This window comes from Notolabrus celidotus, chromosome 10 (assembly GCF_009762535.1).
Source record: "Notolabrus celidotus isolate fNotCel1 chromosome 10, fNotCel1.pri, whole genome shotgun sequence".
NCBI lineage: Eukaryota > Metazoa > Chordata > Actinopteri > Labriformes > Labridae > Notolabrus > Notolabrus celidotus.
Window position 1 is genome coordinate 34,927,532 of NC_048281.1, and position 144,179 is coordinate 35,071,710.

General features: G+C 42.4%; 5 protein-coding genes and 1 long non-coding RNA gene across 10 annotated transcripts in view; 2 read left to right on the top strand and 4 right to left on the bottom strand.

The window, feature by feature from the left end:
* Nucleotides 1-5,531: 5,531 nt before the first annotated feature.
* Nucleotides 5,532-50,430, bottom strand: mao (monoamine oxidase). The gene is made up of 15 exons (XM_034693968.1): nt 50,279-50,430; nt 32,223-32,317; nt 30,727-30,864; nt 17,407-17,511; nt 17,225-17,316; nt 16,830-16,971; nt 11,452-11,601; nt 10,812-10,971; nt 10,626-10,722; nt 8,246-8,299; nt 8,103-8,160; nt 7,913-8,010; nt 7,530-7,641; nt 6,246-6,308; nt 5,532-6,154 (listed from the first exon to the last, which is right to left on the bottom strand). Exons 1-15 carry the CDS (start codon nt 50,331-50,333, stop codon nt 5,999-6,001), a joined length of 1,575 nt encoding a protein of 524 aa, XP_034549859.1. The 5' UTR covers nt 50,334-50,430; the 3' UTR covers nt 5,532-5,998.
* Nucleotides 50,431-50,511: 81 nt separating this feature from the next.
* Nucleotides 50,512-55,209, top strand: LOC117820640. The gene is made up of 5 exons (XR_004632789.1): nt 50,512-50,775; nt 51,967-52,012; nt 52,107-52,185; nt 52,289-52,329; nt 54,827-55,209. It is a non-coding gene; the product is annotated as an uncharacterized LOC117820640 (long non-coding RNA).
* A 4,003-nt stretch (nt 55,210-59,212) lies between these two features.
* ndp (norrin cystine knot growth factor NDP) lies at nt 59,213-98,355 on the bottom strand. Of its 5 annotated transcripts, XM_034694151.1 has the most exons (6): nt 96,613-98,141; nt 96,426-96,492; nt 93,372-93,447; nt 93,142-93,225; nt 65,552-65,992; nt 59,213-60,223 (listed from the first exon to the last, which is right to left on the bottom strand). In XM_034694151.1, the coding sequence occupies exons 5-6, from the start codon at nt 65,750-65,752 to the stop codon at nt 59,999-60,001; spliced, it is 426 nt and encodes a 141-aa protein (XP_034550042.1). In that variant the 5' UTR covers nt 65,753-65,992; nt 93,142-93,225; nt 93,372-93,447; nt 96,426-96,492; nt 96,613-98,141; the 3' UTR covers nt 59,213-59,998. The 5 variants fall into 5 exon arrangements, 4 of the variants coding, with proteins under 4 accessions (XP_034550042.1, XP_034550043.1, XP_034550044.1 ...); XR_004632736.1 differs by lacking the exon at nt 59,213-60,223 and having other exon boundaries at nt 65,756-65,992; nt 96,426-98,355; XM_034694154.1 differs by lacking the exons at nt 59,213-60,223; nt 93,372-93,447 and having other exon boundaries at nt 65,756-65,992; nt 96,613-98,352.
* An 8,014-nt stretch (nt 98,356-106,369) lies between these two features.
* Nucleotides 106,370-119,499, bottom strand: efhc2 (EF-hand domain (C-terminal) containing 2). The gene is made up of 15 exons (XM_034694155.1): nt 119,367-119,499; nt 117,275-117,460; nt 117,044-117,194; nt 116,679-116,902; nt 115,277-115,528; nt 114,297-114,404; nt 113,788-113,926; nt 112,318-112,483; nt 112,089-112,231; nt 111,492-111,688; nt 110,719-110,852; nt 109,843-110,040; nt 107,434-107,526; nt 107,181-107,280; nt 106,370-106,563 (listed from the first exon to the last, which is right to left on the bottom strand). The coding sequence occupies exons 1-15, from the start codon at nt 119,406-119,408 to the stop codon at nt 106,438-106,440; spliced, it is 2,259 nt and encodes a 752-aa protein (XP_034550046.1). The 5' UTR covers nt 119,409-119,499; the 3' UTR covers nt 106,370-106,437.
* A 2,080-nt stretch (nt 119,500-121,579) lies between these two features.
* Nucleotides 121,580-125,748, bottom strand: fundc1 (FUN14 domain containing 1). The gene is made up of 5 exons (XM_034694477.1): nt 125,640-125,748; nt 124,723-124,882; nt 123,995-124,070; nt 123,683-123,811; nt 121,580-122,350 (listed from the first exon to the last, which is right to left on the bottom strand). The coding sequence occupies exons 1-5, from the start codon at nt 125,698-125,700 to the stop codon at nt 122,273-122,275; spliced, it is 504 nt and encodes a 167-aa protein (XP_034550368.1). The 5' UTR covers nt 125,701-125,748; the 3' UTR covers nt 121,580-122,272.
* A 2,441-nt stretch (nt 125,749-128,189) lies between these two features.
* kdm6a (lysine (K)-specific demethylase 6A) overlaps nt 128,190-144,179 on the top strand; it is a 55,836-nt gene continuing 39,846 nt past the window's right edge. Inside the window, exons 1-5 of the mRNA XM_034694072.1 lie at nt 128,190-128,708; nt 128,850-128,913; nt 134,687-134,795; nt 135,068-135,117; nt 141,104-141,162. Of these exons, the coding sequence (XP_034549963.1) occupies nt 128,536-128,708; nt 128,850-128,913; nt 134,687-134,795; nt 135,068-135,117; nt 141,104-141,162 (455 nt within the window). The 5' untranslated portion in view covers nt 128,190-128,535. The remainder of the gene's footprint in view (nt 128,709-128,849; nt 128,914-134,686; nt 134,796-135,067; nt 135,118-141,103; nt 141,163-144,179) is intronic.

Here is a 144,179-nt window from a genome sequence, read left to right on the forward strand (position 1 = left end):
ATCAGAGCATGTGTCTGTGTTTCCTGTGCTGTTATGAATGAACCTGCTGCTACTGAAGCTTTAGATCATTAACTGTTCACTAACCCTAAACTTAGGAGTCATCTGGAAACAAAGGAAGGCAGAAACCTCACTACACTTTATATTTTCATGTTTTATTTCAAGGTTAGCGTCTATTTTTGTCGATCTTTTTGTACTATAATGGGTAAAATGTACTGTTCATAGATAATAATAAAAAACATTTTGGAAGACATCTCCCCACCCCCTATTTATGTCTCGCGACCCCCACTTTGGGAACCCCTCATATAGAAGTCCTAAAAAGTAGGGCACTACATCCGAGGAGTGATGCCTTGCAGACTTCCTAGACCTAAAGGAGGGCTGAAACTGATCTTTTCCTTCTTTCTGCTACAGTTCTTTCAATCTTTCCTGCAAATTTCTTACATAGAACGGTAAATATGGGGAGCTAAACGGTGCAGAAGGACTGAACTCTGTCTAAAACGTGGATGCAGCCTCAGACATCACATGTTTGTCTCTGAAGAGGTGTTTGGAAGTCCAACGATTGGCGGTTACCAAATACTGACTCGACTTCACTTTAGATCACTAGAGAAACGCCACACAGGTAGCCTCCTTGCTAACAGCTACAATGCCCTCACCAGTCAGTCAAATAAGCCACGCCCCTAATTCAGTCCAAGCTCAACTCTTCGTTTTCTGTATATAAATTTGGCCCCTTTAAGTTGTCATGAATAAAAAAGTGAGCTAAAGAGACTCAAACTGTTTTTGTGCCAGGCTGTAAACATGTTTGTTTTCATGTTTTAACATGGCGCTGTATGGGGGTTGACTCACTTTTGGAGGCAGCCTCTAGTGGACACTTGAGGAACTGCAGTTTAATGCACTTCTCCAAAAAAAGTCAACATATTGTGTATTTCAGTTTCATTTGGCGTAATTTGTTTCTGTATGTCGATGTTTCTGATGTAAAGTTAATCCAATCAGCTGGTCTGACCTTTGACCTCCAGTGCAGGTGACAGACAGGGGGGGGAAGGGGAAGGGAGGAGAGGAGGGGGGCAGTGAGTGTCACACAGGCACTTGAGAGTAATGACAAAAACACTACGACTTCCATTAAGGCACAACAGATAACCACACACACACACACACTCACTTACATGCACACACACTTAGATGCAAACACACACACATCCAGATCTTTGGGACGTTAACAGGAGGATTCCCTCAGTGAGCTGCACACACACTCACGCTGATGCAGAGGAACTCTCTCTGATTCAAACACGTGAGGATGGCTTTTCTTCTTCTACAACTTTTATTTTCCATCACGTTATTAAACTCCAACAGATCGTTTAGAGAGTCAGCTCAGCGCTGATGCTCGTCTAGTGTTTGCAACATGTCCAAGGAAAGCTTTCTAATCTTTGTGTGTAGAATCCCTGGACTATTTCTTTCTTCTTTAATTTAATTTAAGAGCAGATTATTCCCCCTTAACTTTAATAATTATAGTCTGAAGCATCACCGATCCCCCAAACTCAGAGTGAGCAGGGGTCAAATTCAAACATTGGATGGTGGCGGCTTCCAGAGGCGCCAAAATACAAGAAGAATCATGACTCAGGTGGGGTTTAAATGTCAGAGATTGGAGTTAAGAGCTCATGTGAGGAATCTTATCTGGTTATGACACACTGAAATGATGCCGACGCCCCTTTTTGAGTCACACCAAATCATCTGCGGTTTTTATCTTTAACGTCTGCACACGCCATCAGCTGGCTGGTGTCAGACTTTGTTTACATTATGCATGGAAACAATTTTCAATGAGTGGAGCATTTGCCTGTTTAAAGAAAGCAGGACGTACACCTGTTAAAACATTAAGTTGCAAGGACTGCTTTGTCCACAGGGGGCGCCAAAATCACCATAAACCAAATCTTCCTCACAGGAGCTTTAACTCGCCTCTTATTGACTGCAAACATTGAAAATAACTGTCATTTTCTCCTGAAAACAGGCAGTCATCAGAGGAAAATGATGGTGTTTTGATTTAAAAACTGATCAACCCAAAAATAAAAGACACAGTGTGCAGAAATGTGAATACTTAGCGACATCTAGAGGTCTGATTCTGGACTGAAACGCTCCCCCTGCTCACCCCTTCCTTCGAGGGCAAGAAGCTCCTGTGATGCATGATAAGTATGACCTTCCATTTGTCCTGACTTTTGCATTCAACAACAATATTCAGATTACTTCACACTCATTTTAACATCCATCCATCCATCCATTATCTTGACTGCTTATCCTTTTAGGGGGTCATGGGGAGCTGGAGCCTATCCCAGCTGACTTAGGGTGGAAGGCAGGGTACACCCTGGACAGGTCGCCAACCTATCACAGGGCTAACACAGAGAGACAGACAACCATTCATGCACACACATCAATTTAGAGTGATCAATCAACCTGGGGAGCATGTTTTTGGACCGTGGGAGGAAGCTGGAGTACCCGGAGAGCATGCAAACTCCACACAGAAAGGTACCTGCCTGACCGGGGACTTGAACCAGGAACCTTCTAGCTGTGAGGCAACAGTGCCCTAATTTTAACATATGCATGCATATTATTATACTCCATTTCTGCACACTGCACCTTTAAAAACAGATGTTTTGCAGTCTTGTGACACACAGGCATTGAAAGCACGACCATTCTGGGCTTTAGTTAAAAATAACCTCAAATTAAAAAACAACAACACATAACATAATAAATCTGTATCTGTCTTCATTCTGATCATCATAAAGCAACAGTTTGTGTTATGCAGTGTGAAGGAAATACATTCAGATGTTTCAGTTACATTAAAAACAAACAGACAGAGCAGCTCGGTCACACTCCTTCACATCACTAAAGAATAAAAAGATTGAACTGTGTTTCTCAGAGTCAACAAATCTCAGGTCAAACACTCCTGAGTCCTTCTGTCTGTGGAGATGATGAATATCTGGCACTGTTTCTGCAGGATGCGTCTCAGAACCCTGAAACATCTGCGCTCTGAAAAGAGAATTTGTTGGAGACTATTTCTGACGCTCTGGTGCTCTGGTGTTCTGGTGAGTAATATCTGGCACGAGGGCGGCGTTGAGGGATTAATTTAAAATAAACTACCGCAATGATTCGTGTACGTTGCCCCCTTGAGGCAAATTTATGATTCATGGATTTATAAATAAAGCAGAGTTGACTGGATGCGTCCACACAAGTTGGAAATGTTTCCACTTGAGCGAGAGATTTGAGGATTTCCCAGAGGCGGGATGACTCCAGATTCATAATTATACAGAGAGACGACGATGGAGAGAGGGAGACGAGGAGAAAGAGAGAGGGAGACTTCTGGTGGTTTTCCGATCAAATGCAGCTCATAGATGTGTATTATCATCTAAACACAGCCACACTGCAGACAGACCACGAACACGTCTTTATTCCCTGGATGCTGACTCGGATTTGGAGAGGATTTAAAATCTGTTTGGTTTATAAATCAACTTAAATTAGATCATAAGGATGCAAAGAAAGAGGCTGTTGCTGTTTCCTTTTTGATAAAGCTTATAGTTAGAGCTGGATCAGGCTTGGACCAGCTCTTAGTGATGCTGCTATAGGCTTAGACTGACACACTGGGATCCTATCTCACCCCCTTCCCCCCAACCCCCCATCTCTTACTTTAACTCTTCCTGTCCCATTAAAGTTACTAACCATAGATCTTTCTGGAGTCCCTGAGCTCCCTTGTCTCGTAGGTTCCTCTGGATCTCTGCTGTAGATTCCTTTTTTGGGGTCTGTTATTCATCCTTTCTTTCTTTCTTTCCTTTTTCCTTTCATTCATTTCTTCTTTCATTCCTTCTTTTTCTTTCATTCCTTTTTCCTTTCTTTCATTCCTTCCTCCTTTATGTCTCCTTTCGTCATCCCATCCTTTCCTTCTGTCATTCCTTCACCATTTATTCTCCTCTTTTTCTTTCTTCTGGTCTCCCTCTCTTCTCTCTTTTCTTAGACCTTTCTGGAGTCCCTGAGCTCCCTTGTCTTGTAGGTTCCTCTGGATCTCTGCTGCTGTGGACGTGGTCCAGACTCCAGCTGCTACAACTACTACTATCCGTCTCCCCACTATCATCTCTCTCTCTCTTCATCTCCCTCTATCCCTCTCTCCAACACGGTCTTAGCAGATGTGTGTCTAACATGAGTCTGGTCCTGCTGGAGGTTTCTGCCTGTTAAAGGAAGTTTGTCCTTGCCACTGTAACTTGCTAAATGCTGTGAGGTGCTCTGCTCATGATGGATTACTTGCATTTTAAAGCTTTAAGTGGCAGAAGGCTTTGAGCTGAGGCACAGAGAACATTACATTATGATTTGTGCATTTTTCTTTTGCATCTCAGGAAATGTTAAAATGTTTGTATCAGGGGAAGAACTTTTTTTTCTGGTAATTTGAAGAAAAATAAAGTCAAGAAATCCTCCACTTCTAATTTCTTAAATCAACCAACACTATCACTGAAAGTTGATTCTTTCTGACACATCTCCTCTTCGTCTCTGAATGCAAATTTTAAAAAACATTCTCATATATTTAAAGCTGCTGTGAGGAACTTTTAGCTTGTATCGATTATGGCGCCCCCTTGTGGACAAAGTGATACCTCTTATCTCTTGTCCTCTACATGCAAAATAATTGTCTTCAGACAATAACCTCATCCTGTTGTCTTTTAACATTTAGACTTATCTTACAATGTGATTATTTGCAATGAAAACAGCCAAAAAAGGATGTTTCTAAAGCGAGACGTCAATCATCTGTTCTGACACCGACCCCCTCAGAGCAGTTTTAGACATTAAAAATGACAACAGAGAAGGTATCAGTGTTGCTGCAGATGGTCTTGTTTGCTTTTGAGGGTCATAAAGAGGCATCAGTATCAGTTTCAGTCTGTTTCTCAGACAGTTAAAAACTCCTCATGGTGCCTTTAAGTCTGTTTCTTCGTCTCTTCCAACAGTGCTAATCAGAAAGTGCATGGAGGAGTTTTCATGCGGTGCAGGGATTCATATTTGCTTTGTTTTGAGTTTATTCTAGTACTTATAATTTGTTTTTTGAACACCAGAGCTCAGTGCCAAAACAGAACCACGAATCCTGCTTCCATCAAACAGACAGTGCTCGATAAAGAAAGCTCAGTTCATTCAGTGTTTTTGTTTGTTTCTTGAGATGTGTTGACAAATAGAGAAAACTGAAGATCCTCATCCTGAAATCTAAAATCTAAAATCTGCTCTGTGGTTTTTGTGATTTTGTGATTTTTGTGACGGGCGATGACACAGCTCTGTTTTTCCCCGATGTTTCACCGTGATTCATCAAAGTGCTGCAGCTGCACAGCCAGAACAAATCAGCACCTAAAATCAGAGGTAATTAGACTCACTGCACACACACACACACACACACATACTGCACACACACTTTGTACACAAACTCACAGATGCATGCTCACTGAAGCATGTGCACACACACACACACACACTCACAGAAAGCACGACGAGTTAATAAACTCACAAGTAATCAAGAACTTGAATGTCATTGGCAATGTATGCAATATTAAGAGTTATAGATTAAATCTTATATATTTTCTCTGTTTTAAGAATTAACTCTGTTCTTTCTCCTTCATTGGTTTCATAATCTGAATCTCAGATTAAAACTGAAGCTCCATCTTCTTCTGTCCTCCTAAACGTACATCTCTGAATCCTCAAACAGCCTGCCTCTCTCCCTCTCTCTTTATAAATCTCTCTCTCTTCCTCTCTCTTTATAAATCTCTCTCTCCCTCTCTCTCTCAGAGCGGTGGTGCGTTAGTGTTGTGTGTGAGCTGAACAGTCCTCCTTACAGCCGGGTGTTTCTCATTAAAACATCCTTTCGCTCCTCGTAGTTCCCTACTCTGGAGCATGCACACTAAAAGTACACTCTGGGTTCAGCGTCTGCAGAGATGTTCCTCCTGGAGGAGCAGAGGAGTGAGCGGACAGGTGAGGAGGGGGCGGGGGGGTCTGTTTAACTCCGGGGGAGGAGCCCCTTCCTGCAGGCGAGCAGGCCGGCTGCGGTGGCAGCGGACAGGAAGGTGGAGACTCCCAGGAACTTGAGGAGACCTCCGACTGAAGGCAGGTTTCTCTCCCAGAAGGAGGTGTGGAAGGGGAGCGCTGGGACCTCCTGTAAGCAGAGAGAGAAGAAGGAGAAGAGTTTGAGTTACAGTCGTTTCATACTTGAGTCTGATTTGATCTGGATTAAGATGTTCTCTTACCACACTCTCAGGCTCTTTCTGCCAGATCTGACTCGGGGGGATTTTATTCATCGCACACAGGATCTGCAGCAGAACAAGTAGGTTGGTCAATAAGCACACTCAACAAGACTTCCATAACTTAGTTTCACGTTAAATGCAATAAACAGGAACAAGTCAGCACCCTTAATGTCCTTTAAACTATTTAATCTGGGTGAAATCACAGACCAGTCACAGCAAGGGACTCGTTTCAGCACAAAGCCTTCTGAATCTGTGCTTTCCTCCAGATGAAATACTTTAACAGGATGTGTAGGATAGTGTCACTGTGCAGGCCTGCACCTTTAGAAAGTGTTAAATTGGAGTCTGCTCCTTTTTTTGCACTCTATGCACTTTAATGTAACCCTGCAGAGTTCTGGTTTTCACTGGAACAAATCTTAAAGGTTTTGCAAACGCCCACAAAAAAGTCCTCAAACCAGAAGTTGTGCTAGTGCTGGAGTTTTTGCACAGATAGATGTAAGGGTATTGTTTAAGAAGGTTATTATTGCAGTAGCTTCAAAGCTTTAGTTCCCTTGAATGTTTGCAACAAAAGGTTGATCAAATGTGGCTTAAATGTTGTTTTTGCATGGAAACAATTCTCAACGTGAAACATTTGCCTGTTTAAAGAAAGCAGGACGTACACCTGTTAAATCTTTGAGTTGCAAGGACTGCTTTGTCCACAAGGGGCGCCAAAATCCACACACACCTAATCTTCCTCACAGGAGCTTTAACTCGCCTCTTATTGACAAGTAAATGTTGAAAATAACTGTCATTTTCCCCTGAAAACAGGCAGTCATCAGAGGAAAACGACAATGTTTTGATTTAAAAACAGATCAACCCAAAAATAAAAGACACAGTGTGCAGAAATGTGAATATTTAGAGACATCTAGAGGTTCGATTCTGGACTGAAATGCTCTCTTGCTCACCCCTACCTTCGAGGGCAAGAAGCTCCTGTGATGCATGATAACAAAAAAGTCCTCAAACCAGAAGTTGTGCTAGTGCTGGAGTTTTTGCACAGATAGATGTAAGGGTATTGTTTAAGAAGGTTATTATTGCAGTAGCTTCAAAGCTTTAGTTCCTTTGAAAATTTGCAACAAAAGGTTGATCAAATGTGGCTAAAAAACAAAAAAGATATTGATCCAAACAACTCTGAATTTGGACAGATTGTAAAAAACTGGATTATGCAAACAATGATAAACCGCCTTTATCATATGTTTGAGTCGATGTGTTACAGCATGCACATGTTGCACATCTACGTTGTTCTCCTCTGACCTCTCGGGCTGCTCTCTCTCCGGCCTGCACGGCTCCCTCCATGTATCCGCTCCACTCAGTGGCCGTCTCTGTTCCTGCAAAGTACAACCTGCCCACCGGCTCCCTCAGCACCCTGCACACAGGACCAGAAACAACCCATTATTAGATTTCAACATGGCCTGTATTAGATGTACTGTCAGTTGTCCCTTGCATTGTGGGCGTTCTCCTCTGAGCATCAAGTCTGACATGTCGTCTGCATCACAGTGTTTCCTGTTGATCGTTCATTTCTACTACCTGAACACTGCTGCACAGCTGCTTGTGTTTTCAGTGTCAGAGACTTCATTTGAGTCTTTTCTCCCTCCACTAACTGAGCATTAAAAGAGTTTAATTTTCCTGCATCTTACCTGCCGTACTGGGTGAGGATTCCTGGAGGGAAGTATGCCGTGTAGCATCCTCCTGAATACTCCTCCTCGCACCAGTTCTTCTCCTCGTAGTGCACCGGCTGACAAAGACAAGAACACACACATGAACAGGTTAACAACTTTGCATTACAGCCTGTGTCTGAGTCTGTGTGTTAGTCCGCATCAAACTCACATGCAGAGCCTCCTCTGTGCCCAGGACTCTGGAGTAGATCTCACAGATCCTCTTTTTCCTGAAGGAGACAGCAGAGTGTGTTAAAGCCGAGCTGCAGCAGAGAGAGATTTAATCTGCCGTGTTTTCTGCAGCGTGCAGTTTACCTCTCCTCTGGGCTCAGACCTGACAGCTTCCTGCACTTACGGGACAGGATGAACCTGCAGAGAGAGAGGAGAAACATCACTGAGTGAGGGAGAAACACTGAGGGGACGACATGACAACATGTGTGCATGGTTTGTAAACTCTCAGGTCTGGTTTTTCTCCACTTGCAGGAAGCTTTGAAGGGTTTCTTCAACTCTGTGCAAGACCCTTTCTTGATGCAACATCTAAATCTGCATGCATAAAACCAGAGTCTGACTATTTGTCTTTATTAAACCAGGAGTGAAGCCACACTGAGATGAACCCTTACCACTCTGCAGTTGAAATGCAGTGCCTATAACGGTGTTTTTAAGCATCTGGATGTCACTTCCTGCTGACAAAAGTATCAGACAGTAATTCAGGGATGGACGAACACATTGGTTTATCTGTTTACAGGATTTAAAGGTCTTTCTGACCTCTAGGAACCCAGTGGTGTAAAGGAACAAAGTATAAGTTCTTTGTTACAGTACTTAAGTAGGTTTTGGGAGTATCTATACTTTAATTGAGTTTCTATATTTTTTGCAACTTTCACTTTTACTATTCCTCAGTCTCAGCAGCATGATGGAGGCAGCCTCGTCCACTGGTGATAGAGGAGACACCGCCACACCACCACAACCTGCTAGTTGTGCTTCAGGAGAAGACGGACACCCCTTCAACAGTCATTGTCCCAGTTTAGGCCACCCAAGTCAAAACTGTGTGGCTCCGCCCCTGATTGCAGGGCTTGAATTCAGCCCACAAAGAGCACGACTGAACTCTAACAATTTTGAAAAGCAACTTCTGCTGAAGATGAACCGCAAATTTTAGGACTTTAATTTAGGAAGGGAGGGAGCAGGGGGAGAGGGAGGAAGGGAGGGAGAATTAAACCTAATAAAGTTTGTGAGAGAGAAAAAAACTATTTCTATCTCATCTCATCTTCTTCCACTTATCCGGGTCCGGGTCGTGGGGGCAGGAGTCTCAGCAGGGAAGCCCAGACACTCCTCTCCCCGGCCACTTCCACCAGCTCCTCTGGGAGGATACCGAGGCGTTCCCAGGCCAGCTGAGAGACATAGTCTCGCCAGCGTGTCCTGGGCCTTCCCCGTGGCCTCCTCCCAGTCGGACGTGCCCGAAACACCTCCCCAGGGAGACGTCCGGGAGGCATCCTAACCAGATGCCCGAACCACCTCATCTGGCTCCTCTAGATCCAGAGGAGCAGCGGCTCTACTTTGAGCCTCTCCCGGATGTCCGAGCTCCTGACCCTATCTCTAAGGCTGAGCCCAGACACCCTGTGGAGAAAGCTCATTTCGGCCGCTTGTATTCACGATCTCGTTCTTTCGGTCACTACCCACAGCTCGTGATCACAGGTGAGGGTCGGAACGTAGATTGACCGGTAAATTGAGAGCTTTGCCTTCTGGCTCAGCTCTCTCTTCACCACGACAGACCGGTATAGCGCCCGCATCACTGCAGACGCCGCCCCGATCCGTCTGTCAATCTCCCGCTCCCTTTTCCCCTCACTCGTGAACAAGACCCCGAGATACTTAAACTCCTCCGCCTGGGGAAAAGACTCCCCTCCGACCCGGAGAGGGCAAGCCACCCTTTTCCGACTGAGCAACATGGCATCAGACTTGGAGGTGCTGATCCCCATCCCCGCTGCTTCACACTCAGCTGCAAACCGTCCCAGCGCGAGCTGGAGGTCACCGCTCGATGGAGCCAGTAGGACCACATCATCTGCAAAGAGCAGAGACGGAATCCCAAGGCCACCGAACCGGAATCCCTCCGCCACTTGGCTGCGCCTAGAAATTCTGTCCATAAAAGTTATGAACAGAACCGGTGATGAAGGGCAGCCCTGAAGGAGTCCAACCCCCACCGGGAACGAATTCGACTTACTGCCGGCAATGCTAACCAGACTCTGGCTCCGGCAATACAGAGACTGAATGGCCCGTAGCAACAGGCCATCCACCCCATACTCCCGGAGCACCCCCCAAAGGACACCTCGGGGGACACGGTCGTAAGCCTTCTCCAGGTCCACAAAGCACATGTGGACTGGTTGGGCAAACTCCCATGCCCCCTCCAGCACCCTCCTGAGGGTGTAGAGCTGGTCCAGTGTTCCACGGCCAGGATGAAAACCGCATTGTTCCTCCTGTATCTAAGGTTCAACCGACAGCCGGACTCTCCGGCTATTTCTATCTGTTTTATTTTATTTGTACTTTTACTTTTGATACTTAAGTTCATTTAATTTGAGCTACTTTAAGACTTTCACTTTTACCTGAGTAGATTTCAAGTAAGCTATCTTTACTTTTACTCAAGTATGGCTTTCAAGTACTTCATACACCACTGTAGGAACCAGCTGAATCTCGACTGTGTATTCACCCCATGATGGCGGGTACGCTTCCATCAGGCTTTGTGTCATCCAGCGTCAGCCCGATTGGCGCTCCTTCCTCCTCGATCACAATGCTGCCGCAGTAACCTGAAGACACACAGGTGGACAAAATCAGTCTGTAAGAGATGACATAGTCACAGATTTTAAAATGCATCCCACATTCCCTCCATGTTTACCTTTTTTCCTCCAGAAGTTCTCTCTGTAGTAAACCATGCACTTGATGACCGAGCCCATGGGGACGCGGTGGATCAGCTGGTTCCTCAGGGGGGGCAGCTCGGGGTTAAAGTGTATCTTCAGGTTCAGACCTGGGGGCGTGGCCAGGATCACATATTTGGCCTAGAACAAAACATGTAGTTAAAACAAGTGAATCAACAGAGCAAAGTCAGCTGCAGCACACCACACGACCAGAAGGTGGCAGCAGAGGACATGAGCTGCAGGAGTTGCAGAGGTTGTGTGTGAGTAGTGCAACATTATGTCACACTTTGTAAGCATAAAAACACAAATATAGCAGCAGTGATTCATGCTGGAGTACAGTTTCACTCATATCTACATATTTAAGTACAATAAGAAGTGAGTGCATGAAGGTTTTGATGGAATAGAGTCATCACTGAGTGCAGACTGGATGCAGAGTTCCATCTTTGCAAGGGAAGCTGCAGGATGCACTGCAGTAAAAACCAATGGATCTAATTTAAGTGCAGGAAAAGTTAGGAATCAGAGTACGATTTTTATTCCTGCAACGTGTTGGAGTAGAAGAATGAAGTACATCCTGTGCTGTGTGACTGCAGCAGACTCATTCTGCCTCTCTGTTAGTCTCACCGTGTACGTCTGTTTGTCCAGCGTCTCCACCACCACCATGTCCCCGCTCTGGTCGATCCTGTAGACCGGAGACTCCAGCTTCACCCGGTCCCCCAGCTCCTGTGCCATGCCCTCGCTGATCTGACTCGAGCCGCCCACAAACTTCCTCTCCTGCAGGGGGACAGAGACGTAAGAAGTCAGTCATAGCTAAGAAACTAAAGAGGACAGAAGCAGCTGGACTGGAGAGCTCTCTTAGTTTGGCTGTTTAGTTTATTGGGGGTAAAATTGCTTGAATCCGGTCTGATCCCGCTCAGGGTTTGATTCCAGCAGGCTAATAAACTCACATTACAGACTCAAGCTGATAAAATCTGCTGGTTTGTTCTGGTTTTACTGTTCATCCTCCGTCTGACCTCTGTTTGCTTTTCTACAAATTTCACCATCTGAAAATACAGAAAATAAAACCAGTGTTTGTAAAGCTGCAGCTCCTGCTGAGAGAGAGAGAGAGAGAGAGAGAGAGAGAGAGAGAGAGAGAGAGAGAGAGAGAGAGAGAGAGAGAGAGAGAGAGAGAGAGAGGGAGAGAGAGGGAGAGAGAGAGAGAGAGAGAGAGAGAGGGAGAGAGAGGGAGAGAGAGAGAGAGAGAGAGAGAGAGAGAGAGAGAGAGAGAGAGAGAGAGAGAGAGAGAGAGAGAGAGAGAGAGAGAGAGAGCTGCCAAAGCTCTGATACACAAAATTAAATAGGCAGTGACCTTTTCCATACGGTTAGTGTCAGCGTCTCTCCGTTCTCCCCAATCAGAGACACAGTGTGAGCGTCTCTCTGTGGCATTTGGACAAATTTGCCTTCCAGTGGAGAGACATCATGAGCTTAATCTAAATCAGCTCCGACTGTGAAACCGGGCGAGTCTGTGTTTGTCTTTATTGATTAAAGACGAGTTTACTCTTCAGAGGAAACATTGGAGGAACACCATCTGTGCCTTCACGCTTCACTGTTCCCTTTAACCCTCTGAACCTGTTGACACTGTGATAAAAACATTGGAATGGAATGGAACAGAACAGAAAGGCACCCTCGTATCTTAAAGAGCTCATAGTGCCCTATTACCCCTCTAGAACTCTACGCTCCCAACATGCAGGCTTGCTAGTTGTACCTAAAATCTCTAAAAGTAGTATGGGAGGTAGAACCTTCAGTTATCAGGCTCCTCTCCTTTGGAATCATCTACCAGTCAGGGTCCGGGAGGCAGACACCCTCTCTACTTTTAAGAGTAGGCTTCAAACTTTCCTTTTTGATAAAGCTTATAGTTAAGCTGGATCAGGCTTGGACCAGCTTTTGTCATGCTGCTATAGGCCTAGACTGCCGGGGGAACTGGCACACTGACACACTGGGATCCTAGCTCACCCCCTTCCCCCCAACCCCCTCATCACTTACTTTAACTCTGCCTGTCCCATTAAAGTTACTAACCATAGACCTTTCTGGAGTCCCTGAGCTCCCTTGTCTCGTAGATTCCTCTGAGCTGCCGTAGACGTCCTCCTGATACGGACGTGCTGGACTTCAGCGGCAACAGCTTCTACGACTCGTCTCATCACTATCACCTCTCTCTCTTACTCCCCTCTATCTGTCTTTCCAGACCCAACTGGGTCGAGGCATGATGGCTGTCTAACATGAGTCTGGTCCTGCTGGAGGTTTCTGCCTGTTAAAGGAAGTTTTTCCTCACCACTGTAACTAGCTAAATACTGCGATGTGTAATGCTAATGGTGGATTAAGGTGGGGTCAGACTGAGTCTGATCCTGTCTTGAAGTTGGGTCTCTGTTCATAATTTGACATAGAGTGGTCTAGACCTGCTCTGTTTGTAAAAGCGTCTTGAGATAACGTTTGTTGTGATTTGGCGCTATACAAATAAAGATTGATTGATTGATTGATTGATTGATTGATGATTCCGATGGATCAAAGCCAAATAACAACAGAATACAATTCTTAACAACAAAAGCAACACCTGAGACAACCTGATCACATGTCAGGACTTGGACTCTAAGTGGAAATGTTCAGTTTGATGTGAATTAAACAATAAACTGGACTGGTCCACCAACACTGATGCCATCTACAGGAAGGGACAGAGCAGACTATTCTTCCTGAGGAGACTCAGGTCCTTCAGTGTCTGCAGCAGGCTCCTGAAGACCTTCTATCAGTCTGTGGTGGCCAGTGCTCTCTTCTTTGCTGTGGCGTGCTGGGGTGGAGGTATCAAGACGGGTGAGGCCAGCAAGCTCAACAAGCTGGTAAAGAAGGCCCGCTCTGTGGTTGGCCTAGAACTGGACAGTCTGGAGTCAGTGGCTGAGAGGAGGATGATGGACAAACTGCAAGCCATCCTGGACAACCCCTCTCACCCTCTCCATGATGAGCTGTGGCTGATGGGGAGCTCGTTCAGTCAGCGCATCATTCCACCACGGTGCAAGACTGAACGCTTCAGACGCTCCTTTGAGCCCACCGCCATCAGACTGTTAAACAGTAATGGAGGCCACAGACTGCATCACGCTGACCCTTGCTGACACTTGCTTAATTTGTCATTACCAACCATAATCACACCATGTCAACCTGTCACTACTGAAACATTTTTTAATACTGCCTGTAATTACTGCTATTTAATTTAAATTCCATTTGTAACATTGTATATATCTAAATTGTATTCTAGCTTTATTTATCTATTTTATTTTACTTATTTTTATTTTATTTTATTTTTTATTTATTTTATGTTATTTTGTTTTATTTTTTATTTTTATTTTGTACTTATTGAAACTTCTTTCTTGATTGTACTTATGTCTGGTTGCTGTAACAACTGAATTTCCCCCCCGGGGGATCAATAAAGTAATATCTGATCTTATCTTATCTTAATCTCTCAAGGAGGCCGATAAGAACTCACTCACTCATGGAGGAGCTACCAGACGTGGAATCTGAGACCCTTTTGTTTCAGTTCTACTAATAAATCCCCTTTAAATCAAGATTGAGTCTGAGTCTTTAGTCGGGTATAGTGTAGAGCAGGGGTTCCCAAAGTGTGGGTCGGGATCCCCTGGGGGGTCACAGGACACAAATGGAGGGTCGCAAGATGCCTTCAAGATTTTTAGATTTTTTTGAAGTAATCTATAAGTGCTTATTTTACCCATTATTGTAAAATATTGACAAAAAATGTAGTTAAATTTTGAATAAAACCCTGCAAATAAGAACATTTCATTAGTTTTCTGCCTTTCTTTGTGGCCAGATGACTCCTAAAGTTAGAGTTAGGGTTAGCTAACAGTTAATTATGCAGGTAAACTCATTTTGAAGTTGAAGTAAATGAAGCATGAAGCAACATTTAATCACTTCGAGGGAAAGGAGGGGTCACAAGTCTTTGGCAACTATATTTTGGGGGTCTCGGGCTGAAAAGTTTGGGAACCTGGTGTAGAGTGAGCAGATGGTGATGCAAATTATAACCCTTTCAAGCAGGGTCCTGCTCACCCTGTCAATTTGCATAACCATCAGTTGAATAAACTTATTCGATGGAAAATTTAAAACTGGACCAATATTTTCACCAGATTTTGCTTTTTCAAATACATACAACATCTTGATCTGAAAGAACCAAGTATCTAAACCTGAACATAGTTTTTAAAGTATTCTCACTTTCACATGCAGAGGTCAAAGGTGATTTGGTTGTGTCATCTGCAGCAGAAATACAGTTCCTGCGGTGGTACTTGTGCTTGTTGTGACGTCCTTCCTTGTTGTATCTTAAAGCACTTCATATCCCTGAAACCTGTCCTACAGGTTTTGTAAGGTTTCTTCCAGCTGTGATAATTCTTAATTAACTTCGGTTTAAACAGGATTACTAGAACAAAAATATCTTGGCTGGATGAAGGCAGCCCTCCATACTTCCACGTTAGTTACTTTCAGCTGCAAAAAGACCGAATGCTTTAACTACTAGAGTTTATATTTTAGATCAGATTATTCAGGATCATGTAAACCAACCTCAAAGGGTTATACACAAACCATACTCCTGCAAAAACACAACTGCATGTCTTCAACAGGAAGGTCACACAAACAGGACAGAGTGTGTGTTTACTTAAACACAGTCCCTTTCCTGCGCGGCTATGGCAACAGGAACACTCCGCTCTGGAAAGCCCTCCAAGAAAACAGCTTTTGTGCGTCTCATTGTGATGTCGAGCCGAGCAGCAGCAGACTGAAGGTAAATGTGTTAGCACCGATTCAGGCTGTGGGATCTCAGACTGATGCTCCTTTGAGAACTTCTCCTCCTCCTGCACTGCAGGGATTGTTTTTCTGCAGACTGACTCTCTGGAAGAGCTGGAACGTGATCCTCGGGTGTTCTGTTTGTGCTGCGAGTTCACTCAGGGACACTTAGGACGAGTTTCTGTTCATCCGATCCTCTGGAAGTGTGTCTGAGTTTAAAGTGTCAGTGAGGATGCAAAATCATAGACTGAGAGAAGAAACAGGTTAAAGATTCTTGAACTGTCTTGCATTCTCTGTAATCACCAGCAGGGGGCAACGCAACTGGTTGCACAAACAGCCTGATTTATTGAAGTCTTTGAGGAAATGATCATAAACTCATTTTCTTAATGAGTTTATGGTCTCTCTTATTGGGGCGGCAGTAACTCAGTCCATCAGGACTTGGCTTGAGAACTGGATGGTTGCCAGCTCAAGCCCCGGCATGGACAAAGTGGCCGGAGATGTGCTGGTACACTTGCTTGGGCACTGCTGAGATGCCCTTGAGCAAGGTACTGAACCCCGAACTGCTCGGATGGCACTCCTAAGTGCATGTCCATAGCATGTTTGTGCATGATTGTATGTAAACCAAACTCTGTGTGTGTAGCATGATCAAAAGAACAACACAGGGGAAAAAACTGGATTTCCCCAATAGGGATGAATAAAGTACTTTTCCTGTTGCATTACGTTACATCTCAATTTCTAGTTTCAAGCCTTTTTTTCTTTTTTTTTAAAGTTACATTTTTGTTTTTTTTCCTTTATTGGCAGGACAGCTGAAGAGAGACAGGAAATGTGGGGAGTAGAGAGTGGGGGTGTCCTATTCAGAGTCCCAGAAATCAGGGGACAATTTAGGGCGGGGCCTATGTGTGATTTTCAAGTGGTGACAATGGAAACCTGAATTTTTTTTGCAGCACTCAAAGACACTCTGACACTCTACATAAGCATCAGCTCATATCACGTCTGGTATGAAATAAGGATGCATCTTGCTAAACAAGCTAGCACTAGTGTTAGCTATTTTACGCTGAATTTGCTACCTCTCCAGCTCCACTCATGCCCAAATATGGTCAATCCTGGTTCATAAAAAAGAACATCTTAGACGTCACAGGGACTTTGCCTCTGAGAGAAACCATCATGTTCAGGTGGAAATACAGAAGCTGGAGACCTACCTGTCCTCCGTTGGAGGTGGAAAAGATCCTCATGGTTCCTCCGCACTGTTTGACGTACCAGAGGAACCACAGAGCCGACACCTCGTGGGGTTCAGAGGTCACGTTCACGTTCACGAAGAGCGTGGCGAAGCGACGAACAGTACTGGAGACAAAGGAGTGCATGAGTAGTTAGAACTACATGAAGACTCAGGAAAGAAATTACGGTGGAGGAACATTTTCAAGGTGATTCTGTGTGTTCGTATGAGGATGATACTCAGATTTATATGTCTGATCCTTTCGGAGAGATCTCATTCTAACAGACAAACAACCCAAAACACAAAGTCTACAGTCCAGGTATGATCCAGTCTGAGGTATAAAACAGACCCTGCTCAGATTCAAATCTCTCTCTCAGTTACCTGGTCCAGCAGATCTTCTCAAACAGCTGCAGCATGGTCATCTTGTCCCACTCCTCAGCGTGGGGAGCTCTCCAGGGAGCCTCTCTGGGAATCTGAAACACAGGACCAACATATGTTTAGATTCTAAAATGATTGGACACTGAGCATGAGAAAGGTAAAATCAATAAGGCTGCTTTCTTTACCTCCTGGCCCATCTCGTCCATCGTCCTGAACAGGTTGTTGAAGTCCAACAAGACGAGGGGGTTCCACATGGGGGGGAAGGAGCCTTTGAACGGGTACGACTTTCCCTGTTGGATAGAGAAAATCCCAAGCATTAGCATCACAAGCTCACCAAGGAAGAGGGTTCCTTCTTTGGATGCTATCTTTGTGTTGAGCTATTGTCGGGTTATGAACATGAACCCTTGTACGAACTCCTGAGCAAGTTAAGCGTGAGGCGGTCGAGGAGAGGAAGCTTTGTGGAGGAGAAGAGAAGCTACGACAACTCAGATCCACCTCACTAGACTTCAGTTTTGGGCGGCCATTTTTTCCAAGCTGTGTTGATGTGACACAGAGGAAATTCAAAGTGATTCAGAGGCTAAACATATTGACATTAGAGAATATTTAGCAATAGAATTAACTGTTATAAACAGGGTTTGTAAGTCATGCTGGAAACATGAGATATTTGCAGGTTTTTGCAGATTGCACAAGTTCTTTCTTCGTTTTGCACTTAAGTTGACCTTTTTAAGAAACTACTGGAAGCATATTTTAATCTAAAGTCCTGTTTTTTGTTTTGTTTTGAAGGCAGTTTTGATTATTTAATATACTTTTTCAAATACAGAGGCAATTAAAGCAAAACCAATCGGCAAAAATACTGCAAAATACTCGAAATGAACATATTGAGCAATAAAAACAGAGTAAAGTCAATCAAGAAGGAATAAAATAGACGAGAATAATAAGATAAATGTGACAGAAATGTAAAAAATACTCAAAATAATAACTTGTGTACAGATGTAACTGTGCATTTATGCTTTTTAAATTGACCATCTAACAATATAAAAGAAAAACAGCAGAAAAAATAACAAAATATATCCTTGAATTAAAGCCCTCTTACACTGAAACATCTCAGTTCATGATTGTTGTCTCAAAGTCAAAGCTTTAAACTTTTTAGGGACTATCTTGGACTCTTTCAGACGCTTGATAAAAAGTGAAAATGTTGGTATTCACCCTCAGATAACCTTTTGTTGACTTCCAGGTTGCTTAGTCATACTGACTCTGAGTTTACTCACAGAGTTTAGTCTGAAAGTGGAGGAACAGCTTCGTTTATTGATGGTTATGTAACATTCTACCACTGATTGAAAGATCCAGAGTCATCACAGAGTGATAAGAGCGTCCACAATCCAAGGTCGAGTATAAAAACTCCCACATGGACGTGCAGACTCTTCTTTCTCTCTGAGTGAACACGGTGGGTTTGTTTGTGTGTTGATGCATCAATCTCTGACGTTTAGTTTGACATGTTCATTTCTCCAAACTGATTCCACGTCTGCGTCCGCTGACAGAAGACGAAGGAAACATGGACGCTCAAAGTGCTGCATTTAGTCTGATTGTTTGGCTTTTTTTGCTGCAGGATTTCTGTCGCTGTAAAGTCTACTCTAACCACTCATCTCTTTCTGGCACTTCCTGGGATTTAGGGCCATTTTTATCAGTTACCATATCTTTACAGCTCCTACATAAAGACATAAACTTCACGCGGCTCATTTCATTCACCTAAAGCATCATTGTTGGAACATTTAACAGACAAGCTTTTACAGCTTGTGTCTGACTTTTACACACGAAAACCTCAGAAGAAATAAAGATCTTCTTCTGTGAAGGTACAGATCATTTGCGTGGAGATTTTTAGATTTAGAGGTTAGAGACATAACAAGGAGAAGAACAAGGACAGTGCTTACAGATGCTCAAAGTCTGACATATTATTGAGAGTTAAGACAGGAACCTGTGATGCAATTTGTATCAACTTAATATCACATGAGGATGGGCGATGAGGACACAACAGGACGGATGTGATTCTACAATTTGTAGTTTTTTTATTCAGATAAGAGAGAAGGCTTCAGATTTAAAAGTTCACATTCATTCTAGCCAAATTCCTGATGGGGGTAAAAACATACGTCACACCAGCTGAGACATCACTCTCAAAAAATAAACTCCTGACAAATAGACACCATGATTTCAAGCAACAGGGCTGCTGTTATAGGTCACCAGTAGATGGCAGTAGTAGTTAGTGATATGTCTTGTTTTTAATTAGAGCTGAGAGGCAGAAGGGGTCCCAGGTTTCTGATTGAGATCCCTCCAGAAGTCCTGTAGAGAACCCAGCATGCTGAGGCCCACGGGGTGAGCACTGAGGAATATCTGTGTATCGTCTGCGTAACAGCGAATCAAAATATCCTGTTTACTGATAACATGAACGAGAAGGAGCATTTATAGGGACAATGTGTCACTATTAATGTAAGATCGACCCAATAACTAATCTGTTTGGATTGTACTGTTATTATTATTGCACTCTGGAACATATTTAACCCCCAAATTCGACTCACACACACTCACACACGGACAGATGATCGAGCATCTCCCGTGAAACAACAGGTCTGTCACCATGGTGATGCTGCCCAAGTGAATACACGGGGGGATAAAGAAGACGAGGAGGAGGAGGAGGAGGAGGAGGAGGAAGCAGCATCTGTTTCCACATCAGTGAGCAATGATTCAGCCTCACTCTGAGGGGAAACTGTAAACAGAGACCCAGCTGAACGTGTCTCTGCGATCACTTCTTTAACATGTTTATCTGTCACTGATGAGAGAAACATCATCTATCAGGAACATAAGGTCGGCCTTGAAGGAGGAGGGTTATAATCTGACTAACCGTGGCCACATTCAGCAGATTCATCTTCTCAGGGTCTGTTCTCTGTCTGTTCTGTGTGTCTGTGTAAAGCTCCAAAGCAGGAAAATGTTTCAGGAGACGCAATCACATTAAGAACTCTGCAGAATTTATTAGCCAGATGGAAACTGAATAAAGCTGTAGCACCATAACCTACAGACGTTTCATAAATGTGCATCTGGACGTAGGCATTTCAGCATTTTTTCAGCCAATTTATTGTCATTAAATGAGTCAAATCTGTTCATAGCTACTGTATGTAGTGAGACAGATTTCAGACGACTTTAGCGAGAGATACAGTGAAACTGAGATTGGGCAGAGACAGATGGGCTGTGGCTCCATGGCTGAAACAGAGCGCAGATAGTTGGTGTCTATCAGAGAACAGGGTACTGATCTGAACTAATGGGTCATCAAACTGGGCACTGGTCAGCCTCAGGTAGCTGGAAGCAGGAGGAGAGTTCATCTAGACACAGTTCATGGAGGAGGAGGGGACGTTAACCATGCTGTATGCGTACGATAAGACATGACACGATATGATAGATTTGATACGATGTGATATAACTACAAGACAGATACGATACGGCAGGATACAACGCAATACAACTTGATACAACAGATGCGATGACACCATACAACACGACAGATACGTTCAGATACGACACGATACAACACGTTGGATATGATAGGACATCTTTTCCCCTTTAGAAAATCTGTCGTGCACAGAAGTGCTACACACCTAAACCGTCTGTTCAATGGTAATCACGATGTTATGAACCCAGAGCTGACCGCATTTTGTTTTCAGACATACCTGGAAGTTTTAATCTGAATGAGTTGCACTTACTATGTAAGAAATAACAAAAATGTTCCTTGCAAAAGCCTTGCAAGGCAAAAAAATGCTTCACTTGTGATCTGCACACAGCTGAAACGGGTCCAAACAAGTCAGCCACATCCCAATAAATTCACCTCACTAACTGGGAAACACTTCGCCCATGGAGTTAGCATATAGCAGCTAGCTAAAGAGACAAGATTGATCTGAAAGAGGAGCTAATTAATGACCTACGTTCACTTAAACATCAGAAACATGACTTTGTAAAGCGTTTCTAAGACTATCTTGGAAAAGAGTTTGTTTACAGTGATTTATAGCAGGTTTTAAAGATGACATATCATGCAAAATCGACTTTTTAATGGTTCTCTACCTGAAATATGTGTCCCTGTCTACAAACCCCCCGAGAATGAATAAAATCCATTCTGCCCCTGTTCTGATTTCTCCACCTTTCTGTAAATGTGTGCTGAAACCAGCCGTTTCAGTTTTCAGTGTTTTTCATACGTCACAACGCCATCCGGTCTGTAACAGGAAGTCAGAGCTCGGAGCTTGTTCAGCCCATAGACTGTATAAAATACAACTCAACCCCTCCTCCGTTTTTCATTCCCTGCACACATGTGTGCTAACAAGGAGCTTAGGAGGGAGGCATGCTAGTTGTAGGCTGTCTTAATAAACACAAAGGTCGCTTTGACTCCCCACGTCTGCAGATTTGAAGATCTAGTGGATGATTTTTATTTATCATGGATAAGTGCTAGCGCTAGTTAGCATAGCCACATAGCTACATGTTGGTAGCCGTGTACCAAGACACACGTCGACATACTGACAAATAAAACAACAAGAAACACTAAATCTGTGACCAATGGTTCAGAAAGGTCCTGCTGCAGGCGCCTCTCCGTCAGGATCAGATTCTGGATCAGATTCAGAGGGTTGAAGTAACGCGGGTCTCTGAGCAGCCGTGTATATTCAGCCAACATGTAAACATTAGATCAACGTGCTGGAGAGCCGATGCCACACCCACTTCCTGAGGGGGCGTGGTCAGAGAGAAAACAGACTGTTCTGAGGAGGACTGAAGAAGAGGGTTTTTCAGGCAGACCAAAATCTGATTTCAAAGTGTTTTTTTGAGCATAAACTTTAAAGACATGTTTTGGGGACCTCTTAGACCAATATATATTGATGAAAAAAGCGTGATATGTCACCTTTAATGAGCTTCTTGCAGATTGAATGGGTCACCTTAATAACTAAACATGAGTTATAACAGGGTAATAAATCAACATGAAGCAAAGCTTCTGTACATTAAAAATACTCTTATTAAAACATGCATAAAGCATCAGAGTGTATTTGAGTTTATCTTCTCTGTAGAGACACTTATCACTCTTCTATATTTTATTACAGTACTGCTCTTTGTTTATCACGGAGCATCAATAACAGTAAAGTATTATCGTAGTAAAGATGCTTGCACAGCGATCACTCCCGTCTCTCTGTGCAAACAGTCACGTCTTCCACCCTGCTGCAGGCGCGGCGGGACAATCCCACGCTCCCTCGATCTGCGATAAGGCCTCCGTATTTAATCAAAGTCTGTTTTCCCATCTCTGATAGTGATAGCTCATTAATAAATCCTGTGCTGAGAGCTGCAGCTGTCTGTTAGGCAGCAGTTTGCTGATAAGGGAAACCAGCGCCGGCCTTTTGGATTACAATCTGCCAAACAAAAGCTGATTAGCTACGCGGATTGCTTGAAAGCTAGCTCTAATTACACAACAGCTCACATGCTGGGTTACTTTTAGCTGCTGTCCTGTGAAGTAATGTAGACAGCGTAGTGAAGTTTAATCAAAGCAGGTTTCCTTTGTGCAGAGATTAGAGAAATGTTACCTGCTCTGTCTGCTGCATGGAGGCTAATCCAAAGATGCTTACAACTGAAGGTGGAAAGGTGCAAGATTAAAATCTTGTGATTAGAGATGATGCATCAAGTAATTCTGCAGAAAGTCCAGGTGAAGGGATAAATATTCAATAAAGAGAAAATATAAAGACTGATGCTTCCTCTGGCACAAAACTAAAGGCGTTTCGACCGGTGGACCCACAGTCTAAATTTAGTTCAGGGGTAGATAATCTCCCCCCTAAAAAGCCCCTGCTAGGGGGGTAGTAGTTTTCAAAGGTCCCGGGACTTTCGGGGGGCGGGGCCTGCAATGCTGAACGTGTCTGATTGGTAGATTAACCTCAGTGTTTTTATTCCTCCCTCCGTCCACAATAACATCACACACATCTGTGATTCTCTTGATTTCTCTTTCTTTCATTAGTTTTTATTTGTTCTATCTTTTTTGTATGTGTGTGTACTTTTCAAAAGAAGAAGCTGTGATTCTCCAGGTCAACTTTTTTGCCAAATTATTTTTTGTCAAAAATTTGCCTTTTTTTTTTTTAAATTTTTTTTCTTCAAAATTTTGATTTTTCAAAAAAAAAAAAAATTTTTTTTTTTTCCAAAAAAATTTTTTGTCAATTTTTTTTTAAAATTTTCTTTTGTCAAAATTTTTTTTTTCGAATTTTTTTTTTTGTCAAATTTTTCCCAAAACCATTCCCAGTCATTGTTTTTTTCCATCTGTGATTCTCTTGATTTCTCTTTCTTTCATTAGTTTTTATTTGTTCTATCTTTTTTGTATGTGTGTGTACTTTTCAAAAGAAGAAGCTGTGATTCTCTTGATTTAGCAGCTTGTAACAGTAGTCTTCTCTCAGCCCACCGTGAATGCGTCTCTCCTCCCGGTGTTCCGGTTTTAAAAGTGACCCTGTAAACTGGAGACCTTCAGCTGAACGTGTCAGTGTTTGTGGAGTTTACACAGCTGTTGAAACACAGAGGGAGTTCCTGGGAATGCAAACTAGTTTAGTTTTTATTAAGATTTCAAAATATCCTCATCAGATATTTAATGATCGTCTAAAGACGTTTATGAGGGATGCATCAGGCTGAGAGTCTCCAGTTAACAGGGTCGCTGTTTAAACCAAAACACCGGCCGATCTCTGCCACGGCTTTTTGAGTTCAAAAGGATTTTAAAGCCGTGTTTTTTTTGTCGAATTTTTTTTTTGTCAAAAATTTTTTTGTCAAATTTTTTTTTTGTCAAATTTTTTTTTTGTCAAAATTTTTTTTTTGTCAAAAATTTTTTTAGTCAAAATTTATTTATATTTTTTAATTTTCCATTTTTTTTGTTCAATTTCTTATGTCAAATTTTTTTTTGTCAAATTTTTTTTTTTTTCAATTTTTTCCAAAAACCATTCACAGTCATTGTTTTTTCATCTGTGATTGACTTGATTTCTCTTTCTTTCATTAGTTTTTATTTGTTCTATCTTTTTTGTATGTGTGTGTACTTTTCAAAAGAAGAAGCTGTGATTCTCTTGATTTAGCAGCTTGTAACAGTAGTCTTCTCTCAGCCCACCGTTAATGCGTCTCTCCTCCCGGTGTTCCACTTTTAAAAGTGACCCTGTAAACTGGAGACCTTCAGCTGAACGTGTCAGTGTTTGTGGAGTTTACACAGCTGTTGAAACACAGAGGGAGTTCCTGGGAATGCAAACTAGTTTAGTTTTTATTAAGATTTCAAAATAGCCTCATCAGATATTTAATGATGGTCTAAAGACGTTTATGAGGGATGCATCCGGCTGAGAGTCTCCGGTTAACAGGGTCGCTGTTTAAACCAAAACATCGTCCGATCTCTGAGATCACGGCTTTTTGAGTTCAAAAGGATTTTAAAGCCGTGTTGAAACGTCTGTGCTACTCGTGCTTATCTCCTCTCATGTGTTGATTCAGTGAATCCATCTGTGATGAAATATAGCACCATCTAAAACAGCGCCAGCTGAGTCTCTTCATGCTAACAGGCTAACTGTTGTGTTGCTCATAATGATACCTGCCTGTCCGTCTGCTTCTATGGTGTCATCTGTGATGAATGACATTCCTCTTTGTGTTACTGCCCTCTACTGGTCTGGTGGTGTAGTGCATTTACTTTATTTCCTCCATATGTCACTGGCCTGATTTACACAATCTACCCGGGACTTCAGCCCGCGGTCGAAACGCAGACAACAATGGGGGCACAGGAACCTTTTAGTTCAGGGGGAAGTAGTTCTGGGGCTAAAACACCACCTTGTGAGCTATTTTTTGCAACAAATGTGTTTGAAAACTTGGATATAATACAACAATACGTTGAGGTATTCATGCCCCTTTCAAGCAACAACAATCCCAGAGAACATTCAGATATTTCTCATAATTTTATGATTTATTTTCTTGAATTTTGCCGCTCTTACCGTAGAGAATTTGAAGTCCTTCGCTGCTTTTTTGCAAAATCTGATCTTGGAAATTGTGCCTTTTTTGCACATTGACCTGGAGTGGATCTAAGATGCTGCCATTATTTGGTGACCACCTTGTCCTTTGTCATGTTCTGCAGAATGACAACCCAAGTCTGAATGTTTGAGTCCATGGAGCAGCTTTGTTGCATTATTTCCCCCACTTCCTCTCTTGCATGATTTAAGCTAAGGTGCTGCTCTGTCTTGTTATTCCTCAGTCTCACTATTTGTGCTCTGCACTGCCGTCAGGTTCACTCTGTCTTTAATATTAATGCTGCTGTTGTCTCTCCTGCTGCTGATGAGGATCACATCGCTTTATCATCCCTGACAACCCCACTCCAGACCCGGACTCTCGCCTTGTAGAGTCTGATAAATGGAACCTGTTGTTCCTTAATGCACCAAAAAGAGACGCTAGCAAGGATGACATTAAGATTTGTAAAGGTTTGGATACAGGAAAATATATTTCCAGGGTGTGCAGAACATTTCATACAAAGTGTTAGAGCTGCAGAGGAACCTCTTGTTGGTTTAAAATGAGAGAATGTTGCATGTAATGAAAGTATCAGGTACCTAACCTTGATACAGAGAGACACTGACATGCATAGCAGAGTAAATACAAATATTAGATAACTGTGGGGTTGTGTAGTTTCCTCTCTGAGCGTTTCGGGGAATACACATATTGGCAGCATTTCTGCAGAGTCAGCTGTGGGATCAGTGACACCAGAAATAGAGCTGCTACAAATGCATGCACACACACACACACACACACACACACGCACACACACACACACACACACACAAAGAAACACAGACAAAAACACTGTCTGACACCGACAGGGCTGAGCAGCTTTTGATGAGGCCTGCTGCCATGGAAACCCGCCAGGAAGCTACGAGATGTGTGTGTGTGTGTGTTTGTGTGTGTGTGTGTGTGATCCTGGGCCTTGGAGTGGATCTTGCAGAGATAGTAGCTAAGGAGACACACAGGAGCTCCCACACTTGAGTATGTATGAGCTCACAGTTGGTTCCTGCTGTTCCTTCGACTCACCAAAGATTCGTGTTCGAACCGCTGCCGGAGCCGAACGTCACGCTGCTGACATTTCACAGCGCTGCAGAAGTAGGTCATGTCAATAGTGCATCAGTGCCAAGGACACAGTGGTGAGATGACTGGCACACTGACCAAAGAGGAGTCAGGCACAGGATGTTCAAATGAAGAGATATGAAGCAAATCAGAACTGAGATCATATCGGGACGGTTTATCACGACGGCCTAACGATGCAGAAGTCATGTTGTGATTTAGTAAGACTGTTTCTCCTCTCTGAATACTTGCAGCACATTTTTAGCAAGTTCCAAATCCTGTCCTCTTCTGAAAGAGAGAAAAACACCCACACCTGTGACGCCATTTTTACTCTCATCAGCTTGTTGCAGCTACACTTGTTCTTCTTCTCTATCGGTTTCCCCAGGAACTAGAGACTTTTTGAGGATCTATGTGCTTTTCAACCGCAGGAACCAGGGTCTCAATCTAGTTCCTGGGTAGTTAATCTCCCCCTGAAAAGTCCCAGTTTGGGGGGGTAGTACTTTTTAAAGGTCAAGGAACTTTGATGATTAACTTCCTTTAATAACTCCTTAACATTCGTCTTCCCTGAGCCTGATAGTCAGCTCCCCATGTGACGGCCAAATTCAGAGTTGTTGATCAGAGTCTCTGATCCGTCACAGCACAGGATCTGATACGTTTCTATTCTAGTCAATGTGTTAACTTCCACTGGATCCGCTCCGTTGCGTCCTCCAGGTCAGATACACAAGACTTCTATGTTTCCCGGGTGCCGGAGCACGACGCATCAATCTCAACAGAGCAGATGGAGCGGGACAGGAAGTCAGGTTTCACCAAAACAAAATGAAAACATCCGGTTAATTTTCAGAATAAAACACTCTGTGTTATCACCAGATCGTATTTCACTGAACTACAACAACAAACCAAAGTCATGATGAGCGGAGCCAGGCCTGGAGTCAACAGGTCAGAGGTTTTCAGAGGACCAGAAAGACAACATGGAGGAGGAGAGGAGGAGGAGGAGAAGAATGCTTGATTCAGGGATTACCAAGGGGAAAAACTCGGTCACATGACTCCAGCTGTCCGGCGGTCCTGCTCCGTGCCGAGCTTTGAAAACGCAACAGGTGGGTGTTGACGGATAAGGGAGCACGGAGCCGAACAGGACACGGATCTGATGTGTCTTACTGTCTCGAGGAACAATAGCTTCTGGAATACAGGACTGTACCAAACATGAGCAACCAAACTGGAGCTCCTGAAAAGTGCAGATGCGGCATTAACCAGGAATCCCTGGACGACAGTGAGTGATCAAAATGATCCTCCCTGGTAAGAACTGCTTTACATCGGATCAAAAAACTGTTTTAAAATGTTTAATAATGTGATTTAAAACTTGCAATTGAAATGCAAAAATACTGAAATTCTGTAAATTATAGAAATCAGAAAAAGTTAATAATCTAAAGGCTTTTTTTTTTTTTTTTTCTACACTTTTCTTTGCTTCCACATTCCTTTGTTTATATATTAACATGGTGGAAGTCTGATGTTACAGTCTGAACAGTGACCCTGTAAACTGGAGACCTTCAGCTGAAAAGTTCCTGGAACTCGAAAGCACCTTATATGTAATGCTTGTTTTTCTTGGATAAAAAAATAATAATAACAGAATATAATATTTCCTTTATCAGGGCCAACATATATCCTGCCTCCCTAGTTATTTGATGTTATGTAAAAGGGGTGTGGCCTCATGATTGACAGCTCTGTTGACCAATGAGGATCCTGCATCGCACCGGATTATCAGAGAGGAGGAGGAACGGTGAGAGGAAACGTGACAAACACTAAAACAGGAGTCACTGAACTTTCCATAACCTACATATGAATGTGTGACGCTGTGGACTGGACCCACCTGAGGGACGCTTTATACGACCACTCAGGTGTGCCAATAATTAATAACCCTGCAGCTGTTAATATTTATTGTGTACCTTTAATAACTTCCTGTTCTCAGTTAGCCTCACACACCCATAAAAATGTCCTGCTTTCATTTCTCTCCTGCAGATTAATGCGATAGTGCACTGAGGTGATTTATGAGGGTTTGTTTTGTTTGTAGTTTGTTTGTGTAATTATGAGCAGAAGGCTCAACGTGCAGGACTGAAGGTTTCTATATGAAGCAGTGAAGGTGGGTATGTACTAAACTCAAAGTCCATCTCTGGAGGTAAGATTCGATGACTTGAATGCAGCTGGTTTGGAGATAAGCTCTCATCTGCACACATGCAGGGAGCTTCAGGCCACACCAGGCAGCCCTGTGATTTACAGTGGGGTTAGCAGGAGCAGGGTTTGAGGCAGCGAAGGTAAATCAAATCAGGTAGAGGAACAAAACAGCGTTAAGGACAGCGGTGCATCAACGCTAACAAGATATGCAGGAAAGTAGAATAATAACAAAGATCAGCCTTCCTTCTTTGTTTGCGTCTGCTGTCCTTTCATCCACTCACAGAAAGAGAAACCACATTACAGAGAGCCCTCAGGCTAAGATTAGCATCTCCAGTCGCTAATGCTGCAGAGGAGGAGAGGGGTGGTCTGCTGCTGCTCAGGAGACGTGCAGGACGACACCGGAGGAGCACAGTGTTCGATTCTCTGCAGCAGAGTACCTCGGATTTCTCTGAACGAGCACGAGGAGTAACGTTACAGCAGACATGAACCGAATGCAAAGCTCACATCTAAGATGTTCCTTCTTTTTTAACATCAATGTGGTCAAACACAGCTCTGAGCATAAACATCTGATGCACCTTCTTCAACATGCATTCAGTCGCCCCTTCTTTGGGCACACCTGGCTTTAAAGATACTAAAATTGTCCTTATATCCCATGCAGATCTTTAGCACAGATGACTGAAAACTGACAGCAAAAGTGACATTTAGACCAAACCAACAAATATCCACTGTTGTGTGGCCCCATGCTAAATGCTTATAAAGGCACCAAACAGGCATGTCCGTTCTGCACCAATAGGAGGGGAAATAACTTAAAACTCTGCACTGCACCTCTTTCTTTTAGAGTTGATTTAAAAGTTATTTCACTTTTAAAGCCTTGTTCCTCCTAACATCACATATCTCCTGTCATTTTATATTCCAGCTTGATCACTGAGGTCTTTTTAATATTTTGGGGGGCTTTTACACCTCTATTTTATAGAGGAGAGGACAGTGGATAGTGTAGGAAACTGGGAGAGAGTGGGGGAATGGCATGCAGGAAAGAATCCGCAGGCTGGATTCAAGCCCAGGCCACCCACTACATGGGCGCACAACTTGGGCGCACAAGTGCATGCCTGTATGCTTCCCTTTTAAATGTTCCTCATGTGTCCCTCACAAAGAGAGAGAGCTTTCTGTTTTTATGCATCAAAACTCTGAACTCTCTGGACATTAAAACAGCGAGCTCTCTAAGTGTTTTTAAAAGGTTTATCTTTTTAATCAGGGTTTTAATTTTGAGCAATTTATTTTGATCCTTTTACTGCATTATTATCATTATTATTTTTATTTTAATTATTATTATTATTATTATTTTTTTTATTATTATTATTATTATTATTATTATTATTATTATTATTATTATTATCTTAATTATCATGATTTTTAACAACATTTATTTATCTTATTTATTTAATTATCTATTTATTTCTTGGATTTATCTGATTTTTTTCAACATTAATTCATTTTTAATTTTGTTTTTTACCCTTACTGATTTTATTAATTTTACTGTATTAATTTCATTTTATTTTTAAGTATTTTTTTTTATGATGTCTTTTGTTATTTTACCCATCTCTGCTATTTTCTGTCTCTTTTTCTTTTGTGAAGGGCTGCATGCTTGTATGTATGAAAGGTGGTATATACATAAAGTTGAGTTATCATAAAGCAGCATTTTCATCTCATCTTGCTCTCCACACAGATGGTTTTACCTCCACTGCTGTGGTGCTTCTAATCAGGAAATAGAAAGGGTGTAAACAGCTCTGGTGTTATCACCAAAGAAGAAGCAACTAGGCCAGGAGAGTTGTCCATGATCTATTTTTTGCTGCACTCAGCGGTCAATGCAAAATGCTCAATTAGCCAAAATGCTCCAACCAACAATCCACTCATGCCCCAAATACATGAACAGTCCACAGAATGTGAGCTTATTGTAGCGTTTATTGAATAACCAGACGTTCATGCTGTAAGTCACAGATTTAGCTGTCCGCAGATAACACTTAATGCCTCCATGCCTCATGAGTGATGTCAGGACATCCTAAAGAAGAGGATTTACAGCCTGTAGCTAATGGATCGGACTGAGGATGTTTGAATAATCCTTTGGAACTCGTCTCGCTGCAGAACTCAAACTGAGGATTGAAACTCCAAAAAGCCGTTTGCAGAATATTTCCTGGTGTTGAAATGACCGCGCAGAGAGCTGCGACACTCACCTTGACATAATGCAGCAGGCTCTCCTCCTCGTTGACTTTGTAGGTCTTGATGTTGTACTCTTTGGCCAATCGGAGGATGCGGTTCTGAGTTGGACCGATGTAAGCTCCGCCCAGGTCGACCCACTTTGTCTCCTTGTTCTGAAACAGGAACCAAAATCCAAGTCAAGACAAAAAGACACATTCAACATTCAACCAACTCCCAACGCTGGAAAATCTCCTCTCTTGTGCTTTTGACTTTGAGGCTGTTGATGACGAGGGGTTCAGTCATGCCTTGCATGTCAAAAACCACCAAAAAACATCCATCCTGGGTCTACAAACTCACAGTCTTAATGAATCAGAATCAGGGGTTTAATCATCCTTGTGTACAGTACTGATTAAGCTGCTATGCAGACGACACCCAGCTCTACACAGCTGTTGATCCTGATGAGCAGACCTCTTTCCACAGCTCCAAATAAGACTGAAGCAAAAATGTCTCCAGGCCTTGTTTAAAGGCAAAGATATAAGTTTTTAACCCTGATCTAAAGATGACTAGAAATGTAATTCTTTACCTCAAAGTTGCAAGTTTGGCATGTGATATGCTTTGTGTTTAAGCGATCATGAAAAGACCAGAGTTAGGCACAGAAAGGGAAAAGTACCATAACCAGAAGAGGTACTGCAAGCACTGCTCAGATTATTGATATTTTCTTTGGATATGTAATAAAATTACAAATAAACATCCCACAACTTTGATAACAACACTGCAAAAAGAGTTTGTGTTGCCGTCCCTGTTTCTTAAAAGATGCAGACAATGTTGTGCATGCATTTCCATGAAGCTAGCTTGAGGAACAACCAAAGTGAGAGCTGTGTCTGAATACTCTGCACAACCTCAGACACATTCCCGTGCATGTTAGTCTCTGCAAGGGTTTTCCCTCGTCTTTGATTCTGTGTTTTTTAAGGACAGGATCTTAAGTGCAGCCAGGGACATGGAGGTTTCCAGTTTGGGGGCCTAAATACATCATTTCAGGCTTTTTGCAGGCATGTGGGAAATCAGCAGTTAAGTGTGAAGTGGCTGGGATAAGAGTTAGCATCTATAAATCTGTGGCTATGATTATCTTATGGGAAACAGTGGTCTCTGCTGCAAGGAGTTCAAATATCTAAGGGTCTTGTTCAGGTGAGAGTATTGTTGGTGTTGTTTTGGTGAAGAGAGAGCTGAACCTGAAGGCAAAGCTTTGGATTTGTGAGTTGATCTACGTTCCAACCCTTGGAGGAGCTAGAAGGTGTTGCTGGGGTGAGGTAACTTGCTGCCACCCTGACCCCAGATTAAAGGATGGATGGATGAATGATGCACAGTTTACAGATCATCCAGGAAGTATACCAGAACTTATCGTTCTTTTCTTTATCCATTCATAGATAAGTTCATGGTACACTTTGGGTGGAAATAGCTCTGTCAGATGGTCATTATGAGCAGGACAGGATCAAACTCAGAACTCCTGCAGAGGTGTCGGCTCTGGTCTTACCCGGACAGTGAAAGTTCGACCTCCGACCCGGTCCCTGGCCTCCAGCACCACAGGGCTCAGTCCATTGGCCTTCAGCAGCTTTGCTGCACTCAAACCTGCAGACAGACGGGAACAGAGGTCAGCTCAAATGTAATGCACTTCCTGTACTAAAGATAGCAGGAGCACACTCGTAAACTGCATGTGCATGATCGTCATGTGCCGTGGTAAAATGATGCCTGTTGAAAGTATGACTGCAGGTCTTGGGACTGGATCTCCTCTTAGAGTTAATAACAGACCGGCTGTGGACACACCTTCTGAACGAGCTCTCAGCGTGCTTCACATTCAGACACAACTTACAACAAGTCTGCCTCAGTGTTCACAGGGTTTGTTTTTGAGGCGTCTTGGTTCTGATTCTTTCAGGTGGAGATAGAAGAGAAGGATTATTGTGAAGTATGTTTTGAATGATGAGGATTCGTTCATCTGCAGAGAGAGAAATCTCTTTTCTTCCTTCCCCTTCAGTTCACCTCTGTTCCTTAGTCTGAGTGTTTTCTTACACACAGGATTACTTGAAGGATAATCTACCTAACATTTGACTTTTGAGTGACCTGCGTACGTATACAGAGACTTACAGGAGAAACACGGGGGGTCTCTGCATGCACTAAAAGGGTGAGACTTCTACAACAAACCACAGAGCAGCTGACCTCCTCATCATGTGAGGAAACACCGAGGTCAGAGCCGAGAGAGGAGCCTGACTTTCACTTCCACTGACTGACCGACCACAGAGCTTTTCACACACTGACCTCGGGCTATCCTCCTCATAACTGTGATTCAATAAGACGGAACGTAAATTCACTTGGGTGCAGGGAAACAACTGCAGAAGATTAGTGTGCAGCATGTGGTAACAGCAGCACTGCACTATGTCAGGGCTGCAGACCTTTCAGAGCAAAGAAACCAGAGAGACAGAGAGAGAGATAAATAAGAGATACAGAGGAGTTCACTGCATGACCAAAAGTCTCTGAACAGTTGAATTACTTCACAATCATCACTGTTTGGTGCTGCCGTCGCATCAAGTATCTGAAAAGCTTCATCATACCTCAGGGAGTGAATCCTATCAGCATCATTGAACCAATTAGCATGCACCTTGCTCGTGCAAAGATCTAATAATTCTTCTGATTGGCTGCTGATGGTTGCTAATTGTAGAGGCGTGCAGGAGAAATGTAAGTTAATGAGCTGAATTAAGCCGTTGCATCTCATTGATCGGGGTTTTTCAGATGCCCTGCAGTGGACAGGACTTCAGGAGGAGCTGGGGGGGGACTTGTTTTTAGTGATCACTGTTCACAAAGTTTCTAACAAACTGTCTCTGTGAATACAATCTGCCAAAATGTAAACCAAACAAGTCCATGTTTAAAATCAGTTTTTGAGGTACACTCTACGAGGTAAACTGGACGATTGTAGGCCCGATTTGAACTACAGTCAATCAGGAAACAAGCTGACTCCGTCCTACAGGCAATTTAGAGTCACCAATAAACCTGGTGAGCGTGTTTTTGGACTGTGGGAGGAAGCCACACTCAAAGGCACCTACCCAACCGGGGATTCGAACCAGGAATCTTCTTGGAGCCAGATTCATTAAAGCTAAAAGCTTCCTGGAGTGCAGGATTTCAGGTGTGTTTTTGTTGCATGTTGGGAGTCGTAGTCGAGTTCTTGTCTTACACTTTTCTTGACTTTTCAAATCAGTGCAGCAGATGTATTCAAACAAAGGTGACAGGAGAGTTCCATGCAGCTACATCTGGAGGTGGAGTTGAAACAGGACAAAGCCTTCATCACAGAAACAATCTGCTGTCCAGGAATGAATAAAAACAACCTGCACTAAATGCATCAGAAGTATGACAGCAGCAGGTTTCTCTGGCCTCGATCATGTGAAGAAAGCAGGAGACGACAGCAGGACTTCTCTCTGCATGTTCTCACATCTGTGCAAATATTTTCTTGGCCTTCCTCCCTCCTCTTCTTCACCTCCTCTCCTTCCAGATCCCGCTAAGCTCCGTTGAAGCTGGTGAGGTTTATACGAGTCTACACATAGTTTGTCCTGCATTACCCAACTCCCTGAACAAACACACCCACCCAGACGGACTCGGAGGACGCATTAGCCCGGACATGAGGAGGCTCACAAATCTCCCTCTGTTAAATTGATGTTATTACCTGCACTCAGCTCCAAAGGTCAGCGTCTGTCTTCTAAAACAAAGAGTGTCTGTCTGCAGCTCCTGTTTACGCCTACAGCAATCATCGCAGAAGCTGCACTCCTGATGGGACGCGGCTTTGATCGCAGGGTTTGATTTTCTTAAGAGAGACATGATTTCATATAAAGTGCTGTATAAACATGACTAATGGATCAGAATAAAGGCATCCTCACTTCAAAGCTTCCCTCTGTTGTTTACCTGTGTGCCATGAAGAGGAGGAATTAGCTGCACTAAAGGAAACACCAACATGCTGAGACTTTTCCTGAGCCGAGGGACGGACAGAGAGATTTCAACTCTGCTCATACAGCAATGAGAAATGGGAGATTGAGGGGACCATGATGAAGGCACAGTAAACAATAGCTGAGTACAAACAGATTTGATTGCTTTACTTCAAACAGGCTGTAAAAGTTCTTGTTTTTGTCCCTGACATGCTCTCATCACAGAGAGGATCCCTGCAGAGACGGACCTTAGACTGCTGTCTTCAGGGCCTCTTTCCAAACAGAGCAGGTCTAGACTGTACTCTATGTTCTATTATTAACAAAGACCCAACATCAAGACCAGATCAGATCCAGTCCCCTCTTACAAGCAGGACTCAGTCTGATCTCATCTTAATCCACCATGAGCAGAGCACTTTGCAGCATTTAGCAAGTTACAGTGGCAAGGACAAACTTCCTTTAACAGGCAGAAACCTCCAGCAGGACCAGACTCATGTTAGACACACATCTGCTGAGACCGTGTTGGAGAGAGGGATAGAGGGAGATGAAGAGAGAGAGAGAGAGATGATAGTGGGGAGACAGATAGTAGTAGTTGTAGCAGCTGGAGTCTGGCACGTCCGCAGCAGCAGAGATCCAGAGGAACCTACGAGACAAGGGAGCTCAGGGACTCCAGAAAGGTCTATGGTTAGGAACTTTAATGGGACAGGAAGAGTTAAAGCTGATTCGTCCCTGAGTTCTTCTGTCACACTCTTTTTGTTTTGGAGTTTCTTCCTCACAAATCATGAACCATATTTTCCTCCTCCTCTTTTCCATCTCCTCTAGTTTGAAGTCATCTCATTACTCATTACCGAAAATTCTGAAAACGTTGGTTCCTGTTTAGCCCGGCAGAAACCTCCAGCAGGACCAGACTCATATCAGACACACATCTGCTGAGACCGTGTTCTAGTCTTAGTGACGTCTCCTGTTGGTTTCTGAAGCGGCGTTATGAAGCGCAAAGATGGAGGTCGCCAAATCAAAAATGCTAATTCCATCTAACTTCCAGGTTAGAAACTTTTAAGTTCTTTAAATCAAAAAGTATTTAAGAATAGGGACTACGTTTGAAAATACTGGACCTCTTGTTTATTTCTGATGCAATCAACCAGAGTCAAAGTTATCTTTCTGCAGCCTTGATTCTTCTGCTGCAACAAACCGACACATGCACCGCCTGCTCACAATCAATCACTGTTACATACACCAGATGAGGTCTGCAGCATTTAACACTTCAAGAAGGATTCAGCAGGTTGACATCCTGCACCAGAGAGACCGGGTTACAGGAAAATAAAGGTCTACACAATTTCCATTCTATCTCCAGACCATGAAAGTGTGCCTAAAGGGATTACACAGAGTAAAAAGGTCAGACCTACAGAATCAAAGACAGAGAGAGCAGATTCTCCTCCTCCTCTCCTCCTCCTCTCCTCCTCTCCTCCTCTCCTCCCTCTGAGCCTGATTTCCTCCCCTGTTAGTTCACCTAAAGACATGTCTGATATTTATCAAACCTCCTCTCAGCTGGAGAGCATTCAGCAGGGTTCCTCCTGCTTCTGTGCAGATATAAGGAGGAGAAGAGGGAGGAGATATGAGCACAGAGCACAGCAGGGTGCAGGGAGGAAAGTCTGAGTCTCTTCCTGCAGGTTAAAAGTGACTGCATGTTTGCGGAGCTTTGCAGAAAGGGGACAGAGTTTCAGCTTTGAGATCATGAAACAGGAAGTTTACAGAGCTGCTAAAAATGTGTTCTCATGGGTCTGATGATATCTTTCTCTGTGTGCACCACAGACGACAGTGGAGCAGTGTTTTACAGCCAGATTCCATCAGGTCCGTCTCCAATCCATCATGGCACCAGATCTGACAGGTTTCTATTCTAGTCAATGTGTTAACTTCCACTGGATCCGCTCCGTTGCGTTCCAGCTGTGTCTCTGATCCGGCAGGTCTGAGTCCTCCGGATCAGAAACACAAGACTTCTATTGTTGCCGGATGCCGGAGCACAACGCATCAATCTCAACAGAGCAGATGGAGCGGGACAGGAAGTCAGGTTTCACCAAAACAAAATGAAAACATCCGGTTAATTTTCAGAATAAAACACTCTGTGTTATCACCAGATCGTATTTCACTTAACTACAACAACAAACCAAAGTCATGATGAGCGGAGCCAGGCCTGGAGTCAACAGGTCAGAGGTTTTCAGAGGACCAGAAAGACAACATGGATGAGGAGAGGAGGAGGAGGAGAATCTTTGATTCAGTGATTACTGCAGGGGAAACCTCGGTCACATGACTCCAGCTGTCTGGAGGTCCTGCTCCGGACCGGACACAGTCCTGTCCTGTCTCGAGGAACAATAGCTTCAGGAATACAGGACCTGAACCAAACATGGGCAACCAAACTGGAACTCCTGAAAAGTGCAGATGCTGCTGCATTAACCAGGAATCCCTGGACGACAGTTGGACATAAAAACAGTCTTAAAATGCAGAATAATTTAATTTAAAACATGCAATTAAAATGCCAAAATATTGAATTTCTTTGATGTATCGAGATCAAAAAAGGAAATCCCCTTTTTTAACTTCTAAATTCCTTTGTTTATATTTTAACACGGTTCATATTTGCTTCTTTGTTCCCCTTTAAATTCCCATAATGTCTTTGTCACATTATGTCACCCTTGCTGCCCTCCTATGACTCCATATCCTTCTGTTATTATATAAAAAAGGTCACTTCAGACACGTTCATGCAGGATCAGCAAATAAACACATAACTCCCCTTGTTTCTCTCTGCTCTTGTTTCTCTATCCTCCTCCTTTCCCCTCTCCCTTCTCCCCCCACACTCTTCCCCTCCTCCTCCCCCTCTTTCCTGCAGCACCTCCAGGCTCTGTTTGACCTAATTGTCTGCTCTCTGAGATCTCAGGAATAAATAAACCAATCAATGAATAAAAACACTGTGTGTGTGTGTGTGTGTGTGTGTGTGTGTGTGTGTGTGTGTGTGTGTGTGTGTGTGTGTGTGTGTGTGTGTGTGTGTGTGTGTGTGTGTGCGTGCGTGTGTGTTTGGTTTGTTGGGGCTGACCATCACATCAGAATAATGATGTTTGTTGTTTTTTGACCTGAAGGTGTTTGATAGGAGGGAGATGCTGAGGATAACAGTCTAATACACACACACAGATACACACACACACACACAGACAGACACACAGACTCACACACACACACACACACACACACACACACACACACACACACACACACACACACACACTTCATCTTCTGCCCTCTGTGCCATAAAATAAGAGAGAGGACAGACACGTTCCTCCAACAACAGTAATTGTTCAGATGGAGCCACTTGGCAGGAACAGATTATATGAGTCCACTGTGTGTGTGTGTGTGTGTGTGTGTGTGTGTGTGTGTGTGTGTGTGTGTGTGTGTGTGTGTGTGTGTGTGTGTGATCATCGTTGATTCTAACATTCTTGTTCTGCAGAATAAGAAGCCTCAGCTGTCTCGGGTTACATCCTTCCTGAGTCTGTAATTTATGTGGAAACTCATCTCTGAGAGTCTGATCGGTCTCAGTCTGCAGCTGTTTGCAGGAGTTCAAGTCTTCAAATTTTCAACATGTATTTTTCACTTTTATCTTTCAGTGTTCACAAATTCAAAGTATAAAAATTCAATGCAAAAAAATGCCTGAACACGTCAGCTCGTTGGCATTATTTTGTGTCATGATTCTAATTTTAAAGGTGACATATCATGCAAAATGTTCTTTTTAATGGTTCTCTACCTGAAATCTGTGTCCCTGTCTACAAACCCCCTGAAAAGTAAAAGACTCCATTCTGCCCCTGTTCTGATTTCTCCACCTTTCTGTAAATGTGTGCTGAAACCAGCCGTTTCAGTTTTCAGCGTTTTTCATACGTCACAACGCCATCCGGTCTGTAACAGGAAGTCAGAGCTCGGAGCTTGTTCAGCCCATAGACTGTATAAAATACAACTCAACCCCTCCTCCGTTTTTCATTCCCTGCACACATGTGTGCTAACAAGGAGCTTAGGAGGGAGGCATGCTAGTTGTAGGCTGTCTTAATAAACACAAAGGTCGGTTTGACTCCCCACGTCTGCAGATTTGAAGATCTAGTGGATGATTTTTATTTATCATGGATAAGTGCTAGCGCTAATTAGCATAGCTACATAGCTACATGTTGGTAGCTGTGTACCAAGACACACGTCGACATGCTGACAAATAAAACAACAAGAAACACTAAATCTGTGACCAATGGTTCAGAAAGGTCCTGCTGCAGGCGCCTCTCCGTCAGGATCAGATTCTGGATCAGATTCAGAGGGTTGAAGTAACGCGGGTCTGTGAGCAGCCGTGTATATTCAGCCAACATGTAAACATTAGATCAACGTGCTGGACAGCCGAGGCCACACCCACTTCCTGAGGGGGCGTGGTCAGAGAGCTCATTCTCATTTAAAGGCACAGACGCAGAAAACAGCCTGTTCTGAGCAGGGCTGAAAAAGAGGGGTTTACAGGCAGACCAAAATCTGATTTCAAAGTGTTTTTTTGAGCATAAACTTTAAAGACATGTTTTGGGGACCTCTTAGACCAATATATGTTGATGAAAAAAGCATGATATGTCACCTTTAATGTGTTTCCCGCACACAAATGATACCGGGACGGGGTGCAAAAGTTAAAACACACACACACACACCGCCGGGATCGGATTGGCTAGTATCGGTATTGGCAGATACCAAAGTCCAGGTATCGATATCGGTACCAGGACCTAAAAAGTAGGATCAGTGCATCCCTAGTCAAATTCAGTGTTAAAAAATTCAATGTAAACTGCTGATTCACCGAGGGGAAAGCAATTGATCGTCTCACATCGAACCAAACCGCTGGCCAATGAAGTCACGCTCCAGAGGTCATGTGATGCCGATACTTGGACAGGATTTGTGTTCTGCTTCAGTCACAAGATTCTCCACACATTCACAAACATATTAACAGAGAAACTCAGGTCTCATCTCTCATCTACTGCAGCAAAGATGATTGGATCAGTGAGTGATGCATCACAGCTACTGACCAAAGTCAAGGGAACCTTGATGTTTCAGATGAACTCAAACCAAAGTGTTCCCTGGATGTTGACGTGGATGAGTGATACCTGTCTGACATGTTGCATCAATGTGAGCTCCGTGGCTGACAGGTATAGGTAGTGGACCTCTGACTGATCCATGTTGTGCTCTTGAGTTTTATTTTATGAAACACAAACATTCCCCTGCAGAGGAATCAGCCTGAACGCCGTCCTGTGTGACATTTCATCCTCCCTGATATTTACTGACGTTTTTAGCTCCTCGGCAAAATGTTCTTTTCACAGGAACACAAACAAAAAATCCAATACCAGCTGAGTGACGAGCGAGGCTCTTGAAGCAGGGCTGCGTATCGATCCACAGCTGCAATCACATTTCCCCCCGCCTTGTGTTCTCACACACAGGAGACACTGATTGGATGTTTAAGAGCAGCAAACGGAGGAGAGGAATACTGAGGAATAATTAGAGGATGATGAGATTCAGACAGAGGAGTGATGTGAGGAATGATTACCGTCTGTGTGCACGGAGAGAAGTGATTGATTGAATCTGAATTTCAGTCTTTACAAAGTTTTAAGACGAGTTAAAACATGCAGTCTGAATCCGGTTTTGCAGGATGATGATGTTTCCTAAAAGAATCTGAGGTGGGAGCACAAACTCAAAGCTCAAGAAGCTTCAGTAAGAAGCTGCTCGTGATGCATGAAGTTACAAAACTTAATTACCAGGATGTGTTTGAGTTTCTGCATCCTCAGGCCTTTCTCTGAGTCTTCTTAATGAGACACACTAGGTTTCTTTTTACCCCCTGAGCTCTCCTGCAGTGCAGTGAGGACCATGAGTCAGCTGTTGTTCAACTTCAGGACTTTATGATTTAAATGAGGGCCATCCAGTGATTACAAAAATCAGCTGACAACTCCTCCTTAAAATGCATCAAAGCTAGAGCTCTCACGATACCAGAATTCTGATCTTTGATACAACAATAAAAAAAATGAACTGCTATCACCTCAGTCATCGTGTAGTGCTGTAAAAACCTCCCTGTCAGCGTCTGCAGGTCTGGACTAACAGAGAAGATAAAGTGATCAGGTGACTGCGCCGTCCGTCTGCAGGAGACATAAAGGTATCATGTGCACGTTTCTATGAGACACCAAAGTGACTTACAGTGTCAGTATTTAGTGACCTGGGAATGAGGAGAGTTAGCGGTGTCGTGGCTGTGATGGAGGGCAGAGCAGAGAGACACACAGCAGGCAAGAGGAAGCAAGACTCTGACACCGTCCTGCAGGTTTGTTTGGATGTTTTTATAAGTTCTTCATCATCCCCTGCACACAAGCACACAGAAAACATACACTACCAGTATTTTCTACATTGTAGATTAATACTGAAGACATCAAAACTATGAAATAATCTGGACCAGCTTTTGTCATGCTGCTATAGGCCTAGACTGCCGGGGGAACTGGCACACTGACACACTGGGATCCTAGCTCACCCTCTCCCCCCCAACCCCTTCATCACTTACTTTAACTCTGCCTGTCCCATTAAAGTTACTAACCATAGACCTTTCTGGAGTCCCTGAGCTCCCTTGTCTCGTAGATTCCTCTGAGCTGCCGTAGACGTCCTCCTGCTGTGGACGATCTGGACTCCAGCTGATACGGACGTGCTGGACTCCAGCGGCAACAGCTTCTACGACTCGTCTCATCACTATCACCTCTCTCTCTTACTCCCCTCTATCTGTCTTTCCAGACCCAACTCAGTCGAGGCATGATGGCTGTCTAACATGAGTCTGGTCCTGCTGGAGGTTTCTGCCTGTTAAAAGGAAGTTTTTCCTCACCACTGTAACTAGCTAAATACTGCGATGTGCAATGCTCATGATGGATTAAGGTGGGGTCAGACTGAGTCTTACCCTGTCTTGGTGTTGGGTCTCTGTTCATAATTTGACATAGTGTGGTCTAGACCTCCTATGTTTGTAAAAGCGTCTTGAGATAACGTTTGTTGTGATTTGGCGCTATACAAATAAAGATTGATTGATTGATAATCTGGATTACAACAGGAGTCAAATAAGGCTATCCATTGTGTGCTAACCCTACCTCTGAACAACACAACTGATGGTCTCAAACACATTAAGAAGGCAAGTCATTCTACAAATGAACTCTTGACAAGGCTCATGTTCATTAGAAACCATTCCAGGAGACCACTTCATGAAGCAGACTGAGAGAAACCATTCCAGGAGACCACTTCATGAAGCAGACTGAGAGAATACCAAGAGTGTGCAAAGCATGAAGGACAAAGGGGGCTACTTTGCAGAATCTAAAATCTAAAACATATTCTGCTTTGTTCAACACTTTTTTTGTCCATTAAATAATTCCATATCTGTTATTTCATAGTTTGGATGTCTTCAGTATTAATCTACAGTGTTTCCAATAATTAGAATAAACACAAACCCTTGAATGAGAAGGTGTTTCCAAACTTTAGACTGGTAGTGCAGCTGGATGGGCAAACTGGTGGTTTGGCTGGTACAGAAATCACACTGCGTACAAGCGTTCAGGCGGGGTATTGCAGAGCGAAGCAGACACCGTGATGCACGACGGCGTCAGCCATGAGTCAACGAAGAAGTGTAAACCAGGCTTCAGACTTCGATGGCCCCACCAGGTGAGCTACTCGGTCACCCCATGATGAAACATTTCACTTTCTGATCTCACTTCATGTAAACAATTAAAAAACACCTCATAGAAAGATGGAGCAGAGTGAACATGAGACGTTTCCTGCAGAGCAGTCACCTCATACACCTCACTATAAGCATCACTCTCTCTTGTGCATGCATTCATCAGCTACATGTGTTTTATGCATAATAAATGCTTTCATTTATATGATTATCAACAGCTGAGATTACAGCTGCACACTTCTCAAGACTTTGACCTGCAGCAGAGCACGCTTGTTTTCACAGCTGACAGAGAGAGAGAGTTTTCTAGGACTGCAGGCATGTTGAAGCTGTCGGAGAGAGAAGAGTTCATTTAAGATCAAACTGATAAGAGGAGGGAGCAGCTTCAACAGGAAGACTGACAATAAATTGTGCAACAGGTGAACCTGAGTTAAACAGAAAGAGCGATGCTTGTGTGCAAAGTTTCACTCTTATCAGCTAAATGAGGACCAGCTTTAATCCTGACATGATATCAAACCTCTGTAAACAAAGTGCAGCTCCTTAAAGGTGACATATCATGCACAATGGACTTTTTAATGGTTCTCTACCTGAAATCTGTGTCCCTGTCTACAAACCCCCCGAGAATGAAAAGAATCCATTCTGCCCCTGTTCTGATTTCTCCACCTTTCTGTAAATGTGTGTGAAACGAGCCGTTTCAGACTTCCGTGTTTTTGTTACGTAACAACAATATCCGGTCTGTCACGAAGTCAGAGCTCGGAGCTTGTTCAGCCCATAGACTGTATAAAATACAACTCAACCCCTCCTCTGTTTTTCATTCCCTGCACACATGTGTGCTAACAAGGAGCTTAGGAGGGAGGCATGCTAGTTGGAGGCTGTCTTAATAAACACAAAGGTCGGTTTTACTCCCCACGTCTGCAGATTTGAAGATCTAGTGGATGATTTTTATTTATCATTGATAAGTGCTAGCGCTAATTAGCATAGCCACATAGCTATATGTTCATAGCTGTAGCTGTAGCTGTAGCTGTGTACCAAGACACACGTCGACATACTGATAAATAAAACAACAAGAAACACTAAATCTGTGACCAATCCTTCATAAAAGGTCCCGCTGCCTTTCTGGCTGAGGTCGGTTTTACTCCCCACGTCTGCAGATTTGAAGATCTAGTGGATGATTTTTATTTATCATGGAAAAGTGCTAGCGCTAGTTAGCATAGTCACATAGCTACATGTTCGTAGCTGTGTACCAAGACACACGTCTACATACTGACAAATAAAACAACAAGAAACACTAAATCTGTGACCAATCCTTCAGAAAGGTCCTGCTACAGGCGCCTCTCCGTCAGGATCAGATTCAGAGGGTTGAAGTAACGCGATCTCTGAGCAGCCGTGTATATTCAGCCAACATGTAAACATTAGATCAACGTGCTGGAGAGCCGAGGCACATCCACTTCCTGAGGGGGCGTGGTCAGAGAGAAAACAGAGTGTTCTGATGAGGACTGAAGAAGAGGACTTTTCAGGCAGACCAAAATCTGATTTCAAAGTGTTTTTTTGAGCATAAACTTTAAAGACATGTTTTGGGGACCTCTTAGACCAATATATATGTTGATGAAAAAAGTGTGATATGTCCCCTTTAAGCTGACTGTAAACATTCAAATGTTGTTGTTGAGCAGCTTTTCATGAACTCTTTTGAGTAATGCATCTTTTAAAAAACACAAGTCAGCACCTTTCAGAGGAGTTGGTGGAGGAGAGAGAATGAGAACAACATCCAGCTGAAAAATGAGACCAAGCTTTCTATAAATCTGTGCCTGACGGAGGAGAGCTGCAGTCTGCAGGCTCGTGTTTCTACATCATCCTCCTCTCTCAGTGTTTGCATGAACGAATAAATAACAGCAGCTTTTACAAGCATGTCGAGAAAGTTTACACAAAGCAGCCGGCGAGTCCTCACAAGACCTCTCTGCTGTTTAAGTCCATCTAAAGCAAAAACATGTAAACAATCCCATCCATCACACGGCGCTGCAGACGCCCGCTCTGCAGACGAACCGCCCGCTCACCTCAGGGTGACATTTACTGAACAAACACGGTGAAAGGGCAGAGCAGCAGGGCGGGTGTCAAACCTCCTGTAATTCATGTTTTCATGTTACAGGACTCATCATGAGCATCACACCTATTCTTTCCTGGAGACACGTCAGGCTGCACTCGTTGCCCGTTTGAGAATCTGCTCACCTTCGTTCTGTTTCTGTGCACTTTTACTTCATTTGCAGAGAAGTGTGAGGACTGTTGCATGCAATGCTACAAAAACAAACGTCATCCTCCTCCTGAGTGCATGTTTGCCCTCACTCTGCTGCAGAATCATTAACTTTTCATCCACTTTATGTGAGGATTCCTGCGTTTGCTGAGAGTAGATCAAACATGGCAACAAACAGGAGCTGTCAGACAATCCTCGACTACAGGTAACAACAACTGACTCATCTGAGACAGGAACAGAGGCTCTTTCATACATCACATGTACTTTAATAATGATTCTGCAAGAGTGTAATGTTGGTGTCCCCATGTGTCATTTCTTAAAGTTAGTTTTGGGGTAATTTTTGCTTTTATTTGTCCAATAAGAAGAGAGCAAGGAGGGGACATGTTGGGAGAAGAGAGCCAAAGATGACTGTGCAACGAAGACTTGAACCGCTGAGCTGAACTTCTGCCAAGTGAGCGAGTTTAAACTTTACATCGTCATGGGACCAAATGGAAGGCAAGGAGCGCCACGTTAAATAAGTGACTATATCTCTATCACCGCTCCCTCTCTCTCTTATTCTCCTCTATCCCTCTTTCCAGACCCAACTCGGTCTCAGCAGATGTGTGTCTAACATGAGTCTGGTCCTGCTGGAGGTTTCTGCCTGTTAAAGGAAGTTTGTGCTCGCCGCTGTAACTAGCTAAATGCTGCAAGGTGCAATGTAGCCCTAGTGAAAGTTCAGACAGGAAGACTATAAAGCAATCACAGCAGTAGTTTAACTCTCCTCTCACCCGCTTCCAGCTGCACGCTCCAGAGCTGTCATTGATTAATCAGCGGCAGCGTCATCCAATAGCTCGGTGGCACGCCCTTATCATCAGCCTATCAACTTTCTGCTGTCTTTTTAAATGTGTCTCTCTCTCCAGCTAGTTCCTCTTGCATTGATGGTGCGCACCCCTCCACCTCCCCATCTCCACCTGGTCTCTGCAAGTCTTCAATTCCTAGGATTCATCAACCACCACCACCAGTGTCTGGACTCTAGGGGGATTTCTTCTCACAACATCATCCCCATAGAGTCCTTACGCCAAAGATTTCTGTCAAGTTCCATCATTCATTCAGTTGTTATAAATAACCTTTAATCTTCAAACTGTGTCTCTCCTTGTTGAAATGCTCATGATGGATTAAGGTGGGGTCAGACTGAGTCTGATCCTGTCTTGGTGTTGGGTCACTGTTCATAATTTGACATAGAGTGGTCTAGACCTCCTATGTTTGTACAAGTGTCTTGAGATAACGTTTGTTGGGATTTGGGGCGATACAAATAAAGATTGGTTGATTGATAAAATAAATGTACATCTCTAATTTGAGCATCAGCTTTAGTGTTATAAAATAAGATGTGTTGTTTTTAGTCGTGCAAAAGTTAAAGCACTTAATTAACCGTGTAAATAACCTGCAGGCCCGATCTTTTCTCCATGCTTTCACTTCATTTCTGCAAAACTTGAAGATACAAAATGCTTATAGTAAAAATGCACAGCTGTGGAGACATTTCTTCCTCACAGTTTAAACAGAGTGTGAGCACAGTCTGTGCAGAAGAAGAAGAAGAAGCCTGGAGGACTAACCGGCATGCAGCCAGCACAAACAGCCAGGCTCCTTAAATCATCCACTGCACTGTTTACAGAGAATGAATACATACAGCGGTCTGGACAGCACAACGCAATAATTCAAGTGTGTGTGTGTGTGTGTGTGTGTGTGTGTGTGTGTGTGTGTGTGTGTGTGTGCGTGTGTTTCATAGCTTCTATTCTCTTCACATTTCCTCAGCCACCTCTCCTTCCTTATTTACTCTCCTTCTAACTCCAGTCTCCCTTCCTCCCTTCCTGAATCCTCTGAGGTTTGTGTCTCTGCCTCCTTCCTCCTCTCTCTCTCTGCCCTGTTTGATTTCCCACATTCACAACTGCTCCACAAACAGGATGAAGTGCCTCCCCCCCTCCTTCCCCTCCTCCTCCTCCTTGGCATCCTCTCTGCTGCTGGTTTGATAACAGGCTGTCACAAGTGCTTAATGTTTCCTCAGAAAGTGCTCGGCTAAGGGCCGCGGTGCTGCCGGTGGGCGGCAGGATAACGACAATCACATTTGCAGGCGAACAGAGGAACACACGTGTGAGGAGGAGGAGGGAGAGATGCTCTCTCTGTCCTTCTTGTTTCATCTGGCCTCTGATTGGACACTGATTGTTATATGTGGAGCTCATTGCAGGCCGGTAAAGGGCAGCAGTTCAAACAGATGGTGCAATTAAAGGAGCCTGATGTGACACGAGAGGAGAGAGACAGCCAGCGGGGGGCGACGTGCCAGATTTATTAGATTTACTTCTTTCTGAAGCAAATGTTTGAAAGTGATCTGAGCTGACACCACCTGACCTGCAGGACTGTCTGATGGACGTGCAGACAGGCGGAGGATTGACCTGTCAGTCTGAGAGGAGGAGGAGGAGGAGGAGGAGGAGGAGGAGGAGGAGGAGGAGGGGCGGAGGTCAGACGGGGAACAGAGAGGACAGAGGTTCAGTCAACACAGCAGCCTGACAGGTGCTAACACCCTGAAGGACTGACTGCTCGTCTGCGCCCATCACAGAGCCGTCTGCAGAGACGCTCATTTCAATAACAAGCAGAGGTGTGATGAAGACCAGTCATATTTGTATAAATCAAATGAATGCATGTGTTTTTAGTATGCACAAACAGCCCTCTCTGCAGGGATTCACAGTGCAGCACATGTAGCAGAGCATCACAGCAGGATGTTCTCTTATTAAGTGCTTGTGCAAGAATCAGGGGGGTGGGATATTTAGCGTCTAAGATGATATATCTGTCACTTATCTTGCAAGAACCAATCAGAACAGGCCTCACACATCCCCTGAATATGATCACAGATTACTGTGCATGCACATGGAGAACACATGCATCACAACAAGCTAAGCTAGCGTAGCTTCCTGCATGGCTGAAGTTAGAATGAGAGCACAGACAGCACCAGCCTCTGAATCAGCGCCATTAGATTGAATCCCTGGACCTGGATCATCCTGACTCACATGGAGGAGGTTTGACTTTAAAAGACATAAATGTTCAGACTGCTGTTAAAGACAATCTGACAACTTACATGTTTCACTATCTTTGAATTAAACACTGCACTGAATATGATATATAAAGGCATGCAGCATCCAACCTGCAAAATCCAAACTTCTCAACTCTGTGTTCAAGTTCCTGCAAAATGAAAGAGACGGACATCTCTCATCGTTATCATTCATCATCAGGAATAAGTGCTGATGAGTTCAGAGGAATCAGCTCACTCTGACTCAGATCAAAGTTTATACAAAGTCTCAGAGGAGTTCACAGAGAGGGAGAGAGGTACAGGTCTGGGATCTTCAACACAGATCTTAGACTTCTTTAGTGAGGGGTTGCTCCTTCTTTATAAAGATTTCAGATTATGAAGTGACATGGAACCTCACCATCTTCCTCTGGAGCATCTTTCCTTTGCTTTTAATGTCACAACATCATAAATGCATCATAATGAAGGGATTTAAAGCGACAAAGAGCATGCTCAAAAAGCTTTAAAGTGCTCCACATGATTAAATAAGAAGCACAGAGTCAGTGTTGTTACGCTGCAACAGTGACAACCAAGCCCTTTCCAGGAACTATACCCCCCCCCCATCCTTCAGATAAGTGTTGCTCAACAAGACAGTGTGTTCCCATGAGGAGAAAGGTCTCCTTCCTTTCCTCACATGCTCTCATATTCTTATGTTATCGTCACAATCAGCTTATTTACATACAAACATGCAACATTCACATCCTGCAAACAGTGGCGTGTCCAGAGGGGCCACCCCAAAATCCTAAACTCTGATTGGCTGTTTGCCTTGTCAGAGGCGGGTTCCTGTTAAAATCTCTAATGTGGGATGAGTTAAAAGGCTGACAGTGGATTTCTTCATTAGTGCCCTCAAATGTGACTTTGAAAAAACATCTTTTGTAAGTCTTTAAAGAATTAGACTTAGAGGATTTATCTCACTTTGTCATGTTTCTTTTAAGTCAAAATGAATATAATAATTCTTTAAAGCTGGGGTTGGTGTTCAGATTTAGATCCACTTTTTGTTCTACTGTTTAAAATGATCTTTATGTCCTGATGGTGATCAATACATAATGTGTTCTTAAAGAAAAGAGGTAAATAGGTTTCTTCCTGCAGTGGTCAGACTATATAACACATATGCTGTAAGATATGCTTATTTTTACCTCTTTAATTTTAATTTTAACTGCTAATACCTTTTTAATAATTGATACTTTATAGGCTCTTGTTTGTTAGCTTTATATATTTTTTGCACTGTCTACTTTGCTACTGTGACACTTGAATTTCCCCGTTGTGGGACGAGTAAAGGACTTCTTATCTTCTTAAAGAAGCTGCTATCTACAGCCGGAGTAAACCTGGGAAAACACCAACCAATCCCTGCCCTCAGGAGCCAAATGATGAAACCAATCAGATCCTGTCTTGCCGTTCTGCCCGCCTCCTGCAGAGCGTACATTTAACGTTTGTTTGTGTTTTTAACTTTCACTATGAGAATGTTTTGGTGTTTTCTTACCTCTGAGTGAGACCAGAGGAAATGCTACATTCAAATTCATGCTACTTTTCTGTGACTACCAACCCTAGCTTTAATATTTTAATGAAAGTAGATTGTAAAGACAGAAAGGGTAAATGTTATTTATTTGTATTACCCAGCTTTCTTACTGATCTTCTGGTTGTGTAAGAAGCTTGATTCTGATTGGTCTGAACCCCTTGACAGCGGTTATTAACATTCACTAACATGAGCAGCACCAGAGTCAAACTGATCACATGCATTCATGTCAAAAAAATCCACTGAAAAGAGTTCAGTCACATTTAACAGGCAGATAAGAATCCATCACCATGGAACGCTGACTGACTTGGAATCACTGGGATTATTTATTTAAAACTGTAAATATAAATAATTTTAAATCAATAAAATAATATATGAATCAATGTGTTTGTATCTTAAGTTAGTGGCCGGGTAATAAGCTTTGGGTCGGTGTCTGGTCTCACCCTGTCAGGATTCTTTTCCCCATAACAACCTGCTAAACATACATGAGCCCTTATGTAAATGCTCTGGCCACCCCTGCCTATGTGAGAGCCTCAGATGGGCCACCCTGGTCAAAAAGTTCTGGACACGCCCCTGCACAGAAACCCTCAGATCACACACACACTCATATTACGCACACACTCATGTTTACGCACACACTCATGTTTACGCACACATGCTCGGACTGAAGCACCTGAAACGAGCCTGGATCTCTGAGACCCCCCTTCCCCTCCCTCCCTCTTATGTAAGACTAACTGCTCCGGCTGATTAGCTGTTATTTAACAGACAGCGGTGCATGCGGGGAAGAGGACACGGAGGGACGGAGAGGAGGAGGAAGAGGAAGAGGAGGAAGAGGAAGCAGCGTTCAGAGGGATAGCAGTGTGTTTGATTGTCAGCTGACTGGAGATCCCTCCAACAACAGCAGCACGAGCAGCTTCCGCGCAACAGTTGTCAGCTCACCTCACAACACAAAGCGCATCACAGCCATCATCCCTGCTCCCACACACACACACACACACACACTTTTCTCCTCCTCACACACACACCACACAGACGGGAAGTTGGTGGTGTTACCTGATATTCCTCCGCCGACCACTATCACATCGTAGGTGTTGCTGGGAGCAGTCATGGTGCAGTCTGCTGTGTCCGCGGAACGCAGAGCGCACGGAGAGGCGCATCTGTATTAAAGCTGGGGACACGCCCCCTCCGTCCTGACTCCGCCCACTGAGGGAGCAGCAGCACAGGGAGGGTTAAACAGGCACACACAGGCATCACTTCTGACCTCCTTTACAGGCAGAATAACACTGGGTAGATGCTGGACTTTGCTTTTCTGCTCTTATCAAACTGCAGGCTGTGATATCTGAAGCTTCTACTTTGATCAGCTGCTGTGAATCATTTATTCTTCATGCTGGCAGGATTTTAATTCCAGTTGGAAATTGAGATTTCTGCACAGAAGAGGAGGTTTAGATTTTACTGCAGCAGAGAGAGAGAGAGGGAGTCACTGCTGCCTCCAAGCTGTGACCGACCAGGCCTGTGTGATAAAGATGAAGATGATAGTGAAGAGCTGTTGGGTAAGAGCTCAGTCTGATGCCATAAAAACAACAAATTAAATAAAGAAAAATAACTCTGACCCAACTAAATGTTCTGAACTGTAAAATATAAACTCTGTCATCTTAAATAACTGAAGTCTCATCTCCAGTCATCAGTGTTTGACTTTAAGAGCTCAGAGTCTGCAGACTATCAGACATCTTGCACCATGTGCTGCACAGAGCATGCTCCAGGGGGAGCCTTAGTTTTTGTCGCCCTCTTGTGGTCGGTTATAGAAGATAGCTGATCTGCACATTTAGTGGATTCAGCAGGAGTGACAACAATTTAAAAATATGCAAAGAAATAAAGAATATTTGTAGAAAAATAGAGAACAGAAATATAATGTGGAGCATTTTTATTTTATTAAATATATATATATATATATTTACAAATTTAAAGTCAAACATAACTATTTTTGAAGGAACAGTATGTCTCCTGTTTGTACTTATTTTTGCTTAACTATAAATCCATTTTATTTTTGTATTTTTTATTTTATATAACTATCAGGAAGATGCTCAAAGCAGATTAATCAACACTTAAATGCCCCATTATTTATTTTTTCTGCATAAATATATTTAAGTGTATTTATTTACATTAATTAATGTATTATTGTTTGTGCAGAAACAAACATGTTTCCTGTTTTTGCTTATTTTATTTTATTTTTTAAGTATAGTTTATTTATTTATTTCATTATGCAGCCAAACTCCTGCTCTAGAAGACATGCTCAAAGCAAGTTTTTGGACACTTAAACACCTCAAGGAACATTAGAAGTATAAAAAACAATATAATATGAAAATTCAAAAAATATATAAATACATGCATAATACACAGAACATTTTTAAATACATAAAATAAATTACTTTATTATTCAAAATAAAAATGAGCTAACATAGAAGGAAATAAAAAAAAAATTAATGTGAAAATATAATTATTCATGCCTATAAATGTTGCATTTTTTGTCTTTTTATATCCTCTTTAATTCAAGATGGCACTTTTATACTTCCATATATTATTATTATTATTAAGACACTGACTATAACCTGGAGTGTTTGCAGCTGCAGCTCTGTTTGTTGCAGACATTACTTCAGTTGTTTTCCCTCACCAAAGTTTGCACACAGATTAATCTGCATTGTGTGAGTATATATGTTTTACCTGTATTTCTTCACACTCTGCAGACTGAGTGCTGCCGTGATACCTGCAGACTCTGGTGCAAACTAACAGGTGTGTTAGCATTTCATTAAAGACCCCTATCAGGTTAATCTGACCACCATTGAGCTCAATCCTAATCCTCGTTTGATCTAATTTATGGAATAAGCTACTAAAGTCCAGAGCTGGAACATTCCTGTCCTCTCAGGAGCTGCAGGGCGGAGGGGAGGAGGCGGAGGGAGGTAAAGGTGTGTATGCATTTCAAACACTGTTGATAACTGTGAAAGCAGCTTAAAGATGCTTATTAGTGAATTAAATTATCTCTATGTCCTGTTTCTGTGTCCTCTAAAGATGGGGTTCTCAAACTCTTTGGAGCCAGGGACCCCTTACAGGTGAGAAAACTGTCCAAGGACCCCCTCATAACTGTAACACAGATTAAACACATTAGAGATGTGTCATGATCAAAAGCTGAGGCTCTGAGAGTCGATGCTTTATAGTGAATCAGAAGAGCCGGCTCACATCCAGAGAGAGCCGGCTCCCAGTTAGTTCCTTTCCCTGCTTAGCTCTCTCAGTGCTCAGCCCCAGCTCTGCTCACAGCAGGACTTTGTTTTGAATGGTCAGCATGGCGGCCATGCGGCCAATCACATGTGAGGATATAGGATCCAGGTGATGGAGGGGAGGCTGTGTATCGTGGCTTCATCTGTTCCTTCAGAGAGGGTTAGGGTTAGGGTTCTTCTCAAAGACCGGGCAAATACTCACTGAGAGGAGAAACCGGATCAGACCATCCAAGCTGAGGACATTAATAATGTTTGATCCAGTTTGGTTCTGGTTCTGTTTGCTAGAGTTCGGTTCTGGTTCAGTTTGGTTCTGGTTCTGTTTGCTTGAGTTTGATTCTGGTTCTGGTTCGGTTCTGGTTCGGTTCTGGTTCTGGTTCGGTTCTGGTTCGGTTCGGTTCGGTTCTGGTTCGGTTCGGTTCTGGTTCGGTTCGGTTCTGGTTCTGATCCGGTTCGGTTCTGGTTCGGTTCTGGTTCGGTTCTGGTTCGGTTCTGGTTCGTTTCTAGTTCCGTTCGGTTCTGGTTCGGTTCGGTTCTGGTTCTGATCCGGTTCAGTTCTGTTCTGGTTCGATTCTAGTTCAGTTCGGTTCGGTTCTGGTTCGGTTCTGGTTCGGTTCTGGTTCGGTTCTGGTTCGGTTCTGGTTCGGTTCTGGTTCGGTTCTGTTTGCTTGAGTTGGGTTCTGGTTGGGTTCTGGTTCTGTTTGCTTAAATTGAGTTCCGGAATCTTAACCCTAACCCTAACCCTAATCCTAACCCTAATCCTAACCCTAACCCTAATCCTAATCCTAACCCTAACCATAATCCTAACCCTAACCCTAACCCTAATCCTAATCCTAACCCTAATCTTAACCCTAACCCTAACCCTAATCCTAACCCTAATCCTAACCCTAACCCTAATCCTAATCCTAACCCCTAACCCTAACCCTAACCCTAATCCTAACCCTAACCCTTACCCTAACCCTAACCCTAACCCTAATCCTAACCCTAACCATAATCCTAACCCTAACCCTAACCCTAATCCTAACCCTAATCCTAACCCTAACCCTAACCATAATCCTAACCCTAACCATAATCCTAACCCTAACCCTAACCCTAATCCTAACCCTAATCCTAACCCTAACCCTAACCCTAATCCTAACCCTAACCATAATCCTAACCCTAACCCTAACCCTAATCCTAACCCTAACCCTAACCCTAACCCTAACCCTAATCCTAACCCTAACCCTAATCCTAACCCTAACCCTAACCCTAACCCTAACCCTAACCCTAATCCTAACCCTAATCCTAACCCTAACCCTAATCCTAATCCTAACCCTAATCTTAACCCTAACCCTAACCCTAATCCTAACCCTAATCCTAACCCTAACCCTAATCCTAATCCTAACCCCTAACCCTAACCCTAACCCTAACCCTAATCCTAACCCTAACCCTTACCCTAACCCTAACCCTAACCCTAATCCTAACCCTAACCATAATCCTAACCCTAACCCTAACCCTAATCCTAACCCTAATCCTAACCCTAACCCTAACCATAATCCTAACCCTAACCCTAACCCTAACCCTAATCCTAACCCTAATCCTAACCCTAACCCTAACCATAATCCTAACCCTAACCCTAACCCTAATCCTAACCCTAACCCTAATCCTAACCATAACCCTAGCCCTAACCCTAACCCTAACCCTAACCCTAACCCTAATCCTAACCCTAATCCTAACCCTAACCCTAACCCTAACCCTAATCCTAACCCTAACCCTAACCCTAACCCTAATCCTAACCCTAACCCTAACCCTAGCCCTAACCCTAACCCTAATCCTAACCATAACCCTAGCCCTAACCCTAGCCCTAACCCTAACCCTAATCCTAACCCTAATCCTAACCCTAACCCTAACCCTAACCCCAGCCCTAACCCTAACCCTAACCCTAATCCTAACCCTAACCCTAACCCTAACCCCAGCCCTAACCCTAACCCTAACCCTAACCCTAACCCTAGCCCTAACCCTAACCCTAACCCTAACCCTAACCCTAACCCTAATCCTAACCCTAACCCTAACCCTAACCCTAATCCTAATCCACTTTGAGAACAACTGCTCTAAAATCCTAAATCCTAAATCCTGTCCACATCTCTCTGTACACAGTTATTTTCTGCATTGTAACAGTTTGTTGTTGTTTGTTTTTCACAGTTTTTACAGCCTTATTATCAAGAACTGTTCACCTGTGCAGCACCTTGACTTCCCTTAGTGCTGCATTTCTCTAAATAAACGTTGCAAATCACAGATGCTGCTGCTTTACCTTCATGTGCATCATTTACCAACCAGCAATGTCTTCCTGTTTCAGCTCCTTCAGCTGTTTGAACACCTGAGGTAACACGTGTGGGTCTTTAAATGTGATAGGAGACAGCTGGCAGAAGGTGGGGATGATGCAGAGGAGTAAGGATGGAGGGGTGGACAGGTGACGAGGCGAGGCTGTGATAGATGATGATGATTACATTCAAGGAGAGCTGCATGATGACACATGAGATCCCACCTGCAAGGTGTCTGCAGTGAGCTCCATCCAAGACTTAGCATGAGACATCAGAGCAAGAGAGGGGAACAGACTGTGCTCCTTTAAGTGTATGCAAAGGGTCTCACCAGCAGGGGGCAGCAGCAGCCTGGGTTCAAAAAGAGTCCAATGTCAGATGTTCAGATTTCTGATACGTTAAAGTAAAGTTTATAATAGTGGGACTTTTTATTTGTCTTCTTTGCATGTAAATCACATGGTATGCTATATTTAAGTGCACTTATGCACTCCTCTGCATCAGTTTTAAAAACTCTGTCAGTCGAGGGGACAGGGAGCAGGAGGCAGGAGAAGAGTCTCAGGAGGCCGGACGTGCCATCCAAAGCATGCTGTGAAAGCCACAGAGTAATGTTTACATCATGATGGAGGACGGAGCAGAGAGACACACACTGTGAAGATATTTTAATGAGTTTATTGAATCAATTTAATCTGAATTTAAATGATGTGGTCTCTACATAGAGGGAATTATAGGACAGGGATTACCCAATGTGAGGAAATTTAAATATTTGTAATATTTTGATCTCTTAAGTTTGCATCATGTCTTCTTTCTTACTTGATTTTATGTTATATATTTTAATGGTCATATCTTCTTGGTATCATATTTCCTAAACCTTCCTTGTGAACAGACAGACGTGCATGAGTCCTCATCCTGAAAATGATTCTCCATCTTTAACCCAAGATGTTTTTAACTTCCTGTTACATCTCGCTCTTCAGGGTTCACACTGAGCGGTCACATGACATTCTCTTGCAGTAATTATTTATAAAGCACCAAATCACAACAAACGTTCTCCTCAGACTCTTTCCAAACAGAGCCGGTCTAGACCGTACTCTATGTTCTATTATTAACAAAGACCCAACATCAAGACCGGATCAGATCCAGTCCCATCTTCAAGTCAGGACTCAGTCTGATCTCATCTTAATCCACCATGAGCAGAGCACTTTGCAGCATTTAGCAAGTTACAGTGGCAAGGACAAACTTCCTTTAACAGGCAGAAACCTCCAGCAGGACCAGACTCATGTTAGACACACATCTGCTGAGACCGTGTTGGAGAGAGGGATAGAGGGAGATGAAGAGAGAGAGAGAGATGATAGTGGGGAGACGGATAGTAGTAGTTGTAGCAGCTGGAGTCTGGCACGTCCACAGCAGCAGAGATCCAGAGGAACCTACGAGACAAGGGAGCTCAGGGACTCCAGAAAGGTCTAAGACAAGAGAGGGAGAGGAGAAGAAAGAAAAAGAGGAGAATAAATGGAATGACAGAAGGAAAGGATGGGATAAGAAAGGGAGACATAAAGGAGGAAGAAACATGGAAAGAACAAGAGAGAAAGAAAGAAAGTAGAAACGAATGAAAGTAAAAAGGAATAAAAGAAAGAAAGTCAAAGGAATGAAATAAAGAAGTAAAGAAAGAATGAAAGAAAGAAAGAAAGCAATAAATTAAAGGAATGAAATAAAGAAGTAAAGAAGTAAAGAAAGAAAGTAGAACGAATGAAAGTAAAAAGGAATGAAAGAAAGAAAGAAAGTCAAAGGAATAAAAGAAAGAAAGAAAGTCAAAGGAATGAAATAAAGAAGTAAAGAAAGGATGAAAGAAAGATGGGATGAAAGACTGAAGGAAAGAAAGAAAGAAAGAAATTAAAGGAATGAAATAAAGAAGTAAAGAAAGGATGAATATCAGACCAAAAAAAAGGAATCTCCAGCAGAGATCCAGAGGAACCTACGGGACAAGGGAGCTCAGGGACTCCAGAAAGGTCTATGGTTAGTAACTTTAATGGGACAGGAAGAGTTAAAGTTCTTCCGTCACACTCTTCTTGTTTTAGAGTTTCTTCTTCATAAATCATGAACGATATTTTCCTCTTGTTTGAAGTGGTCTCATTACTCATTACCTGAGACTCTGAAAACGTTGGTTCCTGTTTAGCCCTCACATCATCGACTCATTAATTGTGTTGGGCTTATTTAAAGTGATCCAGCTCATTAATCAAAGCCGTGTTCATATTTAACAGTAAAGTACGTGCCGACAGCTCCAACACAAACCTGCGCTCTTCATAAACCTGAAGTCTGAAAACATGGCCGCCGTCCATGTTTCACGTCTGGCACTTTAATGGAATGTTAAACACACAGATGTGACTTTTACTCCACGGTCAGACGTCTGCGTCTCTCTGATGGGATGGTTCTGATCAGGATGGAGATGAATTAATGTGAGGAGAGTCTGCTGGGTCGTTAAAGACCACGTGTCTACCTCACACACCTGCAGACATGGAAACTGTTTGTAAGAAGAGACCTTTAAAAAGTCTGAGCTTCAAACCACAGACTTTATCTGTCGCTCTGCTTTCTTTAAATAATCACACCTCCTCCTCCTCCTCCTCCTCTGTGTGTGTGTGTGTGTGTGTGTGTGTTGATGAAGGGCACACACAGCGAGAGGAGACAGCTCAGAGACGCAGATTAATCTCCAGAGTGAGAGGAGAAACGTTTTTATTAAGTTCACGTGTGAGGCGGCGGATGAGCTGTCAGATATCGTCGGGATTGAAACGTCCACAGAGCTGCAGGTTTTACAGCTTCACACACAACAAAGACAACTGTGCATAACCGCTGTGTGACTGTGTGTGTGTGTGTGTGTGTGTGTGTGTGTGTGTTCACAAACTGTCTGAAAGAGATGTTAGATTACAAACTTCATTAATCCTCTCAGGCAGATTCAGGTTTCGTTCTCCCTCAGGGATGCAGCGTCAGCGTCAGCAGCATCCCTGAATCTGACGAGATCCAGCATCACTGACGTCTTTCTTTTATTTTCTATATTCCTCCTTTAACTGTCTTTTATTTTCCCTGCAGGAGAGTTGGTTACCTGTTTGCTGAGATGCCATGAACGTCCAGCTGCCTCACACCCAAAACGCCCGTCTGCAGAGCGAGTACGCTGCAACATGCAACACGCCGCCGCCTGGAGAAGAAGCACATCCTGCAGTGTGGTCTGTATCTTTAGGGTCAACACTCTGACACCTTCTGGTTAAAATATCTAAAATCTAAAGATATCATTGAGTCCTAAATGTTCCATATCTGGGGCCATGGGTTGAAGGAATGAGACTTGAAGCCAATGCTGTGGATGCACGTGCAGATTTTCAGTTTGCACGGACGTTTTAAAAGTCCAATTTTGCAAATACAATAGTTTGTGAAGCTACGCAAAGATCAGGATTGCTGCCCGAACAAGCTGACTCTGTATTCTGACGTGTGTTGAGATGTTCTATAAATTGCAGGAGAAGGCGTCACTGTGCATGATGTGTTGCAAGTAAAGTTTAAAGAAACTCCTCTGTCCCTGCATGCTTCAACATCTTGCTCATGCAGAAATTACAGAGACCTGCAGGAAGAAGTCAGGATGTGAACTTCGGCACCTGCAGCAGAAGTTTTCAGGAGTTTTGTGCACATGTGAGTCCAACTTCTTTTGTCTTATATCACCATGCATGCTTTAAAAATGGAGAGTAGGTTGCCTTTAAAATTAGTCCTGATTTGTCCCTAAGTTATAATGACTGTTTCTGCAAACAGCCCTCAGCTCCTGCAACATCTGTATCCAACCTCCATCCATACATCCATCTTCCTCCGCTTATATGAGTCCAGGTCACAGGGGCAGCAGTCTCAGCAGGGAAGCCCAGACACTCCCCTCCTCGGCCAATTCCAGCAGCTCCTCTGGGAGGATACCTGAGGTGTTCCCAGGCCAGCTGAGAGATATAATCTCACCAGCATGTCCTGGGTCTTCCCTGTAAGAGGTAAGAGTCCCATAGAGTGATGGTTTTGCATGCACAAAGACAAACGTACCACCCTGCAGGAGTTTAAGGGTTCTGATTGGTTCCCAGAGGCTCTACATGTTGCTTCAGATGTTGGATGAAACCTGTGAATCTAAAGAGAAGTTTCTGGATCAGAGTTTGATTAAAGTGAAGTTTGGAAACATGCTCACAGTGTTTGACTCTCAGTGAATGATTCCACTTCATATTTCACCTTCAGCTTTAAAGGTTTGTTTGTTCTTCGCTTTAAAGAAAGTTTACAGTTTCCTCATAAAACCAAATATTCAGCTTTTTCCTCTCGTCCATAAAACCCTCCATGAGCGCTCAAACTCAAACTTTACGCTCTGAAACGTTCAAGAGTTACATAACCCCGAGTCTTTACGACAGAAGGAACCATAATTGGTGGAGTTGCGGTGAGTTGTTCATTTCTTTATTCAGATAAACTGTTTCATGAGCTGGCACAAACACAGACTGAATGAGTTATATTCTGCAGAGTGTGTGCAAACAGGATTTACAGACCGATGCAGAGCGTGTCCAAACACCGAACATGTCATCACCAAGCGACAGAAGCTACAGAGATTCACAAAGACTACACAGGAAATGAACACTGACGCTCTCTGACAGTCTTTAACCTCGGCCTCCTCGTCTCGCCTCGTCTCGCCTCGTCCTCCCGTCTCACACGCTGGGATCAGAGTCTGCAGGTAGCGTGTCAAACATTATTAGGTGAGTAAACGTGGTGCAGGTGCTTCTCTGCGTCGTCCTCGCCCGGCCTTGTGTTGTCGGATGCTCTGCTGTGGTTTTTATGAAGCTGCTGGCAGAGAGTCCTCACAGATACTCGTAAGGACCTCTGCGGTTTGTGAGCATGTGTGTTATGGATTACAGAGGCCTGTAATGAGCGTCTCCGCTGTGAGGAGGTTCCCATGGGAGCAGCAGTTTGTGGTGTCTGGCCTGGAGAGAAATGCTTGGTACTGAAAGGAGAGGGGATTGTGTTCTGTGGGAGCGAGCGAGGGAGCGAGTGAGCGAGGGAGGGAGGTGCGAGTGCTCCAAACTGTCTCTTCAAGAAAACAACAAGCATGTTAAGTTCTCTGGTCCAATATTCAAACCTCTGGAACGCTTTAGAGCCCGGCGTGAGGCCAACGGGATCTGCTCCTTTAGAGTCTCGAGGGTGTGGGAGGAGAGGAAGCTGCGTCCTGCTCAGCTGCACTCCTCACAGTTGCAGGCCAGGATGTATCTGTATGTGGCGGTGATGCGCGTCCCGCCGGCGCAGCGCAGCCTCACCGCCTTCAGCTTGGAGGTGTGCGGCCGGCAGCAGGAGCAGGTGCTCTTGAAGGGCTGCTTGAGCACCGAGCTGAAGGAGATGAGGGGGTCGGAGCGGGTGGTGTGGCTGCAGTGACCCTCACAGCGAGCCAGCAGAACCATCTGAAACACAGGAGGAGAAACATGGAGGTCAATGAGAGAGGATTAGAGACACTGATGTTCTTTAAGGTCTGACCTTCTTCACAGAATGTTTCATTTGTTCTCAGAATTCTGAGAATACTTGATGATCTCAGAATTGTAGAACACCTGCTGTTGCTCTCCATACAGACTGTTCTTCCTGCTGACACCTGATTGGTGGATACTACTCAGACTACAAACAGAGACCAGAACCCTCCTCAGACTAAAATCCAAAGTGAGTTCTGTTCTGTTATTTTGGACCTGTTACCACCTTAATTGTTGAGGAAACAAAACCAGAGTTTGAGTCTGACATGTCAGTTTACACGCACGCCCGTCCGCACGAACGCCGCACACACGCCGCACGCACGCCGCACGCACGCACTCACGCACGCACGCACGCACGCACACACACATGTTCTGTGGCCTGATTAGTGTTGTGGTGTCCGGGCTGACATTCCTCCGTGTGTCACCACATTCCCGTCGCTCCCTAAACAGACTCCTGTGTCATGTCCTCCTGTCAGCTGCTGTGTGTCGCCACCCGTGTTCCCACTTTGACAGAAGCCTGTCTGGGGCCACCGCAGGGTGACACACACACACACACACACACACACACACACACACACACACACACACACACACACACACTGGAGTGTTGTCGCCACTTTAAGACCATTTGTCTTTGTCCCAGCTGAGGATCAGACTGTCAAACGGTGACAATTCCTCCTCTCTGACGCCTCCTCCTCTTCCTCCTCCTCCTCTTCCTCCTCTTCCTGCTCCTCCTCCATGCACCTCCTCTCCTTCCAACCCTCTCCTGCTCCTCCTCTCATTCATCATCAGAGGGTTAAAAAAGATGTATCTATTTAACAAAGGAGATTCACCATTTCATGTTTTCACAAAGCCAATAACTGAGCAACTGAACTTTGGTGTCTGCTGTCTGGATGGAGATGAAGATCGTCTCTTTCCAAATCATCAGTAGAAACGATGAACCAGTGATTCAATGAGTTCAAAGGCCACAAAAACTTCAGACCAAGAGTTCACTATGATCCCCAAACTGTCCTTCTGTAGCTGATTTTAAAGTTTGCAGAAACTCAGAAACTTGAACGGTTTCTCTGTAATCAAAAACGGCAAGTTGACAGAAAATTGATTGTAATATATTTCCTGTTTTCAGTCACTAAAACGTGAGGACTTTAAGTTCATATCGTTCTAAATCTGAATATCTTTGGGGTTTGGACTGTCTTAGGGTGTTGCCATAAACTCCATGAAGTTATAAAAAATTGTTAGACTTTTATTTGACATTTTATCGCCTTAAAAATGATACAAATACAATTATTTCAGCATTGCAAAGTTACAAAATTAATCTCAATAAGGGCTTTCGATGGTTGACATTTAAGGAAGTGATAAATAAAAGGAAACAAACTGATAAAGGATAAATTAACAGCTGTTTATGAACTTTTATTGTATTTTATTTATTGTTTTATTGTTTAAATGTAGTTTTTCTTTGAATATTAAGAACTTACACACATAAATTTAAGTCCTATATCTACAAACACATGAATACTTCTTGCATGCCTTTGTTATCACACACCTATTAACTTTGTTCCACCTCAGTGTCACATTTAAAATGTTCCTGCTGCACGATCAGGTCCCTGTGCAAACAGCATTTAACGTCTAACGTGTTGCACTTTGCAAAACTTAAAAAAAAGGCATAACATTTGCTCGGTTCTGGAGGCCTCGAAAACAAACTTCCTGTTCTTTCTATTAAAGCACGACACCCTCTGGAAAGGTGGACATTTTTAAAGCTAATATATCATCAACACGACTGAATCTAGTTCCTGATCCCAGCAGAAGTTCCTCAAAAGGTTCCTGGGCAAAGTGTCTGCAGTGGGAACATGCTTTTGACTCATGGCTGCTCACATTGTCGCCTCTTCTCTCAATCAAAGGAGATATTTATGAAGTCTTGTTGTGCATGCACTTCATGTTTCTTTGAATTTGCAGGAACTTAAGTCAAGAGCACAGAAATCCCTCAGGTGCTGCTCAGAGTGCAGTGAAAGGAATCTGCAAAATGCAAATCAATGCACCCCAGAACCCCAGAAATCAACACACACGTCAACAGAAAGCCCAGCCGGTCCTGATCCAGGTGGATTCTGTGCAGAGTGAAACATACTGAGGAGTAAAAACAGCCGCTCAGCTGGGAGTCCTTTTAGCTCTCAGTGAACTGTAACAGAGAAACAGACTCATGCTGAGAGTGTGTGTGCAGCCCCGAGCAGAGCCGGGCTGTGGTTTGGCCACCTGCTCGCTGCACTCAGAGTCCCAAAATTAAAAAAAGACCAAAGAAGTGATCAGACACGCGAACCCAACAACTGCAGGGAGAGAGCAGTGACGGGCCTCTGCACGGCGTCGGTCACATGTCTGCTGTGATTAACACGCCGTACATCTGTGTGCAGAAAGTCTTCTGACACTTCAAAGAAGAGGAACTCAGGAAAGCTCTTCTCCTCTCTCTGCAGCTAACCCTGGCAGGGTCCAGAGCGAGCAGCGAGGCGTCCACCTCAGCCAAATGTGAGTCCCAGCTGAGGTGCAGAGTATGTCTGCAGCGTGGCCCCTGTCCAACACACACACACAAACACAGACACACACACACACACACACACACACACACACACACACACACACACACTCCAAAACAAACCAAGCGTGACTCGTCTAAATGACTGAGAGATGGAGATAAAGCGAGGGAAGGAAAAAGGAGACGCTGGATTGGCTGAGCAGACGGGGAAAAAGGAGTAAGAGGAGATGAAGAAGTGAAAAAGTGAGATAGATAAATGTCTCCTCGGTTGGTGTCTGAGGTTTTTCTTTTCACCTGGGTGTGTTTTGAGGTTTTTCTTCGGGTCTCGGAGGTTTGCTTTGGAAGAAATCGTTCCCCTCATGTTTGAAACAGTTTCTCTCATTTGTCAGGTAGAGCGGCTCCGTTACCTCAAACAGCTCGTGGCCAAGAATGAGCGGGCAACCACAGAGAGGAGGATTAGCTTACAGAGGGGTTTCAGACGTGTGTTAATGACGGGAAGAAAGAACTGGGTTCAAGTTAGAAACAACCTCCTTATTTCAGATCCACTGAATCCTGTGCGTCTGAAGTTTTCTGACAGTTGTGCATCAAAAACAAATCAGGAATGGTTTCTTTGCAGCTTAAAAATGGTGACAAAAAGTGAAAAAAGTACTCCTGCAGATGTTCCTTTGAGGGTTTTAGATGCTGCAGACAAAGGTAAGAGAACGTTTTGAAGGCTTCTGGAGCAAATGCAAAGATTATTGCAAGGAAACAATGTGCCAAAGTCTTTCCCACTCAGCTTCAGATCGTATTCCAGGAATCCCGTGCATTAAAAACTTGATTCAGGAGAGTCTCTGCGTCCTCACTGAGCGGATCAGGAGGTGAATAACCGAGATGTTGTGCCACACACGCAGAGTTAATCCCTAACTCAAGAAATCAAACATTTAAATAAAGGAAAGAAAGATTTCTGTTGAGTGAAAGGACATCAAGTATTCTTCTGATTTCAGCAGCTCTGCCTGTGAATGTGTCGACACAATGAACCTCCTAAATGTGCAGCTTAATGCTTCAGAAGTGTAATTACTGTTTGCACATCATCTCTGGAAAATCTGCAGAGACTTTAAAAATCCTTGCAAAGGAAAAGGAGCTAATTCCAAACATCAGATCTGTTTGGGTTAAAGATAAACTCTGCAGATGTTACAGGTTAGAAGTGTGCAGGTAAAGCTTTTATTACATGCACATCTGACAGAGAGTGCATGTTCAAAATTATGATTCAAGTATTTAAAAAAATTATTAAAACATATTCAAGGAAAATATCTTGGTCCAGATTTATAAACTCTCACACTTCTCTCAGATTCTTCTCGTCATGAAAGAACCTGGATCCAGAGAGTGTTTGACATCTCTGTTAGAAAAATCACTGAAAAGATTCAAAGATTATCAAAACATTTAACAATTAATCGTCTTTTGATTGATTCATCGATGAATCTCTGCAGCTCTGATGGAGACGGATTCAGAAACAGAGAACGCTTGAATCTGCCAGAAGAGAGAGATGATGATGAGAGGGATGAGAGACGACGGCAGAGAGGAATATTTTTAACGTTTTAAAGGGATAAACATCTCTCATGATGTTGCCTGTTAATGATTGTGTTTAAATGCAGAGTGGTGACATCATATCTACGGGATCATGTCTTTTTTTAAAGATTGTTTTGTGGGTTGTTTATTTGATTGGAGAGCTTGAGAGAGACAAGACATGGGACCAAGTATTGATCCTCCTACCAGTGCAACAAAGACTGCAGCCTCTGTACATGGGGCGCCTGCTTCCCCATGCAGCTGAGCTAAACCCTGAACCCCCACTGTCTATTAACTCTTACTGATTATGGACTTTGCACAATCTACTTTAATGTGCAACACAGAACTCAAACTTTTAGATTCAGTTTTTAAAGAGCATGAGTGTCCTGTTCAAATAAAGATGAAAATTAATGCTTTGAATTTCTGCTCACCGGAGTCACGTCCAGGATTTATCTTTATTCTCTCTGTAACTCATGTTGAGGATGAAACCTGTGAGAGTTAACTAATGACAAAAGGGAAGTCCTAATGTTAAGAATAAAGTTGAAATAATAAAAATGAAGGAGGAATTTAAACATAATTTTAAAAAATGATTGGTTGAAATGTTGTGAATTAAATTCTAATTTCAAGAATTATTTCAAAAAGACTCAATAAAGTTTTACCTTTCTTCTTTCTGAAACAAAAAAGTTGAAATTAAAAAAAATATATATTGCATATTTAATTTGAAAATGTATTTTTGTAAATGTCTTATTATTTATAATAATTTGAACTATTTTTGCATTTTGATGAAAAATCTGCCTCCTCTTAAATCTGGAGCTTAAGCTGAAATTCAACTTATCTTTAATATTTTTGCATATTTTATTTCATATTTATGATTCAAAATAATTTCAATCCTCCCCTCATTTTTCTCTTTTATTCTCCAAGATAATTCTATTTTAAAAAAAAAGAACGTTCCAGGGGGGCTGGTGGTCTAGCGGTCTAAGGGCCCCACATACAGAGGCTACAGTCCTGGTCGCAGAGGAAGCCAGTTCAACTCCTGGCCGTGACCATTACCTGCAGTTCTTCCCCAAGTCCCTCCTCCCCACATTTCCTGTCTCTCTTCAGCTGTCCTATCAAATAAAGCCAAAAAAATTAACTGAAAAAAAATATATATATATAATAAAGTTCCAGTGTAACCTCCTCTCTCTCCCCTCTGTGTAAATGTTTCTTACCTTGGAGTTGCATTTATAAATGGGGTGTGTGATGGTCTCCACAAAGTGGTGCCTCATGCAGCGCTCAGGATCGGAGTCCCCCAGGTGTGGGTGTGTGTTATCGCTCGCCTTGTTGCTACTTGCAGACTGGACCAGGCCCAGCAGGGGGCAGCACATCAGAACCAGCAGCAGGCCCGAAGGGGGACCGACGGAGAGCGACATGATGGGGACCGCCCCGAGGCTCTGGCTCCCTCAGGAGTGTCCGAAACTTCACCTCCTCTCTGTCTCTGTCCTCTTTTATTTTATCTTCCTGTTTTATGCGTCCGCTCCGGGCTCTTTCCCAAACGTCGTCTTTCTTTTATTTATTTGTCTTTATCTCGTATTTCCAGCTCAAGGTCATCGAGTTGTGGGGAGACGGGTTGTAGGAGGGTGTCTTCGTCGAGGCGCTCCATCCCCCACAGTCTGGAAGAGAAGACAAACAGGAAGGCATGAGTGGGAAAATGAAGTGATAAAGACAAGAAAAGAAACAATATTGTGTGTGTGGGCAGTGTGTTTTGTCTATTAGTCATTATTTCATCCAGCAGAAAGATTACAGACGTCCCTGCAGAGTCCCTGCATACAGACTCTCACACACGTCTCTGCAGACAGACTCTCACAGACGTCTCTGCAGACAGACTCTCACAGACGTCTCTGCAGACAGACTCTCACACACGTCCCTGCAGAGTCCCTGCATACAGACTCTCACAGACGTCTCTGCAGACAGACTCTCACACACGTCCCTGCAGAGTCCCTGCAGACAGACTCTCACAGACGTCTCTGCAGAGTCCCTGCAGACAGACTCTCACAGACGTCTCTGCAGAGTCCCTACAGACAGACTCTCACAGACGTCTCTGCAGACAGACTCTCACAGACGTCACTGCAGAGTCCCTGCAGACAGACTCTCACAGACGTCTCTGCAGAGTCCCTGCAGACAGACTCTCACAGACGTCTCTGCAGAGTCCCTACAGACAGACTCTCACAGACGTCTCTGCAGACAGACTCTCACAGACGTCACTGCAGAGTCCCTACAGACAGACTCTCACAGACGTCCCTGCAGACAGACTCTCACAGACGTCCCTGCAGACAGACTCTCACAGACGTCCCTGCAGAGTCCCTGCAGACAGACTCTCACACACGTCCCTGCAGACAGACTCTCACACACGTCCCTGCAGAGTCCCTGCAGACAGACTCTCACAGACGTCCCTGCAGAGTCCCTGCAGACAGTCTCTCACAGACGTCCCTGCAGAGTCCCTGCAGACAGACTCTCACAGACGTCCCTGCAGAGTCCCTGCAGACAGACTCTCACACACGTCCCTGCAGAGTCCCTGCAGACAGTCTCTCACAGACGTCCCTGCAGACAGACTCTCACAGACGTCCCTGCAGACAGACTCTCACAGACGTCTCTGCCAGTGTTCGTGATTGACTGTTTGATGTGTCTGTGTGTTTCTCCAAACCTGGCTGCCTACATTGTCTCGTTTATCCCTCGGTCGCCCCTGCACACACCCACACACACTGCTCACACACACACACGTACACACACATAAGTCCCTGTGCTTTTATTACAGAGCAGAAACTTAAGCCATGCACAAACAGCCTGCAGCCGAGCCCTCTCCTCTCTGCAGGAACGACTTTTTCATTAAAACAAATCGCTCTCCCAACAAGCCCTCTCATGAGTCTGAACCTCCTGCCAGTCCTGCTGCACACACTCACATGTTTTCATGTTGCTTTTTCTTTTTCCAGCTCCGTAGCTTTATTGTCCTCCTGATAATGAGCTGCGTGTGAGGAGGGAGCGCGGGGAGGCCGGGGCAGGTTCTCCAACAGGCAATGTGTTGTGAATTAGAGAGAGTGTGTTTAAGAGAGGAGGGAGAGAGGAGCGTAATGATCCGAGGTTACGGGTCAAGAGTTGTTTTTATTTCTAATATCTGTTCATATTTAAGCACAGAGATGACTTTATACTCGAGTGTTTAGACATGCTGTGAATGTCTCTTTGTTAAAAACTAAGCTGAAAAAGACTTTACAGAACTCTAAGGAAATATAACTGTTTTATTTCTTGCTAATTCATGAATAAATTTGTGCTCAGAGCATTTAAAAGTTTATGATCTTAATTTGTTGTTCTGCAATAAAGAGTCTCTATGAAACCAAAGAGCTAACACATGCAGCATTGCATGCTTCGTTAGAATTTAATACATCTGTTTATCCAGATACAGGCAAACTTTTCTTTCTTTCTTTCTTTCTTTTTTTTAAGAGGAAGGAAATCCCAAAAGGTGAATAATCACTTTAACAACTCTGTACTGAAATCAGCTTGTCAATTCCAGATACCCCCCTGACTAAACCCCTCCCCTGCTCTCTGTGACTCTAAATGGGATCCTAATTCACAAAATGAACATCATGCTGTGTTGAAGAAGACTTTAAACTAGAGATTGAGACCAAAAACTCATTAGGAATAAAACAGCAGAGAGGGAGAACCATTTTCAATCAGACTACTTGATACCACTTGTGGAGTCGCCCCCTGCTGGACACCTTGATTTTATCACTAGAGCCCCAAAACATAAAGGTGCTTTTCAACTGCAGGAACTTTCCCCAAGAAGTCTGTAAAGGTTCTCAGTCATCCAGGTCATGGTAATTCAAAGCTTGATCTGTAAGGCAACTGGACTTTACCTCTCCTCCGAAAGGCTTCTTCAGTTCTGACCAGACTGGGGAAGAGCTCGAAGATATGAACCTCTAACAGCCGTGGGTGTGTCCAGGTAGTCACAAAGGGTCCTAAGTAGGGTCGTTATCCTAGTTTTTGGCAGTTGTTCAGAGCTGAAGAAGCCTTTCGGGGAAGAGGTGAAACTTCTTCAAGAATTTCTACCAGGTCCAGTTGCCTTATGGATCAAGCTTTGAATTTCCCCAGGAACTTGGGACCTTATGAGGAACTATGCATGTGTTGACAGCAGGAACCAGGGGCTACTTTTAGACTAAAAGCACCTTGAGATTATCACAACAGATTTTAGAGGCTTTAAAGATATGGCAGCCGATGAATGTCTGGGGTGATTTTGCACCTCATGACTCTGCAAAAAAACAGTGGAGGTGCCCCCTGCTGGCCATTAGAGGGAATCACGGTGAGAACAAAATGGCTCATGTTAACAAACCAAAAGGCTGTTTCAACCTCAGCATGTGGTCAAACTGAATCACACTAAATTAGCATGCTTGTCTCACTTGTGCTAACTTAACTGTGCCGTTTCCACACAACCAGGTCCGGACATGATCTGGACTTTCTCTTTGACACGACTCGTTCTAAACTTCTACAAACACTCGGTTTGGTTTATGCATGCCGGAGCACCTGGAGAGAGCGTGCAGGAGGAGGAGGACTTGTTCATAAAGGTAAAGTTGATGTCATGACACAATGCATTAAGCCTTCTCTGCAGTTTCAGCAAAAGAGTGAAAGCAACACACGAGACGAGAGGGGAGCAAAACAACTGAACTGAATGACCTCATCCATCAGACCTTTGTGTTTCCATTGCAGCTCCTTCAGGTAAAGTCCAGACAATTTCAGGAGTAGGATGCATGTGTGAATGGGGCTTTTGTAACAGGTAGCACCGTGCACCTACAAGTTTGTGTACCTGTGCAGAAACAGGAGTGAATGCATGCAGAGAGACTGAAGCAGGAGCTGCAAGTTAAAGAAAAGCGAACAGAATTCTGCACTCTCTCTTTTGCATCCATCTCCATCCGTGTTCGACTCCACTCTGATTTCAACATTTAACATGAAACCTCAGAATGCAACAAGTCCACAAGAACCCTCCTCTGCAGAACCCCCCACCCTGATCCAACCCCTGATGTTTTTCTTACTGAAGGGAATCATTTAACCTTTACGTTCCTCCGGAGAGAAACAGAGGTATCATTTGACCTGTTAAAATAAATACTCCCCGAGATGTTTTGTTGGCCCGTCGAGCATGTGCTGCAGGGTTTACATAGCAGACGGCCCCGGCGTTCTCAGGGCTGCAGGTGGTCTAATGCAGCCAGCACCCATCAGCACCCCCAGTCCTGCCAGCTGTACCTAGACCAGTGTGTGAACGCTGACTGGTGCCTCAATTACTGCATCAGCATTGCGAATGCAAGCGTCCTGAGTGCAACAAACTCAAATCAGCATGAAATCAATGAACAGAAACTTTAAAGCAGGTACCAGAAAAAAACCACCCTGCAGTTCGGCCCTCATTGACCCCCTCTGCCCTCCAAACTCTTACTCATGAGTCCACATGGCAGCTTCATTAAACACCAGCAGACCCAGGGAACAACCTGCACCGCTTTAATGGAATAAAACTAATTGGCTCCAGGTTTTCTGCACATTAGTTAAGTATGTGGTGCGCAGTTTTAATTTGGAGTGTGCCCCAAGTGAGCAGAGTATGAACCAAAATAACTTAAACAACATTTTTGTAAGAGGCCCCTCCAGAAAACAAGCCAGAGAGAACAACCAGTGCTGCAAGAGAGTCTTAAAGCTGCTCTGATCTATTCTTCTGAAGTGTGTTGTGTTGTGTTGGTGTCAGGTGCAGAAGATTAAAGTAACACTTAAAGAAAAACACTCTACTTCATCCCTCTTGTCCAGCAGACAACCAGGAGACGACCCGGTGAGAGAGAGTCGGATTTTAAAGCTTAGAAGAAGAAACTTTCATTCCAGAGGAAAAACACAGCCAAAAGGAGAACCAGAAACAGAACCAGAGGCCACGGACAAGACAAGACATAAACTCCACAGGTGCAGCATGTCTGTCGGACATATGCAAACAGTTATCACCTGATTTGTGACATCAACCAAACAGCAAGTGATGAGTCAGCGTTGTTTTTACAGGTTGCTCCTAAAGACCAAGACTCAAGACCAGAATCTGTAGGAATGTTTTAAACAGATTGTCAGATGCATCTCACCCATCACCAGACCTGATTCATGTCAGCCCAATCACATCTGTTTATCTTGTAGGAGGAAGTTTAAGCACCAAGGCATTTCATAACAACAAAGATGGCCGCCGTGAATGAGAAATGTGTTATCATGGTATTAAAGGAAATGTGGGGCTGTGTGAAATAAATTTGCAGAATATACAACAGCGAGAAAAAGGATGAAAAATGGAGCCAATGCAGAAGTGCACAAACTGCAGTTCATCAAGTGTCCACTAGAGGCTGGCTCCATAAGTCAAGAAATCTCCAAAGAGCCTCATGTCAAACACTGATCTTTACATCAAACTCAAACACCTGATATTGGTTTTTCATGTCCGATACTGATATTATAAGAAGTTCATGTGGCCGATATTTGGAACTGATATGCATTTACAGTAAGAATAAAAAAAACTTAATGTCAAAATTTAGAATTTAGACTCCAAAAAAAGCAAAAAGCAAATGTTCAATAAAAGCAGCAAATTTCAACATCTTATACAGGCGTTAACAGTTAACCAGTTAAGCCTGGTTCATACTTCTGTTCCAATCAACAGCATAGCTTATGCATGTAGCCGCTGCAGACTCTGAGCCCTGTGATTGGTCCGCTCGTCAGTATTCTATTTCCTGCATTTACAGCACTTCCGGGATCCCCGTGCATCGTCTGTGTATTTCATCTCCTCCTCTCTATTCTTCATGTAATCATGTCTGTCTGATAAACAGCAACATGTATCAGCTGTAGATTAACAGAACACGCTCTGAATCTCTGTGGAAAAGTAAACAGAGATCGTAGCGGGGCCGGAAGCAGGAGACCGGCTATCAGAGAGACCACAATGCCCTCAAGAGTTCAGGAGGAGTACAAGTATCCAGAGCTCACGTCTGTGTCTGTGTAGGGGTGACACAGAAGTATAAACCAGGCTTCACTAGCCAATCAGATAGTGTTAGGGTGAGAGCAGACCCAGGGGAGAAGACACAGCGACAGAGGAGCCAAAGTAGCTCACTTTTTAATCACGTTACATTATCGGCAATTGGTCAAATAAAATACAGATACAGAAATCGGCAAAAAGATGAATATCTGCTCTGATAATCAAAAGCAGTTTGGTCTGTTTAGCTTGTTTCTTTGTTAATTTGCGTATCTGTTGAAGCTCTTTTTCTTAGCCTGTTTCTGGATTCATGGAAAGATAGGTTGAGTCGGCATTTCCATCGTAGGGCTTCATAACGCCTCTGCAGAAACCACTAACACAAGAGTGACTAGACTCTATAACTGTGAGTGTCTGCTTCAAACTCACACAAGGATCTCTTCTGATGTGGACTGGACCCAACTGCTGGATCTCTGGTGCTTTAAATGTGTGCTTTAGTTCGCTATAGAGGCTGAACATCAACTGATCCTGATTCCACAGACTCTGGCTTCAAATGTTCAAGTTGTCAGCATCTGTCCTGGGAAGGTTTTGGCTTCACTTTTGTAAAGCTAGTGGAGACATGAGGTGAATGTTTGATTTATCCACTCTTTGCATCTGCTGCACTCAGTAACAGGGTTTTGTAAAGTGGATGATTAATGAATGTTGTATCCAAACAGATGAATACGTAACTGTACGAATGGTGACAGAAGAAAAACATCCCCAGTATTTCCCATAAATCACAAACCTCTCCTTCGACGTGTGTTTCCATCGAACAGACGGCAACACCAAGGAAAACAAACAACACACAGCGACAGAGGTGATCCTCCTTTTAAACACAAGGACGAGCCAAATGTTGTCCCGCTGGTCTGCAGCCAGCTCCGTCCTCTGATGAACGATTATCTGAGCTGGCCAGACGTTCTCACAGAATAACCTCCTAATGTTCAGCAAAGAGATGATTTTCTATTGATTGTCGTCTGCTTGTTATGCAGCCGACGAAGGCAGTCGGACTCTAACCACAATCTCAAGCAAACAAGGACATTCCTCACTACAAGGTGACTACACATCTTAATTACCGTCTCTTTTGATGACTCATGCGTAGGCTTTGAAAGCCAGTATCAATACATCGCTAGGATTGGCAGCTGGCTCAGATAGCGGGGGCTTTTGGGATATTAAAAGGAGATGTTATCTGAGTGAGTGAGTTCATTACAGCTCTGTGAGTGTTTAACCAAGTGTGTGGTGCCTGGCTGCCTCTCCTCACGTCTGCACTGGAGGATGGAGGTTCAGACTGGATGAGGGCAACTGTAGTGGACCTGGATTCAGACTTTTGAAGCTCTGGATTCTGTCAGTCCCTAACCCTAAACTGAATGATGGACGAACTCAAATCATAACAGGCCATGTCTTTCCTGGAACCCGTCCCATCGTCCAATCAAACTTCTGATATCATTGCAAAAACCAATCCAAGATCGTGTTCCAGTCTTTGTTCTTTATTTGGTATCCTCTCCAAACTTCCTGCTTCTTTCCGCTTCCATGACTTTGTCCTTCATCCCTGAGACGGATCAATTATTTGTACCCGTCTGTTGTACTTCTGTTCCATCTTCAGAGGAGAAATATTGGATCAAAACTCTCCATGTCACCTTGAGGGCTTTATGATTTCATTACTAAAATGAAGAGGAAATGAGGTATGTTGGCAGCAGAGCTCCAAGAAGTACGCGTCAATCATTCTGAATTACCCACAAACTTTCAGTCCGTTTTCAGTAAACAGCTTCACTTGATGACTACCGGTAAAGGACTGCTGCCAGGCCAGGCTCCGTCCAGTTGGACTCAGACTTTCCAACTGGCGAGGCCATTCAGATTCCTGGAAGGCAAGGCCACTTTGTCCTCCTTGTCTCATTTCTCTAAATACGATCTGACATTTTAAGATATGCTTGAGTTTGAGGTATGAACTGAATTAATTCACGCTTAACAATCCCTCCACGCTCTACGTTTGGTCATCCTATACTCTCTGTCCTGATGTCTGTGACACTGATCCATGACCAGAACTTTAACAGTTGGGTGAAGAGAGATTACCATGCAGTAAAGAGGATGCCAGGGTCTGAGAAAGGGTCAAGACGTTGGTATCAGAACATGCATGCAGTAACAGCTTGTGCAGAAAGTGCAAAAGGCAATCTCAGGACTCACTGCCTCAACATTTATCTGAACTTCCATAAAGACGTCTATTTATAGAGGTTACCTGTATACAGACTGTATTCTGGCTGATACCCCAGAGGTTACATCAGCCTCCAATGAGAGCCAAAAATGTAAGTTTTCCTTCCATCAAAACTCACGCTGGCTGCTTATCGTGCAAACTTGATTATAATGCTAACAATAACTTGGACTCTGTTTCTGTATTTTCCATACAAGGTAGAAAAACAACGAAGCTGATACTCTGGATCCGACCTGTGATCCCACAAACTACTGCAGAGTTACTGATGCGCCAGTTGCTGGAGGAAGCAGTGTTCAATGGATACACACTGTTGATATTATATTCAAAACAAAAATGCACCTTTTGCCTTGAATTCTTGCACAATCATCTGTGTTTATGTCTCGTTCTGTTGGTTTAACGCCAATCTCTGAAGCCATCAGTTATCGACTGAGGATATTATAACCACTGGAAGCGACAGACATCTTTTTGAGGCTTCAGGTGACGATTAGCAACTTGAGAAGCAACAATGGGCGGTTGGAGTTGAGAGGTGGTGTCTAAGAGTGGATTGTTGGCTGCAGCTGTTTGCAGATATCTAATAATGGAGAGTAATTAAAGCTAAAGCACCGTCAGAGGACCACAAACAAGTCCCGGGATTGAATAACTGCTGTTGCATTCAGCCTCTCTTGCTCTCTACACTGACTGTTTCAATGCTTACACACCAAGTCAGCTGAAATATAATGAATATTGTTCTCAGACTACAAACATTAGATCAATCCTGCTGCTCAAAACTGTGTCATTGCCTTCAGATTCTGAATTTAAATGCAAAATAGCTTAAAAGGAATCAGTTAAACACAAACAGGGAATAATTACCTGACTAGACACGTCAGATACAAATACATAACATCCACAACCTCACCAAGATGTTCATTATCTTTTAGCTGTTTACATTTCCTAGTTGTCTTTAAAGCCTCTCAGTCATCCATGCAGTGATCTGAGTGGACGGATATGATAATAAGGCGCTGTGCTGATTGGCTGCCTGAATGTTGTCTAAGGTGGGAAGGTGCCAATCGGTGCAGACAGATGCAGAGGCGGAAAAACACCAAAACAAAACATGGCGAGTGCTCCAGGAGAACCTTCACCAGAACACTACGCTAGGATCCAGAATCTGATCCCGAACAGGAAGAGGCTAACTCTGATGTGTTGCAGCAAAGGTTACAACAGCATGTCTCTGGGTGGTACGTTAAAACTTGAGTGTTTTCCCTACTTGCATGACTTTTGTTTGTAACTTCATATGGTCAGCAGTCGGTGTCGAAGCCGTCCGAGCTGAAATGGTTACCACAAAAACAAAAAATTTGCAACAATGGCAGCCACATGTTGTTGTGGCTGCTTTCCTTGGCCAGGTGCTTGGACAGAATGAAGACATTTGTGTTGTTTTCTGCAACCAACAGAGCAATTGTTGTCTGTGGCTCTAACCTTTGACATCTTCACTCCACAAGCAAAACCACAAAAAGTGTAGGAGAATGCAGAATTGTTAGAGGTGTTTTTTGCATGCATGCTGATACAGCTCTCTCCTATCATTAGGTCACCACAGAAGCCATTTCAAATCACCTTGCAGAAGCTATGCTTTCCCAGTGAATGTGCAACAGAAACAGCAGATATCAGTATGAAAGTGCAACCACTGCTCTGTTTTAGACACCAAATCTGTTCTTGCTTCTCAAGTTGCTAGTCGGACTGTAAACAAGGGCAACACAAAGATGTCATGAGTCTGTTTAGTTCAGTTTGTTCCTTGTGGTTCATGCCTCGGTTTCTCCTGTGTTTATTCTGTGTTAGTTATTCTTTGTGTCTCTTGTGTGTTTTGTGGTCCATGTCTCTTTTTGTACTTTCTTGTGTGTCTTAGCCTTGTCTCATGCTCTCTGTTTTGTAGTTCTGATCCCTGTGTTTCCCTTTTAGTTGCTTTCTGCCTTTGTGTGTTTCCCTCCTTTTAGATTACTCTGATTAGTCTCAGCTGTGTTCTGTGTTCACACCTGTGTTGATTACTCTGTGGATTTAGTTCCTGTTTCCCCTGTCCCTACTTGGATCATTGTTCATCTTCCCTGTGTCCGTCTGTCCTGTGTCCTTTCAGATCTGGTTTATTGGATATTTTTTGTTTGTACCTTTCTATTCTTAAATCTTAATTGTCTTCACATGGGTCCTCCACCTAAGTCTTTCCCTTAACGCGACAAAAGAAAAGAAAGTCTTGGTCTTTCTAATTGCTGGTTACACTGGAAGTCTGAAAAAGCACCCAGAGGCATTATTATAACCAGGTAGTAGCTGATGTGTTCAGACATTTAGTTTTCATAAGGATACTGAAACAACTTCACCATGATGTTGATTCAAGTTAAACTACAGCAGATCTGTCTGAACATCACAACGAGTAAACTACTTTTAGGAGTTTGGATTGAACAATGATGCAACCTCAGGATGTCATGTTGATCTGAGCGCTGAGAGATTCTAGTCATGCAGGGTTTTGTAAATTTCTTGCTTGATTTGAAAAAATAAAAAAGCTCCACCTCCAAACATCTCTTTTTGGCAGTCAGCTGAGTGCGTCAATTTGCTCCGCTTTTTCTCCTAATTTGGCAGAACAACTCAAAAATCTGAAGCATTCCCTTCTCCTCTTTAAGTGATCAATGTGGAATTCCCGGTACTCAAAAACTAATTAGAGAGCGAAAGCTGGAGGCCAACAGGTGGATGAAATTATAAAAACATGTGCATTACATGAAACTACGCTCAATATTTGTGTAGACCAATCTCTACATCTGCATTTACTGCTTCATAAAATACAGATCGCATGTCGCAGAGAAAATCACATTTTGTTAAATTCAGCGCAGCCGAGAGGTAGATCGTTCAAGAAGGGGGTTCAGGATCTGCAGAGAGACTCGGTCTAGGCTCTGAGTACTCTGGAGCCAAACCACAAAACCACAAAGTAATCCCCTCCTCACATACCAGGATCCCTCTGGTCTGAAGCTTTAGGACTTTGGGAGATATGAGGCAGTGATTCAGAGCTTAAGGAGAGTAGATATTAAGATGTGTCTTACAGGCTGTGGTGGGAAAGAAGCCTCCCACAAGAACACACACATGGACTGACTGTGAGGGAGGTATGATACTGGATTACACGTTCAGTTAGTCAAAGATAAGACATGACTCTGTAGTGGAAGTCACTGCATTAAAAACAGACATGTCTCTGTAGTGGAAGTCACTGCATTAAACACAGACGTGACTCTGTGGTGGAAGTCACTGCATTAAAAACAGACATGACTCTGTAGTGGAAGTCACTGCATTAAAAACAGACATGACTCTGTAGTGGAAGTCACTGCATTAATAAAAGACATGACTCTGTAGTGGAAGTCACTGCATTAAAACAGACATGACTCTGTAGTGGAAGTCACTGCATTAAAAACAGACATGACTCTGTAGTGGAAGTCACTGCATTAAACACAGACATGACTCTGTGGTGGAAGTCACTGCATTAAAAACAGACATGACTCTGTAGTGGAAGTCACTGCATTAAAAACAGACATGACTCTGTAGTGGAAGTCACTGCATTAATAAAAGACATGACTCTGTAGTGGAAGTCACTGCATTAAAACAGACATGACTCTGTAGTGGAAGTCACTGCATTAAAAACAGACATGACTCTGTAGTGGAAGTCACTGCATTAAACACAGACATGACTCTGTAGTGGAAGTCACTGCTTTAAAAACAGACATGACTCTGTGGTGGAAGTCACTGCATTAAACACAGACATGACTCTGTAGTGGAAGCCACTGCATTAAACACAGACATGACTCTGTAGTGGAAGCCACTGCATTAAAAACAGACATGACTCTGTAGTGGAAGTCACTGCATTAAAAACAGACATGACTCTGTAGTGGAAGTCACTGCATTAAACACAGACATGACTCTGTAGTGGAAGTCACTGCATTAAAAACAGACATGACTCTGTAGTGGAAGTCACTGCATTAAAAACAGACATGACTCTGTAGTGGAAGTCACTGCATTAATAAACAGACATGACTCTGTAGTGGAAGTCACTGCATTAAACACAGACATGACTCTGTAGTGGAAGTCACTGCATTAAAAACAGACATGACTCTGTAGTGGAAGTCACTGCATTAAAAACAGACATGACTGTAGTGGAAGTCACTGCATTAAAAACAGACATGACTCTGTAGTGGAAGTCACTGCATTAAAAACAGACATGACTCTGTAGTGGAAGTCACTGCATTAAACACAGACATGACTCTGTAGTAGAAGTCAATGCATTAAACACAGACATGACTCTGTAGTGGAAGTCACTGCATTAAAAACAGACATGACTCTGTAGTGGAAGTCACTGCATTAAAAACAGACATGACTCTGTAGTGGAAGTCACTGCATTAAAAACAGACATGACTCTGTAGTGGAAGTCACTGCATTAAAAACAGACATGACTCTGTAGTGGAAGTCACTGCATTAAAAACAGACATGACTCTGTAGTGGAAGTCACTGCATTAAAAACAGACATGACTCTGTAGTGGAAGTCACTGCATTAAAAACAGACATGACTCTGTAGTGGAAGTCACTGCATTAAAAACAGACATGACTCTGTAGTAGAAGTCAATGCATTATAAACAGACATGACTCTGTAGTAGAAGTCAATGCATTAAACACAGACATGACTCTGTAGTAGAAGTCAATGCATTAAACACAGACATGACTCTGTAGTGGAAGTCACTGCATTATAAACAGACATGACTCTGTAGTGGAAGTCACTGCATTAAAAACAGACATGACTCTGTAGTGGAAGTCACTGCATTAAAAACAGACATGACTCTGTAGTGGAAGTCACTGCATTAAAAACAGACATGACTCTGTAGTGGAAGTCACTGCATTAAACACAGACATGACTCTGTAGTAGAAGTCAATGCATTAAACACAGACATGACTCTGTAGTAGAAGTCACTGCATTAAAAACAGACATGACTCTGTAGTGGAAGTCACTGCATTAAACACAGACATGACTCTGTAGTAGAAGTCACTGCATTAAAAACAGACATGACTCTGTAGTGGAAGTCACTGCATTAAAAACAGACATGACTCTGTAGTGGAAGTCACTGCATTAAAAACAGACATGACTCTGTAGTGGAAGTCACTGCATTAAAAACAGACATGACTCTGTAGTGGAAGTCACTGCATTAAAAACAGACATGACTCTGTAGTGGAAGTCACTGCATTAGAAACAGACATGACTCTGTAGTGGAAGTCACTGCATTAAAAACAGACATGACTCTGTAGTGGAAGTCACTGCTTTAAAAACAGACATGACTTTGTAGTGGAAGTCACTGCATTAAAAACAGACATGACTCTGTAGTGGAAGTCACTGCATTAAGAACAGACATGACTCTGTAGTGGAAGTCACTGCATTAAACACAGACATGACTCTGTAGTGGAAGTCACTGCATTAAAAACAGACATGACTCTGTAGTGGAAGTCACTGCTTTAAAAACAGACATGACTTTGTAGTGGAAGTCACTGCATTAAACACAGACATGACTCTGTAGTGGAAGTCACTGCATTAAAAACAGACATGACTCTGTAGTGGAAGTCACTGCTTTAAAAACAGACATGACTTTGTAGTGGAAGTCACTGCATTAAAAACAGACATGACTCTGTAGTGGAAGCCACTGCATTAAAAACAGACATGACTTTGTAGTGGAAGTCACTGCTTTAAAAACAGACATGACTTTGTAGTGGAAGTCACTGCATTAAAAACAGACATGACTCTGTAGTGGAAGTCACTGCTTTAACAACAGACATGACTTTGTAGTGGAAGTCACTGCATTAAAAACAGACATGACTCTGTAGTGGAAGCCACTGCATTAAAAACAGACATGACTCTGTAGTGGAAGTCACTGCTTTAAAAACAGACATGACTCTGTAGTGGAAGTCACTGCATTAAAAACAGACATGACTCTGTAGTGGAAGTCACTGCATTAAACACAGACATGACTCTGTAGTGGAAGTCACTGCATTAAACACAGACATGACTCTGTAGTGGAAGTCACTGCTTTAAAAACAGACATGACTCTGTAGTGGAAGTCACTGCATTAAACACAGACATGACTCTGAAGTGGAAGTCACTGCATTAAACACAGACATGACTCTGTAGTGGAAGTCACTGCATTAAACACAGAAATGACTCTGTAGTGGAAGTCACTGCATTAAACACAGACATGACTGTAGTGGAAGTCACTGCATTAAAACAGACATGACTCTGTAGTGGAAGTCACTGCATTAAACACAGACATGACTCTGTAGTGGAAGTCACTGCATTAAAAACAGACATGACTGTAATGGAAGTCACTGCATTATAAACAGACATGACTCTGTAGTGGAAGTCACTGCATTAAGAACAGACATGACTCTGTAGTGGAAGTCACTGCATTAAAAACAGACATGACTCTGTAGTGGAAGTCACTGCATTAAAAACAGACATGACTCTGTAGTGGAAGTCACTGCATTAAAAACAGACATGACTCTGTAGTGGAAGTCACTGCATTAAAAACAGACATGACTCTGTAGTGGAAGTCACTGCATTAAAAACAGACATGACTCTGTAGAGGAAGTCACTGCATTAAAAACAGACATGACTCTGTAGTGGAAGTCACTGCATTATAAACAGACATGACTCTGTAGTGGAAGTCACTGCATTAAAAACAGGCATGACTCTGTAGTGGAAGTCACTGCATTAAAAACAGACATGACTCTGTAGAGGAAGTCACTGCATTAAAAACACTAACATGACTCTGTAGTGGAAGTCACTGCATTAAAAACAGACATGACTCTGTAGTGGAAGTCACTGCATTAAAAACAGACATGACTCTTTACTGGAAGTCACTGCATTAAACACAGACGTGACTCTGTAGTGGAAGTCACTGCATTAAAAACACTAACATGACTCTGTAGTGGAAGTCACTGCATTAAAAACAGACATGACTCTGTAGTGGAAGTCACTGCATTAAACACAGACATGACTCTGTAGTGGAAGTCACTGCATTAAACACAGACATGACTTTGACACTGCATGGGCCCAAAATTACTTCCAAAAATCACTGTGTCCACAGAAGCAGGTTCAAACTGAACCATGCAAAGAGGAAACCATATATAAACCTGATCCAGAACCACAGAGACTGCTCTGGACCTGAGCTGGTCTAAGATGGACTGAGGGGAAGTTGAAAACTGTCCTGTGGTCTGATGAATCAAACTCTGACATTCATTTTGGAAATCCTGGACGCTGTGTCCTCCGCTCTAAAGAGGAGAGGGACCACCCGGCTTGTTATCAGCTCACAGTTCAAAGCCAGCGTCCCTGATGGTATGGGGATCATAAGAGTCCATGGCATGGGGAGCTTACACATCTGTGAAGGCTCCATTAATGCTGAACAATATATACAGGCTTAGGAGCAACACATGCTGACATCCAGACGATGACAAACCACATCCTGCACGTATTACAGCAGCATGGCTCTGTAGTAGAAGAGTCCAGGTTTTTAACTCAGACATACTACTTTCTCAAACACTACAAACATTGGACTAAAGTGACCTGTCTGATTAAGATTCCATAAAGCTTTAAAATCTTAATTTAAAGAGTTAAATACCTCTTAGATTTATCCTTTTGCACACTCTAACTTTTAGTATCTTTATAGTAGATTCAACCTGAAGTTTTCCTGTTTTCCTCTAAAGTAAAAGATCTGAGTGGATCCTCTACCACTGGGGATTGAAATCTCACAAAGACATTAAGTCCAAGGCGTAACCGCAAATTCTTTGACAAAACATGCAGGAGAAAACATGTTGAGGCCTCTGGAAATATGTTTTGAAAACAGCAGAAATGCACATAAATTCAATCTGATACCCAATTTCTACGTCTCAGTAAGCAGCCACAAAAATCTGAGAGATATGCATCTTCTTAAGCCATCAATGAACGCTCACAGACAAAGAAGAGTCGGGTTAAAGAGCATGAATAGCTGCACCAAGTTTGAGGGAAGTGTATAAAAATGCAAGATGTTAAATTTGCATTAAACTGATTTCTTATATGTTTTATTAATTTACTTTATGTGACTCTATAAAACACAGTGAAAGGCTGCTGAGGATTTAGAGTTCAGTGTCTTTAAATAATCCTCTTTTTAATGTCCTGAAGTGGATCAACAGATCTGCAAACTAAATCCTAAGAAAAATATTTAAAATTATGAAAATAATTGAAAGTAGCAGACTTAAAGGTTCCCTCCGGAGTAATAAAACTTCAAACTCAGTCCAGCCATTAATAAAATCTCTGTATCACACTATTAAGATCATAAATGACAGAAACAAGAAGTGCACTCTAACATGAAAAGTCTGGAAAGAAGAGAAACATCTGAACAGATGAAAATAAGCTCGGTGATTTGAGACGTTTCATCCTGAGAGGAAAAACTAAAATAAATAAGGTGCAAGAACAGAGTCATAAAAATAACTTTGGGATAAAGTGAAGAAGAGAAACAATGAGATGGAAGTCTGGTATGAAAGTGACACCATGAATGCTCCTCACTGATTCAGCCATATGGTGCACAGAGAACTCTTTCTCAGGCTACAAATCCACTTCAGTTCTGAGCAGCGGGACGCGTTTATTAATATCAGCTCAGCGCCCCTTACCTCTGGGCTTTTGTTCTCACACACACACACACACACACACACACACACACACACACACACACACACACACACACACACGCATGCACAATTCACGAGGACTAAATGACAAAACCTTGAAGATATCACAGAGACAGTTTCAGTTCTTTAAATAAGCAGTATCACAGACGTCTGCTCCTCAACATCACAGCTAGTAAATTTTCATCTATTGACTTCTAGTTAAATAAATAAAAAGACATAATTAAACTTACAATTTTGCAATATGATAAAAGCAGATCGGTATGTCAAAAATGTAATTTGTATGTAATTCTTTAAAATGATGCCTATTATTGATATCAGTGATTCAGTTATATTACAAGATATTAATTATATATTTATTAACCCTTTAGATAAACTTCTACAACTTAAATCTATCTACAGTTATTGTTCTGACATCAAGTGAACAATATAAATAATTTAGTTATAAAATATTAACTCTGACTTCAAATCAAAATATTGAAACACCATCTTAAAATCTTAAATAAATGTGTTTTAAAAATCAAGACTTTCCTTCCAGGTATCTGCAAGAAGCTGTAAATATTTGGTTTCCATAACTGACTAGATAATAATATTTTATTCACATGTGGTTCATTTCTTCTAAAGTGGTAAAGGTTTCATTTTTGAAAGTGAAATGTTGATTGTATTTAACTTTCACAACATACATACATGTGATTCAGTCTTCATATCTGAAATATGATGCTACATTTTTACTCTCTAATTTCTTGTAAAAATTTCATGTAGACAAAATTAAGCATATTTAATTTCAAACTAAACTATAATTTATTTCAACATAGGATGATTGAACTATAGATATCTGGAATTTTTGTTCTTACAACTAAAAAAGAAACGACTGATCCTTAATTGAATCAGCTAAATGTAAGTTACACATGTAAAAACACATTTTAACACTCTTAAACTGCTCTATAGATCTTTTAAATTAACAATTTTAGGAGTAAAAATGTTCATTTTACATTTTTAAATGCAATCTATGCATCTATGTGCAAGTAGAAAGTGTATATAGAGTATCTATTTATCACATTTTATTTTATTTTATTTTATACTACTCTTATTTTATACCTTTCATTATTCTATCTTAATTTTGTAAGTAAATTGTCGTCCTCCTGATTGGTAGAACTTCACAACAATGCTGAATTATTCCAAGACAGCAGAGAGGAGTCTGGCACATTTTACCTCTGCCTGTTGACACTGTGGCAAAACTGTTTGGTTACTCATTCTAAATCTGGAAATGCATTATTTTTAATATTGCTTTAAGTTCATTTGGAGAGCACAAACTTTAGATCTGTTGTTGATGCATGATCAGACAGCAGCAGAGAGAACAACAGAGGAGGATAACTGTGCAGAAACAATGAGGGAGGCTAGACTAAAGGAGCAGAATGAAGGAGACGTCGACCAAATTGAAGAAAACAGATGCTAAGGTTTTTCTCATCCTTTCCGGTCTTGCTCTATCTATTGGGGTTCCAATCAGCTGCAACAACAACCCCGATCCCTTCACATTGTCTCTCTGATTTTAAGTCATCTCTACAGTGTTGTTATGTTATGTTATGTCATGTTACAATGTCATTTAGCCTTTTTACTCCTAAAAATGTTCATTTTACATTTTTAAATGCATTCTATGCATCTATGTGCAAGTAGAAAGTGTATATAGTGTATCTATTTATCATATTTTATTTTATTTTATTTTATTTTATACTACTCTTATTTTATACCTTTCATTATTCTATTTTAATTTTGTAAGTAAATTGTCGTCCTCCTGATTGGTCGAACTTCACAACAATGCTGAATTATTCCAAGACAGCAGAGAGGAGTCTGGCACATTTTACCTCTGCCTGTTGACACTGTGGCAAAACTGTTTGGTTACTCATTCTAAATCTGGAAATGCATTATTTTTAATATTGCTTTTGGTTGATTTGGAGAGCACAAACTTTAGATTTGTGGTTGATGCATGATCAGACAGCAGCAGAGAAAAGAAGAGAGGAGGATAACTGTGCAGAAACAATGAGGGAGGCTAGACTGAAGGAGCTGAAAGAAGGAGACGTCGACCGAATTGAAGAAAACAGATGCAAAGGTTTTTCTCATCCTTTCTGGTCTTGCTCTATCTATTGGGGTTCCAATCAGCTGCAACAACAACCCCGATCACTTCACATCATCTCTCACATGATCTCCAGTCATCTCTACAGTGTAAATGTTAAAAAGGCTTGTTGTATTCAGGGCTCATGGTGTGTGATGGTGAAGAGGGGCCAGATCTTCAGAGGGACCCTCTGTTCTATCACCCGGGCCGAGCGGTCAGCAGCTGAGTACACAGTTGTTGTTCGGGGAACGAGTTTGTCTGCGTGAAAACGGTGTGTTAAAGAGCCGCCGCCGCCGCCGCCATGAGCTGAGAACAGGTGCATCAAAGAGCCGAGGAGGGGGAGGGGATGACAGGTAGAGTGAGGGAATGTTCTCAGCCATAACGCCCCCCTCACTGCCTCGCTCCAACTACATCATCATAACTACACCCTCCTCCTCCTCTTCCTCCTCCTCCTCCCCCTCCATTGTTTCACCAGCTTTTAATAAACTAAAGGGCAGATTCCTGACTGCAGAGAGAGAGAGAGAGAGAGAGGGAGAGAGGGAGAGAGGGGGGACGGACCCACAGACCTGTCCTCCACACACACACATCCACAGATTGGCATGCAGAGTGCCAAGCTCTTCCACTGTCTACTGACGCCAGCTCCTGAAACACACACACACACACACTTCTCACACACACAGTTACCCTCCCCACGCGCCAACCTCCTAAAAGCTAAGCCCCTCACTAAATATATCCCCCCCCTGTAAAGATAAGACAAACAGAGTGGATTTGAGAGCAGTGTTGGTCCAATCACAGGCAGCAGTGTGAGCCGGAGCTAAGCTCGTGTTAGCTTTACAGTTTGAGCTTCACAGAAACAATGGAGACAGAAAGGGAAGTCACAGAGGACATAAACGTATAAATACTCTCATTCTTTATGTTCCTCACACTAAGGGGGGCTGATCTGATGTTTGCTTTGAAAGAGGAGAGCTGAATCCTGCAGGGTCAAGAAACAAGCACCCCGAATCCTGAATCCATGCTCATGGAAAAGACAGACATGTTAGGAGCTGCAGGCGAAAACCAGAGCATGAAACCGAATCAATTCTGCATCCCCGAGACGAGTCGTAGGCGTGTTTGTTTTATCACACCGGACCAGGTTTTTCCGGGCAGCACATATCTGTCACATGTTGGTCTGGCGGGGCGGCGTTCAGGATCTCCTCGATGGCCCTGCAGTTTTCGTGCGGAGCATCCATTTGTCAGAAGCACATTCCTGCGGCGGTGAGACATTGTGAACTGCCTATCTGAGCTTCAACACTGTCCAAATAAATACACTCACAATGGGCCCCTGTGTGAGTGTGTGCGTGTGTGTGTGTGTGTGTGTGTGTGTGTGTGTGTGTGTGTGTGAGCGTGTGTGCGTGTGTGCGTGTGTGTGTGTGTGAATATGAAACACAAAACCAACCGCGCGCCGCTCTGCCAGAGCATTGCTGTCTATCTGCACCTGGCTGAATGTGCGATCTTTCAAACACACCTCCCACTCCTCCGCCTCAGAAATGTTTAAATGTGATTTTTTTTTTGGTTGGTGCAGAGACAAAAACACAGACGATATGTTCACCAACGAACTGCTTCTCGTCTGGTGTCACCTGACGCTGAGAGAGACGTCTCCATGGCTTCCTCTCTTTGTCATCATGTCAGACACTCTGTCGCTCTCACCTCCTAAGCAGCAGGAGTGGCAGAAGCTCACTCGCTCTTTGTCTGAGTGGATGAGAGGATATTTGTATTTTAAGTGTAAGACACTAGAAGGCTTCATCAGGGGTACAGGTTGCAGACGCTCCAGTCCTCGTCACAGCGGTCTCTGGTTTGAGTCCTGACCTCGGCCTTTTGCTGAATGACCTCCTCTGCTCTCTAACCCTCACATTTCATGTCTCTGTTTAGCTTTCCTATCTATTAAAAAAAGAATTGCAAAAGCCTAAAAAATTAACCTAAATAAGCCACCATGATGTCATCTTCCTTCTTATTGCTGTTTAATATTCTTTGAAACAGGAAGTGACCATATTTGGACATGACAGAATAGGAAAGGGTTAGCAAACTCAAAGTTATCAAATGTAGAGTAGTCAGGATTTAATTTAGGAAATCTAAAAATGTTGAAATTTTAAGTGAATTTATCCCCAACTAATTTTGTATTTTAAGGGTTTTATTTGAAATTGCTTCTATTTTATCAACTCTTATTTATTTTCGATTTGGGAAAATTTAAGATATTTGTATTTTTAGTTCTTACAATTAAAAAAGAAAAGACTGATCATGATTTAAATATTATGTTAAGCAGTTACATGTAAGTTCAACATACCAAAACTGCTTTATAGAACATTTTTATGAATTAAAAAACAACACTTTTACATTTTCAAACGTAATTCATGCTCGTAAAAACGTATTAATACCTAGCTGTGTTAAATGCTTGATTCTGATTGGTCAATACCAAAAAAGAATGATTAATTATTTCTATAAAGCAAAGTGATGCCACGTCAAATCAAATAAAATCAGTCCGCCTAAAGGAGTCTGGCACATTTCACTTCTGCCTGTTGACACTGTGGTAAAAATGTTTCATTAAGCATCTAAATTGGGAAAAATTTCAATTTTAATATTACTGATTTATGCGTAGAGCACACAATTTAAGTTTGTTAATGCATGACCTGTCACCAGCAGAGAAAAGAAGAAGAGAGGCTAAAACACACGAGGAGCTGAGTAAAAGAGACGTTGATTAAATTAAAGAAAACAGACATAAAGCAAAATCAAAACAGAGCTCAGTGTGAGTAAACTGTCCAGAGCTAATCATTTTCAAGATCTGTCTGTCACATAATCTTTCTGTGGTGGTAGCTCACTGGCATTGTTAATTGTAAGACCAAAGAAGCTAAAAGCTTTGTTGTTCTTTTGTATTTATAGCTGATGTTATTGTTATTATATTTTTATTTTTATTTGTAGGTCTTATTCTTATGCCTTGTACAAAGAGAGCACAGTTAAGTCAAATTCCTTGTGTGTTCAAAGATACCCGGCCAATAAAGCTGATTCTGATTCTGATTCTAAAAGAACGTGGTAAACTGAGCAAACCCCAAATGAACGACACAAACCAAAAAACGTCACAACCTTCAACCACCGTCTGCAGGGAAATGTCAAATATGTTACAGCCTCTCTGACACAAAGAAACCAGCGCTCGTAAGTGGAGACCAAACGTATAAAAAGAGGCACCACAGAGGATGTAAAGATTCAACCCCAAACTTTATTAACAGAGGAGACCCTGAAATATTTTAATATCAAGGAAACAAAGGAGACCGGAGATGACTGGTAGTCTAGTTTTTGTTCCCTTTGCTTCTGTTTTCTTGACCTTTGGATATTTTGGGGCCTTTTCCTTTAATAAAGCTTGAGGTCTGAATCTCTTTACCCTGTGTGGTGCCCCTTTTTATTTGTTGTGGTCTCCACTTTTCAAGCCTTAGTCTTTGTGTCTAAGGAGGCCATAACATGGGCCGACACAAACCAATCAATGCATGACAAAGAATGAGCGCACTACAAGCCAGGTATGATGTTGATACTGATGATATACTGATCTCCAAAAGGCTCCAGCGCCACAAACACGGCCCAGAGGTTTCTGCAAACGTGTTTATTCCTGCTGTAAGCCTGGACATTTTAACACGGGGCTCAATGGGGACTGACTCTCTTTTAGAGACAGCCTCAAGTGGACACTTCAGGAACTGCACTTTTTGGGACCAAAGTTCTGGCTTCGTTTCTCATCCCTAGAGGTAACTGCTTGGTTTATAAACCGTGCAAAGAACAGAAGTACTAAATGAACTTGTTTCATGCAGTAAAAGATAGAATCCACATTCTTAAATGTTAAATGAGTAAAAGTGTCCCTCTGGAGGATGGTTCTAAAGCCCGTTTGTGCGCTAAGCTAACTAAAGCTCACCTCATATTTTGAGACTAACACACCGAAATCATTCTAACTTCAAATCACAGAACAGTAAAGTGTAAATAATGAACATCACTTTGCTTTAGTGTGTAAATCAGTGTGATGGTAAATGTGTCTCTCTGCTCTGAATCTGCTGCTTATCGTCGGCCATGTTGGCTGCTTCACTTTCATCTATATGGCTCCCTGTCGCTCACAGACATCACGAGCAATAGACAACTCTTCTCCACGCTTTAGTTTCTCTCTCTTTATGTTTGTTTTATTTAGTTTCTTCCATGTTAAGTCAGTTATGTGTGATGTTACACAAATAATAATGCTTTGCACTTAATTGTCCGTCTGTTCAGGTTTAAAATCAGCTTTGATGTTGTGCAGGCAGCAGACACTGAATGACGCAGAATCAAATTTAGCAATAACTCCCTTTAAACTCTTTAAAGCTGGACCAGTGAGCCTTCTTTTAAAATGTAAGGGGTTACTTTATGGTAAAACCATAGTCTGTGTTTGAATATTTGGTATTCATTCTGTTCTTTGTATTCTTTACGATTTTAAATAACCTCCCTATCAGGCTGTGCAACCATTTCTTTAGCTCTTTGCAATATAACTGCAGAATTCATCTTATATAAGTCATCGTAATGCTGCACCGTAGCTGTTTTCACACATGCATTAAACTTCTGACAGATTCAGGGACATTTTCAGGGCGAGCTGCACAAGTGATCATGAATAGTTGCATTTTTAAGTCAGATAAATCAGGTAAAAGTCAGGAGCATTCACTGCAAGCCGGTGGGTAGTGTGATGGTGTTTATAGCATTAAATATTATGTCAAGTATTATGTTTCTGTGTTTCTTTGCTAAGGAGAATAAAGATCTATCTATCCAGAGCGACCGGGGAGATTTTCATGCACGTAACAAATCAGCTTTGTACTTTTTCTGCTCCTTGCACATTCTTTTTCACTCATCGGTTGATACTGTGAATACATTAAATTACTTGCACTTCCAGCTTTGATATAAAGTTAAAACTGTCATCACAGTGTTGGACCCTGACACACCATATCTGTTTCTTGCAAACATTACAGGGCGACCACCACAGCGTCCTTTTTACAACACGTCTGACTTCCTGAGACATTTCAGGAGCAGGCTGTCCTGAAACTTGTAGTAAGAGTCAGACATGCATGCAAAAGGTTCTCATGTGTTTGTAAAATGTGTGGACGATTTTTCATGCAACAAATGAGTTTAGTGTTGATCTATGAGATAAAAGATGACATTTTTAGAACCATTATTATTCATGTAAAATGGCAGTTTTTAATCCTTAATCTGTCTCTTTTTGTGAGCCGCTAAAACAAGTGAATTTCATCTTTATCTTAAAGAGTATGGATTTTTATCTTGTATTAATATTTAGGCGGTGAAAGTGAATCATTCTTGAAGACTAAAGACTGCAGAGACATACTGATACCTGAAAACTCTCCTTAAGTATCCTAACACAGCATTTATACGTGTTCACTTCCCACCTCTGCCTCTCACACGTCTCAGTTTCATTCTGTTTCCTCTATTCTCCGCGTCCTCTCTGGCACTCTCTGTTCCTGTCTCTTTCTCAGATGTTCTTCCTCCTACTCGGACTTCTTCTCCTCCTCCTCTCCCCTCGTCTTATTATCCTCGCTCACTTCATTTTTCATTTAAACACCTTCTCCGTGTCTCGTTCTCACACGCACGCCTCTCCTTCTCAGCTCCATAGAAGTGGTAGCTCGTCTCCTCCTCCTCCTCCTCCTCCTCTTCATCCTCCTCTTCTTCCTACCTACCACAGAGTCTATTATATCTGTCATCATCTCCTTCTAGCATAAGCCAGCAGCCTCGGGGTCCAGCCGAGCGGGCCAAGTCAATCATACACTCACAGACATAAACGCACGCACCTGTAAAACACATATCCATACAATATGTGAGGTTATTCACACAGCGATTAACCTCACGCTCCGGCGCGCACACACACACTCTCACACACACTCTCTCTCACACACACAGGCTCCCTATGAGCTGTGTGAGTTCCTCCGTCCTCCCCGCCTCGCCTCGCTGTCAGTGCCTGATTAGCAAATCCACCGGCGCCAACACAAACATGTTTCCTCCTATTACACATCATGTCACACCGCTTCCTAATCACAACCACTCGCTGATTCTGGACGCTCAAAGTACCTGCAATAAAAGAGGAATGTGCACCTGAGGTTTGGGATGTGCAGAGGAGAGAGAGAAGAGGAGTTTGACTTTGACTCAGTGGAAATGAAGCCACTTATGTTAACTTTAAAACACTGAATTAATGTGTGTTTGCATCGCTCATTGACTCTTTCATGATCTTTAAATTGATCCACACTCCTGTAAAAATGTCTCACACATTCCTGCACAAAATGCAAAAACTCTTTCAGCAGAATCTCAAAAACAAAACATGTTTGATTATTTTAAATGATTCTACTTAGCCGTTTATTGCTACTTCAATTCGATCTGTGTTTAATATTTTATGCACATTATTTCAACTACTGTCCTTGTTTTTAGCATATAATCCATTTGAGTAACAAGCAAACCGATCAGACAAGCAACTCCTTTTCCTGCAGAGTACAACGACTGTTTTCGTTGATTTTAAGACGACAGACTTTTTGAATATTCTCAAGTTGTCCCTTTTTTTACCAGATTTACAGATTATTATTCGATGCAAAAAGAGAAGCGGATTTAGGAAGAGGTAGACGAGCAACTACCGCCTCCTGAAAGATTAAATTAAGGTTTTTAAGAGTAGTATAGTTAAAAACAGGATGTTTGATTGGCTGGATTCAACATGATTTGATCCCCCTCACTCTGTTTTTGATATTTTATTCATATTATTTCAACTAATAGAGTCACCTGTGTCAAGGCTTTTTTTATAGCATATAATCCAGATTAATCCAGATCACAGTATTTGAGTAACAAACAAACCAATTAGACAAGCAACTCCTTTTTCTGCAAAGTAAAATGACTGTTTTCATCGATTTTTAGCTGAAAGACTATTCAAATATTCTCAAATTGGCCCTATTTCACCAGATTTACAGATTATTATTGATGCAAAAAGAGAAGTGGATTTAGGCAGAGGTAGACAAGCAACTACCGCCTCCTGAGAGATTAAATAAAGGTTTTTAAGAGTAGTATAGTTAATAACAGGATGTTTGATTGGCTCCGTTGGAGGAGCAGGGTTCCCGTGTACAGAGGTTGGAGTCCTCGTCGCACAAGGTTTCAACATGATTTGATCCCCCTCGCTCTGCTATTGATATTTTATGCATATTATTTCAACTAATAGAGTCACCTGTGTCACCTCAAGACTTGTTTTTAGCATATAATCCAGATTAATCCAGATCACAGTATTTGAGTAACAAACAAACCAATCAGACAAGCAACTCCTTTTTCTGCAAAGTAAAATAACTGTTTTCATCGATTTTAAGCTGAAAGACTATTCAAATATTCTCAAATTGGCCCTATTTCACCAGATTTACACATTATTATTGATGCAAAAAGAGAAGTGGATTAAGGCAGAGGTAGACAAGCAACTACTGCCTCCTGTAAGGTGAAATAAAGGTTTTTAAAAGAGTAATGTGGTTTAAAAACTCGTCCATGTTGCACAGGATTGATCTGTGCTTTCGACATGATTTGATCCCCCTCTCTTTCTCCCTGTCTCTCCATCAAAATGAGCCCCAAAATCATCTTTAAAAAAAACTCATCATCCGTCTATTTCTGTATTAATCCTTCCTGTAATGTTTGAGACACTTAAAATAAAGATCTGAGCCTGTCAGTGACAAAAACAGGAACTTTTAATGGACATAATGTTGCTTATTTGGGATTAAAGTCAATTTTGTGGCAGCCAGCTACAGCAAGAATCCCAAGCAAATCCCTCTTTGTGTGTCTTTAAATGAAGGGTAATGTAAATATGAGTCCTACCCTTTGTTTGCATACCTGGCCATTAAAGTAGACTCTGGTCCTACGCATCAAAACTAACCTCTTGCATGCATGAACCTTCTGTGCTGTAAATTCTCTCTCTTAATTCAGCTTCCTTCAAATGAAAACCATGCAAACGTGTCCGATCTGAGCCGCTCAGAGTTCCTGCTGAATTCCAGCATCTTTTCTGGTAAGTAAAAACTCCCTACAGTGTTTTTGTATCTCCACAGAGGATGAAGCCGGCAGGGAGAACCCTGTGTGTAGGTGGAGGTGAGCGGGCTCGGGGTCTTACCTTCAGCAGCAGATGTATCCAGAGAGAGTCTGAGATCCGGCACGCAACACTGGATTTGTTGTTCAACTATTGTTTCCCACAGAGCTCCTCTCTCCTCCTGCTCCTACCTCTCCTCCTCTCTCTCTCTCACACTGATTGTCTGCGCTCTCTTCTCTCCTCCCTCTCTGTCTCTCTCTCTCCCTCCCTCTTTTCAGTCCCACTCTCACACTGTTTCCTCTAACAGGGGGAGAGAGAGAGCAGGAGCAGGCTGGATGCTCTGCCTGTGAGGACGCTCGTCACATGTGGATCGTGACACAGCAGTCATATATCACACGCCCTTCCTCTCTCCCTCTCTCTCTCTCTGTGACACACACACACCAGCTGACGCACCGACACGCTCCACAGCAGCAAATGGGAATTCCAGCCTCGGACAGCTCTGCTCGGCCCATCAGGAGCGAGCTGACCAAAAGCTGCAGCGGCTTTTACGAGGTCAGGGTTATAAAAGTGTTAGCAGATTTAGTTTATTTTAAAACAACTGGCCCCCGTGGCCTTCTTCTTCACGCGCTTTCTCCTGCAGTGACATCAGGGGCCGGGTGAGTGAGGGTGAGGGGGGGAGGAAGAGGTTAAATAACTCACCTCAGCAGTCGTCTCTTAATGGGGACATCTGTGTTGGACGTAGAGTTAATGTAGCAGAGACTTCTGGGCTGGGAGATCCTCCACCTGCAGGGAAAGTTTGATTAAATGTTTAAATATGAGTTTAAAGCAGTAAAGTTTGCAAATAATCACAATCAAAAGCAAAAGATAAGCTAATTTCTAAGAATCTAAATGTAAAATTGTGCAAAAGAAGCAAAGAATTCACCGCTCACATCTTAAGAAATGGAAGAGATCCTGTGTCTTGGTTTCGAGGCACTCCATGGATTCGATGTTCTTTGCCTTAAAACACTGAAGAGATAACAGGCTCAGATATGATGAATGAAGGTTAATAAAGACGGATGCATCATCGTTACTCTGAGACAAAAGCATCCCCACCACCTCCGAGTCTTCAAACACAACGTCTACAAACTATTGCATCGTGTTACATCAGTCCCTCTGCTGCTCCTCCAGTATTTTGGGAATGTGAATGGATCAGTTTAAGGGGAACACACCTGTATCAACCTTGGCCTTATTGTTGCATACTTCGGGGGCTTGATGACTAATACAGCAGGCTGCTTTATGAGGCGCTGAAACAGGCGGTAACGTCTGATCAAAGTGCGTCCAATAAAAGATCTTGTTTTTGTCTCAGACCGGCTCAGATTGTTGATCTAAGGGTCTGAGAACATTACAGAAAAGGATCTCTACAGAGAGAGAGAGAGACGGCTTTTCTCTCTCAGAACCAAAGACTGTATAAATAATGGACACAGAATCCGTGATGTCATCTGTTCCTGAGCGCTGTTTTGAAGCCAATTGGCGGCGGGTGCCATATTGGAAATGCTGAAAGAGTGTGAGGTAAAGAGGCGGGGTTTGAGCCTCCTCGCCAACAGCTACAGTGTTCCCGCCTGTCAATCAAGTCAGCTGTGCCTCTCATTGGAAGACTCTTAATCTCAATTTCTTTGAAATGACCGCATTAGGAAAAAACTCACCCACCATACAGTGTGTGCTTGTAGAGAAATGAGCTATCCAGACTACACTCATCTTTTGAACCAGGCTGTAAACATGTTTATTCCTGCTGTAAAGATCATCTTCTTTGAATGGGTGTGTATGTGGTTTCTGGTGTTTCTGCAGCCAGCCTCTAGTGGATCCTTGGTGAACTGCAGTTTTTAACACTTCTGCATTGGACTCAGTTGGCATCCTGTAGCTGTGAGTGAAAAGACTAAAGGCCGCCTCTTTACCTCACACTAGCTTGACAGAAGTTATGTTGAGTTCAGCATTTCCAATATGGCACCCGCCAATGATCAGCTTCAAAACAGGGCTTCAGGAACAGACGGGTGACGTCACAGATACTAGGTCCATTTATTATTCAGTCTTTAGTTTAGCAATGTAAAATATATATTATTTGTTCTCTGCAAAGCATGTGAAGCGATTAAAGGGTGCACCCACAACCACAGCTTGATTATGATTATGCATCAATTTAACATCTACAAGAAACTCTCAAAACATGACTGAGACCACTTCTTCAAGGCGATCTCACTTCCCTTGTTCTGTTCTGCATTAGAGTGCGGTTGCTGTGTTCACATACACTACCAGTCAAAAGTTTGGAAACACCTTCTCATTCAAGGGTTTGTATTTATTGTAATTATTGTAAACACTGTAGATTAATACTGAAGACATCAAAACTGTGAAAGAACATATATGGAAATATTTAACTTTTAAAAAAGTGCTAAACAAAGCAGAATCTGTTTTATATTTTAGATTCTGTAAAGTAGTCCCCTTTGTCCTTCATGACAGCTTTGCACACTCTTGGTATTCTCTCAGTCTGCTTCATGAAGTGGTTTCCTGGGATGGTTTCTCTCAGTCTGCTTCATGAAGTGGTCTCCTGGAATGGTTTCTAATTAACATGAGCCTTGTCAAGAGTTCATTTGTAGAATGACTTGCCTTCTTAATGTGTTTGAGACCATCAGTTGTGTTGTTCAGAGGTAGGGTTAGTACACAACGGATAGCTCTATTTGACTACTATTGTAATCCAGATTATGGTGAAACCAGATTAATTCATAGTTTTGATGTCTTCAGTATTAATCTACAATGTTGGAAATAATTAAAATAAATAAAAAACATTGCTCAAAGTAGAGCCGCTGCTCCTCCGGATCGAGAGGAGCCAGATGAGGTGGTTCGGGCATCTGGTTAGGATGCCTCCCGGGCGTCTCCCTGGGGAGGTGTTTCGGGCATGTCCGACTGGGAGGAGGCCACGGGGAAGGCCCAGGACACGCTGGCGAGACTATGTCTCTCAGCTGGCCTGGGAGCGCCTCGGTATCCTCCCAGAAGAGCTGTTGGAAGTGGCCGGGGAGAGGAGTGTCTGGGCTTCCCTGCTGAGGCTGCTGCCCCCGTGACCCGGACCCGGATAAGCGGAAGAGGATGGATGGATAGAAAAACCATTGAATGAGAAGGTGTGTCCAAACTTTTGACTGGTAGTGTATGTCCAAATGACCCAAACTAAGGAAGGAAAACCATCTCCACAAGATCCAGGTGTTTGGAGATGAACAAGAACACAAGGACTTCTAGTGGACAATCTTTGTGTAAGTTAATTTGCCCCAAAGGATTACGCTGCAGCCATTACCGCCTGTTTCACGGCTCTATTCAAGCAATTCCAAGACTTTTTGTGCTTATTAGTCACTTATTAGACCCCAAAATATGTACAACGAAACAGGATTTCCCCTGAACTCAGCAGCGTGATATCAAACCCTGACACTGACGGCGATATTTTCATGCATTTGTTTGGACGTGGAGAGAATCGAGAGACAAATAAGTCACATCATTTTGAGTCTGAGGACTGAGGATGCATTCTTTCAACATGTTTCACTCAGACAGAGAGGAGGGTGATCGGGGTTAGCGTCCAACATGACACACTGATGTATTTCTCATTGATGGATCGAATAGGAGCAGGGCGGTCAGACTGTGTGGGAATAACAGTCAGCCTCATGCCAGAATAGGTGAAAAAGAATAACATGATCTGTGTGAGCACATGTTCTCACACACACACACACACACACACACACACACACACACACACACACACACACACACACGAACACACATGCACGTCCTGGTATGCAGAATCCAAACTCTCAGGGGAAATAAGGGGAGCGAGCTGCACCACACTAAGTAGGGCTTAGTGGGTCAAAAGTTTAAGAAGCACAATTACCTGAAAGACCTCGGCTGACCCCCAAATTTCTCACCTTCTGTTCCCTCACACACACACGCACGGACACACACACACACACACACACCTTCGACAGAGGCGATTTACAGCCGGCAGCAGGAGAGGGTGAAAACGTCTCCAGCACCAACAGGCTCCTGCAGAGAGAGAGAGAGCGAGAGACTTCACATGAGCACAGTTTGTATTTTGATTACACTTTCAGGCGCTGTAAACGATCCCCGCTGCGAACAGTGTCGAGTTAAATGCTCATAACTCACCTGGACACAATGTGACCGCCTCTCCTCTGGCCCCGCTCAGCTCCAGTCCACATGAGAGGTGGTGACAGGCAGTGAATGGCTTCAGATAATGTATCATAATATCACATTAAGAAAATGTTCGCTGAAGCCAAATGTGAATCCCATATGCAGGGAGGGGAGGGAGGGGTGAGGAGAGGGGGAGAGCAGGGGAGGAGAGGGGATACAGCGAGATGACAAACTGCTGTTAAAGCAGCGTTCTGACATCTTGTAAAAACTTTTCTCTCTCTGCAGCCGTGGTGACTAAACGGAGGGAAACACAGAGGAAAGTAATGTTGTCGTAATGTGACAGCTGTCGACAGCGTTAGGCTGATTTTAAGAGATTAACTCCTCCTCTGTTTGTCAAAATTTTAACCTGCACGGTCATTTAGAGGTGTGTAAGTGCCTGTTAGCATTGTGGGCCCTGAGTGTTAAAGCTGCAGCTCAGGTTGCATCCAAGTCAGTTAAAATAACACCTAAAAACAGCAATGAAATCAGGGAAATAATACTTAAAATAAGGGGAAAAGGTGATTAAATTTACCAGATGTATTTGTCTGAAACAGAATTATCTACTTAGTTTGTAGGAAAAATTGCCAGCGATTGAAATGATATCACAGGCTTGGCCAGGAGTCTTAAAACAAGGTTACACATCCTGAAGGAGAAAGAGCAGTTTGTGCATATTAACTAAATGTGTTTGAAATGAGATTGGCTCACTTAAAGAAAGAAATTAATCTTCAGTAAAAACACTTCTCTGACAAATTAAGTGCAAAAAGTCGTCTCTCAAAAACAATAAAAACTGCTGATAGAAGTTGAACTTAAATATGTGAAATTATCCCCGACGGAACAAGAACGTTTCCAAGATATATTTTCAAGAGTAACAAAATCCAGCGTCAGGAAACCCTCAGACATCTACGAGCTCGTGTGGTCGGACTGAAACAAAGAGAGTAAAACCAAGAATCACTTTCTGAATGTGTCGTAAAATTAGCAATAAATGCTGTTAGGCTAATCTTCAAATAAATCACATTATATTTAAGTAGCGCACAAAAATATCCATGTCTATTCTCTATTTTCCATTCTATTCTCTTTGTTCCATCCCATTCTATTCTCTTTGTTCCATCCCATTCTATTCTCTTTGTTCCATCCCATTCCATTCTCTTTGTTCCATCGCAGTCTATTCTCTTTGTTCCATCCCATTCCATTCTCTTTGTTCCATCCCATTCCATTCTCTTTGTTCCATCCCAGTCTATTCTCTTTGTTCCATCCCATTCCATTCTCTTTGTTCCATCCCATTTCATTCTCTTTGTTCCATCCCATTCCATTCTCTTTGTTCCATCGCAGTCTATTCTCTTTGTTCCATCCCATTCCATTCTCTTTGTTCCATCCCAGTCTATTCTCTTTGTTCCATCCCATTCCATTCTCTTTGTTCCATCCCATTCCATTCTCTTTGTTCCATCCCATTCCATTCTCTTTGTTCCATCCCAGTCTATTCTCTTTGTTTCATCCCATTCCATTCTCTTTGTTATATCCCATTCCATTCTCTTTGTTCCATCCCATTCCATTCTCTTTGTTCCACCCCATTCCATTCTCTTTGTTCTATCCCATTATATTGTCTTTGTTCCGTTCCATTCAATTCTCGGTGATTTCATCCCATTCTCTTTGATCCTTCCCATTCTATTATCTTTGTTCCATTCCATTCAATTATTTTTGTTCCATTCTATTCTATTCTCTCTGTTCCATCCCATTCTATTATTTTTGTTCCATCCCATTCTATTCTCTGTTCCATACCTTTCTATTCTCTGTTCCATTCCATTCTATTCTCTCTATTCCATTCTATTCTATTATCTTTGTTCCATTCCATTCAATTCTTTCTGTTCCATTCTATTCTATTCTCTCTGTTCCATCCCATTCTATTCTCTTTGATCCATTCCATTCTATTCTCTCTGTTCCATTCTATTCTATTATCTTTGTTCCATTCCATTCAATTCTCTCTGTTCCATTCCATTCTATTCTCTCTGTTCCATTCTAATCTAACAGCTTTGATATGACGTGTGTGATCAGGTTGTCTCAGCATCGTTTTTTTCTGTTGAGGTTTATTCGCCGCTGTAATCGTGTTTTGACGAATCAGAATCCAGAATTGAACACAGCTAGGTTACTCTAAACTATGTTGTTTAAACAACGTTTAAATGAGTAATACCGACTGATCGTCTCTGGAATACAAAAAAAGATTTGCTTGCTTAAAGAAATAATAAATCTCAGGCAAATACATTTCTCTGCCAAACTTATGTACGAGTCAAATCCCTTCTTTTGGGAGGTGAGGGAATAACACAACAGTCTGAATGACTCACGGTTTGTTCCTCTACATATGAATGATGGCTTCACTTAATTTGTGAAGAGAGGTTAAAGAATAAGATGCTTAGATTAGGAATATTGACATTTAAAGTGTAGTTTCACGCTCCTTATATGAGTTGTTAGTTTCATGTTTTGCGTTCTTTCGGGTCTACGCGGCTATTTTTACAGAATGTGACGCGGAGGCTCGATCCCCTCAGGATCAAGGCCCCTCCTCGGCTGCAGGCGGTCCCACACATCGTCCCCACGAGCTCCACAAACAGAGATGTGACCGGACCCGACGTGACATGAGTCATCTCCTCCGTCCTCAGCAGGATTAGCAGGGCAGGGTCACTTCACAGCTAACTCACACCTGGGTCACACACTCCGGCCCTGTGGGCGTGACGTCTTCACACACGCCACATTTATCTTTAGCTCTGCTGTACAAGAACTCAGACTGAAAACCTGTCTCCTGTAGAGCAGGAAGAATCTATTCCAGGTTAAGTATTATCTGTGAGCAGCATAAAGCTGAGCTCTGACTGATTCAGTCTTCATTTGGAGGATTGATTTCCAGCCTGATGCTAAGCTACATGAAAAAACTGGAAGGGGGCTATAATTTTGGGAGATTTATGCGGACCGGTGCTCGACAGAAAACCTGGCGTGTTTGCCTCAGAAATGGTCTCCGCTGAGAGATGAAAAAAGTCCCATAGTTGTAATTTACAGCCGGTGTAGAATAACTTTCTCTTTTCTTGAGCAGGTAAAGTAATGTCTCAGCCGCTGCCAAAGACAACCGATGTTTGATGAGCGTACCAGGTCTGGTTTCAGAGTTCAGGGGGAAACACAGTCAGCCAGTACGAGTCCTCAGAATCACGGCATAATATCGAGTAAAACAACGGTATCAAAGAGCGACTGCCCGGCTCAGACGGCGCTGAGGACCACAGTGAAGCTAATGATTTTAACACAAACACACACAGTCATGTGCTCGGTGTTGTTAGTGCAATCAGATCAGCTGGGAAAGAAAGGGATGAAATAGAGAACGTGAAACATTCAGAGACAGAGATATTGAACAATGAGAGAGAGGCTAAGTGTTTCCCCATGTGCACCTGAGGCGCTGGCTGACCCTGAATAAAGCAGGGTCTAAGCCTGAGCCCCCCCTCCTCTTCGTGCCAATGCCCATAGGCACTGAGGAATCACTGGAATGAGGGAGAGCGGCCAAAAACAGTCTGCTAAACTCCCCTCCTCTCTATAGAAGTGCCGTTACAGAAGGTCCCCAATTTGGCTCAGGCTGAGAACACTTAGCAGGCAGATCAATCTTTTTCACGGCCCTCCTGGGACGCCGGCGGGGTCCAACGCTGACTGAAGTCTTTGTGTTAAGGAGCCAACAACAGGTACGGAGGTAGACAGACTTTTCACAAGGTAGACTTTGGAAATGTGCTCAGACAAGGAACGCTTTCTTTCAACATTTGTTTTCTTGTTTCCATTTAAAGGAGACGGGAAATGGGAATCAAGACGCTGGTGGCAACCTCCAAAACTACGAAAGTGATGCCAACAAGTAAGAGCTAAAAACCCCAACGGTGCAAAGCAATTATTACCGGCTATAGCTCTTTCTCTGTTTGTTGGCAGCATGCTGAGATGTTAAAATATGTATTTTAAAGCTACAGTGTGTAATAATGAGAATACCCCTCATGCTGGTGAAGTGACGGTGGCCTGCGAGGACAAGAAGCTCCTGTGATGCACGATAAGTTTGATTTTACTATCAAAAACCTCTCAGTTCAGGGGCGCCATTGGTCTAGCGGTCTAGGTTCTAGGTGCGCGCCCCATATACAGAGGCCATAGCCCTCGTCGTGGGTTCGATTCCAGCCTTGACCATTTACTGCATGTCCTCCCTCACTCTCTGCTCCCCACGTTTCCTGTCTTTCTTCAGCTGTCCTCTCCATTCAAGGGGAAAATGCCCAAAAACACAACTTCTCAATTCAACAATTCAAATCAATTCTTCTTCCCCAAAGTCTTCCAACCAGTGCATTTCAAACAGTCATGCACTAAATTAAAAAACATGTATGTAACTAGTTTGTTCGTTCTGTGCTGCTGTAGAAACATGGCGGTGCAAGATGGCGGCCTCCATCCTTAAGAAGCCTATCTGACATGGTCTAAACCCAAACTAGGAAGCATGGAAAAGCACATAAGATGAATGAGTACGCTAGGTATGCAGGTGCTATATTGATCTGATTACGTTCATACATTCCTTTAATCAGATACGCAAGACTTCTATTTCTACCGGATGCTGGAGCACGACGCATCAATCTAAACAGAGCAGGTGGAGCGGGACAGGAAGTCAGGTTTCACCAAAACAAAATGAAAACATCCGATTAATTTTCAGAATAAAACACTCTGTGTTATCACCAGATCGTATTTCACTTAACTACAACAACAAACCAAAGTCATGATGAGCAGAGCCAGGCCTGGAGTCAACAGGTCAGAGGTTTTCAGAGGACCAGAAAGACAACATGGATGAGGAGAGGAGAAGGAGGATCCTTGATTCAGTGATTACAGCGGGGAAACCTCGGTCACATGACTCCAGCTGTCTGGAGGTCCTGCTCAGAGAGAGCCGCAGATCGGAGACGGACCAGACATGGATCTGGTGGAAGTTCGATGAACACACCACTACAATAATCAGCAATTAGCAGATAAGAGAAATGAAATGCTGACATTATTCATACTGAAACTATTGCCTTCAGATCAAATGAAGCAGCAACACGTGACCAGGAGTCCTGCACTCTGATATCAATAACTAGCAGCTTATTCAGAGTGAACTTTGGGGCCAGGACTTCCTGCTTTAGGGGAACCGTTCTGAACACAGGTGCTCTGTGATGTGTGTGTCAGCGGGCTTCCAGGTTCAGGATTTGTTGTCATGAGAAAAGAAAGGCACGCTGCCAGTAAACAGAAACTTCCCCCCTCTTGTTCTCAGATATCTGTTTAGACTTCATAGATTTGCCATGACTGCATCAGCCTCGCATTAAGCCCAGCACGCACGTTGAGAGAAGCGCACACAGACACACATACGGAGTCGAATGTGAACACTGAGATCCTCCTAACCCCAGAGACGTTCCTGACCTTCCTGTGTATCAGTTTTTACTGTGCGGTGGTCTGTGAGCGGAGCAGCAGTAAAATGGAGCGATGACAAAACAAGAGAAGCAGATTCCTTACAACGAGCCTCCATGTTCTGCTTCTGCTGAGAGAAAGAAGAGGAGAGAGAGGAAAGAGGAACAACAGAGGAGTCTGTGAAACCTCAACGAGGAAACATGGTGAGCTGAGGAGAGACTCCATCATGGAGGAGATTTATGGTTGTTAGGTATATAGTGAGTTTATGCAAAGTTTCATCCAGGTTATTGTTTTTTTTTTTAAGTGTGGTTCAATGTTTGAAGTTACAAGAAAGTTTTTAAATTACAAGAAGATGCTTCATACAGCAAAAACAATCTAATACACAGAGGGTTGTCTACAGTCCAGGATTCAAATCTGAGGCTGAGGTTGAGAGGCCCGGAGTGGGAGAGAGGTGCACATTCTGAGTGGAATCAGTGAGCTTTTGTTTTTCAGCTGTGTCATTGGAAAATGTACAAATAAGTCCCAAAATGTTCCTTTAATGTTTATCCCTCACACATCCTTTTTTTAAACCAGATCTCAATTAAGGGTCCAGATACTGAAACTGTATCTTGACAATTTTCCAAGAGGCTGCTCGCTGAGCTGCTGCTCATTTTTCTCACTCATAATTCCTTTTATTAGATGTTTGCATTTATTCTGCTTTGATGTCACTGATAATAAGGGCATGGTCTCACTGCAGGGGCTGTAAGCTGAGCTGCTGATGTTACTCTGCATGTTTGTTAGGGTTTTAAATGTGCCTTTAATGTCATTTGTGATAAAGGAATTACCATAAAAGTGGATAACTGTTTGTTTCTTCTTATGCATATATTTGGTTGTAAATGTACTCTAATATTGTTAAAATAGGGGGGTATGCTCTCTTTGATCCCTCAAGATTTGAACAAAAGTTAAACACATCACATCAGGATGTTGCATGATGTCTTACTTATGAACTTTTGTTGTGTGTATGCACTTATTCTGTTTTCTGAGCTGCAGATACCGTATTTTAAAGTTAAGATTCCTTTAGAGTTAATTGTTACCATTTTAACTTTTACCACTAATTGAATTATCTGCAGAGCTTTCCTTCCCTTAAAGAAAAGTTATTAAAAGCAGTAAAATACTCTGACCCTCCTCTTCGGAGTTTGAGGCTGCAAGCTGAGCTGCCGCAAATTTGCGCTCACCAGCTGACCTGAATCCTTTATCTGAGTAAATACAGCTGAAAACATCCGTTAGGTGACTTTAAAACAGATTTATAAATGTATTCAAACCAGTATGAAACTAGCTTTAGCCTCATGGGATGCAAGCCGAGTTGCTGTATACTTACAATAAGTTCTCGAGCTGACATCTGGATGAACAACAAAGTAAAGAAACACCACTGACTTGACTTAAAGAAGCAATAAAGTTGCTTTTAGGGAGCTCTGACATGTGGCTGTCTTTCAAATAAAACATGATTTATCATTTCTCTGATTTGAGGAAAAAAAGGCTAAAAGTTCTGGAGGAGCCAAATCTGAGTACAATGAAAAAAACTGATGTTGAGGAACACTTTAATCTAATAAATGAAGTGAACTGAGAGTTCAGTTTGGTTAGTTGATGTTTGGTGCAAACAGAATTTATCTCTGACTTTTATCTTCCTTTTTTTGAGTTCATATTTAATCAAACATTTTGGGGTTTTGGACTACAGCATATTAATCATCTCTTAGGGAGAGTCGCTGAGTTGGACATTTTTCACCATTTCCGACATTTCATAGACCGAATCTTTAATCTCATTAAAGCCACGCACCAGGATGTAACATCATCTTTTGGCCGTGGCACAGCTGAAAAGGAATGACGGGGCAGAAAACGGGATGCGTGGGCGTCAAAGAGACGGAACGTGGCAGGAGGAGAAGGAGCAGAGGACACGGAGGGAGGGGGATGTCCATCTTTGTCCTCCCTCTCTGTCCTTTTCTGCTCCAGTTCTTGAAAAAGCCTCCGAGGAAGCTCCTTACCGCCGACGACCGCAGTGACGTCACCCTTTGTGCTCTGCGGTGGGTGACTATTGAAGCTAATATTTTAGTATGTGTGAAAGCAGACAGAGCGGACCTGATAATGCCGGCGGTGATGTAATGCACCGTTTCTGTGCTCGGTGTGAAGGGGGTGAGGACGGTGTGCATGTGTGTGTGCATGGTGTGTGTGTGTGTTGGTTACATAGAGGGGATCGGGTGGTTTATTACCTAATGTTTGACTTATCCCCTTACCAGAATTTGTAACGCTGGCTCTGATTACAGTGGCGCCGCAACCTGAACAACCTGTGCCTTTTTATAGTCAAACACTGCCACACACACACTCACACACACACACACACACACACATAATGAGGACGTGTTCCTGCGTTAATTAGACCTCTTAGAGTTCCCTCTCCCAGCATTCACCTCTGTGTGTTTAATCCACTTAATAAGAAAGAATAAATTAACCCCATCAATGAACCTGATACTACAGTGAGTTAACCATGTCATGAGATTTTTTCTTTTACTCTGATATTTGTGAAAAGCAAGTACTTAATATTTTAACACTTTATCAATTTGTAACACAAACAATTGTAGATTAAAACAAGTCACAAACATTTTCATTTAACCTGTCGGTCAATTCAGCGCTTTTCTTCAAGGCCACCAGACTTGCAGGGAAAAGTCAATATTTGAAGAAAATAATAATAATAATAATTGATATTTATATAGCGCCTTTCAAGAAACCCAAGGTCGCTTCACAGGGTCAGGAAGGGGGTCTTGGGGGGTAGGTGGGGATATCTAATGGGGAAAGGCCTTGAGGAAAAGGTGCGTTTTGATTGCTTTCTTAAAACTGTCCAGGGTTGGGGCGCTGCGGATGTCGGGAGGGAGAGAGTTCCACTGAGTGGAAAGGGATGTGACAGCTGTCTCTAGAGAAAAAGAAGCGTGATTAACTCTTTAACTAAAAGATATATCTCTGAAAGGATCTCTTAAGACACTTTGAGTCACAATCAGAGCCTGAAAAAAGCAAAAACAAGAACTTTAGTGGACATATTTTTCGCTCATTTGCCAAAGATAACATTCTAACTATTACAGCCTGTTCAGCAGCAATCCACAGGGACCAGTTGTTCAAGAATTATCTGGTCGATTAAAATTATCTGATTGGATCAAATCTGGAAAACAGATCATAAATCGGTTAATCCAATTTTTGTTTTTATCTGGATGAAACCTCAAGTGTTGTTCAAAACCTTTGAGCAGGATTGAGATAACTTTGATCCAAAAAATCTGGATTATTCTTTTTATTATTCTTAATATTTTGCATTTGAATTGTTGAATCATAGTGACATATTAGATCAGTTAGATATTAGAGTTTTAAAAAGTTAAGGAACTATTTCCCCAAAGATTTGAATATAAAACTTAAACAAATATTCAATGTAAGGCAGCAGAGAGGATCTTTTAATGTTATATTTCTAGGGTATTTTCGGCTTCATTGATAGGACGGCTGAAGAGACAGGAAATATGGGGAGCAGAGAGAAGGGGAAGACATGCAGCATATGGTCGCAGACAAAAGTCGAACCAGTCACCTCTCGACGAGGACTGTAGACTCTGTGTATTGACCGCTAAACCAACCCTGTGAGAGTCTTTTAATTAGTGTGGATTTTGGCGCCCCCTGTGGACAACATTTGCAGTGTGAAGTCTCATTTAGACAACCGGTGATCTAAATGTGGTGATCTTTAAGATCTTTGAGAGTCTGCTTCTGTTGACGTTGAGCCTGAAGTTATCCCGTCTTTCAATCCAATGTTCCACAACAACCAGTCTTTTATGGTGAACTTAAAAAGCTACTCTGAGCACGGTGTGAGATGAAAGTTCTTATTCTTACGTTGAATCTATCTAAGTCGATGAAACCTCTAAAACGTACGTAGAGTTTAAACTCCGTCCTTAATTAGAAATGAGGTTCAAACAAGGCTGCGTTTGATCTTACTCATGGTGCAGCTTGGTGCTGTTTCAAAATATGTGTACAGCTAAAATATGGTTCTGTTTTAACACCCAGAGTCTCACAGGGGTTCACACCAGCTTATGAAATACACACACACACACACACACACATCAAAAAGCATCTGTGCTCTGTGTTCTCTCCCGCCCTACAGCATCAATTTTCCACTTTAACTGGATTGTGCTCGCCTAAGTCTGAACAGACCATTACTGCCAACATGTTCATGTTCAAGTAAACAAACTTTCAAATCACGCACACATGTCCCACCCCCTGTAGTTTTACAAACCCCCAACGAAAACACAGACGCTGGTGAGCCGATGTCTCAGGTTCTTTAATGGAGAAGTGTGTGTGTGTGAAGCTGTTTCACCTCCCTCTTGTTGTCTAAGAGATGGAGGTCGTTGGGTCAGCGTTGATGGACGGAGCGCTGAAGACGTCCTTCAGGAGGGAGGAGTAGTTGACGTTTTTCAGCGGAGCTTCATCGACAGCGGGCGTCAAGTTGAAGACAAACTGGAGGTGACAGAAACACACATTTAAGAAAGAGGAGTCAGGTTCACTCTCTCCTCTTTTTAAGGAGTATTGAAGCAGACTGAGGGACTAATTCTGTCTTTGATCAGAAAAGGAAAAGAGCAGCAGGAAACCATGACAGAGGAGACACACACACACACACACACACACACACACGCTCTCACTCCCTCTTTGTTGTCCTGCCGTGGTGTATATCTCTGCTGCTCACCTGTTTCAGCTTAGACGTGGTCGGAGCAGAGCGTGCTAAATCAGCCTAACACAGGAAAGATACAAACGCAAGAGGGACGGAGGAAGCAGCGACCACCTCTGACTGTGTGTGTGTGTGTGTGTGTGTGTGTATGTGTGTCTTCGTGCCACTTTTAATCGTCCTCTTTCTATTTGACTTGATTCTGTTTTTGGCTCTTGCGTCCTCTGAGTCATCACAGATCCGGATAAGATGTTGATTGATTTTATATTCCAACTATTTGAAAATCCGTGCACACACACACGCACGATGAAGTCACCGTACTTTTCTGATTAACTCTCAGCTAATATATTTTTTCTGTCCCCTCCTTCCTGCTGCTTTTACTCTTTGTGTCACTGTGGAACTTCTCTCTTACTTTGAGAGAGTCTTCCGGCTTTATTGGAGGAGCCGGGTACTCCACCCAGTTGATGCCGGCCAGGAAGGCGTTGTAGTCGATCTTGTCCCCGTCTGAAAATCTAAAGCACAAATACATCCAAATAACTGACAGGTACTTAATATTTAGACACTAGGAACTGTTTTATCTGCTTCTAATGTGTCATGTTTTAGAGGGATTCAGGCAAAGAATTCAGGAAAGTCTGCAGGGCCTTGGATCTGGTTTACCCTCTTACCTGCTGAGCAGATCTCCCAGCAGCTTCTCAGGCAGCGGGAGCTGGAAGGCCTTGCAGATGGTCCTCATCTCTTTGTCGGAGAGACGGCCGACTCTGGAGACAAAAGCAAAGCAGAGACGCGGTCATCAAATGTAAGAACAAACGCCCAGAAGCATTAGACGTGAGGCGGGGATTGTTGACAGACGTTCAGGCTACCTGCCTGTTTTTAATGGGTTATTTGAATTCAGCACAAAGAAAATAAACATCCTCTCGAGGCTGAGCTCGCATCTAAAGGAAAGCAGACATGATTTTTTGTCTTGTTTATCTTACATGGGATCATTTGTGTTTATTAATGATGGTTTAACTCCAACTTCTAAAAAAGTCCTCCATCCAGATGCTTCTGAAAATACAAATACTGTCACGTCTGGTTCAGAACATCGACCAGACGAGTGCACAGCTGGGTGAAAGTCTCCTCCTCCTCCTCCTCCTCCTCCTCCTCCTCCTCCTCCTCCTCCTCCTCCTCCTCCTCTATGAGCTGTGTCTGGATGAACTCCGCTGCTGCTTCCAGATACTCCAGGCTGACCTGTGCCCAGTTTGATCACCTGTTAGCTAGGATCAGCACCAGGGTCTCTAGAGTGGAGACCGTCTATTGGCGTTCTGTTTCAGCATCTGTCTCCGCTGAGTCTCAGTTTCACTGTATCTGGCAAGTCAGTTCAAATCCGACTTAACACAGCGCTGTGAATCCGAAATGAACATGTTGACTATGATTTAATGGCAATAAACAAGCTAAAAGAATAAAATACAAAGTTAAGATTTATGCTATGAAATGTCCGTCTACAGGACGAGAAGCAAACAATTTTAAAGTGTTTGTTTTTTGACTGGAGCTTGGATCAATATTCACAGACTGATCTTAACTTTAAGAAGCAAGGCCTTTGTGGCACAGCATCATGCACATTTCACCTTGCAAATTTTCTCTGTGCATTCATTTCTTCTGTTATTATAAGACAAATGAAGCTTCATGTTGTGCTAAAATCACCTGGAAATGACAGAGCGTCCCCTAAACCGTAGCATTCAGAACAGAAAACATGAAATGGGGTAAAATGGAGCCTGAGATCGACAGGCGGATTGGTGCAGCGTGAGCAGTGATGCAGGCGTTGTACCGGACCTTTGCGGTAAAGATGGAGCTGAGCTGGAAGGCAAAGCTTCCAACTTACCAGTTGGTCTACGTTCCAACCCTCACCTGTGGTCATGAGCTGTGGGTCATGACCGAGAGAGAGGGTCAGGAGCTCGGACATCCGGAGGGAGCTCAGAGTAGAGCTGCTGCTCCTTTGCGTCGAAAGGAGTCGGCTGAGGTGGTTCAAGCATCTGATAAGGATGCCTTCCGGATGCCTCCCTTTAGAGGTGTTCCGGGCACGTCCAACTGGGAGAAGGCCCCGGGGACAATCCAGAACTTGGTGGAGGGATTAAATATACGCCTGGTCTGGGATCGCCTCGGGATTCCCCAGGAGGAGCTGGAAAGTGTTGCTGGGGAGGGATGTCTGGGTTGATCTGCTTGGACTGCTACCTCCGCGACCCGGAGAAGTCTGTTTCCCTGTGCTCCTTTTCAGAGGCTGGGCTTGGTCACCAGGTGCTGGGCTCTCCACTCACCTGTGATCCATCTATTCCAGATTAGCTGCCTCATATAAGCTCTGGTCTTCTCCCCACATGCTGCCAGATTGTAACCATTCCACTAGTGGTATTATTAACTCCTTTAACTGTGATTCTGTTGTCAAAGATTGTGTTTCCTGTAGCTTTGTCCTGTGCCTAACTCCCTCCACCGAGCCTCAGCGCCTCACCACTTGCTGCCCAGCCTCAGCCACACCCAACGCCTCTCAACCGCCTCAACTCAGACAGTTTTGCTGCTCCAATCATTAGCCTGTTCATAATAAATCCCCCTGTCACAACCTCAGTATTTTTTGTGTAACTGAAGTTGTGTGACATTTAAGTTAGTGTGTGTGTTTGTGTTAATGTGTGAAACAGAGGATGCCACAGTTGTTTTCCACCGTGATGTCAGACGGTCCAGAGGCCCATTCTTGTCATGCTGTCTTCATTACATGGCTGGTGATGAACAGTCTCACGCTAACAGAGAGTGTCAACACGGACACACGAGAGCAGAGGGAGACAGGCCCTGTGTTTGTGTGTCCTGTAGCCTGCAGAGCTAAATGCCATTCGGGTCTTCAGGGTCCATCTGCTTCCAATGCTGCACTCTCACACTGCTGGAACTAATCTCTGCTCAGAGATATGGGGCCACCGGCTGCACGATTGATGTCTTGTTGTGATGCAGTGTGTGTGTGTGTGTGTGTGTGTGTGTGTGTTTCTTTTGCAGCATTGTTTGGTCCTGAACTAACATCTGTGTTTGTGTGTGTGTGTGTGTGTGTGTCTGAAGCTTACTTGTGTTGGTCTTGGTGTGCGAACGCTCTGGCCATGGCGGGGATATCATCAAAGGGCTTCTTCTTGATGAAGTCCTGAGCTGCAGCCAGCATCAGACCCACGTCCACCTCGGGCGGCCCGACGGGCTCTGAGAAGCTCCGGCCCAGAACCAGAATCTCATGCTCTGACAGACCGCAGTCCAGACCGCTCAGCAGGCCCCTGTGGTGTTTTACAGGCACATAATCCACACATGAAGACACATTCAATCAGGACCAGAGTAGGAATAATTCACTAATCCTCAGGGGGGAAATAAGGTGACGTTACAGGTGCTTCCATTAAAACAAACAGAGCATGGAGGATTATAGAAACCTCTAATCCATCCTCTAATAACAACATAATAAACAAACAAATTATGTTTGATCAAACACACAGAGTAAAAGCTGATAAATGTAATGCATCAGATATTTTAATTATTGCAGTTAAATCCAGCAGAATAAAAGCGAACACAGTCCTGACTAAAGAACAGACATCCTTTTTATCCTCTTCGTCACCTCCTCTTCAAACTTTCCATTAAAGCTGCCACTTTAATTTCCATCATCATTAATCCTGAATGATTTCACAATCTGGCAATTTAACTTTGAGTCCATAAAATGCCAAAAACGATGTTGAAATCCTCTCAGACAGTGTATGTTTGTCGTCTCTCTCCGGCGAATCATTTCTTTTGATGGTTGCTCCGTTGATAATCACAGCTCCTCTCCACACGCTTGGACTCTTATTTATTTGTTCTTCATGATTGAGAAAGTGAAGGTGGTGAACATCTTTCAACTCGTGATCAGATTGTTTATACTACTTATCATCTTAAGGGACTTTTGCACAACTGTTGCTGCGTCACCGTACCTGAATGACTCGTAGGGGATGAAGCCTGTGTTGCCGGGGTCGCTGAGGGTCAGAAACTTCCTGATCTCGCTCTGCTGGTCCTCTGGGATTGATCGTAGTTTACTGATGATGTTTCCAATGTTGGCTTTGGGGAACTGTTGAAAAGTACACACGATCTTTAATCACATAGAACATATTTCCCTGTTGCACCTCTGCAGGTTGTAAGGATTATAAAATGAACTCTCTGTGGTTTTATGACTGCTTTAGGAACACAGCATTACAAGGAGTCTGAATCCTTGGGAAGAAGATCTGAGATGAATCGAATGATTAAAGGTTCATTTCTTTCAAGACAAGATGTGATTCTGTGTCCGGCGGGACAGCAAACTCTGCAAGTTACGGACTCAAGAGCAGTGAAGGAGGCTGATTATTTAGAACAATCCCTCCTGATTTAAATAAATAATAAGACCCAACACTGTTTACTATGTACGTTAAGTTACATAAGTACAGAGAGAGAGTAGATCAAACATAACTGGCAAGTGTTTGAAGTGTTTGAAGTGTTTGCTGTATGTTTTTGTTGATTGTTACCGTTCTGGTTTTTGGTTTTAACTCTGTAAAGCACTTTGAATTGCTCTTTGTATGAATGGTGCTTTATAAATAAACTTGCCTTGCCTTGTGAATCTTGTTAACAAAGTAACACGCTAACAAAGAGGACTGTAGGACCTGGATGTCACGGCCACACAATAACTTCAGAACTCACAGTAATACAAATATCTCTCCTTCATTCCCCTCCTCACCTCCTCAGCGTGTTTCTCCATGTACTTGAGGGTGTATTCATCAGCTTCCAGGAGCAGGAAGTTCCTGTTGTTGATGCAGAGCGTGGCACCGACGTACAGATCCTGTGCCGTGAAGTACTCTGATATCTCGCTCTTAAACAGCTCCTGACCCGGCTTCTTCACGCGGCCACGCTCCAGAAACTTACCGCCAAACCCACCTGGAGGAGGAGAGTGTTGGAGGGAAGGTGTTAAACTGATGTTAAATCTAAATCTATGTATCTCTACATGTGGACGGCTGCTCTTGCTGCTCTGTTATGTGTTTTTAAATGGTTGGATGGATCTTTTTTTTTTTGGTCCCATGCTGTGAGACTATAACCTCAGGACATAGTATCCAGTTTGAAATGCAGTAAACATGTCAAACAACAATTTACATTGATGGGAGTTTTCTCCATCCCTGAAAAAAGAAGCAGGTCTATGCGCTCACTGTCATCTGTTCAATCAGTTTCAGAAGCCTCTGGAGATGGAAACTGTATCTCTGAGGTTAATGTTTACCATGAGAGTCGTAGATTTGTATCTTGTGTCTTGGAGCGGTTCTGGTCCAACTTGTTGTTTTTTTACCTGAGTTCCTCTTGGGGCGCTCGAACACACTGATGGAGTCGTCAGTGAGGAAGAAGGAGAGGATGAACGTCCGGTCTCTGTCGATCACATCGCTGGTCACCATCTTGGCTCGGTAATTCAGCACGTGACTTTCAAGGCCACATCTGTGGGGAGGGACGATGACATGCTCAAGCACACACACACACATCACGGAGGAATCTGATTGGTCTGCGACTACGACTCATCCAACCTGTCTTTTTCCATAAATTTGCGGAAGTCTTTCTGGGGGGGTTTGGGGAGCAGGCTCTGGCAGAACATCAGGGAGTCCTCCTCTGAGCCAAAACCGTTGTAAGGGGGCATCCTCCTGATGGGCTTCGGGACTGGGGGAGCTTTGTAGTGCACCGGGGTGAAGTCCTCTGAGGGGGGAAAGGGAGAGACAAAACAAAAATGGAGGAGAGGTGGGATGATCAGAGGGCAGCAGGTAATCCATCCATGCAGGAGAGCTGAGACCCGGGTCTGACTGTGACCCCAACATGACCTAAGAGTCAGACAGGACCCTCCATCACACCCGTCAGTCACCGCGGGCTCTGCCTGGTTTACTACTGTGACTAATGCAGACAGACCTAGAACTGGCCCAGGGTGGCAGACTCGTACAGGACCAGCTCTGGTTTCACCTGCTGGGGAGCCGCGTGCCTCCCAGGGTCCCCAGTGCCTTTAACTCTGGAGGAGAAATACCAGCGCTAGAGGGGCAGAGTATCTGATGTCGGCTCTGTAATTGGTCCTTACATCCATCCTCTAACGACTGGACCTCAAGAACCAGAGGATTATATGAGCTGCATCAAGATTTAGAAGAATAAAACTCACAATACACAATATAAATAATAATTCACCCTATGAACAAATGTCTCATCATATGAACCAGTCCTGTCAGGAGTCACTCATGCAGGGAGGAAACACCTCCTGCAGGTGTTTACTGCCCCCAAGTGCTCATATTAATGTACTGCAGGGAGAAGCATGGAGAAATGTCACTAACTGTTAAGATAAGATAAGATATTAATTTATTGATCCCCGTGGGGAAATTCAGTTGTTGCAGTAACCAAGACATAAGTACAATCAAGAAAAAGTTTCAATTGGTAAAATAAAATAAGTAAAAATAAAAATAGATAAATAAAGATAGAATAAAGATAGAATTTAGATATATATACAAATGTTACAAATGGATTAAATAGTGGTGATAATTAAAGTCAGTATTAAAAAGGGGTCAGTGGTCAGCGAGGTGCAGTCTGTGGCCTCCGTTAGTCCATTAAAGAAGGAAGTCAGTGTGAATGTTAATGTTTTGTTTTATTACAGTCAAAGAGGAGAGTTCTCCAGTAAACCAGTCAAGCCTAAAGTGAAATATGAAGCATGGTCTCTGATCAAAGGTATGTTTAAGGGCCTGGCAGCAACAGATTGTTCTGTTAAATGATTTTGAGTTTTATATCTATTATGCAAATGAAGCTGCTGTTTTGCAAAACAGTTGAAAATGTGCTTTCACATTATTTTCATATAATTTCAGGGTTATAAGAGTTTAACTTCCTGTACTGGAATTCCATTTTAGGCTTTTGTATGGTATTTACAGTATTTGAAAGCGGCCATGTCTGTCTGAAGAAGCATTGTACTCTTTGTATGAATATTAAAATAGAATAAACATGAAACACCATGAGGGAATATGAATGTTTACCAATGCCGAACTTGGAGCGGTAGTATTCTTTGGTGAAGTTGTCACAGTCGGTGATGAGCACTGTGCGGCCCCACACGTTCACCTCCTTTCCAACAATCAGATCGCTGTCTTTATAAAACTCCTCCTGGATCGATCCTGTCTGCAAGACGGAGAGGAGAGAGAGGAGAGTGAAAAATGTTGCAGTGTGTGCCGTATGCCTGCGTGGGTGACGGTGACCCCAGATCAGCTCAATGCAGCAGCCATACCCTTCTCTCTCCCTTATTTCCTGACTCTCCCTGCGTCCAGAGAGAGAGTACATTTCCAAAAGAAACAACAACTTTAAAAGACTATTAAGATTTACTAAAACTAAATTGGAATTTAAACCTGGAAGAGTGGGTGTTCCCAGTCTTTACATAGAATCGCTTGTTTAAGGCTTACTTTCAAGTTCAAACAACATTTAGTTTTTAAATATTCATTTGTTTTTGTTGTTAGCACGTGTGGATCATGAGCGTGGATAAGACAGGACATACTTTGAGGCTGTCCAGTATGAAGCGCGACCCCTGACTTGTGGAGGAGAACACATTGAGCACCGTGCGGTCTGCCACCCCTCCAGGCTGCTTCATTTGGGAGACTCCATGCTGCAGAGAAACAACACAGCAAGACATTACACATGAGAACTGAGGAGGGGCATGAAAACATGGACACACACATCTGGACAGAGAGATACAAGGATGGAAATGATAGACAGAGTGAGAGATAGATACAGAGAGAGAGAGAGAGAGAGAGAGAGAGAGAGAGAGAGAGAGAGAGAGAGAGAGAGAGAGAGAGAGAGAGAGAGAGAGAATAAAGGAGTGATGGATGTGGTGATTTCCTATTGGATGGTTGATTATGGTCAACCTTTAGGACTGACATTTAGTGAAAAGCATCAGAACAAACTACATTACTGGACTGAACACACACACACACACACACACACACACACACACACACACACACACACACACGGCTGAGGTCTGGCTGTCTTTCAGCATGAATTAGGCTTCAGTCAGTAAGTGAAGGAGAAAGCCAAAATGCTTGAGGGGGACGGGATGCTGCAGCAGGTCTGTCAGGCCGAATGAGGTCTGGGGGAGCGGAGGGATGCTGGGAGGAGGATGAAAAGTCACCCAACCAGAAAGAGAGGCTCTGCCATCCTTTTGGTTTGAGTCAACCATCAATAATTATAAAACAGTGTGATGGACATGGAAATGAAAGCATTGATTTATGTTCCTGATTTTAAATCACACTACATGGTGTCCCACAGGGCTCCGTACTTGGTCCTGTTTTATACTAATAATATATTTTGCACTCTTAAATGTTCCAATTACTCTACGTCCCAATTTTCTAACATACTGGAGTATTTCTGTAATCTTCAGACTCTGTTTCTTCCACCTTCCTCTTTTTAAAGACAAGAACACTCCTCTTTCTGCTGCCTTGGTCCCCAGACTCAGACACTCTTCTTTTGCTTCCTCACCTTGGGTAGTTTGCAGCGGCGCAGGAAGTTGGGCACAGTGTTTCTCCCCGGGATTTTTGAGATGACCTCGCGGATCTCGATGGTGTCGTCAGCCAGGTAGTAGTGCAGGACGAGCTCCCGGGGGTCCCCGAACACGCTCCCTGTGTCGTCCCAGAGACAGAAGAAGCGCAGCACGTTGCGGTCATGGTCCAGGAACTGCTTCAGTGTGTCACGCCTCTCGTACGGCCGGAGAGGGTTTCTACTTTTCTCAATCTGGATGAGAAAGAAAGAACAGATAATCACAGGGTTAAGAGATTTTCTCTGAGGTTAGAGTGTTTTTAATGGTCACCAGAGCCATCAGCAGGTTTATGACACTGAACTGTCTTAATTATAACTTCAAATTTAAATGACAATTTGATTCAGGTAAAACAGCTGGAAGTCTTGATCGACAAAGGGCAGCTTATAAATTCAGTAAGAGAGAAATATAATTTCTTAACTGTTTACTAAGAGATAACAGAATGATATAAGGAAAGGGGAATACTTTAAATTATTCAAATAATATGAAACATTAAACAAACAAAACAAACAATAACATAAATTAAAAGCAAACTCAAGATGGACCTTTTTAGGTCTTCTTCTTAATTTAGACTTATTCCACCTTCCACTGGCAAAGAGGTGAACTTATACAAGGCATCGTGCCACCAGCCCTTCCCAAAGAGGGCTAACGGCAACCCGCCAAAACAGCAAAAGGGGATGGGAAAATGCAATTCTTATTTATAAAATAGGGTTCAGATTGAGAGGTACTCCGCCTTTTTGTAACAAATCTGTAATTTCATTGGGTAGATAAACTAAGACTGGTTGCCAAATTTCAAAAAAATATCTGTTGTTCCCTTTTAACTTTGAGGAGAGGCTCTCCATTGGTATAACCTTGTATACTTCTCTGTACCACTGTGTCACTGTTGGTGGTTTTTACAGATTTCCTCTCAGCATTTTAATATTTTGTTCTTTTTTAACTTTGCTTTATCTATTTTTAGTGTAGCACCTTAAGGTTTAATCTTTTAGTGTTTTATTTTCTTGTTCAGTTATTTTATTTTGGTTTCATTTCCTGTGTCGAGTTTTAACATTTTATTTTACCTCCAGTGTTTCCTCATTAAAATATCATGACAGCGTTTCCTCAGTTTGTTCAGCAACTTTAAAAAAAAAAAGAATTTAATTAATTTTTATTGTTATTATTAATGGACTGTGGGGTGGGGTCGAGGCCTGGGGGGTCTTCTTCTTTTTTTAATATTTTCAATTTATTCCATTTTTATTATTTTATGCACAGCACTTTGTTTTACAGTATCATTGTATGAAAGCGCTTTACAAATAAGGTCTGATTGATGGATTGATTGATGATAATTGAAGGTGTAGCCTTGATTCCCACCTGCTCCCGGAAGTTGCTGTACGGGTCCTCGGGTACAGTGGTGCTGTCATTGAGGTGAACTCCCAGTCTGGTTAGAAAGTCTCTTGTAAAAGAGTCACAGCTGGTCAGGGTGAAAGTGCGTGAGTGCAGCACCATCTGTTGGTTGATGTTGAAATGGAAAATGTTGTAGAACTGGTCATCGTCCGGGGGAGGAAGGGAGACACGCTGACGACGAATAAATGTCCCTGTGGTGAGAAAAAAAGAAGCAGTGAAATCGGGTACAGATGCAAACCTGCTCATCACATCTTACATCTCAGACTTGCACGCAAAAGAAGAACATGAAAGATGAAACACTCCTAAGTTATCTCCTGGGACATCACAGAGACCTTGAGGAATGCCACTGTTCTTGATCTCTGGCTCCACCACCTGTATGGTGTCATCCTCCATGTAGAAGTAGATTTTAAACTTCCTGACGCGGTGTGTCTCAGTGTGGGATTCAGGCACAGCTTCCTGGAAGAACGCTTCAAAACTCAGAGCCTGCAGGGGTGAGAGGGTATGACAGGGATGAGATACTGAGCTTTAAAAGGTTTCTTCAGACACATTTTAAGACAGCTCACCTGTTTGTCGAAAGCCACCCACGCCGGTACATCACTGCTCTGCCCTCTGGGGTAGACAGAAAACTTTGGTTTGAACTTCTGGCCAGGTAATAGCTCTCCTCCGATGCCCGACTTCCCCGATCCCACCAGAATGCGTCCATCGGAAATGTCACAATGTTGGGATTTATGAAACCGTTCCTTCCCCAGCTGAGACACACAAGAGAGAAAAGGTTATACTCAGCAGGTAGTCATCAATTATTTAGGCATACATTCCAATAAATAACAATAATAATAACATTAAATGTAGTTAGTGTTAAAATACTTCTCTATCACTAAAAGATTAATAAAACTCCCTGGATGTTTTTAAAAGTAAACTCAAGACATATACCTTTTTAATCTGTCTTTTAACTCGGAGTAATTTCATTTTAGCACTAGACTGCATTATTACCATTATAATCATTGTTTAAGCATCACTTTTATTTATCTTATTTTATCATATTTTATTTTAATAATTATTTTTCTGGTAGTTATCTGATATCATTTAATTTATTGTATTATAATGATTTTATTTTATGAGATTGTATTTTATTAATTTTTATTATAATGATTTTATTGTATTGATTTTATCATAATGATTCTATTTTATTTTTATATTTAATTTATTATAATGATATTATCTTATTTTTCTGGTTTTACTTTATTGATTCTATCATATCCTGGACCCTGTGGAGGTGGTGGCTGACAGGAGAATTATGGCCAAGCTGTCTACTTTGATCAACTTTTTTTATATATATATATTCTTGTTGAAATTCTTATTTTTTTTACTGCTGTAACTCCATGAATTTACCCGTTGTGGGACGAATAAAGGAGTATCTCATCTTATCTTATCTTATCTTATCTTATAAGGATTATATCTTATTTTTACATTTTTTTTCTGTTACTTCTCTGATTTCATTTTAATGATTTGATCATGATGACTTTATTTTTTAAGCACTTTGTATACCTTTCCTTTCCACTTTTACCTCTGCTGTTATTTTCTGTCTCTGTTCTTTTGTGAAGCACTTTGGGCTGCATGCTTGAATGTATGAAAGGTGAGTTGAGTTGAGTTCAGTTGAAGTAATTAACTCATTTATTATTATTTTTTTATATACTTTTTATTTAGTAGTTTTCACACGAAAGAAACAACAACAAGGAAACAAAACAAGACAAAACAAAGACGTGGCAGCATGTCAGCATTGGATGAGTTATATGAGTTACATATATGTATATATATATACAGTAAGACTATCTTCTGTAAGTAATAGCTCATTTTTAACCCATTCTTGAGTATAGGATTTGATACCCAATGCAGAAACACACTTTAAATAAAATGTACAAAGAAAAGAAATCTAAAAAAAATAAAATAAAAGTAAATACATAAAGAAAATTTAAATCAGATTTTATTTAGGCCTGGATATGTATTTATTATATACACACACACACACACACACACACACACACACACACACACATATATATATATATATATATATATATAATTATATATTATTATTATTATTATTATTATTATTATTATTATTATTAACTCATTTATCAAAGGCAAAAATGTTGTTTTCTAAATTTCATTTCATTAAAATTTGAACTATCATTCAGTTCACATAACATATTTTGCCACAAAAATAACTTAAATTATTCAAGTTTAATCTGTCATGAGGCAAAGTGGCTCCTAACTGTAATAAAAGTTATTGGTTTATTATTGATAACAAAAAATGGTCGCTTTAATTTGACGTCACAATTTATTTGTTGAATTTGGATTAAATTGAATAAAATAACTGGGTAGCATTACGATTTAACTTGTATCTAAAATTATTCATTTGCCTAATTAAGAGAATTAAGTCAGTTTTTAAAAAGATAAATACATTTAACTCAGAATATAGCATGCTAACCATAGACTGCTAACCATAGATTGCTAACCATAAACTGCTAACTAGCTTAAAGTCTGTAAATGTAGTTAGCGTCTAGCTGAGTAAACGCAGCACAAACTGTGAAATATTTAAATAAATCATCAGTTAACTCCTTTAATGTGATTTTAAACAACAGGTAGGACTCTTACCTGTCTGTTTGGTGAGTTCCCGGGTAGAAAAGGTAACGCCATGACTTTAATGTTCACTTCTGTTTGATTATTTTCTTCATAAACTTCAGAAGCTGTGAATTCCCAACGGTCTGTTTTATGGTTACCATGGAAGCGTTACATTAGGGGGCGTGTCTTAGCTACTGACGTAAAGGAGGGAAACTTGAAGCAAGAAGTGAGGATTGGATTTCTTCCTTTTTTAATATAAAATGGCAATTAGTGCACAGATTTACGATTCTAATCAAATTAAAAAATTGCAATATTAAATTATAATAATAATATATATCCAGAAAAAAGTATACATTATTACAAATGATCAAACAATGTGATTTTTGCAAAAAGGAAGAAGACAATATAAAGCATTTATTTTTTGAATGCCAAGTAAGTAAATTATTCTGGGGAGACGTAGTCAATTTTGTTGCCAATTTTATGACTTACCCTGTTAAATTAAACCCTAAAAACATCATCTTATATCATGAAAGTGAAGCAACAATTCATTAACCTTTTAACACTGCACGGTACATTTCATATACATAAATCCGAATCCGGATCTGAGGGCTGCCCAGAGCATTAATATTTTTAAAGGCAAACTCAAGACCTACCTTTTTAGTCTTGCTTTTAACTGAGTTTTATTTTTATTCTTAATGGTTCTATTTATTTATTTATTTATTTATTATCTATTTCCAATTTAGTCACTTTTATTCTAGTTTATTTATTTATGTACTTATTTATTTATTTTAAGTCTAGCATCTTAACTTATTTTAATGGTTTAATCTTTTAGTCTTTTATTATCTTAGAAATGTATTTTACTTTGGTGATTTTCCTGTTTTGAATTTTAACATCTTATTTTACCTCCAGTGTTTCCTCATTAAGATATCATGGATGGATGGATGGATGGATAAGAGCATTTCCTTCCAACTTCTTTTTTATTTTATTTATTTATTTTATTTTTATAGTTTTTATTACTATTGTTGCATATTGTGTTATTAACCTTAGGATTATAGGGTGGGTTTGGGTCGGGGGTGAGGGTGGGAACTTTTTCTTAATTTATTCTATTCATAAGTTATGTACAGCACTTTGTGTTACAATGTCATTGTATGAAAAGCGCTTTATGAATAAAGTCTGATTGATTGATTGATTGATTGATTGAATGTAATGAATCTCACCCACGCTGATTAATAAATATATATCTAATTTTACTGTTTATTAGTTTTATTTTTATCTCTTTTTCATGTTTCATTATTTCATCAATAATTATAATGTCATGTCTGATAAAGCTTTATAATTTATTTTATTGTATTAAATGCATTGTAATATGTATAACTATACGTATGCAAGTTTGATATCAATATATGTAATGTTATCAAGAACCTTCAAAAAGGTTTCTTCTTCTTCTTCTTCTTCTTCTTCTTCTTCTTGATAAAGAGCGATTCAGTGTTAAAAACCTGTTATTTTCTAAATAAATATTGTAGTACAAATAAAAAGAAAGAAGTATCCTTAGAGATATCGTATTGAAAAGTTGCTTCTAAAGGTGTTTGGAAAAATGTGAACTTGATCAGGATTATTCCTGTTCGTTTTGTAACACGGAGGTGGGAACAATATTTATATTTTTTTTCACTTAGAACATTCAGATTTATTTTGGACTGTTGTGAAAAATTCCATCACAACTATATAAATAGGATTTTTTGTAAATAATATAGAGATGTATTAATTTATTATCATGTTATATTTTGTACTACATAGGCTGAGTAATAATATCAAATATCAAATTTAGCTCCTGATTAATCTTGATAAATTCTACAGCCACAGATCTAAATATTTACTGCCTCCAAGGCTGAGGTTCATAGATTCACCGCTGAGCTGAAACAGGATGATAAGATAAGATACTCCTTTATTCGTCCCACAATGAGGAAATTCATGGATTGGCCCCTTACTTAAACATTTGAAGAACTAAAGCATATATTCTTATCTTGTTTATTCATTTTTTCATGTTATATTTTTCTTCACATTCCTTTGGCTTGTCTAGACTATTAATTAGGATTGAAGGAAGCCAGTATAACAGCATGTAAAGACGTTAATACAGAGCAAAAGATGTTGAGCTTAAAAACAAGAATAGTTCAAAACTTTTAACATCTGAACACTTTTACAGAAATTGTGCAAAAAGCATGATACAAATAAATCAGAAACACGTCTGCTGATTTTCTTCTTTTTTATTAGTTCGTCAAACGTACAGAGTAGACACAGCCTTCAGTATCTAAAGCATCAGTTCACTGATAACCCAAATACAATAACAAGAGAAATATGAGGGACACTGATAAAACCCATACACCATGTAGCTCTCGAAAGAAAGGAATAACATCCTGATTCTTTCAGCACTTTAGCCGAGGAGATGATTGCATCACGTCTGGAAATGAAGAGAAGAAAACACTGCGACTGATGGGCTTCAGTACCTTCCACGTGGAGGAGGTACGTTTGAATCTACTTGCACTTGATTTGACTTGAAAGGGCACATGCGAGCAGTAATAGTGCATAATCTTTCGATTTGGTTCAGAACCAAATAGGTAAAAAATAAATAAATACAAAATATTACCACGGTCCATTAGCTTTAATTCTTTGAGCGTGATATGTTTGGGTTTTTTGGCCTGGAAGTGTAGCTTCTTAAGTGGGTCAATCTGCTCTCACCGTAAATCCCACAGAGCTCGTCACACAGAGGTACACTTTTAAAATAGACAAGAAGATGTGCAGCTTTTACAGAGACACATAGCCCAGAGCTATGATCACAGATTGGTTGCTTGCCGTTAAAAACGCTTCCAGCAATGATTTAAACTATGTCCCTAGAGGTTTTTCATTACATCCCAGAAATACAGACTCGTCTTGTTTGGCAGATCCTAAGAGGCCAGGCCGAGCAGGAAGCCTCCGATGAAACCGCTGGTGACCACGATGTTCTTCTTCACAAACACTTGAGTCTGAAAAACACGAGGGAGAGATTTTAGTCTGCTGAACAAGATTTAAAAGCAAGAAGTCAGAGTGAGAAATGAGCACAGGGTTGGACACTTTGAAGAGTTTAAAGGAGTGAAGCAGACTTTGCATGTGCATTTTTTGAGCTCCAAGCTTTCACAGGGTAGGACAACCAGAGAGAGAGACAGGAAGCATGGGGAGAGAGCGTGAGACGACACGCACCCACCCCGCCAGGACTGGGAACCGATCCCACGACCAGCGTGACAAGGACTTCAGCCCCAGCACACGCTGCGCCTGCTCCACCAACCAAGTCCAACAAACACGCCTCCAAGTTTGACTTCAATGTTGTTACCTTGTTTTTTATTTTGTATTTCATACAAATGTATTGTGTAGAATAATTCTGTGCAACATCTAACCTTAAAGGGATCTTTGGATTATCTGTGGAGGTGCTTTAACAACTACAAGCAGGGATGTTTTTGCATCAACTGAAAGCTTAGTATGTTCTGACCTACGTATCTTAAAGACTTCATAGTGTCCTATTACTCCTCTAGAACACTACGCTCCCAACATGCAGGCCTGCTGGTCGAACCTAAAGTCTCTAAAAGTAGTATGGGAGGTCGTGCCTTCAGCTATCAGGCCCCTCTCCTTTGGAATCATCTACCAGTCAGGGTCCAGGAGGCAGACACCCTCTCTACTTTTAAGAGTAGGCTTCAAACTTTCCTTTTTGATAAAGCTTATAGTTAGAGCTGGATCAGGCTTGAACCAGCTCTTAGTTATGCTGCTATAGGTTTAGACTGACACACTGGGATCCTGTCTTTCCCTCTCTCTCCTCTCTCTCCTCTGTCTCTTACTTTAACTCTTCCTGTCCCATTAAAGTTACTAACCATAGACCTTCCTGGAGTCCCTGAGCTCCCTTGTCTCGTAGGTTCCTCTGGATCTCTGCTGCTGTGGACGTGCCAGACTCCAGCTGCTACAACTACTACTATCCGTCTCCCCACTATCATCTCTCTCTCTCTCTCTCTCTTCATCTCCCTCTATCCCTCTCTCCAACACGGTCTCAGCAGATGTGTGTCTAACATGAGTCTGGTCCTGCTGGAGGTTTCTGCCTGTTAAAGGAAGTTTGTCCTTGCCACTGTAACTTGCTAAATGCTGCAAAGTGCTCTGCTCATGGTGGATTAAGATGTGATCAGACTGAGTCCTGTCTGGAAGATGGGACTGGATCTGATCCGGTCTTGATGTTGGGTCTTTGTTAATAATAGATACTGTTCTGCATGTCTGAAAGGTCTAGAGCAGGAGGATTGAAGGGAGACAAACGGACGTATGAGCGAAAGTATTCTCACCTTCTCCATGAATGTGTTTAACTCCGGGCCGGCTTGATTGGTGCCTTTCTTTAGCTGCTTCTTGGCTTTGTTGACGTCCTTCTCTACTCTCTTCCAGTCCACTTGGATGTAGCCGCTATTGTTCGCAATCTGGAGAGGGAATCAGGGGAATTAAACAGATGTTGTTTAATCAAATTAGACTCAGCTGGGGTGATTTCAGCAGCAATCATTTATCAGTATTGGATAATCATCGTTATTGATGAGAGACAAGACATTCTGGGACATTTTGAACCACTATTTAAGACAAGAGAGCTGCAAGTGAAGCATCAGTACCTGTAACAGCAGCAGACCTCCTCCTACTGATGTAGCAGCAACTTTTCCCACCTTCTGAAACAAATAACCTGCACACCTGAAATCAAACAAGAGAGAGCGTGACGGTGAATCAGAAACAAGAAAGACTACAAACGTTTTAGATTACTGTTGTTGATATGTATGAATAGAAATGTTCAAACACTTTAAGTAGTGGACCAGTGGTGTAACTACATTTTGCATTAGGATTCAACTTGTATTTCCATGTTGATCAAACCACATTACCAGCCCTGCACACCTTCCCCCTTAGACTCTGATCAACAGTCTAGAATGTTATCACTGCTTTTTATTCACAAAGTGAAACTAATCTGTTGCACGCTAATCAGAAGTCAAGGGTAATCCTGCTGATGCAACACCACCACCACCACCACCACCTAGGTTCAAGTTTCAATAAGCCAGGTGTGCGAGTGATCATTGTATACAAAATAAAAGCTGACTTTCATCGCCTTTTTCCATCAACATTGTAGGACTTAAAGGGATGTATGAGATATGAAATAATGCACATTTGATACAGATAACTCACTTAAGTTTATTTCTTTCTTGCTGCTATGTGACCTTTAATGCAAAGTGTCAATTTAAGATCTATTGGAAGTAGACTAAAATACTTCTGCACAAGATTAGATTGATCAGGGGATAAAGGGAATCATCTTTGTTCCCAGGAGCCACATGTGTTTTATATTCTGTGTATTTACCATCCACTCACTCCCCCTATGGCTATCTGTGTGGCCACGGAGTACTTCTCTGCCAGAGGTCCAGAGTTTTTCCCAAACATGCGGTTCCACCATCTCTGTTTCTTGGCATATTCTGTCAGGTCCACCACCTTGTCGTAGATCTCCTCCTCCAGCTCTTTACCTGCATGGACAGACACAGACAGGACACAGATACAACATTAGAACCCAGTGCTGTCATAACCTCATACAGTTATAAACCTTAATCTGTGAAATGTTTACATAATGTCAGATATAACAGCACAGAGCCAGCTGACGAGAACACTGTAGAGTTTTACTTCTCACGCTGCGTTCATGTGGTGTTGGAAAATCGGAAAAAATAGTTTTCAACTACTTCATGTGAAGAAAGCGATAATGTGACACGCTTGATGTTATGATACAAGACGAAAAGGAGTGACGTTAACTTTGGCTGGATGACCAACACTTAGAATTAATTAATGCGAGCCTGTAATAACCCAACCATACATTCCAATTAGCTTTCTTGTATTTTATTGCTCGGAATAAATCTAAATCACCACACACAGACATAATATATGGCTCATAATGCTGATATTTAACAGGTCACATAATAGCGTTAGACACAAATTCAGACTGAATCCCAAAGCTCAAAGAAACGACCTCCAAACTGCGGAGAGGGAATTATCCGTGCAGCCCTGAATGCCGCATTAGCATCATCAGAGTGAAGCTAAGCGTCAGTGGAAAAGTTAGCCGTTCAAGCTGCGTCGGAACACAGCAGGCATTAAACAGGAGGATAAATTACATTAAATCATAAAAAACAAACAAAGTTTTAGTTAAAAACATGACACTAGTGTTTAATCACACTGTGATAAGCCCCTGTCCAGGTTTACATAGAGATGTGTTTACTTTATGGGCCTGCTTACCCTTGTCGCGGTTCGCCATTTTGGAGAGTCTGTCCTCAGCTGCCTGCACGTCTGACGTCATCTACAGAATAAATGTGACGTTCAAAGTAAAAGAGAAACTGAGGCGCGCGGGGGCAGGACTAATATCTCTACTACAATCATTCATCAATGTTTAACAACAGGGAGAACAAGAGTTTCAGTGTTGTAAAAACCAGAGTTGGCAGTAAGTAAGTGAAAAAATACTGTCAGAGTCAGTTGATATTTTTGAGAATAAAAATAGATTTTTTTTCTAACTGTAAAATTTTTTTTTTAAACTCAACTCATTTTTATTTCTATAGCACCTTCATACATTCAACCATGCAGCCCAGAGAGCTTCACACAAGAACAGAGAGACAGAAGACAACAACAAAAGATTAATTGATAAAAGGCTAAAACAAGATAGATAACCAATCAATTAGATAAAATCAAATAAATACAAGATCAATACAATGCAATCATTTTAAAAGAAGGAGATATAATTAAAATAAAATTAATTTAAAATGATGCTAACACAATGGCCATAATGGTAATAAACTGTGTAAAACATGTTTTGTATGGAAGAGGAATAGGGCCACTGAGAAAAAATAAAGGGTGGTCATACAAAAAAAGTTTAAGGGGTCTTTTTTTTTTGTCTGAAAAAAACCAGAATTCAGAGATAAAATTTTAAAAAATAAAATAAAATAATTATAATAATAACGTCTCGCCTGCCCTCCTAAATTCTGAGTAAAAGTCGGAATTCAGAAAATAACATCAAGATACAAGATTAAAGACAGAATTCAGATTTTTTTTAAAGGTCAGAACAATGACTGTAATGTCAGAGTTTTAAAAATAAGTACACCTTAAAAACATTTCTGTCTTGACTGTTCTCCAAAAAACAGATTTTTTTCTCTCAGAATTCTGACTTTAAATGATATTTCTGACAAAAAAGTACAGAATCTTAGGTCACAGCCAGAATTCTGACTTTAATCTCAGAATTAAAAATGTTTTACCTTAAATTTTGTATTGTTATTCCCTGGCCTGCCTTCCAACAATATATTTTTTTTTCAGTGGCCCTTATACTCCTTTAGTTTTGAAAATATGAGCTTCACATTTTTCTTTTGAAATTCTACACAATACTCAACAAGGAATTTATTTTGATGTAGCATTGAGAATATAGGAAATTTAAGGAGACGGTAATTTCAAAATGTTAACCCAATATGATAAGAGGAGATACTTTTATTGATCCCCCATTGGGGGAAATGCTTTTGTTACAGCAGCTACAACAAGTGACAGGAATCGACAATGCACTTACAGTTTTAAAATAGAATTATATTAGGTAAAAATAAAATATAAAAGAAAACACACAAACACTATGTAAGCTTTCTACATACTCATAGATAAGTTAGGTTATTGCTCAGAGAAATGTAATAGATAAAATGTAGAAACTGCTATAATCTGGTCCCCAAAAGCTCAATCTAGGGCCACCAAAAGATATTCTTTCTTGATGGAATAATAATTCATTTTTTTGAGACTAACAGCCTGAGTTTAGAGTGAAGGTAAACCAAATTGCAAACTGACTTTAAGAGTGGGCTTTCTATAGTCACAGTCATCTGTGAAGAGAATTAGTGAAAGAAAATCTGTGGCTAAGCTTTAAAAAATGCAATAAAATACACTAAATTGTCATTATTAAGATCTATCTATCTATCTATCTATCTATCTATCTATCTATCTATCTATCTATCTATCTATCTATCTATCTATCTATCTATCTATCTATCTAAATTCAATTCAATTCAAAGGGATTTATTAGCATGGAAAACATATATAATCATTACTAAAGCTTAAAAAGAAATAAACACAAAATTACAAACAATTACAGAATAATAAGATTAAATGTTAAACTATACAGAGCTGTATAGAAGTATAGAAGGAAGAAAATATATGCATGATAAAGATAATAATGATAAAAATAAAAATAACAACAATAATACAAACAATTACAACAATAATACTAACGAGAACACAAATAATAATAATGATAACTATATCTATTAGTATGATATCTATCTATCTGTCTATCTGTCTATCTGTCTATCTATCTATCTATCTATCTATCTATCTATCTATCAAGGATTCAAAGGATTCAAAGGTTTTTATTGTCAATTTTCACTGTATATACGAGACATACAGGAAAAACGAGATGCTGTTTCTCTCTTCCAGCTTTTAAATATCTAAAATTTAAATATCTAAAATACAATAAAATATAATAAAAATACAGTTTTATATCTATCTATCTATCTATCTATCTATCTATCTATCTATCTATCTATCTATCTATCTATCTATCTATCTATCTATCTATCTAAAAAGTACTGTATTTTGCAACGTTGCAACAAACATCCTTGACAGCCGCCCCCCATAGACATGTTTGACAGCCGCTTCGACCAATCCGCTGTCCATAAAGTCAGTTACGTAATCATAATATACCGCGAGTAACCAATCACGTACGCAGAGGCGGGTCTTCGAAGCCCGTCGGCAGCTGATTGGTCCGTGAGAGCGGAGGGCGTGTCGACGGTGGCGGCGTGCGTTTGCCTATGTGACACAATTACAACAACTTTGAGGCGCTGGTTGGGGAAGTTTGCGATATTACCAAGTAACACTCCCTCCTGAAACCCAACATCACACCAACTTCATGCATAAAGTGCCACTGGAATACACGCTGTGTGTGGATGTACAATGAAGAGTGTGGAAGGTAACTTGAGGGGATCATTTCCTTGAGGATTTGGCAAGAATTACGCTACGCCCCGTTTTAGTCCTGGATAGCTGTGCAACCTTTTCCTTGTTTTTGCATTCTGCACTCGGAGTTGCTCGGTCCCGTCGATCCTCCCGGGTCTTTTCCATGAAATCGTGCGGAGTGTCGCTCTCAGCCGCTGCCTCTGCTGCTGCCCGGAGTCTCGGCGCTGCTGCTGGTAATGACGAGGAGAAAATGGCGTCGGGAGCAGCGACTGAAATCGAAGAGGACTTTCCGAAGCTAACAGCGCAAGAAAAAGACAGCCTGGCTGAAATTGACAGGTTAGATCACCTTTTCAGACACACAGTCCCACCTGCTTTTTTATTCTCCCTTCATTCCCCCTCTCAGAGTTTAAAACAACATATATGATAGCATGTGAGTAACACGGAACCGCCTGTGTGTTGTCTGTCCTCTACTTGCAGCTCACTGTTTGGATTTCATAGGCTTCAAGAAGATGGCGCCAGAACGAAGGCCTTGCTGTTAAAGGTATGTCACAGGAGAGGATCACAGCAGATATATATCCCCTGATTAGTGCACCTGAAATAAGTGGTATACACACCTCACAGAGCTTCTCTTACACAAGCCTCACTATCCCCCCTAACTTTGAACTCTTAACTGGAAACGCACCTCTCTATTGCATGCAACGTTTACCTGCAGAATCAGACGTGTCAGTGGATTTCTACTCTGATTAAATACACAGAAACAGGCCTGAACTCACAGCAGGCACCATGATGTGCAGAGAAATCAACCCCCCACTCTGCTTAAACCACCATATGTTGAAAGAAACACCGTGATAGTAATGCACTATTCGTCTAAACCTTTTGTTTTATTGAAAGAAAACAGAACTAAGGCCTTTCTGTTAAAGGTATGTCACAGGAGAGGATCACAGCAGATATATATCCCCTGATTAGTGCACCTGAAATAAGTGGTATACACACCTCACAACGCGTCTCTTACACAAGCCTCACTACCCCCCTTAACTTTGAACTCTTAACTGTAAACGCACCTCTCTCTATTTGCAGACGTGATTATTATTGCATGCAACGTTTACCTGCAGAATCAGACGTGTCAGTGGATTTCTGCTCTGAATAAAAACACAGAAACAGGCCTGAAGTCACAGCAGGCACCATGATGTGCACAGAAACCAACCCCCCACTCTGTTAAAATCATCTTATGTTGAAAGAAACACTGTGATAATAATGCACCATTCATCTCAACCTTTGTTTTAGTGAAAGAAAACATTAATGTTGGGCTTTTGGTCCTTTAGGAGAGACAGGCACATGTGTAGGAGACATTCAGCTGCTGCTACTTCTCATTTACTATGTGGGGGTACTAATGTTTGTGACGGTGTAACACACATTAACAGTATGCTACACGGCTGTTTTTTGGAGTGGTGAAGTAAAATAAAAAGGCACATACAATGGCATCTTAAAGTAACTTTAAAGCCTCACATTAAAGGAGATATTTAGTGAACAGAACCCCTGTTATGCTGCTGAACCATCCGGTTCATTCTCTCTAACGGCTGCCCTGAGTTTGTGCGTCAGCTCACTCTGTTAGCATGTTAGCTTGTTAGCGTGTTAGCGGCTAACCGTCCTCCTCCTCTACTAGCAACATAAAGCTGAAACAGTTTAACTTCTCAGGCATTATCGAAGGAGATATAATTAAACGTGACTTAAAGGTTGCAAAATAACGCCTGCTGTATTTGTTGTAACATGGCTGGGCGGTGAAGAAGAACGTTTGTTAGCTTGCTAGTAGCAGGTGCTAAAGCTAAGCTAATCAGCGTTCGCTAAAACATATCACGACCAGTAATGTTAGTAATGTGATGGCCCAGAGAGAGTCAGCTCTAAAAGCAGGCTGCCTTTAAATAATAAAGGGTCCCAGGCTTTTGTTTTCGGTTAAATATATGTGAATAAGTGTTTAATTGCATGTAAAACAAGCTCATACATTTTAAAATGCATACAAACACACACACTATGAGCTAACAGGGTCGAAACACACTGGAGTAGGTTTTTTTCTGTGGTTAGACATGAGTAGATTTTCTTTTGAACACACATGTGATCATTAAAATCAAGAATAAATCATTAAAACACATGTAATCATGCAATATTGTGTTGTTTATCCCTAATTAATGTATACATATGACTATATAGCACATTTCACACACAAAGCATGAATCAGTATAGCACAGGATATACAAATGCATACACATATGTAACATGCATAGCACATGCATCACAGATATGTCCTTACATAGACATACATGTGCTCGCCCACACACACTCTAAATGCATAGGCATGAGGTGATGCAAAAAGAGGCTTTCAATCTGCATTTAGAAGTGTTTGTGTCGGGGCCCCTCTCAGATCCTCTACTTGGGGCATAAATGCAGAAAGCAGCCTCCCCTGCATTTGGGTTTGCTCGTGAAGACTCCTGCATGTGGATCTAAGAGTTGAATAGCATGCCCTCATATACTCTGCCATTTATATACTATATCTACTATCTTGGACTGGGTGCCAGTGGAGGGATATAAGAAGTGGTGTGATGTGCACGACTCTTCAGTTCTTGTGAGAACTTGTACAGCTGCATTTTGAATCGGCTGCAGTCGCTGGATTGTTGCATTAGAGAGACCATTGTAAAGATCATTGCTGTGAAATGCATGCTTTGATGTTTCAGCATCTGATTGTGAAAGAAAGCCCCTGAGTTTTGAGACATTTTCAAGATGGGTATTGTGTATAGAGCAACTGTAATGACCAAATTTCCCTCTCCGGGATAAATAGAGTATTTCTAATTCTGATTCTGATGATGGTGGGAGTGCTACTAAATGAACAGCTGCTTGATCACTGGAAGAGCTGTGTCTTATCATCAGAGTTGCTGAAACAAGGCAGAATGTCCACCAGTTATCATGATGACAAAGGTTATAAAGGACACATGCATTCATTGATGGTGTGACAATATATCAATATGGTCAGATATCACCATCCTGACTGGTTGGGTATAATTATCATACTGCGGGTGCAAGATATCAATAGATTAATTTAGAATAATACGACTCTATGAATAGATATCCCTGTGTATCCTGATATCAATATCATGCGGCGTGTATCGGGTATAGTAACATGAGTTACATTGCAATTCTGGCCCCATGCAGTCCTTGCTATGACTGCTGTACCCTCGGTGCATGATCTGCTTCTTCAACATGTGGCGCATGCGTGTCTTGCAGACCTTTTCGTACAGATTTGGTCCACTAATGCACGTGCATGTTGGTCTTATTGATGCTGTTCTGTGCTGGACATCTTGTGGAATATATCTGTGTTGAAACCAGCTTCCCTTCATGTTCTCTGTGTGGTCTCCACCATTTTTAAAATGTGGGGGCAGGGATGTGTCCACCATGAGGCTCTGTTTAACCTGACACAGGGTCAGCTCAACCAAAGATAAGAAAACATTCATCAGCTTTAGCACCGACCCGGCATACTTTAGCAGTTGGATTACGTGTGTGTAAGTGTATTGTTTAGTTCGCTGACTCACACGGTCTCTGCAGGGTGCTCTGGGAGACCTCAGCTAACCTCTGCGGCTCACATTTATGAGTAGAAGAACAGCATGGCATCAGGCCAGCTCCTCCTAAATGTGTGACACCAGACGTATTGTTTAGTTGAGTTGATGACAAGGAAAGAATGAATGGACTGAGACGCTTTACTTACTGTGAAGCTTGGTGATTCGATTAAATCAGCAAAGAGTTGACACAACACTCAACTTACAATTCAATCCAATGTGTGAGCTTTGTCAATGTTACACAAAGCAAAAGACTCACAACTATCTAAAGCTGGGGTTGGTAGTCAGATTTAGATCCACTTTTTGTTATACTGGTTAAAATGATCTTTATGCCCTGATGGTAATCAATACATAATGTGTTCTTTAAAAAGAGGTTAAAAAAGCTGCTATCTACAGCCGGAGTAAACCTGGGAAAACACCAACCAATCCCTGCCATCAGGAGACAAACGATGAAACCAATCAAATCCTGTCCTGCCGTTCTGCCCGCCTCCTGCGCGTACATTCCCCGGCGTCCCCTGCCTCTATTTACTGTCCCTCTCGCTCGACCTCGGGCCTGTCCCCTCTGACCCGATGAGGTGCTTTGCTCAGGACTGTAGTCCGGATCAGAGTCTAAAAAGCTCTCACCACGGGGCTCGGACAAGCAAAAACATTAATGACATTTAGTAAGTCCTACAGAAAATTTTGATGTATTATAGCATTTCACACCGGTCACCGGTACAACTGGAGAATGCTAGCATGACGGTTGTACCAGTTGAGAGTACTCCTGAAAAGCTACACTCCCACAAGGTCTTTGAGGTCCACTGGTCAGCAACTTCTTGTGGTCCCTAAGACACTGCTGAAAACCAGGAGTGGCTGTGCCTCCTCAGGAGTGGCCCTCAAACTGTGGAACGAGCTGCCCCCCCCCATGTTAGATTGTCCCCAATATTAAAGCTGGGGTTGGCAGTCTCGGAAAACCAGCATGAATTTGAATGTAGCATTTCCTCATGACTCCGTCTAACCCCTCCCCCCCCCCTCCCCTCAGAGCTCCTCCAAACGACGCCCCCCCCGCTCACATGCACGAGCGCCGCTGACTTGCGACCATATGATCGTGACTCATTCAAAACCGGTCGTCACCATAACATTCTCATAGTGAAAGTTAAAAACACAAACAAACATGGCTGCTGTTAGCACTCACAACTGTCATGCTAGCATTATCCAGTTGTCATGGTGACACGATATCAGGAGAAAAGTTATAACACATATATAACACTGTAACAGCTCTACTGTTTGTTAAACCTGTTCAGTGTAGATGTTCTTAATTCCTACAGTGTTGACAGTCAGTGAAGGCATCAGGAGAGGTGTAGAGTGTGTGAGCGGGAGAGAGGAGAGACAAGAGGAGAAGTTCTTCATTCATTCAAACATTGATTGTTGTTTTGTTGGTTGGCGTGGTAACGGCCGACAGTGACCGGTTATTAAAGATCAACGTGTTCACCAATCGGCTCGTCATCACTACAGCGTCCGGACGGACGCTACAGTACATCTACATTTCTGTAGGACTTACTAAATGTCATTAATTCTTCTGCTTGTCAGAGCCCCCGTGGTGAGAGCTTTTTAGACTCTGATCCGGACTACAGTCCTGAGCAAAGCCCCTCATCGGGTCAGAGGGGACAGGCCCGAGGTGGAGCGAGAGGGGCAGTCAGTAGAGTCAGGGGAAGCAGAGGCAGGAGACGGGGACTCAGAGTGCACGCCGGGGAAATGTACGCTCTGCAGGAGGCGGGCAGAACAGCAGGACGGGATCTGAATGGTTTAAAATTTTGGCACCCAAAAAACGGTGATTAGTTGGTGTTTTCTCAGGTTTACTCCGGCTGTAGATAGCAGCTTTTCTTCACTCTTTTTTAAGAACACATTATGTATTGATTACCATCAGGACATAAAGATCATTTTAAACAGGAGAACAAAAAGTGGATCTAAATCTGATTACCAACCCCAGCTTTAAAGACTTTTAAATCCTGTCTTAAAACATATTTTTACTCCTCGGCTTTTAACCCAGCATGAGAAATGTGTGGTCTCTGTTTCTGTCTGTTCTTTTATTTGTTTTTTTACCTGCTCTTAATGTTTTATTTTTATTATGTATTTTACTTTTTGGGTTTTTAAAACATTTTTTTAAGTGTTTTATTTTGATTTTTTTAATTTATTCTGTTATTTTCTGACATTTATGTTCTGTGTGTTTGAACTTATTTGACCTCACTTTGCTAAACTTGATTGTTTTTTTAAATGTGTATATAAATAAAGTGGATTAGATTGGATGCTGGTTTCCTAACTCCTGCACCAGATTTCTGACAAAGTGAGCATGGCAATGTGTCAGGCTCCATGCCATGGCATCCAACCCACACACATGGTGGACTCACTAATCATTCCTGCATGGCTGTATTGTGCTCTATCAAGAGTAATTTGTTTATCCGTTGTTTAAACAATGGCTGACGAGCTCCATGTATGGGCATTCAGCTGTTAGTATGCAAAACATCCTGAACGGCTGCAAAAACACATTTCTGTGGAAGTGTATCAGTTAACTGTGTGATCGACTCCTCGAATAAACCTACACCAGAGATAGTCATCATTCTTATGTAACGTGTGTACAGTATCTTCTGCCATTTGATTCAACCCTGAGTTCTTCATTGCTGCTGTGTAGCCCCCCTTTAACTCTAATCATGTCCTCTCTGCTCTTCTGTGCAGGCTGTTAGCTGCTACGACGCTCTCATCCTGAAAGCAGAGGGCAAAGTGGACCCTGACATTTTCTGCCAGCTGGGACACTTCAACCTCCTGCTGGAGGACTATCCAAAAGGTGAGGGTCTCCATGTGTGTGTTTGTGTGTCTACGGCTGGGACACATGAAGAGACACCGTCACAATATTTGTTATAATGCATCACAGAATATATGTGATAATTCAGCCGCTTTGAGGAGTATCTCTCAGTTCCAACACTACTTTCTAACCGTTTTGTGCTGTCTTCATGCAAAGTGTCTCTGTGATGAATTCTTAAAGCTCTGAACAGAGTTGCTAACTGATTATTCTCTCTCTCTTTCTCTCATTCTCTCACTCATATCACCGTTTCTCAGCATTATCTGCATACCAGAGGTACTTCAGTTTACAGTCAGACTACTGGAAGGTGAGTCCATTGTTAAATCTGCTCCTTACACCCTTACTCTCTGCTGTTTGGATTGTTGCTTGCATTTCGTTGAGCTAAATTTGTACAAACTTTTATCTTATTAAATATTTGATTGCAAATCCTCTGTGGACAACGGATGAAATCAACAACCCACAGACTTCAGTCCTCTGTATCGTCCCTGGTGGTTGTCTGTCAGGCGTGCACAGCTGCCATCTTCACTTTGCTCTCATTTCAAGGGACGATCCTCTCTGCCTGGTGTTTTCTTTGTTGTTGCATTTATTAGATAAGACAGCTGAGGAGAGGCAGGAGGGAATAGAGAGTTGTGGAAAACATGCAGCAGAGGGTCGAACCAGTGACTACGTATGACCAAATTCCACCTGATCCGCGTCCGGTTCGTCCCCGATCCGTCACAGCACCGGATCTGATAGGTTTCTATTCTAGTCAGTGTGTTAACTTCCACTGGATCCACTTTGTTGTGTTCCGGCTGCGTCTCTGATCCGGCAGGTCTGAGTCCTCCGGATCAGATACACAAGACTTCTATTTCTGCTTGATGCCGCAGCACGACGCATCAATCTCAACAGAGCAGATGGAGCGGGACAGGAAGTCAGGTTTCACCAAAACAAAATGAAAACACTCTGTGTTATCACCAGATCGTATTTCACTTAACTACAACAACAAACCGTCATGATGAGCGGAGCCAGGCCACAGCGGATCTGAGATGGATCTGGTGGAAGTCTGATGTAAGAGTCATCTTTCCTGTGTCCGCCCTGAATCTGGGAATCATTTTATATAATCTTTAGCAAATATAAAATATCAGCTGCACCTGTATAAGGCCCTCTTCCATCTAACCCTTCTGTTAGCATTTTCTTTTCACTCAACCAGTCCTGTAACACTGCCAAAGACCATACCTTGTTGCTGTTATCTTCAAATGTGGTCAACATTTCTTTGACTCAGCTCTGTGTGTGTTTTAGTGTTCCTCACTAGTTTCTGTGCTTTCCTTAAAACTTGTCCAAAGCTGATCTCCTGCGATGTAAAGTGTAGTAGTTTAATTCTCAAACCCAGATCCAGAAATAAAAACGTATTTCAGTTGTAACATTCTGCGAGTGTTCCTGGAAAGCCGACCCCGTGGAGGTCTTCTGTAATCTGTGGACTGAATGAAGAGTGCAGCACACACGGCCTCACAGCCCTGGCAGCGTGTTGTACCATCTGATGACAGAACAGGACTGTATTTTTGGGCTTCTCTCCTGGCTGTAGTTCGGTGAAAATATTCAGATACCCTGGCTGTGACTGTAATGATCACACTTTAAAGTCTAACTTCAGCTCCAGGAGCCAGAATGGAGTTTGAAATGAGAGGAGAACGACACTCTGGATCATTAGCTGCACTTTTCTGCAGACGGCTGCCTAGAGATTAATAAAAAGGTACATTTTGGTCGGATGTGGCTGATGGGTTCTGGGATTGCCTCACAGCCGTGGTGTGCACTCCTTCTTTTTGGCCCACCATGAAGATTGTGCCTCTAAATGAAAAACCCCTTAAAAGGCTTGAGGAAAACACTTCTGACTACAAACAGACATGATTTAGACACCAGAGGGCTTGAACCCTTCCTGCAGATCCTGCAATTTGAAGATGAAAGTTGTAAGACGACTTCAGGCTGCTCCTGAAGCTCTTTTTCACACATGCACTCCTAAATTAGTTTTTCAAATATTCAGAACAGACCTTCCCTGGAAATGTTCTAAAGTTGCAGATTCCAAAATCTGTTCTGCATCGTTCTGTTCTTCGGCTCCCGGCCACATCCATCTCCAGCTTTCTGCTCCCCACACTTCCTGTCTCTCTTCAGCTGTCCTATCAAATAAAGGCGAAAGACCCAAAAATATAAATTTAAAAGAAAAGAAAAAAGATAAAACTTATGCAACAGTTGCTGGAAATACGTAGTGTTTTGAGATTCAGAAACAGAGAACACAGCAGAGACTGAGCATGGCTGTAAAATGTAAACAAACACGCCACGCTGCTGCGTCACAGAAACACTGACATGAAGGTCGAGACAGAGGCTGTTTCTAAAACCGCCTACTATACTAGCAGTACGTACTGATTTGTCCAAAATTCAGTATGTAGTAAGTAGTATGTGAACAAGAGCAAAATCTGCAGTATGCCAAAACTCCCCGGATGTCTACTGATTCGGGAAAATATCTCAGCATGCATCGGACCAGTCTGCCTCGCGTACGGTTTCCCATAATGCACAGCGCTCGTTCTGCTTTTTCTTTTTCCTTATTTTTTGACGGGGGGATCCGTTTTTGGGTGCTGTGAAAGTTATCAAATTACATATAAACCACTTCCTAACTTTTTAAATCATACATGGATGCTTCGCCGTTGTTTACTTTTGCTTTCCGAAACCGGAAATCCAGCGACGTCTGGCTCAGCATGCTGCATGACAGATCGAACAGAACAGTCATACTACAGACTAAATTCAAACGCAGTATGTAGTAGGCAATACCTACTGCCTACTACATTAGTAAGTAGTATGTAGCAGGCCGTTTCGGAAACAGCCAGATGCTGCCAGTGCTTGCTACTTGCAGCACCTCATCACACACCATCACAAATACTCACTGCATAAATGTCAGTGATTATCAAACAGTATTTTAGCTTGAAATGTCCGTCCCTAGTAGAAAGTGTGATTTTTCTAGTCGGGTTAAGCTTGCACGCTGTTATCGCTTCATAGCAACAACATCAGAGCTTTCTGAGGCTGACCTTTCTGCCTCCGGACTGACATCCGGCCTCGTGGTTACCCCGCTTCATTTTCCCAATGACATAAAGTATTGTAACGGCCGTGGGGGCCTGTGAGTGTATTCTGTCTGTCATGTTTAGAAGCTTGCAGTTTAAGCGCTTCTGATTGGTTACAGGGTTTATGTTAGAGTGCTGGGGGAGCAAGGGCTGCTGGGAAAGTGTTGTTGTGTTGCACCATGACTCAGAGTGTGAGTGTCTCTATACTTACCATGACTTCTGTCTGTTGAGTTGAAGTTAATAAACAGTACCACCTGGAGGCGAGCGGTGTATGGGTCACAGGTGTAATTTAAATCTGCAATTACTGTCTCACTGCCTCTTTACTTTGGCGAAGCTCGCCACAGTATGCAGAAACTTGAACACTGAGTCTGAAATATTCAGTCTTGTTGTTTTTGTTCCATGTTCAGCTCTCTTGTTGAAGCTATTTCTGATCCCGCTCTGCAAGTTGATTTTAGATACACAGAAATAACCGATTTTAGAAGCATTGCATCGGCTGACCAGGTCTGCAACGATCAACATTGACTCAATCCAAACAGAGCAGGTCTAGACCGTACTCTATGTTCTATAAATAACAAAGACCCAATATCAAGACCGGATCAGATCCAGTCCCATCTTCCAGACTGATCTCATCTTAATCCACCATGAGCAGAGCACAGAAGCACTTTTCAATCAAGCAGCAAAACTAGACAGAACACCAGTTGATGATAGAAACGCCATCATACCCAAACTGCTGGCTCACAGGGAAGATTCCTGAAGATTTCCTCCTCCGTTCTCAGACATGCTCACCTCAACTTCACCCTGAAGGGATGCTGAGGAGGCTGGGAGAAAACTTTGGGCTGTTTGTGTTCACACACACATCTCACTTGAGTAAATTCAGTAACTTGGTGCTTGTGTGAAAGCAGTTTCTCTGCTCCTTCATGGTTCAGGCTCAAGTAAGACTGAGACGGCTTTGGTGGTTACTGTAAATTGGCAGGTCTTGCTCTGTCATGAGTTGATTATAAAACTTGATTGTGCTGGTTTAGTTTTGTCCTGGAGCTGTTGTATTCCTATAAAAGGTGAACATGAATCATTGAAGGTTTGAATCCTCCCTAATTTGCTAATGGGAGCAGTAAAGGGTGAATCATCAGGGTACATGTATCCATAGCATCGTACCCTCGGTCTGCAGCAGCTGTGGTCCGAGCAGTCACCCTGTCCTCGGTCTGAGCTGGAACCAGCTGCAGCTGTGACCACAGCCAGTGGCTCCAAACCGTCACAGGAGACGACTGAATGATGAGTGTTCAACGTCGAGTGTCGCATCATCTCAGAGTGTTTCTATAAACGGATCTGAATCAGAACCGGACCGGACTGATGGAAATTATAGATACTCTTAAAGAGGACAGAGATGTGTCACCTCGGTTTGGACAGCCTTCAGTCCGTGCTCGTTATCTGCATGTAAATTGTCCAATCAGCTGTGGTCTGATGGCGTCCAGCTCTCCGCGAGGACGAGGAGGTCGGTCGAGGGGTTTGATGCTTCACTGTTTGGAGTGGCCATTAAGCAGAGGTGCTGAGAGCCGGACGCTGATCGGATGTGACAGCTCTGGGCTCCTGAGGATTAGACGTCTCCACAGTGGACCGAGGGGCTGAGGTCTTAACCTCTGCTGCGTTACAGTGCGGGGCGGCGGTGATGCAACGAGGCCGAGTCTGGCCTCAGCAGGGCTGTTAGTGACCTGAGTGAACATTAAATATTCATGATATTCATTGAAATATATCTATATGTGCTCAGTGAGGCTGTGAGGATGAATCTCAGTGCTCCAGTGTACATTTTTAAAATCATTTCTCAACTTTTTGAGGATTAATCAGAGATTTAATGAAAAAGCTGAACATTTATGGGCTCTGTCTTCACAAATGTGGTGCTAAAAACTCAATAACTACTCAAGTATCCTTCAGTTGAACTTTTATCCCAAACAGTGAAGAAAAGAAGACAGTATTCAAATATTGCAGCCTTCAAATTAAAGGAAATGATGACATGAAATACAAACTTTGAGAAGGAAATCAAATGATGTAAGACTTTCTGTCTGCATCACACCTCAACCTGATATCTTGAGGCCTGAATTACCATTTCCTCTTCTCCCTTTCACCCTGTCTTTATAAAAACCTTTAAATAAAGATGGTGGTACACACCTTGTCACATGTTGCTCACACTTCCTCTTCCTCACCTATTTTAAAGGTGACATATCATGCAAAATGGACTTTTTAATGGTTCTCTACCTGAAATCTGTGTCCCTGTCTACAAACCCCCCGAAAAGTAAAAGAATCCATTCTGCCCCTGTTCTGATTTCTCCACCTTTCTGTAAATGTGTGCTGAAACCAGCCGTTTCAGTTTTCAGTGTTTTTCATACGTCACAACGCCATCCGGTCTGTAACAGGAAGTCAGAGCTCGGAGCTTGTTCAGCCCATAGACTGTATAAAATACAACTCAACCCCTCCTCTGTTTTTCATTCCCTGCACACATGTGTGCTAACAAGGAGCTTAGGAGGGAGGCATGCTAGTTGTAGGCTGTCTTAATAAACACAAAGGTCGCTTTGACTCCCCACGTCTGCAGATTTGAAGATCTAGTGGATGATTTTTAGTTTTCATGGAAAAAGTGCTAGCGCTAGTTAGCATAGCCACATAGCTACATGTTGGTAGCTGTGTACCAAGACACACGTCGACATGCTGACAAATAAAACAACAAGAAACACTAAATCTGTGACCAATGGTTCAGAAAGGTCCTGCTGCAGGCGCCTCTCCGTCAGGATCAGATTCTGGATCAGATTCAGAGGGTTGAAGTAACGCGGGTCTGTGAGCAGCCGTGTATATTCAGCCAACATGTAAACATTAGTGCTGGACAGCTGAGGCCACACCCACTTCCTGAGGGGGCGTGGTCAGAGAGCTCATTCTCATTTAAAGGCACAGACACAGAAAACAGCCTGTTCTGAGCAGGGCTGAAAAAGAGGGGTTTACAGGCAGACCAAAATCTGATTTCAAAGTGTTTTTATGAGCAATAAACTTTAAAGACATGTTTTGGGGACCTCTTAGACCAATATATGTTGATGAAGAAGAGCAGAATATGTCACCTTTAACATTTTAATTATCAAGGTTTCACTTTAAAGCCATGAACCGTGATGGTAATGTCTTGAAATACTTTAACGCTGCAGATTTTAACATCTCTAAATCTTTCTTTTTTTCCAGAATGCTGCCTTTTTATACGGCCTTGGGATGGTTTACTTCCATTACAACGCATTTCATTGGTAAGTGCTTAAAATCATCTTGTTAATTGCATGCATGTTGTTAAAGAGAGTCTGATAAAGATGTCTTATTGATGCAGAACTATTCGGTCAGTCTAACCTGCCTCAGCAAGGAAGGGAGAGTTGACTTTTTAAGCTGATATTTTGGGGTTTTGGTGCCTTTATGGAGAGAATAGGACGCTGGATAGATCTGGAAACTGTGAGAGTTGGGTATGACATGCGGTAGAGGGTCCAGCCTCCGTACATGGGGGGCACAATTTAACCTCGAGGTCAAACCGGCACCTGCAGAGTCAGCATTTGACGTGCTTTCAGAGTAACATGGCACCAAGATGAAATACAGCTCCTTAAAGGTTCTGAGTGTAAACATTCGGTACCTCTATGACTTGGGTTACATGTTTAATGTGTGTATGAAGCTTGGTTGGGTGGGTTGGTAGACACCTTGAAATACACAATTTGTGTGTGCATGCACTGTATGCCATTGATGACCGTCTTGTTTGCAGGAAGATAGAGGTAGGTCAAGTATCAGCTGTTCATGCTGGGCTCAAAGGTTTTATGAGGCTCTCAAGGCGGGATATTTACACCCCTGTTACACCTTGTCTGCAGTCTGTAAGATACAGAGGCGTCATGGTGCGGGCAAAGTTGTTCCGCCTCTGATCCCCTGACCCTAAAAGAGGTGGAGGACTGTGATGACGTGTAGCTTAGGATCTGGTAGGGTGGGACGTGTCTCTACGATGATGTTGCAGAGTTCAGTGTGTGAGTAAGAAGGCGTGACGTCAGTAGACGTAGACGCCATGTGTAAGCACCTCCTTCCAGTCCCTTCAAAGACTGTGATACAAAGTGGTGCTGTAGCTTTAACAGAGAAACATACCAACCATCTCAACCAATCAAACTCCGGCATCAGACCAGTTGATGTTATTGGTGCAAGTCCAAAAAAAGAAACCACAGGACTGAGCATGTTTTTCGCTTTGACTCCCCACGTCTGCAGATTTGAAGATCTAGTGGATGATTTTTATTTGTCATGGATAAGTGCTAGCGCTAGTTAGCATAGCCACATAGCTACATGTTGGTACCTGTGTACCAAGACACACGTCGACATACTGACAAATAAAACAACAAGAAACACTAAATCTGTGACCAATCCTTCATAAAAGGTCCTGCTGCAGGCGCCTCTCTGTCAGGATCAGATTCAGGATCAGATTCAGAGGGTTGAAGTAACGCGGGTCTGTGAGCAGCCGTGTATATTCAGCCAACATGTAAACATTAGATCAACGTGCTGGACAGCCGAGGCCACATCCACTTCCTGAGGGGGCGTGGTCAGAGAGAAAACAGAGTGTTCTGAGGAGGACTGAAGAAGAGGGTTTTTCAGGCAGACCAGAATCTGATTTCAAAGTGTTTTTATGAGCATAAACTTTAAAGACATGTTTTGGGGACCTCTTAGACCAATATATGTTGATGAAAAAAGCGTGATATGTCACCTTTTAAGTTAAAGATTGACCAGCAGAGTCGGGCAGAGAGATTGGGGGTCTTTGCCTCACAACTTTCCCTGCAGGCTGAGAGCTCAATTACCGTACTGTAGCTAGGAGGAGTGCAAACTCATGATAGTGAAAACAAACGGAACAAAAAGAGCAACACAGCTGCACAGAAACTGCACGCTGTAGACATCGCTGATCACAATAGACATCGCCACGCAGGAAGACAGTTTAAACTTGTTTAAAGGTGACATATCATGCAAAATGGACTTTTTAATGGTTCCTTACCTGAAATATGTGTCCCTGTCTACAAACCCCCCGAGAATGAAAAGAATCCATTCTGCCCCTGTTCTGATTTCTCCACCTTTCTGTAAATGTGTGTGAAACCAGCCGTTTCAGACTTCCGTGTTTTTGTTACGTAACAACAATATCCGGTCTGTAACAGGAAGTCAGAGCTCGGAGCTTGTTCAGCCCATAGACTGTATAAAATACAACTCAACCCCTCCTCCGTTTTTCATTCCCTGCACACATGTGTGCTAACAAGGAGCTTAGGAGGGAGGCATGCTAGTTGTAGGCTGTCTTAATAAACACAAAGGTCGGTTTGACTCCCCACGTCTGCAGATTTGAAGATCTAGTGGATGATTTTTATTTGTCATGGATAAGTGCTAGCGCTAGTTAGCATAGCCACATAGCTACATGTTCGTAGCTGTGTACCAAGACACACGTCGACATGCTGACAAATAAAACAACAAGAAACACTAAATCTGTGACCAATGGTTCAGAAAGGTCCTGCTGCAGGCGCCTCTCCGTCAGGATCAGATTCAGAGGGTTGAAGTAACGCGGGTCTGTGAGCAGCCGTGTATATTCAGCCAACATGTAAACATTAGATAAACGTGCTGGACAGCCGAGGCCACACCCACTTCCTGAGGGGGCGTGGTCAGAGAGAAAACAGAGTGTTCTGAGGAGGACTGAAGAAGAGGGTTTTTCAGGCAGACCAGAATCTGATTTCAAAGTGTTTTTTGAGCATAAACTTTAAAGACATGTTTTGGGGACCTCTTAGACCAATATATGTTGATGAAAAAAGCGTGATATGTCACCTTTAAATCTCTGAGAGATCAAAACTTCACTGAAAATGAACCTGGAAAATGATCTCTGGAAAAGAGTGGGAACCCTGAATAACAATGATCAGTGCTTTTGGAGAGTGTAGTGTCAGTCAGAGCTTTCAGGACATCAACATGCATCATCACAACTTCAGTTTCCAAGGATTTCATCTGCCTTATTTAAAGAGTCAAATAAACTCTCTGAGGCTGAGAAGGAAGGAGAAATATAATTCATTCACCTTGGATATTTGTTCATGCATTTAGTAATTCATGCTCCTTATTGGGTCAGACTGACGACTGGATCAAAACAAAGCTCTGTGGTGACTGAGTTTTACTCTGAGCCCGGCCACACAACAATCATTCGCATCATATCACATCCACACAGGGTTTCAAGGACACAGCGGTTCAAGAAATGAAAGATAAGAATAAATAAACGTTGGGTAGACGATGC

Bases quoted from the DNA above. Each gene is read 5' to 3' on its own strand.
- fundc1 (XM_034694477.1), bottom strand. From the start codon at position 125,700: ATGACGTCAGACGTGCAGGCAGCTGAGGACAGACTCTCCAAAATGGCG. The intron at 124,071-124,722 runs GTAAATACACAG...GTTTGATTTCAG, and splicing joins ATAGGGGGAGTGAGTGGATG to GTGTGCAGGTTATTTGTTTC. The intron at 123,812-123,994 runs GTACTGATGCTT...TTCCCTCTCCAG, and splicing joins GAGGTCTGCTGCTGTTACAG to ATTGCGAACAATAGCGGCTA.
- ndp (XM_034694151.1), bottom strand. From the start codon at position 65,752: ATGTCGCTCTCCGTCGGTCCCCCTTCGGGCCTGCTGCTGGTTCTGATG. The intron at 60,224-65,551 runs GTAAGAAACATT...CCTGTGTTTCAG, and splicing joins TTTATAAATGCAACTCCAAG to ATGGTTCTGCTGGCTCGCTG.
- efhc2 (XM_034694155.1), bottom strand. From the start codon at position 119,408: ATGGCGTTACCTTTTCTACCCGGGAACTCACCAAACAGACAG. The intron at 115,529-116,678 runs GTGGGAATCAAG...TTTCTCATCCAG, and splicing joins ACAGCAACTTCCGGGAGCAG to ATTGAGAAAAGTAGAAACCC. The intron at 114,405-115,276 runs GTGAGGAAGCAA...GTTTCTCTGCAG, and splicing joins GCCGCTGCAAACTACCCAAG to CATGGAGTCTCCCAAATGAA.
- mao (XM_034693968.1), bottom strand. From the start codon at position 50,333: ATGACTGCTCCCAGCAACACCTACGATGTGATAGTGGTCGGCGGAGGA. The intron at 17,512-30,726 runs GTGAGTGTCGCA...TCTATCCAACAG, and splicing joins GCCTGCTGCATTATGTCAAG to GGAAAGTCGTACCCGTTCAA. The intron at 6,309-7,529 runs GTCAGAGGAGAA...GTTCTGCTGCAG, and splicing joins GAGAGAGAGCAGCCCGAGAG to ATCCTGTGTGCGATGAATAA.